Source organism: Ranitomeya imitator, chromosome 2, assembly GCF_032444005.1.
Source record: "Ranitomeya imitator isolate aRanImi1 chromosome 2, aRanImi1.pri, whole genome shotgun sequence".
Lineage (NCBI taxonomy): Eukaryota > Metazoa > Chordata > Amphibia > Anura > Dendrobatidae > Ranitomeya > Ranitomeya imitator.
The window spans coordinates 320,136,899-320,257,287 of NC_091283.1; the positions used below are offsets into that span (position 1 = coordinate 320,136,899).

The 120,389-nt window shown below is 44.3% G+C and overlaps 2 protein-coding genes across 5 annotated transcripts in view; one reads left to right on the top strand and one right to left on the bottom strand.

Moving 5' to 3' along the window:
* The window catches only part of LOC138663481 (oocyte zinc finger protein XlCOF22-like), a 19,278-nt gene extending 17,279 nt beyond the window's left edge, over nt 1–1,999 (top strand). For 2 of the 4 annotated variants that reach the window (XM_069749718.1, XM_069749716.1), the window contains one exon: nt 862–1,999. In XM_069749718.1, the coding sequence (XP_069605819.1) occupies nt 862–1,946 (1,085 nt within the window). In that variant the 3' untranslated portion in view covers nt 1,947–1,999. Of the gene's footprint in view, nt 1–858 lie in introns of all 4 variants that reach the window. The other 2 variants (XM_069749717.1, XM_069749714.1) reach the window with 1 other exon arrangement.
* Nucleotides 2,000–26,287: 24,288 nt separating this feature from the next.
* LOC138663475 (gastrula zinc finger protein XlCGF57.1-like) lies at nt 26,288–91,286 on the bottom strand. The gene is made up of 7 exons (XM_069749702.1): nt 91,227–91,286; nt 55,143–55,331; nt 54,834–55,013; nt 54,636–54,759; nt 54,462–54,559; nt 52,334–52,424; nt 26,288–27,673 (listed from the first exon to the last, which is right to left on the bottom strand). The coding sequence occupies exons 1-7, from the start codon at nt 91,251–91,253 to the stop codon at nt 26,400–26,402; spliced, it is 1,983 nt and encodes a 660-aa protein (XP_069605803.1). The 5' UTR covers nt 91,254–91,286; the 3' UTR covers nt 26,288–26,399.
* Nucleotides 91,287–120,389: the final 29,103 nt, after the last annotated feature.

Here is a 120,389-nt window from a genome sequence, read left to right on the forward strand (position 1 = left end):
CTGATGTTTATCTACCATTAGCAGTCACGAAGCGGTTAAGTTAAGGGTACCATCATTTCTGTCCAGGCCTATTTCATTAATTTTTTTTTTTTAATTCTGTGGAAGCATGGTTGAAAAGCAATGTCTGACTTTCATTTGTTCATTTTTATAGATATTTTATTTATTATTACTTTTGTCCGATTCCAGTTATTTCTGTGACCATTGTGGGTTTTTCTGTCATTAAAAGAGGAGTACCAATAATTTAGACCACATGTGTTGGAGGAATTAATATTTTTATTCCACAGCCACTTTCTGGAAATTAACACGAAGTGGATGTAAAAATTACACATTTGTCATTTTCTTACCCAGTACATAGTGCCCAGATTGTGCTCCAGGAGACACACACCGCAAATTAAGTTCATTCTGCTCACTACAATCTTGCTAATTACAGAGATCCTAAATGTTGTTTGAGCACACTGCAAGACTCAGAAGTGAGAGCGGATTTTGCTGGATTGGTTTATAGAAGCGCTGTTGCTTTTCAACAGCCTTTGAGCCATAAGTAATGTGGGAACCTCTGTTTTTCCATTGACAGATGATGGACCCGAGTGGGGACTTATTTTTTTGTGAGATGAGAATTGGTATTATTTTCGCCTACATAACATTGATTGGTTTCTTTTTATTCGATATTTGGGAGGCAGAATGAACAAATAGTTGAACACCACCTACTACTGGTTCATTCAACAAGGTCTTCTATTAGACTGTGAACTGTCATTGTCTTGGTAAATAATTAAAGTTTTTTACATAGTTTAAGTAGAAATGTTAAAAAATATAAAACTCAGGGATATTTTATTTAAAAATAATAATTGTTTTTTATCTTAGCAGATGACTGTACCATGAGATCAGAGGGACAGCTGACATCTTCAATTTTTAAATCTGATGATCTTGAGATCCTGCAAGATACAACTGAAGTGAATGCCATTAGTCTAGATATACCATCATCCATTCACAGCAAAGATCTATCATCTGATCCTATGAAACAGGTCCCATCTTCTGATTCATTACTGACTACTAAGGAAAATCAAAGTCACAAAAGAGGCATTAAAAAACAAACTGCTCCTAAAGCAAATAACTCATTTTCATGTTCAGAATGTGGGAAATGTTTTGACAAGAAATCAAATTTTGTCACTCACCATAGAACTCACACAGGGGAGAAACCTTTTTCCTGTTCAGAATGTGGGAAATGTTTTGCACATAAATCACATTTTGTTATCCACCAGAGAACTCATACAGGAGTGAAGCCTTTTTCATGTTCAGAATGTGGGAAATGTTTTGCATGTAAATCACATTTTGTTAACCACCAGAGAACTCACACAGGGGAAAAGCCTTTTTCCTGTTCAGAATGTGGGAAATGTTTTGCACGTAAATCACATTTTGTTATCCACCAGAGAACTCACACAGGAGTGAAGCCTTTTTCATGTCCAGATTGTGGGAAATGTTTTGCACATAAATCACATTTTGTTATCCACCAGAGAACTCACACAGGAGTGAAGCCTTTTTCCTGTTCAGAATGTGGGAAATGTTTTGCACGTAAATCACATTTTGTTATCCACCAGAGAACTCACACAGGAGTGAAGCCTTTTTCATGTTCAGAATGTGGGAAATGTTTTACTCAGAATTCACATCTTGTTACACATGAGAGAACTCACGCAGGAGAGAAGCCATATTCATGTTTAGAATGTGGGAAATGTTTTAAATGGAAAATAAATCTTGAAAGCCATCAAAGAACCCATACAGGGGAGAAGCCATTTTCCTGTTCAGAATGTGGGAAATGTTTTAGCCAGAAATGGTATGTTGTTTGTCACCAGAGAACTCACACAGGGGAGAAGCCTTTTTCCTGTTCAGACTGTGGGAAATGTTTTAACCAGAAATCATATTTGGTTAGTCACCAGAGAACTCACACAGAGTAACTTGGGAAATATTTTACTTGGAAATCAACTGTTAATAAAAATCAGAGACGTCACATAGGGGAGAAGCCTTTTTTATGTTCATAATGTTGGACTAGTTTTAACCAAAATTGAATCTTCTGAAATGGGTTGTCTCTTGTCATTCCTCATGTTTGCTGATAAAACTAAACTTTATTAATTCTAAATGTAAAACTATACCCATAATTCACCCCTGTAGGTTAGTCAGTAGGTGAATAATAGAAAAAACATGTACCCCACATTTCAGTATATGGGGTGAGGTGACGTATACACACTCTCCAAGCCTTTAATTTATACGAGCTTCATCGTCCTCACCAAAGGTGACTCATCAGGAGACTATTTAATACTGAACTATATTCAAGCGAGAGTAGACAAAAAAAAAAACTAAAATCAGGTATCATGTTATCCGAAACAGTCAGAAAACTAGCCACATATTGGCAGATCTCAGACCTCAAACTATATACTCCGTAGGATTGTAAGCCACTGCAGTGTCAGGAGTAGATAGTATGTGAAAATACAGTATAATTCTTGTGTTTTTTTCTCCTATAGAGACAGCCCTAGTTTTATATTGTAACAGCTGTTATTTTTTAGTGCAGACAAATTGTCCTAGACTACTCTCCATTTTCAGACCGCCCAATATGTACCACTCAGGGAAAACTTACCTGCTCCAAAGATCAATAGCAGCTTCTAACTAAGGCCGGAGTCACACTACAGCAAGATACGGCCGAGTCTTGCAGGTTAAAAACAAGCTCTGGCATCGGCACTCCGGAGCGGAGCGTGCAGCTCTATGTATTGCTATGCGGCCGCACGCTCCGCTCCGGAGTGCCGGTGCCAGATTTTGGTTTTAACCTGCGAGACTCGGCCGTATCTCGCTGTGTGTGATGCCGGCCTAATGGCCATGCTGCGGTCTGTCAAGGAATGAGTGCAATATCGTTAGAAAGACTAGGGATGTGTGCAATCATAATGTCTGGAAGATCTGTGCAATTTAGTATGAATATTATCTCTGAAAGTTGTGTTCCCTGAGCGGTGTATATATTATATTTTTACATACTATCTATTCCTGACACTGGAGTGGCTTATAAACTTGTAAAGTATATAGTTTGAAGTGTGGGATCTGCCAATATGTGGCTAGTTTTCTGACTGTTTCGGTTAATATGATGCATGATTTTAGGGTTTTCTTCATCTAGTCCGGCTTGAATATAGTTCAATATTAGTCTCCTGATGAATGAATCCAATGAATATTCATTTCTCTTAAGTAGCAGCATACATGACCACCGGCAGCAGCAGGAATCCGGTGGCTGACACTGCGCACTACTGAAGAGCAATGATCTGTATGCGCACAGTCCTGGCGAGTACTCCGGCAGCTGTGCTCTGCTTGTGATGTCTCTGCCATGTGCTGCTTACAAGTATAAATCAGTTGCTCATTGGAGAAGTACACTGGGAAGGTAGTGCTGGGTAGGTAAGTGTAATTTTTTTTGGTGCAGATACGATCTTTTGATTGTTTGTTATTGCATTTTCATGCAATGTTGCAGTGACTCTGGTTGGTCAATAAAACACTTTTGTTTGTCTAGGTCGGTAATATTGACTTTTATTGTGGTCTTATCCTTGATTACTAGTGATGTTTGCTGATATGCTAATTATGCATTGTGTTATTGAGACAGTTTGTTGACTTCTAAAGCAGAGGGAAAAACTATGCAAATAATTTAAATAATCAAGTAATGCTACTTGATCTCTCATCTCTATTCTTACCCTTTATGCAAATAGTGAATGAGGGACACTTGTTACATGCCTCTATATAAAGAGACAAAGAGAGAAAAAGCCAGAGAGATTTTGCCAAGACATCCATACATCTCCAAAGGACCAGAGACGGGACAGCAGCCATTTTACATCATGGCTTTATTACAAGGGACATGGATCTATCATTCTATAGGAAACAACCTAGGAGTTTTCAGCCTCAGTTGGAAGAGTACAGATCTGCTCCATTGACCATCCCTGAACCATGGATACGCTTAGAGAAGCCAGGTTGTGATCCTCAGATCAACTGGCCTTGTATGGACTCAATGGACTGTCATCTTCCTACACTTGTTGTTACGTCCTCTCTGTGTGTGTGCCACAGGAATATGAAGCCAGGTTGTGATCCTCGGATCAACTGGCCTTGTATGGGCTTTCATCTTCCTACGCTTGTCGTTGTGATGGTGGGATATGGTATGTGGGGATCATTTTGTTTGTATTCATATTTTACTGATGTTCACTGTGTTCTCTTGTAGGGTAAGTTGTTATTTGCTAATTGGTGATCTGATATCAGCCCTCCCCCACAGTACTGTACTGTTATCTTTCCACATTGTCAGTGAATAATGCTGTTTGCTAATATTCTAATGACATATTGACCTATCTTGTTGAATCAATGAGCCCCTGAGACCTTCCCCCCACTGACCTGTGAATGAGGAGGGGGACTTTTAAAATAGGGGGACTTTTAAAATATCAGGGAGGTGAGACACCTTTAATTGGGGTACCACAGGGTTCTGTCCTGGGCCCTGTATTATTCAACATCTTTATCAATGATTTAGATGAAGGAATTGAGGGTAGACTGATTAAATTTTGTGATGACACAAAGCTAGGAGGGATAGCTAATACTAGAGAAGAGAGAGAAGATTCAAAAAGATATAAATAAACTGGAGCAGTGGGCAGCAACTAACAGATTTGTTTTAACCCCTTCATGACCCAGCCTATTTTGACCTTAAAGACCTTGCCGTTTTTTGCAATTCTGACCAGTGTCCCTTTATGAGGTAATAACTCAGGAACGCTTCAACGGATCCTAGCGGTTCTGAGATTGTTTTTTCGTGACATATTGGGCTTCATGTTAGTGGTAAATTTAGGTCAATAAATTCTGCGTTTATTTGTGATAAAAACGGAAATTTGGCGAAAATTTTGAACATTTCGCAATTTTCACATTTTGAATTTTTATTCTGTTAAACCAGAGAGATATGTGACACAAAATAGTTAATAAATAACATTTCCCACATGTTTACTTTACATCAGCACAATTTTGGAAACAAAATTTTTTTTTGTTAGGAAGTTATAAGGGTTAAAATTTGACCAGCGATTTGTCATTTTTACAACGAAATTTACAAAACCATTTTTTTTAGGGACCACCTCACATTTGAAGTCAGTTTGAGGGGTCTATATGGCTGAAAATACCCAAAAGTGACACCATTCTAAAAACTGCACCCCTCAAGGTACTCAAAACCACATTCAAGAAGTTTATTAACCCTTCAGGTGCTTCACAGCAGCAGAAGCAACATGGAAGGAAAAAATGAACATTTAACTTTTTAGTCACAAAAATTATCTTTTAGCAACAATTTTTTTATTTTCCCAATGGTAAAAGGAGAAACTGAACCACGAAAGTTGTTGTCCAATTTGTCCTGAGTACGCTGATACCTCATATGTGGGGGTAAACCACTGTTTGGGCGTACGGCAGGGCTTGGAAGGGAAGGAGCGCCATTTGACTTTTTGAATCAAAAATTGGCTCCACTCTTTAGTGGACACCATGTCACGTTTGGAGAGCCCCCGTGTGCCTAAAAATTGGAGCTCCCCCACAAGTGACCCCATTTTGGAAACTAGACGCCCCAAGGAACTTATCTAGATGCATAGTGAGCACTTTGAACCCCCAGGTGCTTCACAAATTAATCCGTAAAAATGAAAAAGTACTTTTTTTTCACAAAAAAATTCTTTTGGCCTCAATTTTTTCATTTTCACATGTGCAACAGGATAAAATGGATCCTAAAATGTGTTGGGCAATTTCTCCTGAGTACACCAATACCTCACATGTGGGGGTAAACCACTGTTTGGGCACATGGTAAGGCTCGGAAGGGAAGGAGCGCCATTTGACTTTTTGAATGAAAAATTATTTCCATCGTTAGCGGACACCATGTCGCGTTTGGAGAGCTCCTGTGTGCCTAAACATTGGCGCTCCCCCACAAGTGACCCCATTTTGGAAACTAGACCCCCCAAGGAACTTATTTAGATGCCTAGTGAGCACTTTAAACCCTCAGGTGCTTCACAAATTGATCTGTAAAAATAAAAAAGTACTTTTTTTTCACAAAAAAATTCTTTTCGCCTCAATTTTTTCATTTTCACATGGGCAGTAGGGTAAAATGGATCATAAAATTTGTTGGGCAATTTCTCCCGAGTACGTCGATACCTCATATGTGGGGGTAAACCACTGTTTGGGCACTCGGCAGGGCTCGGAAGGGAAGGCGCGCCATTTGACTTTTTGAATGGAAAATTAGCTCCAATTGTTAGCGGACACCATGTCGCGTTTGGAGAGCCCCTGTGTGCCTAAACATTGGAGCTCCCCCACAAGTGACCCCATTTTGGAAACTAGACCCCCCAAGGAACTTATCTAGATGCATATTGAGCACTTTAAACCCCCAGGTGCTTCACAGAAGTTTATAACGCAGAGCCATGAAAATAAAAAATAATTTTTCTTTCCTCAAAAATGATTTTTTAGCCTGGAATTTCCTATTTTGCCAAGGATAATAGGAGAAATTGGACCCCAAATATTGTTGTCCTGAGTACGCAGATACCCAATATGTGGGGGTAAACCACTGTTTGGGCGCACGGCAGGGCTCGGAAGGGATGGCACGCCATTTGGCTTTTTAAATGGAAAATTAGCTCCAATCATTAGCGGACACCATGTCACGTTTGGAGAGCCCCTGTGTGCCTAAACATTGGAGATCCCCCAGAAATGACACCATTTTGGAAACTAGACCCCCAAAGGAACTAATCTAGATGTGTGGTGAGGACTTTGAACCCCCAAGTGCTTCACAGAAGTTTATAACGCAGAGCCATGAAAAAAAAAAAAAAATATTTTCTCAAAAATGATCTTTTAGCCTGCAATTTTTTATTTTCCCAAGGGTAACAGGAGAAATTTGACCCCAAAAGTTGTTGTCCAGTTTCTCCTGAGTACGCTGATACCCCATATGTGGGGGTAAATCACTGTTTGGGCACATGCCGGGGCTCGGAAGTGAAGTAGTGACGTTTTGAAATGCAGACTTTGATGGAATGCTCTGTGGGCGTCACGTTGCGTTTGCAGAGCCCCTGATGTGGCTTAACAGTAGAAACCCCCCACAAGTGACCCCATTTTGGAAGCTAGACCCCCAAAGGAACTTATCTAGATGTGTGGTGAGCACTTTGAACCCCCAAGTGCTTCATAGAAGTTTATAATGCAGAGCCGTGAAAATAATAAATACGTTTTCTTTCCTCAAAAATAATTATTTAGCCCAGAATTTTTTATTTTCCCAAGGGTTACAGGAGAAATTTGACCCCAATATTTGTTGTCCAGTTTCTCCTGAGTACGGTGATACCCCATATGTGGGGGTAAACTACTGTTTGGGCACATGCCGGGGCTTGGAATTGAAGTAGTGACGTTTTGAAATGCAGACTTTGATGGAATGCTCTGCGGGCGTCACGTTGCGTTTGCAGAGCCCCTGATGTGGCTTAACAGTAGAAACCCCCCACAAGTGACCCCATTTTGGAAACTAGACCCCCAAAGGAACTTATCTAGATGTGTGGTGAGCACTTTGAACCCCCAAGCGCTTCATAGAAGTTTATAATGCAGAGCCGTGAAAATAATAAATACGTTTTCTTTCCTCAAAAATAATTATTTAGCCCAGAATTTTTTTAATTTTCCCAAGGGTAACAGGAGAAATTTGACCCCAATATTTGTTGTCCAGTTTCTCTTGAGTACGGTGATACCCCATATGTGGGGGTAAACTACTGTTTGGGCACATGCCGGGGCTTGGAATTGAAGTAGTGACGTTTTGAAATGCAGACTTTGATGGAATGCTCTGCGGGCGTCACGTTGCGTTTGCAGAGCCCCTGATGTGGCTTAACAGTAGAAACCCCCCACAAGTGACCCCATTTTGGAAACTAGACCCCCAAAGGAACTTATCTAGATGTGTGGTGAGCACTTTGAACCCCCAAGTGCTTCATAGAAGTTTATAATGCAGAGCCGTGAAAATAATAAATACGTTTTCTTTCCTCAAAAATAATTATTTAGCCCAGAATTTTTTATTTTCCCAAGGGTTACAGGAGAAATTGGACCCCAAAAGTTGTTGTCCAGTTTCTCCTGAGTACGCTGATACCCCATGAGTGGGGGTAAACCACTGTTTGGGCACACGTCGGGGCTCAGAAGGGAAGTAGTGACTTTTGAAATGCAGACTTTGATGGAATGGTCTGCGGGTGTCACGTTGCGTTTGCAGAGCCCCTGGTGTGCCTAAACAGTAGAAACCCCCACAAGTGACCCCATTTTAGAAATTAGACCCCCCAAGGAACTTATCTAGATATGTGGTGAGCACTTTGAACCCCCAAGTGCTTCACAGACGTTTACAACGCAGAGCCGTGAAAATAAAAAATCATTTTTCTTTCCTCAAAAATTATGTTTTAGCAAGCATTTTTTTTTATTCACAAGGGTAACAGGAGAAATTGGACCCCAGTAATTGTTGCGCAGTTTGTCCTGAGTATGCTGGTACCCCATATGTGGGGGTAAACCACTGTTTGGGCACACGTCAGGGCTCGGAAGTGAGGGAGCACCATTTGACTTTTTGAATACGAGATTGGCTGGAATCAATGGTGGCGCCATGTTGCGTTTGGAGACCCCTGATGTGCCTAAACAGTGGTAACCCCTCAATTCTACCTCCAACACTAACCCCAACACACCCCTAACCCTAATCCCAACTGTAGCCATAACCCTAAACACAACCCTAACCGCAACACACCCCTAACCACAACCCTAACCCCAACACACCCCTAACCATAACCACAACCCTAATTCCAACCCTAACCCTAAGGCTATGTGCCCACGTTGCGGATTCGTGTGAGATATTTTCGCACCATTTTTGAAAAATCCGCGGGTAAAAGGCACTGCGTTTTACCTGCGGATTTTCCGCGGATTTCCAGTGTTTTTTGTGCGGATTTCACCTGCGGATTCCTATTGAGGAACAGGTGTAAAACGCTGCGGAATCCGCACAAAGAATTGACATGCTGCGGAAAATACAACGCAGCGTTTCCGCGTGGTATTTTCTGCACCATGGGCACAGCGGATTTGGTTTCCATATGTTTACATGGTACTGTAAACCTGATGGAACACTGCTGCGAATCCGCAGCCAAATCCGCACCGTGTGCACATAGCCTAATTCTAAAGGTATGTGCACACGCTGCGGAAAACGCTGCGGATCCGCAGCAGTTTCCCATGAGTTTACAGTTCAATGTAAACCTACGGGAAACAAAAATCGCTGTGCCCATGCTGCGGAAAAACTGCACGGAAACGCAGCGGTTTACATTCCGCAGCATGTCACTTCTTTGTGCGGATTCCGCAGCGGTTTTACAACTGCTCCAATAGAAAATCGCAGTTGTAAAACCGCAGTGAAATGCGCAGAAAAACCGCGGTAAATCCGCCATAAATCCGCAGCGGTTTAGCACTGCGGATTTATCAAATCCGCAGCGTAAAAATCCGCAGAGGACCAGAATACGTGTGCACATACCGAAACCCTAACCCTAGCCCTAACCCTACCCCTAACCCTAACCCTAACCCTAACCCTACCCCTAACCCTAACCCTAACCCTATTCTAACATTAGTGGAAAAAAAAAAATTTCTTTATTTTTTTATTGTCCCTACCTATGGGGGTGACAAAGGGGGGGGGGTCATTTATTATTTTTTTTATTTTGATCACTGAGATAGATTACTATCACTAGTATTTCCAGCCATGGCCGATGATATTTCAGCATCGGCCATGGCTGGATTGTAATATTTCACCCGTTATAATGGGTGAAATATTACAAATCGCTCTGATTGGCAGTTTCACTTTCAACAGCCAATCAGAGCGATCGTAGCCACGAGGGGGTGAAGCCACCCCCCCTGGGCTAAACTACCACTCCCCCTGTCCCTGCAGATCGGGTGAAATGGGAGTTAACCCTTTCACCCGATCTGCAGGGACGCGATCTTTCCATGACGCCGCATAGGCGTCATGGGTCGGAATGGCACCGACTTTCATGACGCCTACGTGGCGTCATGGGTCGGGAAGGGGTTAATCAAGGAAAAATGCTAAGTATTATTACAGGATGATTTATGTAAACTAGAAGCTTGGGCTGATAAATGGCAAATGAGCTTTAATGGGGATAAATGTAAGGTCATGCACTTGGGTAGAAGTAATAAGATGTATAATTATGTGCTTAATTCTAAAACTCTGGGCAAAACCGTCAATGAAAAAGACCTGGGTGTATGGGTGGATGACAAACTCATATTCAGTGGCCAGTGTCAGGCAGCTGCTACAAAGGCAAATAAAATAATGGGATGCATTAAAAGAGGCATAGATGCTCAGGAGGAGAACATAATTTTACCTCTATACAAGTCACTAGTTCAACCACACTTAGAATACTGTGCACAGTTCTGGTCTCCGGTGTATAAGAAAGACATAGCTGAACTAGAGCGGGTGCAGAGAAGAGCGACCAATGTTATTAGAGGACTGGGGGGTCTGCAATACCAAGATAGGTTATTACACTTGGGGCTATTTAGTTTGGAAAAACGAAGACTAAGGGGTGATCTTATTTTAATGTATAAATATATGAGGGGACAGTACAAAGACCTTTCTGATGATCTTTTTAATCATAGACCTGAAACAGGGACAAGGGGGCATCCTCTGCGTTTGGAGGAAAAAAGGTTTAAGCATAATAACAGACATGGATTCTTTACTGTAAGAGCAGTGAGACTATGGAACTCTCTGCCGTGTGATGTTGTAATGAGTGATTCATTACTTAATTTTAAGAGGGGACTGGATACCTTTCTGGAAAAGTATAATGTTACAGGGTATATACACTAGATTCCTTGATGGGGCGTTGATCCAGGGAACTAGTCTGATTGCCGTATGTGGAGTCGGGAAGGAATTTTTTTCCCCAATGTGGAGCTTACTCTTTGCCACATGGGTTTTTTTTGCCTTCCTCTGGATCAACATGTTAGGGCATGTTAGGTTAGGCTATGGGTTGAACTAGATGGACTTATAGTCTTCCTTCGACCTTAATACAGGTCCTTCTCAAAAAATTAGCATATAGTGTTAAAGTTCATTATTTTCCATAATGTAATGATTACAATTAAACTTTCATATATTATAGATTCATTATCCACCAACTGAAATTTGTCAGGTCTTTTATTGTTTTAATACTGATGATTTTGGCATACAACTCCTGATAACCCAAAAAACCTGTCTCAATAAATTAGCATATCAAGAAAAGGTTCTCTAAACGACCTATTACCCTAATCTTCTGAATCAACTAATTAACTCTAAACACATGCAAAAGATACCTGAGGCTTTTATAAACTCCCTGCCTGGTTCATTACTCAAAACCCCCATCATGGGTAAGACTAGCGACCTGACAGATGTCAAGAAGGCCATCATTGACACCCTCAATCAAGAGGGTAAGACCCAGAAAGAAATTTCTCAACAAATAGGCTGTTCCCAGAGTGCTGTATCAAGGCACCTCAATGGTAAGTCTGTTGGAAGGAAACAATGTGGCAGAAAACGCTGTACAACGAGAAGAGGAGACCGGACCCTGAGGAAGATTGTGGAGAAGGACCGATTCCAGACCTTGGGGAACCTGAGGAAGCAGTGGACTGAGTCTGGTGTGGAAACATCCAGAGCCACCGTGCACAGGCGTGTGCAGGAAATGGGCTACAGGTGCCGCATTCCCCAGGTAAAGCCACTTTTGAACCATAAACAGCGGCAGAGGCGCCTGACCTGGGCTACAGAGAAGCAGCACTGGACTGTTGCTAAGTGGTCCCAAGTACTTTTTTCTGATGAAAGCAAATTTTGCATGTCATTCGGAAATCAAGGTGCCAGAGTCTGGAGGAAGACTGGGGAGAAGGAAATGCCAAAATGCCTGAAGTCCAGTGTCAAGTACCCACAGTCAGTGATGGTGTGGGGTGTTGTGAATTCTGTGGCTGAATTCACTCCTGTGGTTACAAGTGGTACTGCAGCTTCTGGGCTTCCTCCCTCAGGTGTTCTGGTGAGCTCGTTGGCTGCTTTGTTATTTAACTCCACCTGATTCTGTCTTCCTTGCTCCTTGTCAATGTTCCAGTGTTGGATCTGAGCTTCTGGATCTTTCCTGTGGCCTGCTGCTCTGCTAGATAAGTGCTTCTTTGCTTTTGTTGCTATTTTGTCTGTCCAGCTTGTCTATTCGTTTTGCTGGAAGCTCTGAGACGCAAAGGGTGTACCGCCGTGCCGTTAGTTCGGCACGGTGGGTCTTTTTGCCCCCTTTGCGTGGTTTTTTGCTTTAGGGTTTTTTGTAGACTGCAAAGTTCTCTTTGCTATCCTCGCTCTATCTAGAATATCGGGCCTCACTTTGCTGAATCTATTTCATCCCTACGTTTGTCTTTTCCTCTTGCTAACAGTCATTATACGTGGGGGCTGCCTTTTCCTTTGGGGTATTTCTCTGAGGCAAGCCAGGCTTGTATTTCTATCTTCAGGCTAGTCAGTTCCTCAGGCTGTGCCGAGTTGCATAGGTAGTGTCAGGCGCAATCCACAGCTGCCTTTAGTTGTGTTAGGATAGGTGCAGGTATTGCGGTCTACAGAGATTCCACGTCTCAGAGCTCGTTCTATTATTTTTGTGCTCTGATTGCTGGCACACTGTGTCACTGGATTGCCGGCATAACAGTGGGGTGCCATGTCAGCTGCTGGTGTTGGTCCACTGTGTTTCATCAAGGGCAGGGTCAATGCAGCTAGCTATCAGGAGATTTTGGAGCACTTCATGCTTCCATCGGCTGAAATGCTTTATGGAGATGAAGATTTCATTTTTCAGCACGACCTGGCACCTGCTCATAGTGCCAAAACCACTGGTAAATGGTTTACTGACCATGGTATTACTGTGCTCAATTGGCCTGCCAACTCTCCTGACCTGAACCCCATAGAGAATCTGTGGGATATTGTGAAGAGAAAGTTGAGAGACGCAAGACCCAACACTCTGGATGAGCTTAAGGCCCTATTGAAGCATCCTGGGCCTCCATAACATCTCAGCAGTGTCACAGGCTGATTGCCTCCATGCCACGCCGCATTGAAGCAGTCATTTCTGCCAAAGGATTCCCGACCAAGTATTGAGTGCATAACTGAACATTATTATTTGATGGTTTTTTTGTTTGTTATTAAAAAACACTTTTATTTGATTGGATGGGTGAAATATGCTAATTTATTGAGACAGGTTTTTTGGGTTATCAGGAGTTGTATGCCAAAATCATCAGTATTAAAACAATAAAAGACCTGACAAATTTCAGTTGGTGGATAATGAATCTATAATATATGAAAGTTTAATTGTAATCATTACATTATGGTAAATAATGAACTTTAACACTATATGCTAATTTTTTGAGAAGGACCTGTAACTATGTAACTATGTAAGTACTACATCTGGGCAATAAAAAAGAATAAAAGCATATACAGAATGGGAGGAGTAGGAATAAGCAACAGCACATGTGAAAAAGACTTGGGTATACTAATAGATCATAAACTGAACACGAGTCAACAGTGTGATGCAGCAGCGAAAAAGGCGAATACAATTCTGGGATGAATTAACAGAAGCATACAGTCTAGATTACGTGAAGTCATTATTGCCCTCTGCTCCTCTTTGGTCAGACCTCATCTGGAATACTGTGTTCAGTTTTGGGCACCACAATTTAAAAAAGATATCAACAAACTGGAGCAAGTTCAGAGATGAGCGACCAGAATGGTGACCGGTCTGCAAACAATGTCCTATGAGGAACAGTTACAGGATTTGGGAATGTTTAGCTTGAAAAAAAGAAGACTGAGAGGAGACTTAATAGCTGTCTACAAATATCTCAAGGGCTGTCACATTGTAGAAAGATCATCTTTCTTTTCATTTGCACAAGAAAAGACTAGAAGCCATGGGATGAAACTGAATGGGAAGAGATACAGATTAGATATTAGAAAAAAACTTTTTGACAGGGTGATCAATGAGTGGAACAGGCTGCCACGAGAAGTGGTGAGTTCTTCTGCCATGGAAGTTTCAGAGGCTGAACAGACATCTGTCTGGGATGATTTAGTGAATCCTGCTTTGAGCAGGGAGTTGGACCAGATGACCCAGGAGGTCCCTTTCAACTCTACCATTTTATGATTCTATGACACCAGCGCAGATCCTGTGTGGAACTATGATGTGATCACAGCATCTCAGAGAGAAAGAAGAGTATATGACTATGTCATCCTCGGTCTGCTGGATTGTTGGACTCTCATTTCCCAGTGTTTTTATCTGGTTACTGAACTGCATTCGGATTCTGGACCATTATATCCTTTGTGTGGTGGATTATATATGGACATCTCATATTTCTGCCTAAATAAAGGTCTTGGGATTATTCACTCTTCTCTTGCTCTGTTGATTGTGTGATACTGGAGAAGGACCCTGTGACAACTGGTGGCAAGCGGTGGGATCAACAGAGCATAACCAAATGGAGAACCACACACAGTAAGTACAGAAATTGGACTGTATCCAGTCTACAGGAGAGAGCCAGAGACCTGGGCCTTAACTACCAGGGACTGACTAAAGAGGTCTTAATTGATCTACTGGTGGGTGCTAGCCAGACCACCTACTCCCATATGTCTGAAGGACAAGCACAGGAAACAAGGACCCCCACCCCAAAAAGCCAGTGGGTGGTGTGGTACGAAGAAGAGATGGCAGTTCTGGGCCCAGGTGTCTCTCAGGAGTATAAGGGGGAGGCTGCTCGAAGAGCAGAGACAAGAAGATAGGGAGATGGAAAGAGGGAGTTATGCGATGTGGAGTGCAAACCCCATGATCAGTGAGCCTGTACGGATGACCCGGACAGATTTTAAGGCATTTGATGAGGCTTCTGAAGATGTGGAGGGGTTCTTCAAGGACTTTGAGCAGCAGTGTGCTGTGATGGAGGTGCTCCACTCTTGCTGGATCCGTTTATTAGTGGGACTCCTGAACAGAAGCATGGCGGAGGCTTACCGAACCATTGACTCCCAGCAGCATCGGGATTATAACATTGTAAAGTGGACTATCCTGGATTACCATGCTATCACCCCAGACTCGCATAGGGCCCAGTTCCGAGACCTCCCGTGGACCACAGGGGGTCATTTAGGATGTATGCCCATAAGATGTCCCAGGCGTGTCGGAGATGGCTGGAAGCAGAAAACACCTTTACTAAGGAAGATGTTATACAGGCGTTCCTTATAGAAATTTTTTTTGCCAAGTGCCCTGCAGAATTATGGGAATGGATCCGGGAGTGCATGCCGTGCATCGTGGACAGAGCTGCATCCCTGGCCGATGAGGCCCTTACTATCCAAGTGCAATGGAAGAGGCTTCTGGACAATAAACCACAGCCTGCTCCCTCGCCCCGGCCCCTTCAGACTATATCTGTCCTTCCACCCAGCTGCAGGCCGATGACAATCATGTTTCACAATTCTGGGCCACAAAAGTTCCAACCTCGACCTGGGGGTATCACTGAGAGGAGATGCTATGGGTGTGGGTAACCTGGACACTTGCAATCCAGCTGTTCCTCAAGAATTCAGAGGGAGCCCCACGCAGCCCCACCTCGTCCAGTGCATCTTGTGCACTCCATCCCATCTGAGGAAGAGTTACCACCACCCCCACCCGAGAGGACCACCAACTTGAGCACCAAAGATACCCCTCCTGGATTGTTCGGACTCCGGCCTTTGTCCCTCAAAAATACAGAGCAACGGCAACGCCACCTGCAGGATGTCAGAATGGACAGAATGTGTCAGGATTTAAACACAAGGGGCATTACTGCCAATCGCTGAGCCCCATGTGGTTCGACCAGAGGCAATTCGCCTGGGAATTCCTATTGTCCTGGGGGGTGTCCGCAAATATATACAGTGAGCGTTGGTGCATTTGGATTATGGTTTTGGAGAAAAACTGTTGGATTGGAGTTATGGGAGGACTTCCTGCAGATATCCTCCTTGGATATGACATTGGGGAGTTAGTGTCATTTTGTGGGAGCACCACGACATCCAGACTTCACCAGGGAGAAATCTGTTTGGCCAAAAGGTCCGTGGGCCTCTCACTCTTCTGAAACAACAATTGGAGGGAGATATTGCAGACATCAGAATATCCATCATTCCCTATGTTCTAGAGTTCAGAGACTGTCTTGCCCAACTAACTACCTTGATTAATGAACATTAGTGAATGGCCCAGTCCAGTCAAAAAACCTGGTATGACTGTAAAGCAAGGACCCGGGAATTTATGGAAGGACAAGTGCTCATGATTATTGCAACCCCTACCATTGTACAAGGAACTATAAACAGTGGAGCAAAGTGGACTAAGTGAGCAGGCCAGAGGTCTGTGTAGACCTCATTGCGTGTTCACTTATTAAGAGGGGGTAGAGGTTGTGATGGTGGGATATGATTTGTGGGGATCATTTTGTTTGTAATCATATTTTACTGATGTTCACGGTGTTCTCTTGTAGGGTGAGTTATTTGCTAATTGATGAATAGCTGTTGTTGTCATCTGATATCAGCCCCCACAGTACTGTACTGTTATATTTCCACATGGTCAGTGAATAGTGCTGTTTGCTAATTACATATTGACCTAGCTTGTTGAAACAATGAGCCTCTGAGACCTTCCCCCCCCCCACTGACCTGTGAATAAGGAGGGGGACTTTTAAAATATCAGGGAGGTGAGACAGGAGAGCAGAGTATATGGACTGTTATCTTCTGTCTGCTGGATTGTTGGACTTTCATTTCCCAGTGTTTTTATCTGGTTACTGAACTGCATTCAGATTCTGGACTATTTTATCCTTTTTGTGGTGGATTATATAAGGATCTTTCGTATTTCTGCCTAAATAAAGGTCTTGGAATTATTCACTCTTCTCTTGCTCTGTTGATTGTGTGATACCGGAGGACCCCGTGACAGTCGTTACGTCTTCTGTGTGCCACAGGTGATGTAGCGACCCTGGAAGATCTGTAGTCACAGCTGCTATTATCCCGGCGAGTCAGCAGAAGGGTGAGACTTTGTAATGTGCACCATCTTTGGTACTGTCCTGGGACTGTTCTATGTGTTATCTGCTTGTTTTGTAGTACAATAAAGCTTTGCCACACTGTTTTACCCTCACCCTGTGTTGCCTGAGTAGCATTTTGCCCATGTTAAAAGGAGTATACCATTACTGCACACTCAGAAGTGATATGATGCAAAAGTGTTCAACAAATTTATTGCCATAACAAAAAAGGTTGCCACAGGGTAATATGAGCAGTACGTGTAGATAGAAACCCAACGTTTCGACCCACCAGGGTCTTATTCATGGGGTTACTAAGGAGATAAAGAAACAGTATCAATAACAAGTCATCGTATAGCAATAATTTCAAAAGGAAGCAAATGTACAGTGAAAAGAGGTCAAAAAATTAAATATACAAGCACCAAAGTAGGAGGAATAAATCACAGATACAAATAAAATAAACACAAAATTAAAAAATATGAAGCCAAGGATATTCGCAGATTGCTTTCAAGGATCATCAATGCTAAGTATAGGATATCTCAGAGAAAAAGGATATAAGACAGGATGGGAAATGTAGGAAGCGACAGGTGTAGTATAGGCTGATTACCTTGGTTTCCGGATGTGTGTGTGTATATATATATATATAATGTGGCAAAAGAGGAGGGCAGGAGGGTAATCCCTTTAATATAGGACCTGTCACTGTGATAAATAAGGTAGCATTATTATAAAGAGTAGATATAGTAATGGGGCATCTATATGCGGCCTGTGCCTTAGAGTCCCGGGTATAAATAACCATATTAAGATACATTATGGAAGGATAGAAAGCAAAACCCTGTCGGGCAAAAACATCACTATTATAAGTATAGGTTTCACCCAGTAAATGGTATTAGATATATACCTTGGTATAAGGCGTTGAGGGGACGTAAAACTCCTAATTACTAGTAGACATCCAAGGGGGTGGCCGTCACGTACGTGATGGGCCTGCAGGTGAATAACCGTACATTGTAATGGGGTAAAGGGAAACAGTGGTGGCGCAGCATAAGTAGGTGACTGGGATACCTGTGGTGTCCTGGATACCATACAAGAGCGGCGCTCCCGAGCCTAGATTGATGTGGTTTGCTGTGATGAGCGGAGATGGTGGGTTTATGTGCCGCCAGTAGTAACGTTGTACCAGAAGTGCTGAGCCTGCAGGTAAATAACCGTACATTGTAAGGAGGTAAAGGGAAACAGTGGTGGCGCAGCATAAATAGATAACTGGGATACCTGTGGTGTCCTGGATATCCTGCAAGAGTGGCTCTCGCGTGCCTAGTTCGATATGGTGTGCTGGGATGAGGTGAGATGGCGGGTTTATGTGCCGCCGAGAGTATCGCTGCACCAGAAGTGCTGGACCCGCAGGTAAGTAACCGTACAATGTAAGGAGGGAAACAGTGGAGGATCAGCCCAAAATGGTGACAAGGAGGGCAAAGAATTTAAAGGATCATCTAATAGCCACTTTAGGCGTCCCACCACTAAATTAGGAACGGGCCACTCAAACAAGGGCTCTTTCCCATGTGGAAATTGCTCAATTTGTCCACGTATGATCTCGGGAAGGGGTATCACTGTTCAACATTTGTCCACACAGATACAGTCAAGAGCGTACTTTAACTGTCGATCAAGAAATTTGATTTACGCGCTGATCTGTGGTTGTGACAAAATTTATGTAGGACAAACAACACAAGAGCTGCGACGCAGAACTCAACAGCATCTATCAAACATCGCCACAGCCAGATCTGATAGATCCAAAGGTAAAACTATTACGTCTGTGGCAGCACATTTTTTAGATGTTCATGCTGGATGAACTCATATGAACTCGAGCGTGGGAAAATATTCAGAAAAGTTCCCAGGAACATCTTCCAGATGTGCCTTTTCTTGGGTGGCTGGGGGCAGATGTTTTTAGCCAGGGGGGGTCCTATAACCATGGTCCCTCTCTAGGCTATTAATATCTGCCCTCAGTCACTGGCTTTCCCACTCTGGCGGAGAAAATTGCGCGGGAGCCCACGCCAATTTTTTCCGGGATTTAACCCTTTAATTTAGTAGCTAGAGACCCCAAATTTGACACAAAGACACTTCTTACATTACTAAAGAGGAATATGTAATAAAAGAAGGGATATGAGATGGTTTACTGTATGTAAACCATGTCACATATCATGTCGGGTTTGAGAAGGAGATCGCAAAAGCCGGCAATTGAATTACCGGGTTTTCTGCTATCTAGCGCTGTATGAAATATAAATATATACTAGCTATTGAACCCGTTCTACGCCCGGGTGGCGAGCATTTATATTGGTATATGGTCTCCATCCTGTCTTCTGCTCCATCCTGCGTCCCCATCCTGTCATGTGCTGCTCCATCCTGCGTCCCCATCCTGTCATGTGCTGCTCCATCCTGCGACCCCATCCTGTCATGTGCTGCTCCATCCTGCGCCCCCATCCTGTCATGTGCTGCTCCCATCCTGCGCCCCCGTTCTGTCATGTGCTGCTCCCATCCTGCGCCTCCGTTCTGTCATGTGCTGCTCCCATCCTGCTCCCCTGTTCTGTCATGTGCTGCTTCCATCCTGCGCCCCCGTTCTGTCATGTGCTGCTCCCATCCTGTGCCCCCGTTCTGTCATGTGCTGCTCCCATCCTGCGCCCCCGTTCTGTCATGTGCTGCTTCCATCCTGCGCCCCCGTTCTGTCATGTGCTGCTCCCATCCTGCGCCCCCGTTCTGTCATGTGCTGCTCCCATCCTGCGCCCCGTTCTGTCATGTGCTGCTCCCATCCTGCGCCCGTTCTGTCATGTGCTGCTCCCATCCTGACATGCCCCCGTTCTGTCATGTGCTGCTCCCATCCTGCGCCCCCGTTCTGTCATGTGCTGCTCCCATCCTGCGCCACCATTCTGTAATTTGCTGCTCCCATCCATATTCCCCGTACACTGCTCCATAAAGGTTTATGGCCCCCATAAGATGCTCCATAGTATATGCCCCGTACACTGCTCCATAAAGGTTTATGGCCCCCATAAGATGCTCCATAGTATATGCCCCCGAACACTGCTCTATTATGGTTGACGGCCCCATAAGATGCTCCATTGTATTATATGCCCCGTATGCTGCTGCGATATATATATAAAAAAAAATACCATACTCACCTATCGTCGCTGGGCGCCAAGCGCTGGGGGGGCCTGAGCAGGCGGGGACACCGGCGCGCTGTGGGGGTCAGGTGCCGGTATCGCCGCTAGCTCAGGCCCCCGACAATTGCTATATTCACCTGTGTGTCCCGTTCCAGCGCTGTGCGCCGCTCCGTGTTCCGGCTCCTCTGGCTGTGACTGTTCAGTCAGAGGGCGGCGCGCATTAAGCGCGTCATCGCGCCCTCTGAACTGTGAACATCACAGGCAGAGGACCCGGAACATGGAGCCGCACGCAGCGCTGTAATGGGACAGACAGGTGAATATAGCTGATACTTACCCTCCTGGCGTGTCCCTGCTTCTCCGTTGGAGATCGCGGTGTGCATTCAGTGCTTACGCATACCGTGATCTCCTGGGAGCGTCACTCTGTGCTGTCCAGACTGCGCCGGTGCTTGCGCAGTCTATAAAGGCTTCGGACAGAGTGACGCTCCCAGCGTTATATTATAGATATATATATATATATATATATATATATATATACCCCTATACTATGTGTAGACATTTATTTTAGCTATTCTATTCTAACCTGTCAGTGTGATCTTACTGTACACCGCACTGAATTGCCGGCTTTTCTATAGAACACCGCTGTGTATTTCTCGCAAGTCACACTGTTGGTCCGTGTGTAATCCGTATTTTTCTCACCCCCATTGACTTTCATTGGCGTTTTTTTGCGCAATACGCTGACAAACGCAGCATGCTGCGATTTTCTACGGCCGTACAAGACCGTATAATATGGATACATAAAATACGGCAGATAGGAGCTGGGCCATAGAGGATCATTGTACCGTGTGCAATCCATATTTTCTGCACCTCTCATACGTCTGTAAAACTCGCTAGTGTGACGCCGGCCTTACTTAGTCTCTGTTATAGGTACTGTGGAGTTTAAGGTGCATACCCTTATAGGATTTTTTACCTGCTGACCTTGCACAGCCTTTGATATAGGAACTATGGGGTGTAAGATCTGAGATATCCACCTAATCAGGAAAGGATTTCATCTCATGATACATTATTCCTCCACTTTAGAATAGTACTTTGTCGTCCCTTTGAGCCAATAAATTAAATGTATTTAAGATCACAAGACATCACTAAGCCTATAGGTTTTTTGTAAAACTGATGCCTAGCCAGGAGTTGTGTGTATACATCCTTATTGAATATTATATTGTAACATTGGATGTACCATGTATGTTCTATTCTTTGGAATGTTTTAGATGTTTTTAATTGTGTGTAGTGTTTTTTTGGTGTAGAAATAAAATATTTTTGTATTTTGTTCACAAAAACTCTTGTGGAGATCCTATCTTTTATGCATGTAACTTTCTCTTAAACGTTTTATGGTTGATTATATTGGTTGATTTATTGAATATTTGATGGTGCCCACTTCCAGTAGGCTTATGAGGGAAACAGTGGTGGCACAGCCTAAGTAGGTAGCTGGTATACCTGCGGTGTCTTGGATCCCCTGTAAGAGCGGCGCTCCTGTGCCTTGCTCGATGTGGTGTGCTGGGATGAGGGCAGATTACTAACGTGGTCTATGCAATTATTTGTCCTTGCCCGCTCGTATATGTGGGGCCGGCGTCACACTAACGAGTTTTACGGACGCATGGGCGCATAAAATACACCCGTAAAACTCGCCTAACAAACGTCCCAATTATTCTCTATGCCCCTGCTCCTATCTGCTGTATTATACTGATCAGTATTATACGGTGTCCTACGGCCGTAGAAAATTGCAGCATGCTGCGTTTGTCACAGTATTGCGCAAAAAAAACGCCAATGAAAGTCTATGGAAGCCCCAAAAATACGGATTACACACGGACCAGCAGTGTGACTTGCGAGAAATACGCAGCGGTGTTAGAGAGAAAAGCCGGCAATTCAGTGCGGTGTACAGTAAAATCACACTGACAGCTTACAATAGAATAGGTAGAATAAATGTGTACACATAGAATATGTATATATATATATATGTCAGTGAGACACATATATGTATATATATTATTATTTCATACAGCGCTAGATAGCTTTAAAGCCGGTAATTCAATTGCCGGCTTTTGCTATCTCCTTCCTAAACCCGACATGATATGAGACATGGTTTACATACAGTAAACCATCTCATATCCCCATTTTTTTTGCATATTCCACACTACTAATATTAGTAGTGTGTATATGCAAAATTTGGCCATTCTAGCTATTAAATTAAAGGGTTAAATGGCAGAAAAAATTGGCGTGGGCTCCCGCGCAATTTTCTCCGCCAGAGTAGTAAAGCCAGTGACTGAGGGCAGATATTAATAGCCTGGAGAGGGTCCACGGTTATTGGCTCCCCCCCCCCCCCCCCGGCTAAAAACATCTGCCCCCAGCCACCCCAGAAAAGGCACATCTGGAAGATGCGCCTATTCTGGCACTTGGCCACTCTCTTCCCATTCCCGTGTAGCGGTGGAATATGGGGTAATGAAGGGTTAATGCCACCTTGCTATTGTAAGGTGACATTAAGCCAAATTAATAATGGAGAGGCGTCAATTATGACACCTATCCAATACTAGTAAAGGGTTAAAAAACACACACACATTATTAAAAATTATTTTAATGAAATAAAAACAAAGTTTGTTGTAATAATTTATTCTTCGCTCAATCCTTCTGAAGACCCTTGCTCTGTAAAAATAATAAACCAACAATATACATACCTTCCGAAGATCTGTAAGGTCCCACGATGTAAATCCATCTGAAGGGGTTAAAATATTTTGCAGCCAGGAGCTCTGCTAATGCAGCTGCTCCTGGCTGCAAAACCCCGGGGAATGAAGGTAATGTAGGTCAATGACCTATATTTACCTTCATTTGCGGTGAGGGGGCCCTCTGCTGGCTGTTCCTGGAGCGTGGGAACTTTCCTAGAAAGCTCCCAGGCTCGAGTTCATATGAGAACAACCAGCAGAGGGCGCCCGCATATGAACAGCTGCTACAATACCAAACTAGGGAAGTCCCTATAGGAGAAAAAACACAAGAATTATACTGTATTGTCACATACTATCTATTCCTGACACTGGAGTGGCTTATAAACTTACAAAGTCTATATTTTGAGGTCTGGGATCTGCCAATATGTGGCTAGTTTTCTGACTGTTTCGGTTAACATGATACATAACTTTAGGTTTCTTTTTGTCTAGTCTCGCTTGAATATAGCTCAATATTAAATAGTCTCCTGATGAGTCGCCTTTGGTGAGGATGATGAAACCCGTAGAAATGAGAGGCTTGGAGAGTTAGGCCGGCGTCACACTCAGCGTATAAAAATACAGTTCGTAATTTACGGCCATAATACGCAGAAAAGTCCCCAAAATAGTGGTCCGTATCTCCTCCGTAGGCAGGGTGTGTCAGCGTATTTTGCACATGGCATCCTCCGTATGTAATCCGTATGGCATCCGTACTGCGAGATTTTCTCGCAGGCTTGCAAAACCGACATATGGACATACAATGGATCCACGTTCTCAAAAAATCGTAAAAACAAATACTGTATTTACTGGCATGAGCACAGCTGCATTAGCAGAGCTCCTGCTTGTAAAATTAGTTAACCCCTTCAGATGGATTTACAGCGTGGGACGAGACTGATCATCGGAAGGTATGGGATATTGTTGTTTTTTTGTTTTACCTTTTTTACAGAGCGAGGGTCTTTGGGTGGATTACCAGTCTAATAACTATTACAACAACCTGTGTTTTTATTTCATTAAAAGACTTTGTAATAATGTGTGTGTGTGTGTGTGTGTGTGTGTTTTCTAACCATTTCAGACAATTGGATTAATAATGGATTTGTGTCATAATTGACGCCTCTCCATTATTAATCTGGCTTAATGTCACCTTACAATAGCAAGGTGACATTAACCCTTCATTACCCCATATCCCACCACTACATGGGAATGGGAAGAGAGTGGCCAAGTGCCAGAATAGGCGCATCTTACAGATGTGCCTTTTCTGGGGTGGCTGGGGGCAGATGTTTTTTAGCCAGGGGGGGGGGCCAATAACCATGGACCCTCTCCAGGCTATTAATATCTGCCCTCGGTCACTGGCTTTACCATTCTGGCGGAGAAAATTGCGCGGGAGCAAACTCCAATTTTTTCCGCGATTCAACCCTTTAAATTAATAGCTACAGCGTCCAAATTTTGCACATACACACTACTAACATTAGTAGTGTGAAATATGCAAACAAAAAAGGGATATGAGATGGTTTACTGTATGTAAACCATGTCTCATATTATGTCGGGTTTGGGAAGGAGATAGCAAAAGCCGGCAATTGAATTACCGGCTTTTAAGCTATCTAGCGCTGTATGAAAATATATATATATATATATATATATATATATATATATATATATATCCCTATACTATGTGTAGACATTTACACCGCACTGAATTGCCGGCTTTTCTATAGAACACCGCTGCGTATTTCTCGCAAGTCACACTGCTGGTCCGTGTGTAATCCATATTTTTCTGGCCCCCATAGACTTTCATTGGCGTATTTTTTGTGCAATACGGTGAAAAAACGCAGCATGCTGCGATTTTCTACGGCCGTAGAACACCGTATAATACGGATCAGTAAAATACGGCTGATAGGAGCTGGGGCATAGAGAAGCATTGTAATGTATGCAATCCGTATTTTCAGCACCTCTCTTACATCCGTAAAACATGGTAGTGTGATGCCGGCCTTAGTGTGTATACGTCACCTCACCCTATATACTGAACTATGGGATACATGTTTCACCTACTGACTAACCTTCGGGGGTGAATTATGGGTATAGTTTTACATTTGGAATTAACCCCTTCAAGTCGCGGCCCTTTTTCATTTTTGCGTTTTCGTTTTTCACTTCCCTCCTTCCCTGAGCCATAACTTTTTTATTTTTCCGTCAATATGGTCATGTGAGGGCTTATTTTTTGTGGGACAAGTTGTACTTTTGAACGACACCATTGGTTTTACCATGTCTTTTACTAGAAAACGGGAAAAAAATTCCAAGTGTGGTGAAATTGCAAAAAAAGTGCAATCCCACACTTGTTTTTTGTTTGGCTTTTTTGCTAGGTTCACTAAATGCTAAAACTAACCTGCCATTGTGATTCTCTAGGTCATTACGAGTTCATAGACACCTAACATGTCTAGTTTATTTTTTATCCAAGTGGTGAAAAAAAATTCCCAACTTTGCTTAAAAAAAAAATTAAAAAGTGCCATTTTCCGATACCCGTAGCGTCTCCATTTTTCGTGATCTGGGGTCGGGTGAGGGCTTATTTTTTGCGTGCCGAGCTGATGTTTTTAAGGATACCATTTTTGCGCAGATACGTTCTTTTGATCGCCCGTTATTGCATTTTAATGCAATGTCGCGGCGACCAAAAAAACAGTTCTGGCGTTTCGGATTTTTTTCTCGCTACGCCGTTTAGCGATCAGGTTAATGCTTTTTTTTTTAATTGATAGATCGGGCAATTCTGAACGCGGCGATACCAAATATGTGTATGTTTGATTTTTTTAAATTGTTTTATTTAGGATGGGGCGAAAGGGGGGTGATTTTAACTTATATTTTTTTCATATTTTTAAAAACATTTTTTTTTTACTTGTGCCATGCTTCAATAGCCTCCATGGGAGGCTAGAAGCTGGCACCACTTGATCGGCTCAGCTACATAACAGCGATCATCAGATCGCTGCTATGTAGCTGAAATGCAGGTGTGCTGTGAGCTCCGACCACAGGGGGGCGCTCACAGTGGGCCTGCATCAGTAACCATAGAGGTCTCAAGGACCTCTATGGTTACCTTCCTGATGCATCACCGACCCCCGATCATGTGACAGGGGTCGGCGATGACGTCATTTCCGGCCACCCGGCCGGATGCGGTAGTTAAATGCCGCGGTCTGTTTGACAGCGGCATTTAACAGGTTAATAGCGGCGGGTGAATAGCGATTTCACCCGCTGCTATTGCTCGCACATGTCAGCTGTTATGTACAGCTGACATGTCGCGACTGATGCAGGCTCACCGCCGGAGCCCACATCAAAGGGGGATTCACAGCATGCGCAGTACATGTACGGCGCATGTCGTGAAAGGGTTAATAGTTTAGTTTTATCCTTTTGTCAGCAAACATGAGGAATGACAAGAGACAACCCATTTCAGAAGATTCAATTTTGGTTAAAACTATTCCAACATTATGAACATAAAAAAGGCTTTTCCCCTATGTGACGTCTCAGATGATTTCCAAGTAAAATATTTCCCACATTAACAAAATAAAAAAGGCTTCTCCTCTGTGTGAGTGCTTTGATGTCTAACAAGAAGCGGTTTCCATTTAAAACATTTCCCACAATCTGAACAGGAAAAAGGCTTCTCCCCGGTGTGAGTTCTCTGGTGACTAACAAGATTCACTTTGTAGGTAAAACATTTCCCACATTCTGAACATGAAAAAGGATTCTCCCCTGTGTGAGTTCTCTGGTGACTAACAAGATTCCCTTTGTAGGTAAAACATTTCCCACATTCTGAACATGAAAAAGGATTCTCCCCTGTGTGAGTTATCTGGTGACTAACAAGATTCCCTTTGTAAGTAAAACATTTCCCACATTCTGAACATGAAAAAGGCTTTGCCCCTGTGTGAGTTATTTGGTGATTAACAAGAAGGACTTTCCTTTTAAAACATTTCCCACATTCTGAACATGAAAAAGGCTTCTCCCCTGTGTGAGTTATCTGGTGATTAACAAGAAGGCCTTTCCTTTTAAAACATTTCCCACATTCTGAACAGGTAAAAGGCTTCTCCCCTGTGTGATTTCTATAGTGATGAACCAAATCTGATTTCCAATTAAAACATTTTCCACATTCTGAACATGAAAAAGGCTTCTCCCCTGTGTGAGTTCTCTGATGACAAACAAGATTTCTTTTGAAGGTAAAACATTTCCCACATTCTGAACATGAAAAAGGCTTCTCCCCTGTGTGAGTTCTTTGGTGTTCATCAAGATGCCCTTTGTAAGTAAAATATTTCCCACATTCTGAACATGAAAAAGGCTTCTCTAGTGTGTGAGTTCTTTGGTGTGCAACAAGATTCCCTTTCTGGTAAAAACATTTCCCACATTCTGAACATAAAAAAGGCTTCTCTCCTGTGTGAGTTCTTTGGTGTGTAACAAGATTCCCTTTCTGGTTAAAATATTTCCCACATTCTGAACAGGAAAAAGGCTTCTCCCCTGTGTGAGTTCTCTGGTGGTTAACAAGAAGCACTTTCCCTTTAAAACATTTCCCACATTCTGAACATGAAAATGAGTTCTTTGCATTAGGAGCAGTTTGTTTTTTAATGCCTCTTTTGTGACTTTGATTTTCCTTAGTAGTCAGTAATGAATCAGAAGATGGGACTTGTTTTATAGGATCAGATGACAGATCTTTGCTGTGAATGGATGATGATATATCTGGAGTAACAGCAATCACTTCAGTTGTAGCTTGTGGTATCTCAAGATCATCAGATTTAAAAATTGAAGATGTCAGCTGTCCCTCTGATCTCTTGGTACAGTCATCTAAGATAAAAACATTTGTTTTTAATAAAATATCCTTGAGTTTTATATTTTTGAACATTTCTACTTAAATTGTCCATAAAAATGGCAAGCTATGTAAAATACTTTAATTATTTACCAAGACAATGACAATTCACAGTCTAAAAGAAAACCTTGTTGGATGAACCAGTAGTGTGTGGTGTTAAACTGTTTTTTCATTCTGCCTCCCAATTGCTAACTAAAAACAAACTAATCAATGTTATGTAGGCAAAAATAATACCAATTCTCATCTCACAAAAACAAGTTAACAGTCAGGTCCATCATCTGCCAATGGAAAAACAGAGGTTCCCACACTACTTGTGGCTTAAAGGCTGTTGAAAATCAACAGCATTTCTATAAACCAATCCAGTAAGATCCACTCTCACTTCTGAGTCTTGCAGTGTGCTCAAACAACATTTCGGATCCCTGTGTTTAGCAATATTATATAGTGAGAAGAATCCACTTAATCTGCGATGTGTCTCTCCTGGAGCATAATCTGGGCACTATGTGCTCAGTAATAACTTGGCAAATGTGTAATTTTCACTCTCCAACATCCACTTCATGATAATTTCCAGAAAGTGGCTGTGGAATCAAAATATTCACTCCTCCTGCACATGTGGTCAAAATTGTTGGTACCCCTCATTTAATGACAGAAAAACCCACACTGGTCACAGAAATAACTTGAATCTGACAAAAGTAATAAATCAAAAATGTGTGAAAATGAAAGTCAGACATTGCTTTTCAACCATGCTTCCACTGAATAAAAAAAATAAATAAATAAAACTAATGAAATAGACCTGGACAGAAATGATGGTACCCTTAACTTAACCACTTTGTGACCGTCAACGGTAAACGTCGGCGCCAGCAGGGCTTTGTGCAGCGCTTAAGTTTGTCTACAGACGGCGGTTTTGTGCCCATCGTGACCCCCATGTATCTTATAACGAGGGCATTCCAGCGCACAACGCTTCCTATGACCCCCGACCTCATCAAGACCTGATTGGTTCAGATCCTGATGATGTCAGCATCACACCAGCCAATGAGAAAAAAATCACTAGAAAAGTTTGTTATAGCAACAAATTTTCCTGGGCGATCTGCCTCATAAAAACACTCTCCTCAGATCTCCTGTCAGTGTGATATTAGAGGAGAAGCAGTGTTACAAGTAGTGTTGAGCGATACCTTCCGATATTCGGAAATAACCGATACTAATGAAAGAGGCCTTAATGAGCGTTTAATAAAAAAAAAAAACGGAAAAAAACGTCGTGAGCTCCCGCGCAATTTTTTGCACCAGAGGGGGAAAGCCGGGGGCCAATATTTGTAGCCTGCTATGAATATCAGCCCGCAGCTGTCTGCATAGCCTTTACTGGCTATTACAATATAGTTTTTTATTTATACGTCAGTTTATTTATACGTCAGTTACATACACGTTTCAGGGAGCATTTTAGGTCCATCCGGTCGGGCAAGGGTGTACCTAGGCTCATTAATCATGTTAGGGATACGCATGGAGGGGACCCGGAGGTTCTTACATTTGCAGGGGTGGAGAGGGTGACGTTACCCATACAGGGGGTGACCTACATAAACTGCTATTGAGGCAAAAGGCCAGGTTGATTATGCGCACGCGTGCGATGGGCCTGGCCGGTATGAATGATAGGGTTGATATGTCCGTATTTCTGTGACTCCCTGATGTGGCGTTACTCCCTTTGCCACTTCCCCTGCTGCTCTCTCCAGAGGAATCCTGCGTGCAGTATGGTCAGAGCATGAAGGAGCGCCCGGCTTGCTGCTGATCGGTTTGGGTAATATTCTCCACACTGTTGCAGCTACTCGGTCGATTTTTTGTAGCACCTTACTTCTGGAGTAGAGATATGGATGGTCGCACTCTTTCTGGTTGATTTTGTCGGCATTGTTTTTAATATTTAATATTTTTGTTTGTTATGCACATGTTGTATCTTGTTTGCAGGTGGTTGGGCTTGGGGGCGTGGGATGGGAAGGGGTTGTTCCTACTCACCTATATGTACTGACGCCTCCTCCCAGCACCTTAGACCCGTGGAAGCGTTGTTGTTGGCGCAAAACGGCCGTCGTCGATCCCTGCTCACCTCCTCCCTTTTCACACTCCCCCGTGCCGTGAAGAAAATGGTGATGTTTCACATGTCTTAATAAAGGACTTAGACCACACCGAAGCTGGTGAGTGCTGCCGCATTTTTTCTATTTCTCATCTGCTGCACTGTTGTTTTCCATGCGAGCACCTCCATCTGGATGTCAGGCTCTCCGGTCACACCACTCATGGACTGTGGTAGCTCTTAGTGACGTGGCTGTGCGGTTCAGCTTTTTTCTTTATTTAAGGTTCAGAATAAAGCTCTATAAAATATGCAAGAGTTCAACCGGATACACATCAGCTTTTCGCATTTATGAGGGAAAGATAGCCAACTAAACCCACCAGGATACCCTATTTATCTGGGGACATCTAGAAAAACCGTTTGGGAGCGGATAACTCCATTTTTATAAAAAGGCTACAATCTGTATGTTGACAAGTACTACACCAGCATACCCCTATTTAAACGTCTGGTTGAACATAACATGGAGGCTTGTGGTACCATTCTCAAAAACCGTCAGGGGTTTCCACAATCACTGGTCAACGAAAAATTCCGAAAGGGGCAGTCAGAGGCTTTACGCAAGGGAGAGATGCTTGCCCTTAAGTATAAGCATAACAAAGATATTTTTATCCTGAGCTCGATCCACACAGATGCCACAAGGACCACTGCAGACCAACAGGGATCCACTACTCCAAAACCTGTGTCTGTCATTGACTACAACAAATAGGCTGTGTGCACACGTTCAGGATTTCTCGCAGAAAATTCCTGAGAAAAACCGGACATTTTCTGCAAGAAATCCGCCAAAAAAAAATCGCATGCGTTTTTGCCGCGTTTTTTTCCGGACACTTCCCAATGCATTTAGTAGTGGGAAATCCGCAAAAAAAACCGCAAAATTAGTGAACATGCTGCGTTTTTTACCGCAATGCGTTTTTTAGCGGAAAAAAACGCATCATGTGCACAAAACATGCGGAATTCATTCTAAATGATGGGATGCTTATTGTATGCGGGTTTTTTGCGGTTTTATAGCGTTTTTATCGGGAAAAACGCAAAAAAAACGCAACATGTGCACACAGCCATATATGGGGGGTGTGGACCTTGCAGACCAGGTTCTACAGTCATACCAGGTATCATGAAAATCATATATCTGGTATAAAAAGTTAGTCATTTATTTGTTTCAGGTGGCCACATATAATTCTTTTGTGTTATACAAAAAGGCCGGAAATTCAGATACTTTCTTTGATTATCAGGATAAGGAGATTGAAAATCTTGTTTTTGAAAATGTCCCCACCAATCCTTTAGAATCTGAAGATGTCAGAAGACTCACTGAGGGACATTTTATTGCAGTCATTCCAGCAACTGAAACAAAGAACCCCCAGAGAAGATGTATGTTCGAAGAGAGGAATGAGGCATGATACCCGCTATTATTGCCCACAATGCTCATCATTGCCAGCCATATGCCTCCATGACCGCTTTAAAATCTTCAACACAGAACCACGTTTTTAAATTGTTTTGACATTCAAGCATTTGGTTTATTTAGTGACAGACACATTTGAGTAGAGCTGACTTAACAATTTCCGGGGGTAGGTGGGGGGATGTCTCCGGAGATACAAGCTGGGCACAATATATTGGGTTCTACAATGATATTTTTGCAATTTTTGCTCTAAAATTTCCACTACGTGTTTCAGGAAATCATCCATGTTGTGAAAATGGTCACTATAGCCATAGATGAATTCCCAGAGGGGTGTCATTTCCAAAATGGGGTCACTTCAGGGGGGATTCTGTTGTTCTGGCACTTTGCGGCTCTCCAAACTGCCATAACAGCAGAACCCCCCCTGAAGTGACCCCATTTTGGAAATAACACCCCTCCGGGAATTGGAAATGACACCCCTCTGTGAATGCATCTATGGTTGTAGTGACCATTTACCTATCTACCCATCTTCCAATGTAAAATCTTGGGTTAAACCAACATTTTAGTGGTTAAAATGTTATTAATTTTTCTTCACTGCCCAATGGTATAATTTTCTATGGAACAGCTGTGATGTCAGTATGGTCACTGCACCACTAGAAGAATTCAATCAGGAAAGTATTTTGTAAAATGCAGTCACTTTTGGGGGCTTATGCTGTTCTGGCACCTCAGGGGCTCTGACAATGTGACATGTCACCCACAAACAATTCCAGCTAAATCTGCTCTCCAATATGGCGCTCCTTCCCTTCCGAGCTGTGCCATGTGCCCAAACAGTAGTATTCTTCCACATATGGGTTATCGGCATGCTCAGGAGAAATTGCCAAACAAAATATATATAGTCCATTTTCTCCTGTTACCCTTGTGACAGTAAAAAAAATTAGGTCTAAATGAAAATTTTTGTGAAAGAAAAGTAAATGTTTATTTTTTCCTTCCACATTCAATTCATTCCTGTGAAGCACCTTTAGGTTAATAAGCTTCTTGAAAGGGGTTTTGAGCACCTTGAGGGGTGCAGTTTTTAGAATGGTGTCACTTTTGGGTTTTTTCTATCATATTGACTCCCCCAAACTCACTTCAAATGTGAAGTGGTCCCTAAATAAAATGGTTTTGTAAATTTGGTTGTAAAAATAAGAAATCGCTGGTCAACTTTTAACCCTTACAACATCCTAACAAAAAAAAAAATAATTATTTCCAAAATTGTGCTGATGTAAAGTAGACATATGGGAAATGTTATATATTAGCTATTTTGACTGATTTTAGAACAGAAAAATCAAACTTTTGAAAATAGCGAAATTTTCAAAATTTTTGCCAAATTTGCATTTTTTTAACAAATAAAGGCAAGTTATATCAGAGAAACTTTACCACCATCATAAAGAAAAATATGTCTAAAGAAAACAAACAATCTCAGAATCACCAGGATTTGTTAAAGCGTTTTAGAGTTATGACCTCAAAGTGACACTGGTCAGAATTGAAAAATTTGTCCTGGTCATTAAGGCAAAAACAGGCTCTGGAGTGAAAGGGTTAATATTTTGCTGCACAACCTTTTGAGGCAATCAAACGATTCCTGTAACTGTCAATGAGACTTCTGCACCTCTCGACAGGTATTTTGCCCACTCCTCAAGAGCAAACTACTCCAGTTGTCTCGTGTTTGGAGGTTGCCTTTTCCAGACGGCATGTTTCAGCTCTTTCCAAAGATGCTCACTAGGATTTAGGTCAGGGCTCATAGAAGGCCACTTCAGAATAGTCCAATGTTTTCCTCTTAGCCATTCTTCGGTGATTTTAGCTGTGTGCTTTGGGTCATTATCCTGTTGCAAGACCCATGACCTGTGACTGAGACCAAGCTTTCTGACACTATGCACCACATTTCTCTCTAGAATCCCTTGATAGTCATGAGATTTCATTGTACCCTGCACAGATTCTAGACACCCTGTATTAGATGCAGCAAGGCAGCCCCAGAACAAAACAGAGCCTCCTCCATGTTTCACAGTAGGGACAGTGTTCTTTTCTGGATATGCTTCGTTTTTCCCTCTGTGAACATAGAGCTGATGTGCCTTGCCAAAATGTTCCATTTTGGCCTCATCTGTCCATAGGACATTCTCCCAGAAGCTTTGTGGCTTGTCAACATGTAGCTTGGCAAATTCCAGTATGGCTTTTTTAATGATTTTTTTAAACAATGTCTCCAATGAAGTCCACTTTGGCTCATACAATTACGCTTGGTGCGATCTGACAATGATGTTCCTTGAGCTTGAAGTTCACCTTTAATCTGTTTAGAAGTTTTTCTGGGCTCTTTTGTTATCATTTGTTATCTGTCTCTTTGATTTTTCTCTCTCTTTGATTTGTCACCAATTTACTCCTGTGGCCAAGTCCAGGGAGATTGGCTACAGTCCCATGGATCTTACATATCTGAATAATATGTGCAACTGTAGTCACAGGAACAACAAGTTGCTTGGAGATGGTCTTATAACTTTTACCTTTAACTTGTTTGTCTATAATTTTCTTTCTAATCTCCTGAGACAACTCTTTCCTTCGCTTCCTCTGGTCCATGTTGAGTGTGATACACAACATGTCACCAAACGGCACAGTGAGTACCTGTAGCCCTATATACAGGCCCACTCACTGATTCCAAGATTGTAGACACCTGTTATGAACACACTGTTACTGAACACACTGCGATTTAAGATGTGCCTTTTGTCACATTATTTTAAGGGATACCATCATTTCTGTCCAGGCCTATTTCATGAGTTATTTTTTGAAAAATCCTGTGGAAGCATGTATAGATTATAACCCTCTATGAATTAATTTATAAAATGGAATCAATTTATGGGGATTTCGACTCTTCTTGTTTTCTGCATTTAGTCATATTAGGGCTTCTACATATGGTGTGTCCAATCTCATCTGGGATCTGTTCCTGCTGTCCAGCTGGAGTAATCTGCTCACTACTTCAGCCAATTGGAAAGTACCACACCCTACTAAAGCTCAAAGCACATGGAAGGAATCTTCCAGAAACAGCGTTCTTCTCCTCTGGTTCAGTCCTCTGTGCTCAGCTTGTGGCTTGTGTATTTGTTTCCTGTTGTGACCATGGCCTGTTTACTGACCTCACTGTGTGCAAAATTATTAGGCAAGTTGTATTTTGATTACATGATACTTTTTCTACATGTCCTACTCCAAGCTGTTCAGGCTTGAGAGCCAACTACCAATTAAGTAAATCAGGTGATGTGCATCTCTGTAATGAGTAGGAGTGTTGTGTAATGACATCAAAACCCTATATAAGGTGTTCTTAATTATTAGGCAACTTTATTTCCTTTGGCAAAATGGGTCAGAAGAGAGATTTGACGGGCTCTGAAAAGTCCAAAATTGGGAGATGTCTTGCAGAGGGATGCAGCAGTCTTGAATTTGCCAAACTTTGAAGCGTGATCACCAAAGAATCAAGCGTTTCATGGCAAATAGCCAACAGGGTCGCAAGAAGCGCGTTGGCCAAAAAGGTGCAAAATAACTGCCCATGAATTGAGGAAATTCAAGCGTGAAGCTGCGAAGATGCCATTTGCCACCAGTTTTACCATATTTCAGAGCTGCAACATTACTGGAGTAACAAAAGGCACAAGGTGTGCGATACTCAGGGATGTGGCCAAAATAAGGAAGGCTGAAAAACGACCACCTCTGAACAAGAAACATAATCTAAAACGTCAAGACTGGGCCAAGAAATATCTTAAGACTGACTTTTCAAAGGTTTTATGGACTGATTAAATGAGAGTGACTCTTGATGGGCCAGAGGCTGGATCAGTAAAGGGCAGAGAACACTCCGACTCAGACGCCAGCAAGGTGGAGGTGGGGGACTGGTATGGGCCTGTATCATCAAAGATGAACTTGTGGGACCTTTTCGGGTTGAGGATGGAGTGAAGCTCAACTCCCAGACCTACTGCCAGTTTCTGGAAGACAACTTCTTCAAGCAGTGGTACAGGAAGAAGTTGGTATCGCTCAAGAAAAACATGATTTTCATGCAGGACAATGCTCCATCAGATGCCTCCAGCTACTCCACAGCGTGGCTGGCCAGTAAAGGTCTCAAAGAAGAAAAAATAATGACATGGCCCCCTTGTTCACCCGATCTGAACCCCATAGAGAACATGTGGTCCCTCATAAAATGTGAGATCTACAGGGAGGGAAAAAGTACACCTCTCGGAACAGTGTCTGGGAGGCTGTGGTGGCTGCTGCACGCAATGTTCATCGTAAACAGATCAAGCAACTGACAGAATCTATGGATGGAAGGCTGTTAAGTGTCATCATAAAGAGGTGGCTATATTGGTTACTAACTTTGGGGGTTTTTGTTTTTGCATGTCAGAAATGTTTATTTCTAAATTTTGTGCAGTTATATTGGTTTCCCTGGTGAAAATAAACAAGTGAGATGGGAATATATTTGGTTTTTATTAAGTTGCCTAATAAGTCTGCACAATAATAGTTACCTGCACAAACAGATGTCCTCCTAAGATAGCCAAATCTAAAAAAAAAAACCTCTCCAACTTCCAAAAATATTAAGCTTTGCTATTTATGAGTCTTTTTGGTTGATTGAGAACATAGTTGCTTATCAATAGTAACATAGTAACATAGTAACATAGTTAGTAAGGCCGAAAAAAGACATTTGTCCATCCAGTTCAGCCTATATTCCATCATAATAAATCCCCAGATCTACGTCCTTCTACAGAACCTAATAAATAGTAACATAGTTAGTAAGGCCGAAAAAAGACAAAAGACAATAATAAAAATAATCCTCTAAAATACAACTTGCCTAATAATTCTGCACACAGTGTACTCTTGTCTTTGTATTCTGTCCTTCTGTTTCTCACCCAGCTACCTATCCTCTTCTTGCCATCCAATAACACACAATAGCAGGTAACACCATGGTCCAAGCCTAGGGGTCCCAGTGTAAGTCCAGATCCATGTGATGGTGTTAAAGGGAGATAAGCAAGGCAATCCTTGGGATATGGAAAGCAGAGAAGGTAGTGCCAAGCATGTTCATGGTGGAGATCTTTTGAGCTGCCAGTTGAACAGAAACAGTGCTCTCAATACATTGTGTCTGCAAACTATTCCAGCAGTATCTGCATTCAAACAGCTAAATGGCGCTCCTTCCCTTCTGAACACTGCCATGTGCCCAGAGAGTAGTGTACAATCGTATATAGGGCATTGTGAGAAGTTGGAAAATAATTTGTAAGATCCATTTGTTTTCTATTATCCTTTGTGAATAATTCCAAAGTTATTGCCACATAAAGTGACACGTCAGATTGTAAAAATGGGGCCTGATTAAGAACACAAAACTGGCTGCAGGAAGAGGTTAAAATCAGAGCATTTTGGACACTACTGTAATAAAAAAACTGAGACTATAGACAATAACATCTACTGAAATGATCAAACTGAACAGTCTCCATCAGTAATAAATGAGTAGCTAGTGGTGAAACCTCTCTGGTGTAATTAGAGTATGGGGCTCGGTGACTTCACAATCTAAACTATCGTAGGCTCCAATATTTTCTGTCAGATGAGTTTCAAGAAGAAATATTACACATTTAAAGAGAACTGTATAATAGTGCAGAGCTGAAACGTCTTAAAGGGAACCTGTCAGCAGGATTGTGCACAGTAATGCCTCTTTCACACTTCCGTCTTTCTTTTTCCGTCACAATCCGTCGTTTTGTGAGAAAAAAAGGATCCAGCAAATGGTGCAGCTGGATCTGTTTTTTTCGCATAGACTTGTATTAGCAACGGACTGTGACAGATGGCTACACGTTTCATCCATCGTGCACTGGATCCGTCGTAAAGTTTCTGTCCGTCGGGCAGAGACAACGCACAGAGGAACATTTTTTCTGTACGTAGGAAAAAAATCACTCAGCAACGGATCCTGCTTTGTCCATCGTTTGCTATAATGGAAGCCTATGTGTCATGATCCGTTTAGACTTGTCTGCTCTTTCTCTGGGTGGATCATGTCAAGGGTTAACTTTGCTCTGCCTCATTCTGGGCTCGGGTTTGCTATTTAGCTTCCAGGTATCCAGAGGGTGGTGTCAGCTATAGCTCTGTCTTTGGCATGTGAACCTGACTCTGGAAGCCCTTGATTTGTCCTACTGTGAACCCTGACTTGTACTGTGTCTGTTATCTCCCCCTGCCTCCCCTTTCCCAGTGTCTCTTTGTATATCTGCTTGACTCCCTGGTTCTGATCTCTTGGCTTGGCTTTTTGACTCCGTTTCAGTTTGTCCCTATTGTACCGTATTTTGCCCGTCCTGGTTTACTGATCCCTTGCTATGTCCTGACTATCCATTCTGTCTAAGTCCTTTTGTACTGTTGTGCTCTGACTTGGTTTTCCTGACCTCGCTCTCGCCACTAGGTGGCGTCTGTTCAGTTGCTCTGTGTGTGCAGTCTGGCTTCCCTACCAGGCTCCCCCTGGTGGAGGTTGCGCTGTACTGCACTGCAGCTGCATGACACTATGGACTCAGGATCAATCGCTGACTGTGAAAAGCAGGAATCCAGCGATGGATGCAGTCTTTTGAAACTGAGCATGCGCGGAAGAATTTCCCATCAGGGAAATTCTCGCTCTCTCTCTTTTTACTATTGATGCTGCCTATGCAGCATCAATAGTAAAAAGATATCATGATAAAAATAATAAAAAAAAAAAAATCTTGATATTCTTACCTTCTGGTGGCCCCCGCAGCCTTCCCGCGGCCCCTCCGATGCTCCCGATCAGAGTTACCATGACGAGGTGGGATGGCTTTTGTGCTATTTTTTTTTTTTATCAAAAAACAGTATTACTAAAAACTCTTATTTAAATACACTTTTGCTTTTTTACTTAGCTACATCAGGGTTTTCGTTTGCTTTTTTCTCTTGTAGGTTTTAATGTTTTGTGGCGAATGTGAACATCTTTTTCCTCTGCATGTGTACCAACTCAAGCTAAGCTCAATTTTTGTGTTTTTTTACTCTGTATTGTTGCATTCTGTGCAAGCCGGGGTGTGGCCTCCCTGTTTCTAAGCTAGAGACTATATAAGACTTCCCCAGTCTAGTGTTTCACTGGTTGGGCCCAGTCCTTTTGTCTGCCCTTATTCACACTGAGGTCAACATTGACACATGGTAAGGTTTTAATATTAGACAGTGTAGGACTGTCCCGATCAGAGTTAACGTGACGAGGTGGGATGGCTTTTGCGCTATTTTTTTTATCAAAAAACAGTATTACTAAAAACTGTGTTATTTAAATGCACTTTTGCTTTTTTACTTAGTTACATCAGGGTTTTCGCTTACTTTTTTCTCTTGTAGGTTTTAATGTTTTGTGGCCAATGTGAACATGCGTTTAACCTCTGCATGTGTACCAACTCAAGTTAAGCTCAATTTTTGTGTTTTTTTTTCCCGCTGACTGTGAAAAGCAGGAATCCAGCGGCGGATGCCGTCTTTTGAAACTGAGCATGCGCGGAAGAATTTCCCATCAGGGAAATTCTCGCTCTCTCTCTTTTTACTATTGATGCTGCCTATGCAGCATCAATAGTAAAAAGATATCATGTTAAAAAAAAAAAAAATCTTGATATTCTTACCTTCTGGTGGCCCCCGCAGCCTTCCCGTGGCCCCTCCGATGATCGCGATGCTGCTGGCATCCCGCGTAGCCCCTGCAGGATTCCCGATGCTCGCTTTCCCAGTAATGTATTGCGAAATGACCTGATGACGTAGCGGTCTCGTGAGACGCTACGTCATCATAGGTCATTGTCTCGCAATGCATCACTGGGAACGGAGCATTGCGAGCATTGGGGGGGGCGTGGGAAAGTAAGAATATCACGATTTTTAATTTTTTTAATTATTTTTATCATGGGTTGAGTTGTGTATGCGTATTCGCAGCGAAAAACCGTGGCAAAGATGCATACACAACGTGCACATAACCTTCGAGGATTCACTGGAACTGTCAAAAAACGGCTCCAGTGCATCAGTTTTTTACAATCAGCACATGATCCATCTTTTCAAAATTTTGATGGATTGTGACTGATTGTAAAAAACGGAAGACTGAAAGAGGCCTAACCTCCAGACACTGTCAGGTCGGTACCGTTATACTGATGACACTGATACCTGGTGATGAAATCCGTCTTGTGGTTGTTGTTTAATCTGTATTTATAGTTTTCAGTTAATGAGATTCTCGTGCTCTGGGGAGGGGCTGTGGGTGGGGCTTTGGGTGGCCAGTGGGCAGGGCTTTATGTGGTGCTCTGATTACATATGCATCTGTAGTGGCTTATGACAGGTAGCTGATCGCTCACTGACCTGCCTGTTATGATCAGGTGGCCTTGGAGCAGCATGAAATGACCTTCGCTGGAGCAGTGGTAACTATACTGACCGCAAACCCTGATCCTATCACCGCAACTAGAAGTAGCCGTGGGGTGTGCCTAACAAGACCTAGACACCTCGACACAGCCTAAGGACTAAATATCCCTAAAGATGGAAATAAGAAAACTCTCTTGCCTCAGAGTAGAACCCCAAAGGATAGTTAGCCCCCTACAAATAATGACTGAGTAGGAGAGGAAAGACACACGCAGACAGAAAACAGGGATAAGCAAAGGAGGCCACTTCTACCTAGATAGGAAAGGATAGTACAGGATACTATGCGGTCAGCATAAAACACTACAAAATATCCACAGCAGAAAAATACAAGAACTCCACCACCTAACTAAAGATGTGGAGAGTATATCTGCGACTCCAGCGAGTCCAACTAGACTGAGAAAAACCATCAGGCACAGTCTAGCAGGAACAAAATAGAAACAAGATAAGCACAGAAAATAAACACACAGAAGTGTGTCTAAAAAAATGAAGCAAACACTTATCTTAGCTGAATTGGCAGCAAGCAGGAGAGGCCAGGCAGAGGACCAACACTTCCAAAGGAACATTGACTACTGGCAAGGACTAATGAGTCCTGCACAGCTAAATACCCCAGTCAGAATTGCAATTAGCAGAAACACCTGTCCAAGACTGCTGCTCAGGAATAACTGCATTACCATCAACCACCACCGGAGGGAGCCCAAGAGCAGAATTCACAACACCTGCCCCCATTTTTACATAATTGTTATGTTTGCTAATGACAGGTGTTATGAAGGCAATCCAGAAACACAGTGTGCTTAGCGATCAGAGCGCACACAGTGATCTGACAAATACCCAAAAATACAAGAACGAGCTCTGAGACGTGGAAACTCTGTAGACTGCACACCTGATCCTATCCTAAACACAACTAAAAGCGGCTGTGGATTGCGCCTAACAACTACCTAGGCAACTCGGCACAGCCTAAGAAACTAGCTAGCCTGAAGATAGAAAAATAGGCCTGACTTGCCCCAGAGAAATTCCCCAAAGGAAAAGGCAGCCCCCCACATATAATGACTGTGAGTAAGATGAAAAGACAAAACGTAGGGATGAAATAGATTCAGCAAAGTGGGGCCCGATATTCTAGGACAGAGTGAGGACAGTAAAGCGAACTTTGCAGTCTACAAAAAACCCTAAAGCAAAACCACGCAAAGGGGGCAAAAAAAACCCACCGTGCCGAACTAACGGCACGGCGGTACACCCTTTGCGTCTCAGAGCTTCCAGCAAAACAAAAGACAAGCTGGACAGAAAAAAAGCAACAAAAAAGCAAAAAGCACTTAGCTATACAGAGCAGCAGGTCACAGGAACAATCAGGAGAAGCTCAGATCCAACACTGAAACATTGACAAGGAGCAAGGATAGCAGCATCAGGCGGAGTTAAGTAATGAAGCAGTTAACGAGCTCACCAGAACACCTGAGGGAGGAAGCTCAGAGGCTGCAGTACCACTTGTGACCACAGGAGTGAATTCAGCCACAGAATTCACAACAGTACCCCCCCCTTGAGGAGGGGTCACCGAACCCTCACCAGAGCCCCCAGGCCGACCAGGATGAGCCGCATGAAAGGCACGAACAAGATCGGAAGCATGAACATCAGAGGCAAAAACCCAGGAATTATCTTCCTGAGCATAACCCTTCCATTTAACCAGATACTAGAGTTTCCGTCTAGAAACACGAGAATCCAAAATCTTCTCCACAATATACTCCAATTCCCCCTCCACCAAAACCGGGGCAGGAGGCTCAACAGATGGAACCATAGGTGCCACGTATCTCCGCAACAACGACCTATGGAATACATTATGTATGGAAAAGGAGTCTGGGAGGGTCAAACGAAAAGACACAGGATTGAGAACCTCAGAAATCCTATACGGACCAATAAAACGAGGTTTAAATTTAGGAGAGGAAACCTTCATAGGAATATGACGAGAAGATAACCAAACCAGATCCCCAACACGAAGTCGGGGACCCACACGGCGTCTGCGATTAGCGAAAAGTTGAGCTTTCTCCTGGGACAAGATCAAATTGTCCACTACCTGAGTCCAGATCTGCTGCAACCTATCCACCACAGAATCCACACCAGGACAGTCCGAAGACTCAACCTGTCCTGAAGAGAAACGAGGATGGAACCCAGAATTGCAAAAAAATGGAGAAACCAAGGTAGCCGAGCTGGCCCGATTATTAAGGGCGACCTCAGCCAACGGCAAAAAGGACACCCAATCATCCTGGTCTGCAGAAACAAAACATCTCAGATATGTTTCCAAGGTCTGATTGGTTCGTTCGGTCTGGCCATTAGTCTGAGGATGGAAAGCCGAGGAAAAGGATAGGTCAATGCCCATCCTACCACAAAAGGCTCGCCAAAACCTTGAAACAAACTGGGAACCTCTGTCAGAAACAATATTCTCAGGAATGCCATGCAACCGAACCACATGCTGAAAGAACAAAGGTACCAAATCAGAGGAGGAAGGCAATTTAGCCAAGGGCACCAGATGGACCATTTTAGTTTCAATAAGTTTTATTTTCCGGACAAGGAGTAAACACATTAAAAAACACAAATTTCCCGTACAGGAGGGTAATATACACTTTAAGTCATGGGAAATAAACAAAAGCCGATCAACGACTAGATTACGCGAGATAACTTTCATAAGCAACCAGACATAGACAGAGAGGGAGAGTACATAGGGGGGGGAGGGGGGGGCAATAGAATATCTCATACTAGATACAAGAGTGATCGCAGACAGTTTATATAGCCATCACAAGGACAATATTAGGGTCTGTCCCAGATTTACATTAGCGTCCAGTTCCATCCAGGGTTGCCAAGTCTGATAGAAAATGTCCCATGTGTCATTCCTTGTAGCTTGGATTCTTTCGTAGAGCAAAATAGTATTCATCTTGTCCATCACAAGCGGCATTGATAAAGAAGTAGTTTTCCACCTTGATGCAATATGTAACTTTGTGGCCATAAAAAGTTGGCTGACTAGGTTGTGGAGTTTTTTAGACAAGCCAGGTAACTTAGCACCCAAGAGAAACACAGCCGGATCAAGAGGGACCGCTTTACCATACATTTTTACCACTGTGGATTGTACTTTCCGCCAAAGGGCAGATACTATCGGGCATTCCCACCAGATATGTTTTAGGTCACCCTGAGCCCCGCATCCTCTGAAGCATCGGTCTGAAACATTTGGGTAGATGGTGTGTAATTTACTCGGGACCTGGTATGTCCTGTGTAAAAGTTTAATGGACGTCTCAACCATCGAGGACTGGTAGCTACCCTTAGAAAGTGTAGTACAGTTTTTCCTCCAGTCCTCCAGGGATATTGATATATTTAGATCCGCCTCCCACTGTTCCATAAATTTAAGTTTTTTGTCCCCCTGGGTGTTATTTAGGGATGTGTAGATAAGGGAGATAGCTCCCCCTCCCAGGGGGTCATTTAGACTTTTCTGTTCGTAATTTGTAGGGCGTGGAGGGGTTTTGTATTGTAGAATCTGTTTGGCAAAGTGGAAGATTTGGCATATGCGTAATGTTTCCTCTACCGGAGGTTTAAGTTTTTGAATGAAATCCTGTTGGGGGAGAAGAGTATAGAAGGGTGTGCAAAGGTGTCTCAGGTTAGTTATGCCATTAAGGATCCACCAGGAGAAGGGACGGGGGTCCAATCCTGGAATAAAATCAGGGTTGTGAAAGAAGTTGGTCAATAGGGAGGATCTAGATTGTAGATCATACTTAAATCTCTCCTTCCGCCACATGATCAGAGAGTGAAAGGAGAAAGGGGCCATTATGTGGATTCCCTTTGGGAGCTTTTGCATAGACCAGAGTAGGCCTGGTAGAGAGTAGGGGGACAGGAATGATGACTCCAGGCCAATCCATCTGGGCTGATTGTCTCTGTTAGCGCAAACACTAATTAGTTGAGCTAGTTGGGCCGACTTATAGTATAAATTAAAATTAGGAAAGGACAAGCCTCCCAATCTTCTGTGTATGAATAGGGTTTTGAGTCGTATCCGGGGTCTCTTTCCTTGCCATAGGAACCTCGAGATCAGGGTATGGATTTCACGTAGTGTCCTGGGTGGTAGTGGGATAGGCAGAGATCGGAAGAGGTAGAGAAATTTTGGTAAGGTGACCATCTTAATGGCGTGCAATCTACCGAGCCAGGACAGTTGCATTGAGGACCACCTGGCTAGATCCGATTGCAGGCTCTTTAGTAGTGGTAGGTAATTCCATTTAAATAAGGTCGACCTATGGGAGGTCAGGTTGACTCCAAGATAAGTCAGATAATGTTCTTTTTTAGTGAATTTGAATTGAGAGACTATGTTGGTTTGGGCGTCTTTTGGAGTGTTGATGAATAGGGCCTCGGACTTATCAACATTAATCTTAAGGCCTGATATGAGTTCGAATTCACACAGGACGGTGAGTAGATTTGGGAGTGAGATAATTGGATTGACAATGGTCAGGAGTAAATCATCTGCAAAGAGGCTAGTCTTGTATTGGTCACCCAGATCTCGGGGTCCATGGATGTTAGGGTTGATTCGAATGGCCTCTGCTAGGGGCTCCATAGCCAGGGCAAACAGTGCTGGCGACAACGGGCAGCCTTGTCTTGTGCCCCGTTGAATTTTGATGGGGGTAGGTTGATTAGAGGGAAGTTTTAAATAGGCCGTGGGGTTATCATATAATAGTTTAAGGCTTGTTATAAATCTTGCCGGGATGCCAAATTTTGTTAGGACTTCAAATAGATAGGTCCATGAGACCGAATCGAAAGCTTTTTCTATATCAAGGGCCAACATCAATAAAGGTCGTTTGAGGTGATTTGCTGAGTGTATGAGGTTTAGGTTCTTTCTAATATTATCTGGACCCTGTCTCTTAGGTATGAACCCCACCTGATCTCGATGGACTAATGAGGGCAGGACTGAGTTGAGTCTGGTTGTCAGAATAGATGTGAATATTTTGAGGTCTATATTCAATAAAGAAATGGGCCTATAGTTTTTGGGGTAGAGATGATCTTTTTTAGGTTTAGGGATTATTGTTACGTGTGCAGTATAAAATTCGGGTGGCATTTGGTTTCCGTTAAGGAGGATATTGCAAAACTGTTGAATGTGGGGTGTAAGTATGTCCCCAAATTTTTTATAGTAAAGCGCCGTGAGGCCATCAGGGCCAGGGGCTTTGCCTTTTTTGAGGTTCTTGATTGTTAACGTTATCTCCTCTGTGGTAATGGGCGTTTGGAGGTGATCAGCTGCGGAGGCAGACATCTTAGGGAGATTCAAACTTTGCAAGAAAGATTGAAGGCATTGCGGAGAGGGGGGTTGGGGAGTGGTGTAGAGAGTTTGATAATATTTGTGGAATGTCCTGTAGATAACCTCTGGATTGGCTGTAGTCTGACCTGTTGGGCCTCTAATGGAGGGGATACTGTTTAAAAGCTCTTTATGTCTAAGTTTACGAGCAAGCATAGAACTAGGTTTGTTGGCGTGCTTGTAGAAAGATGACTTGGTCCATGTCAGTGCTTTTTCAGTTTTGTTTGTGAGGAGTGTATCTAATTTTAATTTAGTGTCATGGATCTGTTTGATTAGATAGAGTGACGTAGCTGATTGATTTGCTTGTTCTAACCTGGCCAGTTTATCTTCTAGTTGTAGCTGTTGTTCCGATCTTTGTTTCTTTTTATTGGAGGCAATTTTAATCAGTGTTCCAGTTATGAATTTTTTATGTGCCATCCACACTGAACCGGGTGAAACATCACTTGTAGAATTGGCTTCAAAGTATACGTTTAGGTCCTTTTTGACTTCAATTAGGATGGAGGGGTCTGTAAGTAAGGATTCGTTTAGTCTCCATTTGAATAATCTGGAGGAGACGGTATTAAATTTGAACATTGATAAGACTACATCATGATCTGACCATGCAGATGGGATGTGTCGGGAATAGAGGACTGATGGGATTGTTGAGGCGGAGGTTAAATGGAGGTCTATTCTTGAGTAGGATTTTTGTGCTGGGGAATAATATGTGTACCCTCTAATGGACCCATTCATCTCCCTCCACACGTCCGCTATATGTCTTTCCCTCATCAGCTGGAGTATTTTCTTCCTGTCGGTTTTTGTTATGTCCGTCCTTTTCAAAGAGCTGCTGTCAATTAATGGGTTCATAGTGAGGTTAAAGTCTCCACACCACACAAGGTGGTGATATGTAAGTGAGATCAGCTTAGATAGGATTAGTTGGAAGGTGTGAGTCTGAGCAGTTGCGGGGGAATAACTATTAACGATGCAGATGTCAAGGCCCTGTGAAGTACCAAGTAGAATGATGAATCTACCCTCGGGATCCAGATATGTGCTGGTGTGGCGGAACGGGAAATTATTTTTAATAAGGATGGCTACACCTCTTCTCTTACGGTCCCAAGATGACAGGTAGTGTTGTGAATAGTGAGAGTTAAAATATTTAGGGTATGAAGAAGTGGTGAAGTGGGTCTCTTGTAGACAGATTATGTCAGGCTTATGTTTCTGGTAGTCAAGGAAGGCCTTTCTGCGCTTTGATGGTGAATTGAATCCCCGGACATTATGGGAGAGAACTCTACACATCATTAAGTATGATACTGTAGCTAGTATTTGTGAGGCTAAGTGTTGTGATCAAAGCTAGGTTCACCCTTTTACTGCATTTGGTTAATTTGAGGATAAAATATCCATTGTTGTATGGAGACAGTAGGTAAGAGACAAACGAGAGGAAGACAGCGACAAACAAATCCATTAACAATCTGAAAAGGACTATAAGTCCAACAAGTATGGCGGTCTGGGTTCCCATATTAGGCAGTAAACCAGGGGTCGCCAGTTTTGGGCAGCATGCCAAAATCCCAGAAGCTCCAACCCTTGCTATATTAAGAAAAGTTCTAACAATAATAATAAAAACAAAAAAAAAAAAAAAAAAAAGGGGGGGGAGGAGTGGTTGGGTAGGGTATAGGGAGAAGGGGATAAGAGGTGAGGGAGTGGTTGGGGTGGGGAAGGGTAGGAAGGGGTAGGCGGGGGTCAAATCGGTTTAGTAAACCTAAACGAAGATAGGTCAGGCACAACATGGCTAGTTACTCATCCGAGTTCAGAGAATTTTTCACATGGGAAGAAGTTCAACTAAGATGGAGATTTCCATTTTCGGTATAGATGGTCTTAGAAGGTTTGGCTCACTTTCTTACACTTAACAGTTAAACCACATCAGGTGATCCGTGAATTTTGACTCCTTGTTCTGGGAGAGTCTTTCCAATCCTTTGCTGGTCTGGGTTTTCGCTGGGGGAGCGAGGGGGTGTCCATGCTGATCGGTATTCCTGCTTTAATCAAGGCTTGTTTTCCCTCCTCCATAGACCTGCAGGTAAATGATTGGGAGTTGGCTGTGAAGTTCAGGGCGAAAGGGAATCCCCAGCGGTATTTAACTTGGGCCTTCTGTAGGGATGTCGTGATGGGTTTGAGGGATCTCCTCCTGGCTAGTGTGGCCGTGGCTATGTCCGCATATATATGCACGGTATTTGGCAGGTTAGGCAAGGAGGAGCTGTCCCTGGCCGCTATTAGGATTAAATCTCTCGTTTCTTCATAATGAAGTTTCAGGATAACGTCTCTAGGCATGTCAGTAGAACGAGGCTTACCCAGGGCCCTGTGGATCCTAGTGATATGGAGGAGGGATGGATCTGTATCAGGTAGGAGAGCTGTGAAAAGTGCGGTCGCTGTTTCTTTAAGGGCCACAATGTGCTCCGGGAGGCCTCTTATTCTCAAATTGCTCCTGCGAGACCTATTTTCGTAGTCCTCACAGCGAAGTTCCAGCTCATTAATGCGATCTATGTGATTTTTGATTGTCTCGTGATCCTCCTCCAAGGCATCTGTTATTATCTCCATTTTTTCTTCTAAGTTGTTTGTACGCTGCATGATGTCTTGCAATTGGGACGCAATGCCCTGCATGGCCGCAGAGAGCTCTGCTCTAAAGGTCTCCTGCAGCGATTTTGTGAGTGCGGCTGTGGAGATCACAGTCTCCATGTTTGTGGCAGATCCCCCTTGATCTGTGTCTCCCTCTGCCTGAGACGCTGTGGCTGGGGACTGAGCTGCTGCGGCGGCCATTTTGGGGATGTTACCGCTCTGGAGAAGGTCCGTGATGGAGCGGCCTGCGGGCTGAGGTGCGTTCCCCTTCTTCGGCATTACCGGCGGAGCCGTTCCAGGAGGTGTAGGCAACTCGGATCCGGTGAGTCAGTTGTGCTCTGACGGCTAGGTAGGGCTGTGTGGGATCAGACTAGGAGCGGAGCTCAGCGCGACATGTCCGTCGCCTCCAAGGTCCGCGCATGCGCCCCAGATGGACCATTTTAGAAAAGCGATCACAGACCACCCAAATGACTGACATCTTTTGAGAAACGGGAAGGTCAGAAATGAAATCCATCGAAATATGTGTCCAAGGCCTCTTTGGGACCGGCAAGGGCAAAAGCAACCCACTGGCACGAGAACAGCAGGGCTTAGCCCTAGCACAAATCCCACAGGACTGCACAAAAGTACGTACATCCCGTGACAGAGATGGCCACCAGAAGGATCTAGCCACTAACTCTCTGGTACCAAAGATTCCAGGATGACCAGCCAACACCGAACAATGAAGTTCAGAGATAAGATAATTAGTCCACCTATCAGGGACGAACAGTTTCTCTGCTGGACAACGATCAGGTTTATTCTCCTGAAATTTTTGCAGCACCCGCCGCAAATCAGGGGAGATGGCAGACACAATGACTCCTTCCTTGAGGATACCCGCTGGCTCAGATAAACCCGGAGAGTCGGGCACAAAACTCCTAGACAGAGCATCCGCCTTCACATTTTTAGAGCCCGGAAGGTACGAAATCACAAAGTCGAAGCGGGCAAAAAATAACGACCAACGGGCCTGTCTAGGATTCAAGCGCTTGGCAGACTCGAGATAAGTCAAGTTCTTATGATCAGTCAATACCACCACGCGATGCTTAGCTCCTTCAAGCCAATGACGCCACTCCTCGAATGCCCACTTCATGGCCAGCAACTCTCGATTGCCCACATCATAATTACGCTCAGCGGGCGAAAACTTCCTGGAAAAGAAAGCACATGGTTTCATCACTGAGCAATCAGAACCTCTCTGTGACAAAACCGCCCCTGCTCCAATCTCAGAAGCATCAACCTCGACCTGGAACGGAAGAGAAACATCTGGCTGACAACACAGGGGCAGAACAAAAACGACGCTTCAACTCCTGAAAAGCTTCCACAGCAGCAGAAGACCAATTAACCAAATCAGCACCCTTCTTGGTCAAATCAGTCAATGGTTTGGCAATGCTAGAAAAATTACAGATGAAGCGACGAAAAAAATTAGCAAAGCCCAGGAACTTTTGCAGACTTTTCAGAGATGTCGGCTGAATCCAATCCTGGATGGCTTGGACCTTAACTGGATCCATCTCGATAGTAGAAGGGGTAAAGATGAACCCCAAAAATGAAACTTTCTGCACACCGAAGAGACACTTTGATCCCTTCACAAACAAAGAGTTAGCACGCAGGACCTGAAAAACCATTCTGACCTGCTTCACATGAGACTCCCAATCATCTGAGAAGATCAAAATGTCATCCAAGTAAACAATCAGGAATTTATCCAGATACTCACGGAAGATGTCATGCATAAAAGACTGAAACACAGATGGAGCATTGGCAAGTCCGAACGGCATCACTAGATACTCAAAATGACCCTCGGGCGTATTGAATGCAGTTTTCCATTCATCTCCTTGCCTGATTCTCACCAGATTATACGCACCACGAAGATCTATCTTAGTGAACCAACTAGCCCCCTTAATCCGAGCAAACAAGTCAGATAACAATGGCAAGGGATACTGAAATTTAACAGTGATCTTATTAAGAAGGCGGTAATCAATACACGGTCTCAGCGAACCATCCTTCTTGGCTACAAAGAAGAACCCTGCTCCCAGTGGTGATGACGATGGGCGAATATGTCCCTTCTCCAGGGATTCCTTCACATAACTGCGCATAGCGGCGTGTTCGGGCACGGATAAATTAAATAATCGACCTTTAGGGAATTTACTACCAGGAATCAAATTGATAGCACAATCACAATCCCTATGCGGAGGTAGAGCATTGGACTTGGGCTCTTCAAATACATCCTGATAATCAGACAAGAACTCTGGGACCTCAGAAGGGGTGGATGACGAAATCGACAAAAATGGAACATCACCATGTACCCCCTGACAACCCCAGCTGGATACCGACATGGAATTCCAATCCAATACTGGATTATGGGTTTGTAGCCATGGCAACCCCAACACGACCACATCATGCAGATTATGCAACACCAGAAAGCGAATAACTTCCTGATGTGCAGGAGCCATGCACATGGTCAGCTGGGCCCAGTATTGAGGTTTATTCTTGGCCAAAGGTGTAGCATCAATTCCTCTCAATGGAATAGGACACCGCAAAGGCTCCAAGAAAAACCCACAACGTTTAGCATAATCCAAATCCATCAGATTCAGGGCAGCGCCCGAATCCACAAACGCCATGACAGAAAACGACGACAAAGAGCATATCAAGGTAATGGACAGAAGGAATTTGGACTGTACAGTACCAATGACGGCAGACCTAGCGGACCGCTTAGTGCGCTTAGGACAATCAGAAATAGCATGAGTGGAATCACCACAGTAGAAACACAGACCATTCAGACGTCTGTATTCCTGCCGTTCAACTCTAGTCATAGTCCTATCGCACTGCATAGGCTCAGGTTTAACCTCAGGCAGTACCGCCAAATGGTGCACAGATTTACGCTCGCGCAAGCGTCGACCGATCTGAATGGCCAAAGACAAAGACTCATTCAAACCAGCAGGCATAGGAAATCCCACCATGACATCCTTAAGAGCCTCAGAGAGACCCTTTCTGAACAAAGCTGCCAGCGCAGATTCATTCCACTGAGTGAGTACTGACCATTTCCTAAATTTCTGACAATATACTTCTATATCATCCTGACCCTGGCACAAAGCCAGCACATTTTTCTCAGCCTGATCCACTGAATTAGGCTCATCGTACAGCAATCCGAGCGCCAGGAAAAACGCATCGACACTACTCAATGCAGGGTCTCCTGGCGCAAGAGAAAATGCCCAGTCTTGAGGGTCGCCGCGCAAAAAAGAAATAATAATCAAAACCTGTTGAATAGGATTACCAGAAGAATGAGGTTTCAAGGCCAGAAATAGCTTACAATTATTTTTGAAACTTAGAAACTTAGTTCTATCTCCAAAAATAAATCAGGAATAGGAATTCTTGGTTCTAACATAGATTTCTGATCAATAGTATCTTGAATTTTTTGTACATTTATAACGAGATTATCTATTGAAGAGCACAGACCCTGAAAATCCATGTCCACACCTGTGTCCAGAATCACCCAAATGTCTAGGGGAAAAAAAAAAAAAGTGAACACAGAGCAGAAAAAAAAAAAAAAAATGATGTCAGAACTTTTTCTTTCCCTCTATTGAGAATCATTAGTTTGGGCTCCTTGTACTGTTATGTTTGCTAATGACAGGTGTTATGAAGGCAATCCAGAAACACAGTGTGCTTAGCGATCAGAGCGCACACAGTGATCTGACAAATACCCAAAAATACAAGAACGAGCTCTGAGACGTGGAAACTCTGTAGACTGCACACCTGATCCTATCCTAAACACAACTAAAAGCGGCTGTGGATTGTGCCTAACAACTACCTAGGCAAGTCGGCACAGCCTAAGAAACTAGCTAGCCTGAAGATAGAAAAATAGGCCTGACTTGCCCCAGAGAAATTCCCCAAAGGAAAAGGCAGCCCCCCACATATAATGACTGTGAGTAAGATGAAAAGACAAAACGTAGGGATGAAATAGATTCAGCAAAGTGGGGCCCGATATTCTAGGACAGAGTGAGGACAGTAAAGCGAACTTTGCAGTCTACAAAAAACCCTAAAGCAAAACCACGCAAAGGGGGCAAAAAAAACCCACCGGGCCGAACTAACGGCACGGCGGTACACCCTTTGCGTCTCAGAGCTTCCAGCAAAACAAAAGACAAGCTGGACAGAAAAAAAGCAACAAAAAAGCAAAAAGCACTTAGCTATACAGAGCAGCAGGTCACAGGAACAATCAGGAGAAGCTCAGATCCAACACTGAAACATTGACAAGGAGCAAGGATAGCAGCATCAGGCGGAGTTAAGTAATGAAGCCGTTAACGAGCTCACCAGAACACCTGAGGGAGGAAGCTCAGAGGCTGCAGTACCACTTGTGACCACAGGAGTGAATTCAGCCACAGAATTCACAACACATAATACATATAATGGCATTGATATTATTGTTGATAATACATATAATATTGTGGAAATTGGGAGGCTTAGAAAAAAAATACATCCAGCAAAATGGCACCAATGGCGCCAGTCCAGTAACATCTATAAGTAAGAGATAGATGCTACTGGATAGGCGATGCTGGTATCATTTTGCTGGATGTAATTTTTTTTTAAGCCTCCCATTTGCCACAATATTATAGGCATTATCAACAGTAATCATCAATTATAACAGCTAAACCCAGGGGGTAGATGGATCTACCAGATTGTAAGTTCTATAGAAAAGAGCTTTGAATGACCAAAGTTATGTGAACAGTTTTGGGTGGAGGAGAATGTTGTGGTCTAGAGGTAAAATGGTGATCATGGTAATACGGCCGGACTATACCACCGATAAAGCAGCCACAGCCGGTGACTGAGAAGAATCTGTGACTTGTCTTTGTTTAGTGGTTACTACTCACCTAGGTAGTCATATGTGGGAATCTCCTTTTTACACCACTCATCAGCCCTCACATATGTCTCTGTAGTATTAATATGGGTCAGATCTTCACCCTGAAACACATATTATAAAAGTCACAGACAGAAGGAGAAGTCACATCTATGATCAGCTCTAATCCTGCCATCTCCACCGTTCTCATTACACAAGTATAAAACATAAAATACTGGTGGATAAAACAAAACTGAGCACAAGACCTCTTTGTATACCAGACCAATGCCCTAACCCCATAACTTCCCTCTCCAAAATCATTGGGGAGCTTGCTCATCTTCTCTCCAAATCACACCTCACCACTTGTGCCATTGACCCCATCCTATCCCACCTCCTCCCCAACCTCACCACTACTCTAATCCCATCCCTAACCCACCTCTTCAACCTTTCACTAACTTATGGCAACTTCCCTTCTGCTTTCAAACATGCCACAATCACACCTATCCTCAAAAAGCCTTCCCTTGACCCAAAAGCTATGTCCAGCTATCTACCTATATCTTTGCTCCCATTTGCCTCCAAACTCCTTGAGCAGCACATCCATGCTGAACTTTCCTCTCACTTTGCATCTAACTCTCTCTTCGACAACCTACAATCTGGCTTCTGTCCCCACCATTCCACTGAGACTGCCCTGACCAAAATTACTAAAGACTCACAGAAAAAGCTAACAGACAATTCTCTATACTCGTCCTTCTAGACCTGTTCTCTGCCTTCGACACGGTTGACCACTGCCTCCTACTACAGATCCTCTCTTCCTTTGGTGTCAAAGACCTTGCCCTATTTTGGATCTCCTCATCCCTTACCAACCGCACATTTAGCGTTTCCTACTCCCATACTACCTCTTCATCTCGTCCCACTCTCTGTTGGTGTCCCTCAAGGCTCTGTCCTAGGGCCCTTACTCTTCTCAATCTATACACTCGGCCAGGGACAACTCAAATTCCCATAGCTTCCAGTACCACCTTTATGCTGATGACACTCAGATCTACCTCTCTGGCCCAGATGTCACATCTCTGCTCTCCAGAATCCCGGAGTGTCTATCAGCCATATCCTCTTCCTTCTCCTCTCGTTTCCTCAAGCTCAATGTGGACAAATCTGAACTAATTATCTTTCCTCCATCTCACATATCTTCTCTTTCTGATCTATCAAAATAAATAAAATCACGCTTTCCCCTGTCCCCAAAATCCGCTGCCTCGGAGTAACCCTTGACTCTGCCCTGTCCTTCAAACTGCACATCCAAGCTCTCGCCACCTCCAGTTCAAAAATATTTCCAGAATCCGTCCTTTCCTCAACCCTCACTCTACCAAAACGCTTGTGCATGCCCTAATCATCTCCTGCCTCGACTACTGCAACATCCTCTTCTGTGGCCTCCCTGCTAACACTCTCGCACCCCTCCAGTCCGTCCTTAACTCTGCTGCCCGACTAATTAATCTCTCTCCTCGCTACACTCCTGCTTCCCCTCTTTGCAAATCCCTTCACTGGCTCCCAATTTACCAGCGTATCCAGTTTAAACTACTAACACTGACTTACAAAGCCATCCATAACCTTTCTCCTCCGTATATTTCCAAACTAATCTCTCAATATCTTCCCTCACGTAATCTCCGGTCCTCCCAAGACCTCCTTCTCTCTTCCACGCTTATTAGCTCCACACCCACTCACTTCCAAGACTTCTCCCGAATATCCCCCATCCTCTGGAATTCTGTGCCCCAACATGGCCGGTTATCCACCACATTTGGATCCTTCAAAAGAAACCTGAAAACCCATCTCTTCAAAGAAGCTTACAACCTGCAATGACCGCACAGCCACCTCAACACCATCAGAGCTACCGCAACCCCCGACCTACTGTCTCCTTCCCCATAAGCCTGTAGAATGTAAGCCCGCAAGGGCAGGGTCCTCTCCCCTCTGTACCAGTTTGTGATTGTTAGTTAGTTTACTGTAAGTGATATTTGTTTTTTGACGTAACCCCTTCTCATGTACAGACCATGGAATTAATGCTGCTATATAAAATAATAATAATAATAATAATAATAATAATAATAATAATAAAAGACCTTCACCAGCATCTACACATCATAGGGGAGATCTCATGACACCTTCTCTCCATCTACCTGATGATCCTGAGGAGCATTGGGATTTTCTTGGTTACAGTCCTCTGGAAGAAGAGGACGGGGACATCTCTCTGGTGTTGTCCTCTTACTGGGTAAATCTGGAGGAAACACATACAGGGACTGAATTAATTCTTTACATACAGATAACTGTATGTACTTAGTCCTGTTTATTACCTGGTGATGTGAGGGGCTGGGGAACCTCCATTTTGACGTTCTTGTACAGATCTCTGTGTCCTTCTAAATACTCCCACTCCTCCATGGAGAAATAGACAGCGGCATCCTGACACCTTATAGGAACCTGACACATACAATGATACCGTCATCCCCCCGATCCCTTCATAGCGTTTCTATATAATGTTCCAGCAGTGTCACCTCTCCAGTCAGCAGCTCAATCATCTTGTAGATGAGTTCTAAGATCTTCTGGTCATTGATGTCCTCATGGATCAGGGGGTGAGGTGGAGGCCCCGTGATTGGGCTCAGGTGTCTTCCCCATCCCTCAAACACAGGGTCCTGACAGCGATCACTAGAGGTCTTCTTCACCACTGTGTAATCCTGGTAATGGAGAGACACAATAATAAATCTCATTACAGACCTTTCCAGAGTCCTCACCTCTCCAGTTCTGTCCATCTGTTATTGCCATAGATAAGAATGATGTAATGTGACGTCATCAGAGTTTCTCACCTCTCCAGTAAGCCGGAAGAGGATCTCTAGAGTGAGGTGTAATATCCTCTCTGCCATCTTGTCTCTGTCCATATTCATCTTAGATGGGTAAATCAGGAAAATTCTCTTATATAGAAGATCTTCACTGAGAGGATCCGATATTGTAGAGACCCGAATGAGAAGATGAGCCGATGTAACATCATAAGAATCCTGTAATAATACAATTACTGAAGATAATAAGGGAAACATATGAGGAGATTTATTATTTTACAGTATTTAGTTTCCTTCTTTACATCCACTAATAAAACCTATATATTTAGGCCACAGACAACAAGCAGTTTCTTCCTCGGAGTCGGCAGCTGAATACGTTTCTCAGACTCATCTTCCATAGTGCTAGTTCTCGTCTCATTTACTGACCCTGGAATCGGCATTAGCAATACTGCAGGAGATATTCATTACATGTGACAGGAGAAATAACTACTTCATGATGAGGACGACATCTTCATCCTCTACTACGGCTCTAGGAACATATTTGTCCAGAGTCCGTCACTGACTCCATCACCACCGGCCGTCTATATGAAGGTTTCCCGTCTTCCCCGCACTGTAATCTTCTATCACGTTAGATCTCAGGTCTGATTCACACACAGAAGTTTGCACACAGAAGGCTGCGTTCACACGTTCCGGTTTTTTCGCGGTTTTTCCCGATAAAAACGCTATAAAACCGCAAAAAAACCGCATACAAGAAGCATCCCATCATTTAGAATGAATTCCGCATGTTTTGTGCACATGATGCGTTTTTTTCCACATGAAAAACGCATCAGGCACAAAATCCGGACATGCTCATTCTTTTTGCGGTTTTTATGCGGATTTCCCACTGCAAAATGCATTGGGAAGTGTCCGGAAAAAACCGCGGAAAAAACGCGACAAAAACGCGTCAAAAACGCGGCAAAAAACGCATGCGGTTTTCTTCCGGATTTCATGCAGAAAATGTCCGGTTTTTCACAGGAATTTTTTGCATGAATTCCTGAACGTGTGCACTTAGCCTGAGGCTTTTAGTAAAGATTTTTTGTTTCCACAATCAACACGGACAGAAATGATCTGATCCCAAAGTCTCCATGTACAGTGATTTATGTGGTTTATTTCTGGCCTTAGGCTTTCCAATATTACAGGAAAAACACCAGAAAAAGCAGAAACATATTAAAATGTTTCTAAAGAAAATTGGTTCCAACAATTCTTATAACAGGAAAAAAAACATGGAAAAAGCAGAAGACACATTTTATAATTTTTAACATGTTAAACATTTATTAAAAAGAAATTAATCTCTTTGTGCACAGAACATAGATGTGCACCGCAGGGACGGCACAGATGAGGCTTCAACAAAAACCCTGGCAGATTAACCACTTGCTGCTGTGAAAAGCAAACATGGCACCTAAAGGTACCTTCACACATAACGATATTGTTAACGATATCGTTGCTATTTGTGACGTAGCAACGATATTGTTAATGAAATCGTTATGTGTGACAGCGACCAACGATCAGGCCCCTGCTGGGAGATCGTTGGTCGCTGAATAAAGTCCAGAACTTTATTTCGTCGCTGGACTCCCTGCAGACATCGCTGGATCGGCGTGTGTGACACCGATCCAGCGATGTCTTCACTGGTAACCAGGGTAAATATCGGGTAACTAAGCGCAGGGCCGCGCTTAGTAACCCGATGTTTACCCTGGTTACCATGCTAAAAGTAAAAAAAAACAAACACTAGATACTTACCTACCGCTGTCTGTCCTCCAGCGCTGCGCTCTGCACTCCTCCTGTACTGGCTGTGAGCCGGAAAGCAGAGCGGTGACGTCACCGCTCTGCTTTCCGGCTCACAGACAGTACAGGAGGAGAGCAGAGAAGCAGAGCGCAGCGCTGGAGGACAGACGGCTGTAGGTAAGTATCTAGTGTTTGTTTTTTTTTACTTTTAGCATGGTAACCAGGGTAAACATCGGGTTACTAAGCGCGGCCCTGCGCTTAGTTACCCGATGTTTACCCTGGTTACCGGCATCGTTGGTCGCTGGAGAGCGGTCTGTGTGACAGCTCTCCAGCGACCAAACAGCGACGCTGCAGCGATCCGGATCGTTGTCGGTATCGCTGCAGCGTCGCTTAATGTGAAGGGGCCTTTAGGTGTGACAGAGTCTGGCTGAATGCCCCCCCCCCCCCGCTCCCAAGTACTCGATAGTATGGGGCGGCCTAGTTATTACGATACTTACATGCCTAATAATGGTGTCTGGGCCTGCAATGTCCAAAGGTCTATTAGGCCGGGCCAGACGCAGAGTCCAATAAGTTACCTTTTACCTCCCCCATACACAGTAGACTAAAGTTCCATGAAATCACTGATTTCGGGGGTTTGGGCGACTATATAATGTATTTGGGGGCCTCCCGACAGATGATGTCAGGGCAGAGAAGGACCTGGCATCCTGAATTTCAGAGGCTAATCCGTTTGTTCTTCCTGTAGATAATCCTGCGCTAGAGGAGTCTGGAGGTGACTCTCATACAGACCACAGGAAAGCTTGAATATTTGTGTGTATGGGGGAGTCGGGAGAGATATCAGTCTGCCAAATGACGTTCAGCCAACTCTTATCTCATGTGTATGGGGCTATGTGCACACGTTTTTTCGTGTTTTTTTCACGTTTTTTCACGGTAAAAACGCTATAAAAACATATTAAAAATGCATACATTATGCATCCTATCATTTAGAATGCATTCTGCATATTTTGTGCACATGATGCGTTTTTTTCCACGAAAAAAAAAAACGCATTGCGGTAAAAAAAAGCAGCATGTTCATTTTGCGGATTCTCTGCATTTTTCCCGCTATTCTATGCATTTGGGAAAAAACGCACAAAAACGCACCAAAAATGCATGAAAAAATGCGAAAAAAAACGCATGCGGATTTCAGGCAGAAATGTCCGGTTTTTGTCAGGAAAATTTCTGCAAGAAATCCTGACGTGTGCACATACCCTTCCAAAGAAAGACAGTCAGTGATGATACACAGCACCACAGCAGTACAGGGCATCACCGGAGCCATTAGAGGCTTTTATGTTGTATGATCACATTGATCAGAGGGGTTTAACAAAGGTTTAAACGTGAAAAAAACCCTCATAGTTTCAGCAGCAAGAAATATCCATCACTATGTGGAAAGCAGAGTCACTGCACAATGTTAGTTAAAGGGCCTCTGTCACCCCCTCCAGCCGTTATAAACTAAAAGAGCCACCTTGTGCAGCAGTAATGCTGCATTCTCACAAGGTGGCTCTTTTAGGCTAGTTTCACATTTGCGTTTAAAAACACAGCGTTAAAAACGCAAACGCAGGTGGTGAAAAAAACGCTTGTAGACGCGTGCAAATGCTGCGTTTTTTAGATGCATGCGTTTTCATATGCAGTAAAAAAAAAATGCGGCGTTTTGACGCGTTTACATGCGTTTTTTCCTGCGTTTGCGTTTTTGAAACGCATGATAAGTGTGTGACAGCTGCCAATTATCAAAATAAATCAACTAGAAAACCCACTAGAAATAGCTAGGGTTAGGGCTAGGGTTAGGGTTAGGGTTTGGATCCCTTGATCACCTTGATGGTAGGGGGTTAGGGTTAGGATCCCTTTATCACCTTGATGGTGGGGGGTTAGGATTAGGGTTTGGATCCCTTTATCACCTTGATGGTGGGGGGTTAGGGTTAGGATTCCTTTATCACCTTGATGGTGGGGGGTTAGGGTTAGGATCCCTTTATCACCTTGATGGTGGGGGGTTAGGGTTAGGATCCCTTTATCACCTTGATGGTGGGGGGTTAGGGTTAGGATCCCTTTATCACCTTTATTGGTTACCATCCTAAAAGTAAAAAAAACAAACAGTACATACTTACCTAACGCTGTCTGTCCTCCAGCGCTGTGCTCTGCACTCCTCCTGTACTGGCTGTGAGCACAGCGGCCGGAAAGCAGAGCGGTGACGTCACCGCTCTGCTTTCCGGCTGACCGACGCTCACAGCCAGTACAGGAGGAGTGCAGAGCACAGCGCTGGAGGACAGACAGCGTTAGGTAAGTATGTACTGTTTGTTTTTTTTTACTTTTAGGATGGTAACCAGGGTAAACATCGGGTTACTAAGCGCGGCCCTGCGCTTAGTTACCCGATGTTTACCCTGGTTACCAGTGAAGACATCGCTGGATCGGTGTCACACACGCCGATCCAGCGATGTCCACGGGAGATCCAGCGACAAAATAAAGTTCTGGACTTTGTTCAGCGACCAACGATCTCCCAGCAGGGTCCTGATCGTTGGTCGCTGTCACACATAACGATTTTATTAACGATATCGTTGCTACGTCACAAAAAGCAACGATATCGTTAACAATATCGTTATGTGTGAAGGTACCTTTAGGGTTAGGGTTTGGATCCCTTTATCACCTTGATGGTGAGGGGTTAGGGTTAGGATCCCTTTATCACCTTGATGGTGGGGGGGTTAGGGTTAGGATCCCTTTATCACCTTGATGGTGGGGGGATAGGGTTAGGATCCCTTTATCACCTTGATGGTGGGGGGTTAGGATTAGGATTAGGGTTAGGGTTTGGATCCCTTTATCACCTTGATGGTGAGGGGTTAGGGTTTGGATCCCTTTATCACCTTGATGGTGGGGGGTTAGGGTTAGGATCCCTTTATCACCTTGATGGTGGGGGGTTAGGGTTAGGATCCCTTTATCACCTTGATGGTGGGGGGATAGGGTTAGGATCCCTTTATCACCTTGATGGTGGGGGGTTAGGGTTAGGATTAGGGTTTGGATCCCTTTATCACCTTGATGGTGGGGGGTGGCTTATTAGAGTGTAGACTTGCTTTTTCTATGGAAACGCATGGAAACGCATGCGTTTAAAAATGCAACCAAACGCATGTGCTAAAAACGCATGCGTTTACATAGACAGCAATACGTTTTTTTGCGGCAAAAAAAGCCTCTAGCCTTCTGCAACAAAACGCAAGCAGAGAAACGACGCATGCGTCGTCAAACGCGGCAAAACGCATACAAAAAACACATGCGGTTTTAACCCCTTTCTGACATTAGACGTACTATCCCGTCGAGGTGGGGTGGGCCCCTATGACCACCGACGGGATAGTACGTCATATGCGATCGGCAGCGCTCACGATAGGAGAGCCGCAGATCGCGGCCGGGTGTCAGCTGCCTATCGCAGCTGACATCCGGCACTATGTGCCAGGAGCGGTCACGGACCGCTCCCGGCACATTAACCTCCGGCACACCGCGATCAAAGATGATCGCGATTTGCCGGTGGTACAGGGAAGCATCGCGCAGGGAGGGGGCTCCCTGCGGGCTTCCCTGAGCCCCCCGCAGAAACGCGATGTGATCGGGTTGCTGCGAATGTCTCCTCACCTCCCTGCCTGCTCCAGGCCCGGATCCAAGATGGCCGCGGATCCGGGTCCTGCAGGGAGGGAGGTGGCTTCACAGAGCCTGCTCAGGGCAGGCACTGTGAAGCCTGCAGCCCTGTAAGTCAGATCGGTGATCTGACAGAGTGCTGTGCAAACTGTCAGATCACCAATCTGTGATGTCCCCCCCTGGGACAAAATAAAAAAGTTAAAAAAATTTTTTTTCCAAAAGTGTAAAAAAAAAAAAAAAAAATCCTAAATAATGAAAAAAAATATATTATTCCCATAAATACATTTCTTCATCTAAATAAAAAAAAAAACAATAAAAGTACACATATTTAGTATTGCCGCGTCCGTAACGACCCGACCTATAAAACTGGCCCACTAGTTATCCCCTTCAGTAAACACCGTAAGAAGAAAAAAAAAAACGAGGCAAAAAACAACGCTTTATTATCATACCGCCGAACAAAAAGTGGAATAACACGCGATCAAAAAGAGAGATATAAATAACCATGGTACCGCTGAAAACGTCATCTTGTCCCGCACAAAACGAGCCACCATACAGCATCATCAGCAAAAAAATAAAAAAGTTGTAGTCCTGAGAATAAAACGATGCAAAAATAATTATTTTTTCTGTAAAAGTTTTTATCGTATAAAAGCTCCAAAACATAAAAAAATGATATAAATGAGGTGTCGCTGTAATCGTACTGACCTGAAGAATAAAACTGCTTTATCAATTTTACCAAACGCGGAACGGTATAAATGCCTCCCCCAAAAGAAATTCATGAATAGCTGGTTTTTGGTCATTCTTCCTCACAAAAATCGGAATAAAAAGCGATCAAAAAATGTCACGTGCCCAAAAATGTTACCAATAAAAACGTCAACTCGTCCCGCAAAAAACAAGACCTCACATGACTCTGTGGACCAAAATATGGAAAAATTATAGCTCTCAAAATGTGGTAACACAAAATATATTTTTTGCAATAAAAAGCATCTTTCAGTGTGTGACGGCTGCCAATCATAAAAATCCTCTAAAAAACTCGCTATAAAAGTAAATCAAACCCCCCTTCATCACCCCCTTAGTTATGGAAAAATTTAAAAAATGTATTTATTTCCATTTTCCCATTAGGGCTAGGGTTAGGGCTAGGGTTAGGGCTAGGGCTAGGGTTGTTGCTACAGTTAGGGTTGGGGCTAAAGTTAGGGTTAGGGTTTAGATTACATTTACAGTTGGGAATAGGGTTAGGCGTGTGTTTGGATTAGGGTTTCAGTTAGAATTGGGGGGTTTCCACTGTTTAGGCACATCAGGGGCCCTCCAAACACGACATGGCGTCCGATCTCAATTCCAGCCAATTCTGCGTTGAAAAAGTAAAACAGTGCTCCTTCCCTTCCGAGCTCTCCCATGTGCCCAAACAGGGGTTTACCCCAACATATGGGGTATCAGCGTACTCAGGACAAATAGGACAACAACGTTTGGGGTCCAATTTCTCCTGTTACCCTTGGGAAAATACAAAACTGGGGGCTAAAAAATAATTTTTGTGGGGAAAAAAAAAAAAGATTTTTTATTTTCACGGCTCTGCGTTACAAACTGTAGTGAAACACTTGGGGGTTCAAAGCTCTAACAACACATCTAGATTAGTTCCTTAGGGTGTCTAGTTTCCAAAATGGTGTCACTTGTGGGGGGTTTCTACTGTTTAGGTACATTAGGGGCTCTGCAAACGCAATGTGACACCTGCAGACCATTCCATCTAAGTCTGCATTCCAAATAGCGCTCCTTCCTTTCCGAGCCCTCCCATGCGCCCAAACAGTGGTTCCCCCCACATATTGTGTATAATCGCACTCAGGACAAATTGGGCAACAAATTTTGGGGTCCAATTTCTCCTGTTACCCTCGGGAAAATACAAAACTGGGGGCTAAAAAAATAATTTTTGTGGGAATTTTTTTTTTTATTTTTACGGCTCTGCATTATAAACTTCTGTGAAGCCCTTGGTGGGTCAAAGCGCTCAAAACACATCTAGATAAGTTCCTTAGGGGGTCTACTTTCCAAAATGGTGTCACTTGTGGGGGTTTCAATGTTTAGGCACATCAGTGGCTCTCCAAACGCAACATGGCGTCCCATCTCAATTCCTGTCAATTTTGCATTGAAAAGTCAAACGGCGCTCCTTCCCTTCCGAGCTCTCCCATGCGCCCAAACAGTGGTTTACCCCCACATATGGGGTATCAGCGTACTCAGGACAAATTGTACAACAACTTTTGGGGTCCATTTTCTCCTGTTACCCTTGGTAAAATAAAACAAATTGGAGCTGAAGTAAATTTTTTGTGAAAAAAAGTTAAATGTTCATTTTTATTTAAACATTCCGAAAATTCCTGTGAAGCACCAGAAGGGTTAATAAACTTCTTGAATATGGTTTTGAGCACCATGAGGGGTGCAGTTTTTAGAATGGTGTCACACTTCCCTTCTTCCTTCTTTTTTTTGGAAGTGCATTTGGACAGCAAGGTGGCTTGTTGTTAAGGGAACTAGAGAAAAAAAAAAATCTTTCAATCTTCAGCATAGCGTGTGTGAGCGAGCTGAGTGTGACCAGAGCGTAAGTGTGGACGGCGGTAAGTGTGACTTGTGATTCAGTGACTTTGGAGTCAGGGAGTTTCCAAGGGAGGAATTACTGTCTGATTTTTATTAATACTTGTATTTATGTTTTATTTTTTTTATTGAACTGTTCCGTCTGGTGCAATCCCCATTAGGAAATGTGCTCCACTCTTGTTAATGCCATCCAGTGCACATCTTGCCACATGTATGCAATCCTTGAGCAGCCGATCGAGGGTGCATACTGCTGTGCGAGATATGAGCACGTTGTGCATTTGGAAACCCAGATTCTGACTCTAAATGTGCAGCTGGCAACACTGAGATCCATAGACAATATGGAGAGGAGTCTTCTGCTCACGGAGCAGACGCTCAATGGGACAGATGAGGGGGGGGATGGTAGGATGGAGCTGCAGGACAATGAAGTAGCAAGCTGGGTGACAGTTAGGAAGCGGGGTAGAGGGAAGAGTGTCAGGGAGGCTAGTCCTGATCTGGCACACCCCAATAAGTTTGCTAAGTTGGCAGATGAGGGGGGTGCCAGTACAGGGGTAGCACTGCTGCAGCCAGGCATGTCCTCTGAAAGCCGGAGGAGTGACTGCTCCAGTAAGGAGGGAAATAGGAGAGCAGGGCAGGCCAGACAGGTGCTGGTAGTGGGCGACTCAATTATTAGGGGAACAGAAAGGGCAATCTGTCACAAAGACAGGGATCGTCGAACGGTGTGCTGCCTACCTGGCGCTCGAGTCCGACACATCGCTGATCGGGTGGACAGATTATTGGGAAGGGCTGGAGAGGACCCAGCGGTCATGGTGCATATTGGCACTAATGACCAAGTTAGAGGTAGGTGGAAGGTCCTTAAAGATGATTTCAGGGAATAAGGCTGCAAGCTGAAAGCAAGGACCTCCAACGTGGTATTTTCCGAAATACTGCCGGTACCACGTGCCACGCCAGAGAGGCAACGGGAGATTAGGGAGGTTAATAAGTGGCTCAAGAATTGGTGTAGGAAAGAGGGGTTTGGGTTCCTGCAGAACTGGGCCGACTTCTCAGTTGGCTACAGGCTCTACGCTAGGGACGGGCTGCACCTCAATGGGGAGGGTGCAGCTGTGCTGGGGGAGAGAATGGCTAGAAGGTTGGAGGAGTGTTTAAACTAGGAATTCGGGGGGAGGGTATTCATTTTATAGGAGGGGAAGATAGTGCAGATAGAGACCTGGGCACAAATAAGGAGGATGGGGGTGGCGGTGGCATGGGGGGTGGGGTTAGAACAGTTAATAATTTAAGAAATAGAAGTACAGAGAGGAACATAAAGTGCATGTATACTAATGCCAGGAGCCTCGCCAACAAAATGGACGAATTAGAACTAATGTTGTTGGAGCATAATTATGACATGGTGGGGATATCTGAAACGTGGCTGGATGAGAGCCATGACTGGGCTGTTAACTTGCAGGGCTATAGCCTGTTCAGAAATGACCGTACAGATAAGCGAGGGGGAGGGGTGTGTCTGTATGTAAAATCGTCCTTAAAACCCATCCTGCGCGATAATATAGGTGAATTTAATGAAAATGTAGAATCCCTGTGGGTGGAGATAAGGGGAGGGGGAAAAAATAATAAATTACTGATAGGGGTTTGTTATAAATCTCCAAAAATAATGGAAGCAATGGAGAATATCCTCGTAAAGCAAATAGATGAAGCTGCGACTCAAGGAGAAGTCATTATTATGGGGGACTTCAACTACCCTGAAATAGATTGGGGGACAGAAACCTGCAGTTCCAGCAAAGGTAATCGGTTTTTGACAACTATGAGAGACAATTACCTTTCACAACTGGTTCAGGACCCAACAAGAAGGGGGGCACTGCTAGACCTAATATTAACCAACAGGCCAGACCGCATAGCAAATATAAGGGTTGGGGGTCACTTGGGAAATAGCGATCACAAAATAATAAGTTTTCATGTATCCTTTAAAAAGATGTGTAATAGAGGGGTTACAAGGACACTAAACTTCAGGAGGGCAAATTTCCAACGGATGAGAGAGGATCTTGGTGCAATTAACTGGGACGATATCCTGAGACACAAAAATACACAAAGAAAATGGGAGACATTTATTAGCATCCTGGATAGGACCTGTGCACAGTATATACCGTATGGGAATAAACATACTAGAAATAGGAGGAAACCAATATGGCTAAATAGAGCTGTAAGGGGCACAATAAGTGACAAAAAGAAAGCATTTAGAGAATTAAAGGAAGTAGGTAGTGAGGAGGCATTAAATAACTACAGAAAATTAAATAAATTCTGTAAAAAGCAAATCAAGGCAGCAAAGATTGAGACAGAGAGACTCATTGCCAGAGAGAGTAAAAATAATCCTAAAATATTCTTTAACTACATAAATAGTAAGAAACTGGGGGGCGTGGCCAGCAGCCTAAGGAGCAGGACGTGTTCTCCATGAGCTCCCCTGCTGCTTTTCCCAATCCAACCTAATCCCTGCCTTAGACGACCCATCTACTATCCCGAGGGTCGTGGACTATCAGCACATCATCCAGGGAGCGCTCCTTGTCCGTTTGGAGCGTGGACTACAGTGCTGAGCCGCAGTAACCAACGGAGCCACACAGGCGGTCTGGGGACCTGCTGGGAGATCGCTCCCCCCTGATGGCTGGCTGAAGACCGGATCGAGGAGGACAAGAGCGGCGAACTCCCCCCATACCGCGGAACACAGGGGACCGGCTGAAGCGTGCACCAGTGCCTGAGGAGCGGATGTCTCCTGTGCCCCGGCGGCTGTGAGAGGCAAGAGGAGTGAGGAGGCGCCATCTTGGATTCGCCGCACGGTGAGGGGAGCCGCTGAAAGGAGGCGCCGTCACAGAGAGACATCCCTGCTCCCACCGCCCGGAGGTTAGTGGTGCCGGCGCCCTAAGCCTGAGGTGTGCGCCCTGGTGCCCGACCTCTGCGGTTATACTCACCGCTGTTCCCTGTGGCCTCCCCCATCACTCACCTGGGTGCTCCTGCATCGGTGGACTCGGAGTCCTGGTCGGCCCTCGGTCACCTGAGGAAAAGGTTGGTGATCTGCCTGCTGGGGTGCGTGCTGCCTTCTTGGTCCCGGCTTTGGGCTCTGGTGAGAGTGATCTGCAGAGACGCAGGGGTGTCTTCTTCTCCCTCCCAGCCCTCCTTTCCCGCCATAAGCCGCCATCTTGGGCCCTCTCTCTGACGGCCTGTGACCCCTTGGTGGAAAAGACTGTTCGGCCTGGTCGGGGTGCTTATCGCCTGCTGCTCAGGTCAGGCTGGCTTCCTCTCTGTGGCTTGCCCCTGGGTCTCATTCCCTGCTGTCCCATACCCTCAGGATAAGTTTAACCCTCACATAATATTAATCTAGCTGGGAGCAGTATTGAGGGGACATTGCGCTCTGGATCTGGCTATACTGACACTCAAGCCACACTCCTGCAACATAATTAAGAGACCTGGCTGGCTCCTTTAGTTCCACAGGCATCACCTTTTATGTAATATCTTGGATTTTTAGTGACTGTTGAAACGCTGAATCTAAGACACTGAAATAAATCACTAAAGGTCTCTGCTGCCATCTTGTGGCAAAATCTGGAATAACAGCAGACTCCTATTACTTCCATTACCCTTGGATTCTGGGATCCAACTCACGGGGCTTGGCCTACGGCCCCCTTGAAAATTGGGAACTCGGCCCGGGGCGGGCTTGCTGATGGGGTGCTAGGTTCTATGGAGTGACCGCCCCACCCCCCATATCCCACCACTACCTTGGACACACTGTGCTTATCATAGACATCTATGGGAAAAACCAGAAAGATCCCTGAACAGAAAACAAAATTGATCGGGGAAATTACTTCTGAAGACATGAAACGTTATCTAAATTCAACTCCCCAGACTAGAAATACAAGGTCTGCAATGACTTCCACTACAAACCGTGATAACTCCCCGTCCAGGGACTCAGTGGGCGCACGTAGCTCGTCTGCTGACGGCTTCGAGGAGGACACCGCGGATTCAGAGGAAATGAACATCGCAGAATTGAGCAAGTACATCAAAGCCCTACCTACTAAAAAAGACCTTGAAGGTTTCGCTTGCAGGCTTGAAAATACATATAAGCAAGAAATCCACAACTTGCAGAAAGAATTTACCACACGAATAGAGGACGTTGAAAAAACACACGAGAATATTTTTCGAGAACTGCAGGCCCATAGGGACCTCTTAATAGATCATACTCTCAAACTAGAAGATATCTCATCTGGAATGGAGGACCTCGAAAACCGCAATAGACGGAATAACATTCGCATACGAGGCCTCCCAGAATCGGTCGGTTTTTCTGATCTGGACCGTACAGTACAAAATATCTTCTTAGACCTGCTGGATGACAAAGATGGTGGCTCTATCGAGTTCGATAGGATTCGTCGCGCTTTGGGTCCCAAACCTACTTCCGATTCCAGACCACGTGATGTTATATGCAGAATCCACTACTACAGAATCAAAGAAGCCATTATGGCGGCTGCCAGGAGGAAAGAAGTCATCAGATTTGAGGATCATCCAATCTTAATCCTTTCTGATCTATCTAGACGTACTTTATTACTGCGCAGAGCTCTAAAACCATTACTGGCCGAACTCAAGAGAAGAGACATTCCATATAGATGGGGGTTCCCATTCCAATTAACGGCCTCTAAGGAAGGAAAGTCGGCTTCTTTTCGAAGGCTTTGTGACTTAACTACTTTCCTGAGCACCTTCGAACTTCCTATGGTAAATCTTCCCGAGTGGCCCGTGAGCCCAACACTCCCTGAAGCTCCACCAAAATGGCTCAAGGTTCAACAAACCAAGAAACGAGACAACAAGCGGGTTCCATCTGATCCGCCTTGAGAACTTAGCATCCTGGTTTGGTGGTACAGAAAGGCGAGCTCGGCCTACTGATGGAGTGGGTTTCGTTTGAAGGCTTTTATAGTCTGGTTTTTCTCTCTTTTTTGTATTTTTGTTATGTCGGTTATGATAGTCTGGCATTTACTGCTTAGTTTTATTATGTTTGCACTTTATTCTCATGTTCTCAGTGTTTTAGGTGCAAGTGTTGAAGATTGCGAGAAGTCATAGGCCCGTTGCAGGAGCTCTCCCTCCAGACCCTCCCCTTCCTCCTCTCCTAGACATCCCTTTCCCTCCCCTTCTTCCACCTCTCCTCCCTCCCCCTTTCCTTACCACCCTTTTTCCCTACCCCTCCCACCCTCTCTTCCTATCCCTCCCCTCTTTCTCCTTCCTACTGGGAGGATTCGCCTGCACAAATGGGCCTGCGCTTACATTTTTCACGATTTATATTTAGACTTGACTTCACACTTGGGTTCATGTACTGACAATCAATTGTCTTGTTACTTATATGACATATTTAACTTGATGTTTTGACATGTGTCCTACAGATATTTCTTATATTTTCTTGGGTGGGGGGTCATGGTTCCTCCTTGGGCTTCCTTCCCTTTGGTTGGGTTCTCAGGTAGTATACTACCAAAACTTGCCTTACTGTAGTTAGAGCTACAAAGCTCTGGCTTTAGAGCAATTATAGATATGTTTTCTTTTTTCTTTGCTTCTTTTCTCCTTTTTTTCTCCACTCCCGTTCCTTTTCTTTCCCTTTCTAAGTACTTCCTCTCCATGCGGGTACTCCTTCCGGGCAGATCAATAAAAATTTGCCGCACAGCGACGCATTCAGATAATGGGTAAATTAAAGTTTTGCTCCTTTAATGTAAAGGGGCTAAATATCGCTGAAAAAAGGAGACAGGTCCTATACACAAGTCATAAACAGCAGGTTTCGGTCCTGATGATCCAGGAGACGCATTTTAAAACTGGGGCTATCCCCCCTGCGTTTCAAAATATTACCCCAAATGGTACCACAGTTCCAATCCGCATGCCAAATCTAAGGGGGTCTCGATAGCTTTTCATAAAAACTTTGTGCCTGAAGTGCTGAGTTCCTCTATAGACCCAGATGGTAGATACGTGTTTTTAAAAATTTCCTGTGATACACGTCAATTGGTCTTAGCTAATGTCTATTTTCCAAATCAAGGTCAGCAGAGCTTCAGTGCGGAGTGTGGGAGGCGACTCGGGGAATTTGCTGGCTCCTTTCCTGTGATACTGGGGGGCGATTTCAACATTCCCATGAATCCGGTGGTAGACGTCTCTTCGGGTAAGACTTCATACTCGCTTTCTTCAATTGCTCGAATTAGGAAACAAATGCGCAACATGAGATTAGTTGACATATGGAGGGTACTTCACCCGGGTACAAAGGATTACAGTTTTTTCTCACAAGTGCATAACACCTACAGCAGAATTGACTACTTTTTTATCTCACACAAACTGCTGGATCTCCCAGTGGAAGCAGAGATGGGTTTGTGGTCGGACCATGCCCCGATATTCTTATCAATTCTGTTCCATTCTAATACAAAATCTGGCTTTTCGTGGCGCCTGAATGAGAACTTACTCCAGGACACACAATGCAAAGACAATGTAGAAAAGACGATATCCAATTTCGTAGCAGACCATGGGGGGGGACACCACATCTTCTCCCATGAAGTGGGAGGCCCTGAAAAGCGTGATACGGGGAGTTCTTATTTCACACGGTGCACGTTTGAAGAGGGAGAGGGTTGCAGAAATAATTAAACACTCAGACCAAATTCATAAATTAGAAACACAACACAAAAAAGATCTTAACGAGGTTACATTCGCACACTTGTCCACAACCAGACAAAAGTTGCTCGCCTTACTGGACCAAAAATCACGCTACCTCAGAGAAAGGCTCCGAAATCGCTTTTACCAATTTGGAAACAAAAGTGGCAAGATCTTGGCTAGATACATTAACCCACGGGGCCCAAATACATTTATCCCCTTCATTAAAAATGGGAAAGGGGAAAAGTTTCATAGTACCAGAGACATCATCTCGAGCTTCAGTGACTACTACAAAGACTTATACAACATAGATGGCCACTACAAAGATCTGTCCATATCCGCTCTCCACAACAAAATCAATACATATTTACATCAAAACAATATACCCCTTCTACCGGAGGACAGGATTCAGGGCCTAGAGGGGGAGTTCACGCTGGAGGAGGTCTTGGAAACTATTAAAGGTCTGAAACAAGGGAAAAGTCCAGGTCCAGACGGGTACTCAGCTGGTTTTTATAAATCATTCGCCTCATTATTGAGCCCGATTTTTCTTGAAGTGTGTAATTCGGTCTCCTCGGGTGGTTCCTTTCCCCCTCAGGCTTTGGCCGCTCATATCACGGTCATACCAAAACCAGATAAAGACCCCTCGTTATGTAATAATTACCGTCCGATATCTCTTATAAATTTAGACATTAAAATCTATGCGAAGATGATTGCAAATAGATTGAGCCCTCTCCTTCCACACGTGATAAACCAAGACCAGGTGGGTTTTGTCCCGGGTAGAGAGGCACGCGACAATACCATTAGGACCATCTCTTTAATAGACAGGGCGGGACGGGAGGGGGGCGATCCCATGTGTATCCTGTCGATCGATGCCTTCGACAGGGTGCACTGGGAGTTTTTGTTCCGGGCCCTGGCGGGGATTGGTCTGGGAGAAAATATGATGCACAGAGTAAAGGCCTTGTATACCTCCCCCAGCGCCCAGGTGAAGGTGAATGGCACCCTTTCGGACGCGTTCGAGATACGAAATGGTACGAGGCAGGGGTGCCCGCTTTCCCCTCTCCTGTATATCCTGTCAATGGAATATCTGGCCACCGCCATACGCAATAACCCCTCCATAAGAGGAGTTAAATTAAGTTCGGAGGAGCACAAGTTGGCGCTTTTTGCCGATGATATCCTCTTATATGTTACCTCCCCCATAACTAGCTTACCCAATATTATACTAGAATTATCGAAATTCGGTCACCTAAGCAATTTTAAAATTAATTCCCATAAATCCATGGCATTAAATATATCCCTACCACCATCTGAGGTGAATAGGCTGCGAGCCTCTTTCCCGTTTGGTTGGCGCTTTGATTCACTTCCATATCTGGGGATCAGAATAACAGCCAAAACATCTGGTTTGTACGATGCAAATTTTAAAAAGGCGTTGCAAAAAGCGGAGCTGGACTTAGAGAAGTGGCATAAATTACAATTGTCCTGGTTTGGTAGAGTTAATGTAATTAAAATGGACTTGTTGCCTCGCCTTTTATATTATTTCCAGACAATCCCATTATATCTTCCCGCGTCCTTTTTCTCACGACTCAAGAAAGCGGTCATCCGACTGGTCTGGTCCCATGCTAGATCAAGAATATCTTACTTTGTATTAAGCAGGTCCAAGAGGAGGGGGGGAATTGGCCTACCAGACTTCCTAGTATATAGTCGTGCCTCATTAGGTTCTTGCATATTAGACCTATATCATAGCAGCAACAACAAGAAATGGGTGGGCTTAGAGGGCGATCTCGTTGGCGGGGATCCTCAGACGATATTGTGGAACACAGGAGGGGGGGGGGGCGAGGTCGAACCTTCCATTCATGACTAGAAACATGCTTCTACTTATTCGACAGAGTAGCAGAAATACTATAACCTCTACAGCCCCGGGTCCACTAACCCCAATCTACGACAATCCTCACTTCCCTGCAGGTCTCCGTAGGGAAAATTTCCTGAGTAAAAACAGAGCTTCAAAACCCATTATATTTGACTTCATAAACCAGACAGGTATTAAGTCCCTACGGGAGATATACCGGGGGGGGAACCTCCTGAGGGCTCTTGGTTCTTTTACGAACAACTAAAGAGCTTCATAGGCACATTATTTAAACTCAACAAGTCCATGGGGGTGTTGACCCCTTTCGAGAAAATCTGTCTCGCGGAGGAGCCCCCGTCTCATAAGGTGTCCCTCTTATATAATCTTTTCCAGGAGAGTCAGACTCCAACACATGACTTCCCAACATTTTTCTCAAAATGGGAGAGTGACTTGGGGATTTCATTATCCCAGGAGGAAAGGGATAAGATTTCGCTGTTCACCTTTATGACTTCGCTGTCGGCCGTATCACAGGAGAGGAGTTACAAGGTTCTGTCGAGGTGGTATAGATGCCCCTGCCAGGTTCACACCATGTTCCCAGTGATACCGGATATCTGTTGGAGATGCTCATCAGAAAAAGGGACTTATGTCCATATCTGGTGGGAATGCCCACCCATAAAGAAATTCTGGATGCTGGTTTTCGATCTTCATAACAAATTAGCCTTTCGCAAAATACAACCCACAGTGGAACTGGCCCTCTTGTCTCTGTGTGACATGTCGATATCTGGTTTTAAGAGGAGTCTTCTCAGACATTTTCTGACGGCTGCCAGGAATTTGATTCCTAGATACTGGAAGCAAGATCGTTACCCCTCAGGCTCCGACTTTGTTGCGGAGCTTAACAACATTTACAGAATGGAACCGTTGATGAGTGAATCCATGGGGGACTCGATGACATTTTTTAACACTTGGGCTTCATGGATTGTATTCAGGGAGACCCCGGAACTGGATGCATGGTTGTCCAGGTCCTAATTCATATCTGGAGCCGATCTGGGAGCGCTCGTGTAACGGCAGCGACCTATATCCTCTGACTTGCTGTTGTGGCCTGGAGCCAATGTTGATGACTCAATGTTCTTCTCTCCTCTACGTGGGGCTTGGGATCGGCCCGGGAGGGGTGTCGCACTCCTCACGCATAGTGTACCCTCTTACCTTCACCCGCTTTCCTTTCCCCTCCCCCTTTTTTTTTTTTCTCTTTCTTTCCTCCTCTTTCCGTTTCTTTAATTCTTTCTACTTTTGCTTACTTTTTATATCTAGTGACATTATACACTAATACAAAGGATTAATATAGCTAGTAATGCTTGATTGCCTTTGATGCTGCTTATTAGTTTCAACTGTAAGAATATCATTACTAATTTGAAAGTGTTATCGTTCGCAGTGGCCAACTACATTTAATACCTACTGAGATTCTCTCTTTTTATATGATCTACGGACTTTAACCCGCTGAGTTTAACAATTGTTTCAGCATTGTACTATTGTTTGTATTGTTTATTTGCTTCAATAAACCTGATTTATACAAATAGTAAGAAACTAAAAAATGATAGTGTTGGCCCCCTTAAAAATAGTCTGGGTGAGATGGTGGATGAGGATGAGGAAAAAGCCAATATGCTAAATGACTTTTTTTCATCAGTATTTACACAAGAAAATCCCATGCAGACAAAATGTCTAGTGATAAAAATTCCCAATTAAATGTCACCTGCTTAACCCAGCAGGAAGTGCGGCGGCGTCTAAAAATCACTAAAATTGACAAATCTCCGGGCCCGGATGGGATACACCCCCGAGTACTACAGGAATTAAGTTCAGTCATTGATAGACCATTATTTTTAATCTTTAAAGACTCCATAATAACAGGGTCTGTGCCACAGGACTGGCGTATAGCAAATGTGGTGCCAATATTCAAAAAGGGAACAAAAACTGAACTCGGAAATTATAGGCCAGTAAGCTTAACCTCTACTGTGGGTAAAATCCTGGAGGGCATTCTAAGGGACGCTATACTGGAGTATCTGAAGAGGAATAGCCTCATGACCCAGTATCAGCACGGGTTTACTAGGGACCGTTCATGTCAGACTAATTTGATCAGTTTCTATGAAGAGGTAAGTTCCGGATTGGACCAAGGGAACCCAGAGGATGTAGTGTATATGGACTTTTCAAAAGCTTTCGATACGGTGCCACACAAAAGGTTGATACATAAAATGAGAATAATGGGGATAGGGGAAAATATGTGCAAGTGGGTTGAGAGCTGGCTCAGGGATAGGAAACAAAGGGTGGTTATTAATGGAGCACACTCGGACTGGGTAGCGGGTGGGGTACCACAGGGGTCAGTATTGGGCCCTCTTCTTTTTAACATATTTATTAATGACCTTGTAGGGGACATTCAGAGTAGAATTTCAATATTTGCAGATGACACTAAACTCTGCAGGGTAATCAATACAGAGGAGGACAATTTTATATTACAGGATGATTTATGTAAACTAGAAGCTTGGGCTGATAAATGGCAAATGAGCTTTAATGGGGATAAATGTATGGTCATGCACTTGGGTAGAAGTAATAAGATGTATAATTATGTGCTTAATTCTAAAACTCTGGGCAAAACAGTCAATGAAAAAGACCTGGGTGTATGGGTGGATGACAAACTCATATTCAGTGGCCAGTGTCAGGCAGCTGCTACAAAGGCAAATAAAATAATGGGATGCATTAACAGAGGCATAGATGCTCATGAGGAGAATATAATTTTACCTCTATACAAGTCACTTGTTCAACCACACTTAGAATACTGTGCACAGTTCTGGTCTCCGGTGTATAAGAAAGACATAGCTGAACTAGAGCGGGTGCAGAGAAGAGCGACCAAGGTTATTAAAGGACTGGGGGGTATGCAATACCAAGATAGGTTATTACACTTGGGGCTATTTAGTTTGGAAAAACGAAGACTAAGGGGTGATCTTATTTTAATGTATAAATATATGAGGGGACAGTACAAAGACCTTTCTGATGATCTTTTTAATCATAGACCTGAAACAGGGACAAGGGGGCATCCTCTGCGTTTGGAGGAAAAAAGGTTTAAGCATAATAACAGACGCGGATTCTTTACTGTAAGAGCAGTGAGACTATGGAACTCTCTGCCGTATGTTGTAATGAGTGATTCATTACTTAAATTTAAGAGGGGACTGGATACCTTTCTGGAAAAGTATAATGTTACAGGGTATATACACTAGATTCCTTGATAGGGCGTTGATCCAGGGAACTAGTCTGATTGACGTATGTGGAGTCGGGAAGGAATTTTTTTCCCCAATGTGGAGCTTACTCTTTGCCACATGGGGTTTTTTTTGCCTTCCTCTGGATCAACATGTTAGGGCATGTTAGGTTAGGCTATGGGTTGAACTAGATTGACATATAGTCTTCCTTCAACCTTAATAACTATGTAACTATGTAACTTGGGTATTTTCTATCATATAGACCCCTCAAAATGACTTCAAATGAGATGTGGTCTCTAAAAAAAAATGGTGTTGTAAAAATGAGAAATTGCTGGTCAACTTTAAACCCTTATAACTCCCTAACAAAAAAAAATTTTGGTTCCAAAATTGTGCTGATGTAAAGTAGACATGTGAGAAATGTTACTTATTAAGTATTTTGTGTGACATATCTCTGTGATTTAATTGCATAAAAATTCAAAGTTGGAAAATTGCAAAATTTTCATAATTTTCGCCAAATCTCCGTTTTTTTCACAAATAAACGCAGGTACTATCAAAGAATTTTTACCACCATCATGAAGTACAATATGTCACGAGAAAACAATGTCAGAATCACTGGGATCCGTTGAAGTGTTCCAGAGTTATAACCTCATAAAGGGACAGTGGTCAGAATTGTAAAAATTGGCCCGGTCATTAACGTGCAAACCACCCTTGGGGGTAAAGGGGTTAATGTTAAATATAGGGAAAAAACGCATGCGTTTTTTTTTTTTGCTAAAACGCAACGCCAAAAAACGCACATGTGAAACCAGCCTTAGTTTTTGGTTCATGTATTCCCAAAATAAAGCGTTTTGAAACTTATCCAAAATACCTCTCTTTGTCCGTGGAGGCGGGTCCTCACTCCCCAGCTTGAACCGCTACTCTGCCGTCACTCAAATCTTCAGGGGCTTTCGGCGCCGCCCCCTCCGCGCTGTTTTCGCTTCAAAACCGGCACCTGCGCTGTGTACTACTGTGTTGTGCAGTAAGCTCTGGCCGTCTGACGTCCCAGCCAGGCTTGCAGACTGCGCGTGTGCGGACAGTGCGGCCACCCACCTTGGGAATCCCAGCCCCGCAGTGTGTTATGCATTATGCACAGTGCGGGGCTGGGATTCATAGGCAGGGCGGCCACACAGGCGCAGTCTGCAAGCCTGGCTGTGAGGTCAGATGGCCAGACCTCACTGCGCCTGCCCCACACAGTAGTACACAGCGCAGGCGCCGGATTTCAAGCAAAAACAGCGCGGAGGGGGCGGCACCCGGAGCCATGGAATATTTGAGTGACGGCAGTGTGGCGATTCAAGCAGGGGGGGGTGAGGACCTGCCTCCCTGGATAAGGACAGGTACTTTGGAAAAGTAATAAAACGCTTTATTTGGGGAATACATGCACCAAAAACTAAAAGAGCCACCATGTTAGAATGCAGTATTACTGCTGCACAAGGTGGCTTTCAGTTTATAACGGCTGGAGGGGGTGACAGTGGCCCTTTAAGGCTCGTCCATAACTACTTTATTATACTCTACTAGATGGCAGCCCGATTCTAAAGAATCGGGAGTCTAGAATCCATATATACTTGAAATTCGGCAGGAGCTTGAAGAGCCACGTCACTGGGCCCGCCTCCACGCAGTAGAAACTGTTGTGAATTCTGTGGCTGAGTTCACTTCTGTGGTCACAAGTGGTATTGCAGTCTCTGGGCTTCCTCCCTCAGGTGTTTTGGTGAGCTCGTTGGCTGCCTTGCTATTTAGCTCCACCTGAGTCTGTCTTCCTTGCTCCTTGTCAATGTTCCAGTGTTGGATCTGAGCTACTGCATCTTTCCTTGGGCCTGCTGCTCTGCTAGATAAGTGCTTCTAGTTTGTTTTCTGTTTTTTCTGTCCAGCTTGCTATTAACTTTTGCTGGAAGCTCTGAGAAGCAAAGGGGTGCACCGCCGTGCTGTTAGTTCGGCACGGTGGGTCTTTTTGCCCCTTTGCGTGGTTTTCGTTTTAGGGTTTTTTGTAGACTGCATAGTTCTCTTTGCTATCCTCGCTCTGTCTAGAATATCGGGCCTCACTTTGCTGAATCTATTTCATTCCTACGTTTGTCTTTTCATCTTGCTAACAGTCATTATATGTGGGGGGCTGCCTATTCCTTTGGGGTATTTCTCTGAGGTAAGTCAGGCTTGTATTTCTATCTTCAGGCTAGTCAGCTCCTCAGGCAGTGCCGAGTTGCATAGGTAGTTGTTAGGCGCAATCCACTGCTGCTTATAGTTGTGTGAGGATAGATTAGGTACTGCAGTCTACAGAGATTCCACGTCTCAGAGCTCGTCCTATTGTTTTTGGTTATTGCCAGATCTCTGTATGTGCGCTGATTACTGCACGCTGTGTTGCCTGATTGCCAGCCATAACAGTACAAGGAGCCACACCAATGATTCCCAATAGAGGGAAAAAAGAAATCCTGACATCATTTTTTTTTCTTAGCTCTGTCTTCAGTCTTTTTTTTCCCCTAGACATTAGAGTGCTTCAGGACACAGCTGTGGACATGGATATTCAGGCTCTGTGCTCCTCAATGGATAATCTCGTTGTAAAAGTACAAAAGATTCAAGATACTATTGATCAGAAATCGATGCTAGAACCAAGAATTCCGATTCCTGATTTGTTTTTTGGTGACAGAACTAAGTTCCTGAGCTTCAGAAATAATTGTAAGCTATTTTTGGCCTTGAAACCTCATTCTTCTGGTAATCCTATTCAACAGGTTTTGATTATTATTTCTTTTTTGCGCGGCGACCCACAGGACTGGGCGTTTTCTCTTGCGCCAGGAGACCCTGCATTGAGTAGTGTCGATGCGTTTTTCCTGGCGCTCGGATTGCTTTACGATGAGCCTAATTCAGTGGATCAGGCTGAGAAAAATCTGTTGGCTTTATGCCAGGGTCAGGATGATATAGAAGTATATTGTCAGAAATTTAGAAAGTGGTCAGTACTCACTCTGTGGAATGAATCTGCACTAGCGGCTTTGTTCAGAAAGGGTCTCTCTGAAGCTCTTAAGGATGTAATGGTGGGATTTCCTATGCCTGCTGGTTTGAATGAGTCCATGTCCTTGGCCATTCAGATCGGTCGTCGCTTGCGCGAGCGTAAATCTGTGCACCATCTGGCGGTATTGTCTGAGAGTAAACCTGAGCCTATGCAGTGCGACAGGACTATGACTAAAGTAGAACGGCAAGAACACAGACGTCTGAACAGACTGTGTTTCTATTGTGGTGATTCTACTCATGCTATTTCTAATTGTCCTAAACGCACTAGGCGGTTCGATAGCTGTGCCGTTATTGGTACTGTACAGTCCAAATTCCTTTTGTCCATTACCTTAATGTGCTCTTTGTCATCGTATTCTGTCATGGCGTTTGTGGATTCAGGCGCTGCCCTGAATCTGATGGATTTGGATTATGCTAAACGTTGTGGATTTTTCTTGGAGCCTTTGCGGTGTCCTATTCCGTTGAGAGGAATTGATGCTACACCTTTGGCCAAGAATAAGCCTCAGTACTGGGCCCAGCTGACCATGTGCATGGCTCCTGCACATCAGGAAGTTATTCGCTTTCTGGTACTGCATAATTTGCATGATGTGGTCGTGTTGGGGTTGCCATGGCTACAAACCCATAATCCAGTATTGGATTGGAACTCTATGTCGGTAACCAGCTGGGGTTGTCAGGGAGTACATGGTGATGTTCCATTTTTGTCTATTTCGTCATCCATTCCTTCTGACATCCCAGAGTTCTTGTCGGACTTTCAGGATGTATTTGAAGAGTCCAAGTCTGATGCCCTACCTCCGCATAGGAATTGTGATTGTGCTATCGATTTGATTCCTGGTAGTAAATTCCCTAAGGGTCGTTTATTTAATTTGTCCGTACCTGAACACACCGCTATGCGCAGTTATGTGAAGGAGTCCCTGGAGAAGGGACATATTCGCCCATCGTCGTCACCATTGGGAGCAGGGTTCTTTTTTGTAGCCAAGAAGGATGGTTCGCTAAGACCGTGTATTGATTACCGCCTTCTTAATAAGATCACTGTTAAGTTTCAGTATCCCTTGCCATTGATTTCTGACTTGTTTGCTCGGATTAAGGGGGCTAGTTGGTTCACCAAGATAGATCTTCGTGGTGCGTATAATCTGGTGAGAATCAGGCAAGGAGATGAATGGAAAACGGCATTTAATACGCCCGAGGGTCATTTTGAGTATCTGGTGATGCCGTTTGGACTTGCCAATGCTCCATCTGTTTTTCAGTCTTTTATGCATGACATTTTCCGTGAGTATCTGGATAAATTCTTGATTGTTTACTTGGATGACATTTTGATCTTCTCTGATGATTGGGAGTCTCATGTGAAGCAAGTCAGAATGGTTTTCCAGGTACTGCGTGCTAATTCCTTGTTCGTGAAGGGATCAAAGTGTCTCTTCGGTGTGCAGAAAGTTTCATTTTTGGGGTTCATCTTTTCCCCTTCTACTATCGAGATGGATCCGGTTAAGGTTCAGGCCATCCAGGATTGGACTCAGCCGACATCTCTAAAAAGTCTGCAGAAATTCCTGGGCTTTGCTAATTTTTATCGTCGCTTCATCTGTAATTTTTCTAGCATTGCCAGACCATTGACCGATTTGACCAAGAAGGGTGCTGATTTGGTTAATTGGTCTTCTGCTGCCGTGGAAGCTTTTCAGGAGTTGAAGCGTCGTTTCTGCTGTGCCCCTGTGTTGTGTCAACCTGATGTTTCTCTTCCGTTCCAGGTCGAGGTTGATGCTTCTGAGATTGGTGCAGGGGCGGTTTTGTCACAGAGAGGTTCTGGTTGCTCAGTGTTCAAACCATGTGCTTTCTTTTCCAGGAAATTTTCTGCTGCTGAGCGTAATTATGATGTGGGCAACCGAGAGTTGCTGGCCATGAAGTGGGCATTCGAGGAGTGGCGTCATTGGCTTGAGGGTGCTAAGCATCGCGTGGTGGTATTGACTGATCATAAGAACCTTACTTATCTTGAGTCTGCCAAGCGCTTGAATCCTAGACAGGCCCGTTGGTCGTTATTTTTTGCTCGTTTTGATTTTGTGGTTTCATACCTTCCGGGCTCTAAAAATGTGAAGGCGGATGCTCTGTCTAGGAGTTTTGTGCCCGACTCTCCGGGGTTATCTGAGCCGGCGAGTATCCTCAAGGAAGGAGTCATTGTGTCTGCCATCTCCCCTGATTTGCGGAGAGTGTTGCAGAAATTTCAGGCTAATAAACCTGATCGTTGTCCGGCCGAGAAACTGTTCGTCCCTGATAGGTGGACTAGTAAAGTTATCTCTGAACTTCATTGTTCGGTGCTGGCCGGTCATCCAGGAATCTTTGGTACCAGGGAGTTGGTTGCTAGATCCTTCTGGTGGCCATCTCTGTCACGGGATGTGCGTGCTTTTGTGCAGTCCTGTGGAATTTGTGCTAGGGCTAAGCCCTGCTGTTCACGTGCCAGTGGGTTGCTTTTGCCCTTGCCGGTCCCGAAGAGGCCTTGGACACATATTTCGATGGATTTCATTTCTGACCTTCCCGTTTCTCAAAAAATGTCGGTCATTTGGGTGGTCTGTGATCGCTTTTCTAAAATGGTCCATCTGGTGCCCTTGGTTAAATTGCCTTCCTCCTCTGATTTGGTGCCTTTGTTCTTCCAGCATGTGGTTCGTTTACATGGCATTCCTGAGAATATTGTTTCTGACAGAGGTTCCCAGTTTGTCTCGAGGTTCTGGCGAGCCTTTTGTGGTAGGATGGGCATTGACCCATCTTTCTCCTCGGCCTTCCATCCTCAGACTAATGGCCAGACCGAACGAACCAATCAGACCTTGGAAACATATCTGAGATGTTTTGTTTCCGCTGACCAGGATGATTGGGTGTCATTTTTGCCGTTGGCTGAGTTCGCCCTTAATAATCGGGCCAGCTCGGCTACCTTGGTCTCTCCATTTTTCTGCAATTCTGGGTTCCATCCTCGTTTCTCTTCAGGACAGGTTGAGTCTTCGGACTGTCCTGGTGTGGATTCTGTGGTGGACAGGTTGCAGCAGATCTGGACTCAGGTGGTGGACAATTTGACCTTGTCCCAGGAGAAGGCTCAGCTTTTCGCTAATCGCAGACGCCGTGTGGGACCCCGACTTCGTGTTGGGGATCTGGTTTGGTTATCTTCTCGTCATATTCCTATGAAGGTTTCCTCTCCTAAATTTAAACCTCGTTTTATTGGTCCGTATAGGATTTCTGAGATTCTCAATCCGGTGTCTTTTCGTCTGACCCTCCCAGACTCCTTTTCCATACATAATGTATTCCATAGGTCGTTGTTGAGGAGATACGTGGCACCTATGGTTCCATCTGTGGAGCCTCCTGCCCCTGTTTTGGTGGAGGGGGAATTGGAGTATATTGTGGAGAAGATTTTGGATTCTCGTGTCTCTAGACGGAAACTCCAGTATCTGGTCAAATGGAAGGGTTATGCTCAGGAAGATAATTCCTGGGTTTTTGCCTCTGATGTCCATGCCCCAGATCTTGTTCGTGCCTTTCATGTGGCTCATCCTGGTCGGCCTGGGGGTTCTGGTGAGGGTTCGGTGACCCCTCCTCAAGGGGGGGGTACTGTTGTGAATTCTGTGGCTGAGTTCACTTCTGTGGTCACAAGTGGTATTGCAGTCTCTGGGCTACCTCCCTCAGGTGTTTTGGTGAGCTCGTTGGCTGCCTTGCTATTTAGCTCCACCTGAGTCTGTCTTCCTTGCTCCTTGTCAATGTTCCAGTGTTGGATCTGAGCTACTGCATCTTTCCTTGGGCCTGCTGCTCTGCTAGATAAGTGCTTCTAGTTTGTTTTCTGTTTTTTCTGTCCAGCTTGCTATTAACTTTTGCTGGAAGCTCTGAGAAGCAAAGGGGTGCACCGCCGTGCTGTTAGTTCGGCACGGTGGGTCTTTTTGCCCCTTTGCGTGGTTTTCGTTTTAGGGTTTTTTGTAGACTGCATAGTTCTCTTTGCTATCCTCGCTCTGTCTAGAATATCGGGCCTCACTTTGCTGAATCTATTTCATTCCTACGTTTGTCTTTTCATCTTGCTAACAGTCATTATATGTGGGGGGCTGCCTATTCCTTTGGGGTATTTCTCTGAGGTAAGTCAGGCTTGTATTTCTATCTTCAGGCTAGTCAGCTCCTCAGGCAGTGCCGAGATGCATAGGTAGTTGTTAGGCGCAATCCACTGCTGCTTATAGTTGTGTGAGGATAGATTAGGTACTGCAGTCTACAGAGATTCCACGTCTCAGAGCTCGTCCTATTGTTTTTGGTTATTGCCAGATCTCTGTATGTGCGCTGATTACTGCACGCTGTGTTGCCTGATTGCCAGCCATAACAAGAAACTTGCTGTGAGGTAAAAATTCAAAAATCACACCAAAATGGCGGGCGGAGTGTGTCACAGTACGGCACGTTTCTGATTGGTCGCTCGCAGCAGGCGGCAACCAATCAGACACTGGACACTGTTGACGTCACTTATCTCCGGACATTAGCTCCGGACATTAGCTCCGGACATTAGCTCCGGACAGGAAGTTGGCACAAATTGCAGGAAGTAGTATTCTAGGCAATTATATATTAGATTATCCTGTACACAGTGGAGGAGATAGAAATCACAGGTCCGACAGCAACAGCTGGAATTGGGCCCTCCAATGTAAAGAAAGAAAAAAAGAATCTATCTATCTACATAAAGCTGAGTGTGTGTGTGTGTGTGTGTGTGTGTGTGTGTGTGTGTGCGTGTGCGTGTGTCAAGCCACACCCATTCCACATAGCAACCAATCACTAAGCATCTTTCATTTCACCAGAGCTGTTTAAAGGAAGCTGAGCTGTGATTGGTTGCTATGAGCAACAGTTTTCCCACTCCACAACACCTCAGCAGACACTGACCGGGTGGGAGAAATCCAGCATCCCTGGGAACATAAGCTCCAGCCATTGTCTGCCCCCAGAAAGGAGCAGAGAGCACATGACAGAAATGACAGAATAGCGATCTATTGTTACCGGCATAGAAAATCGCATCATCAGCGGCCGCACACAGAGCCGCACTGTCAGGTTACATAACAGCACATCTCCAGGAACTCCCTGCTCAGCGCCACCCAGCCCGGGACTATGGGATGGAGGATGTGTGATGGGTATATGGGCACTGGACTATGGGATGGAGGATGTGTGATGGGCATATGGGCACTGGACTATGGGATGGAGGATGTGTGATGGGTATATGGGCACTGGACTATGGAATGGAGGATATGTATGATGGGTATATGGGCACTGGACTATGGGATGGAGGATGTGTGATGGGTATATGGGCACTGGACTATGGAATGGAGGATGTGTATGATGGGTTTATGGGCACTGGACTATGGGATGGAGGACGTGTATGATGGGTATATGGGCTCTGGACTAAGGGATGGAGAATGTGTATGATGGGTATATGGCATGAGACTAGGGGATGGAGGATGTGTGATGGGTATATGAGCATGGGACTATGGGATGGATGATGTGTATAATGGGTATATGAGCACGGTTCTATGGGATGGAGGATATGTATGATGGGTATATGGACACGGGGCTATGGGATGGAGGATATGTATGATGGTATATGAGCACGGGACTATGGGATGGAGGATGTGCGATGGGTATATGGGCACTGGACTATGGAATGATGTGTATGATGGGTATATGGGCACGGTTCTATGGGATGGAGGATATGTATGATGGGTATATGGACACAGGACTATGGGATGGAGGATATGTATGATGGGTATATGGGCACGGGACTATGGGATGGAGGATGTGTGATGGGTATATGGGCACGGGACTATGGTGTGGAGGATATGTATGATGGGTATATAGGCACGGGACTATGGGATGGAGGATGTGTGATGGGTATATGGGCACGGGACTATGGGCTGGAGGATATGGTATATGGGCACTGGACTAAGGGATGGAGGATGTGTGATGTGTATATGGGCACTAGACTATGGGGTGGAGGATATGTATGATGGGTATATAGGCACGGGACTATGGGATGGAGGATGTGTGATGGGTATATGGGCACTAGACTATGGGGTGGAGGATATGTATGATGGGTATATAGGCACGGGACTATGGGATGGAGGATGTGTGATGGGTATATGGGCACGGGACTATGGGCTGGAGGATATGGTATATGGGCACTGGACTAAGGGATGGAGGATGTATGATGGGTATATGGGCACTGGACTATGGGATGGAGGATATGTATGATGGGTATATTGGCACTGGGCTATGGGATGGAGGATATGTATGATGGGTATATGGGCACTGGACTATGAGATGCAGGATGTGTGATGATCTCCCGCTCTACTGCAACATCCTTTTCTGTGGTCCCCCTGCTAACACCCTTGCTCCTCTCCAGTCCATCCTTAACTCTGCTGCCCGACTAATTCATCTCTCTCCTCAATACTCCTCCGCTTCTCCCTCTGCAAATCTCTTCACTGGCTACCATTCCCTCAGTGTATCCAGTTCAAATTACTAATACTGACCTACAAGGCCATCTGTAACCTGTCTCCTCCATACATCTCTGAACTAATCTCCTGATATCTTCCTTCACGTAATCTCCGGTCCTCCCAAGACCTCCTTCTCTACTCCACACTTATTCGCTCTTCACCCAGCGGCCTCCAAGACTTCTCCCGAATATCCCCCATCCTCTGGAATTCGTTGCCCCATCACGTCCGACTATCAACCACATTCGGATCGTTCTGACGGAACCTGAAAGCCCACCTCTTCAGGAAAGCCTACAGCCTACACTGACCCCGCTGCCTCCTCACCAACACCGGAGCTGCTGCAACCCCCCAACCTACTGTCTCCTTCCTCACCATCCTGTAGAATGTAAACCCGCAAGGGCAGGGTCCTCTCTCCTCTGTATCAGTCTGTGATTGTTAGGTTTACTGTAAGTGATATCTGTAACTTGTATGTAACCCCTTCTCATGTACAGACCATGGAATCAATGGTGCTATATAAATAAATAATAATAATAGTATATGGGCACTGGACTATGGGATGAAGGATAATCACTATAATTTGTTGTAACTAACCACAGTTAGTTACTATGCCCGGGCAATGCCGGGCTCTTCAGCTAGTGTATATATATATATATATATATATATATATATATATATATATATAGTAACATAGTAACATAGTTAGTAAGGCCGAAAAAAGACATTTGTCCATCCAGTTCAGCCTATATTCCATTATAATAAATACCCAGATCTACGTCCTTCTACAGAACCTAATAATTGTATGATACAATATTGTTCTGCTCCAGGAAGACATCCAGGCCTCTCTTGAACCCCTCGACTGAGTTCGCCATCACCACCTCCTCAGGCAAGCAATTCCAGATTCTCACTGCCCTAACAGTAAAGAATCCTCTTCTATGTTGGTGGAAAAACCTTCTCTCCTCCAGACGCAAAGAATGCCCTCTTGTGCCCGTCACCTTCCTTGGTATAAACAGATCCTCAGCGAGATATTTGTATTGTCCCCTTATATACTTATACATGGTTATTAGATCGCCCCTCAGTCGTCTTTTTTCTAGACTAAATAATCCTAATTTCGCTAATCTATCTGGGTATTGTAGTTCTCCCATCCCCTTTATTAATTTTGTTGCCCTCCTTTGTACTCTCTCTAGTTCCATTATATCCTTCCTGAGCACCGGTGCCCAAAACTGGACACAGTACTCCATGTGCGGTCTAACTAGGGATTTGTACAGAGGCAGTATAATGCTCTCATCATGTGTATCCAGACCTCTTTTAATGCACCCCATGATCCTGTTTGCCTTGGCAGCTGCTGCCTGGCACTGGCTGCTCCAGGTAAGTTTATCATTAACTAGGATCCCCAAGTCCTTCTCCCTGTCAGATTTACCCAGTGGTTTCCCGTTCAGTGTGTAATGGTGATATTGATTCCTTCTATGGTGATATTGATTCCTTCTAGTCATATCTCCCGACTATGCAGATTGCATGCTGTCGTTGTAGGCCCAGACTAGATGGTATGGAGATGAATGAGGGATACCAAAGTTCAAAAATAGACTTTCCTTTACTTAACAAGAACTTGATGAGAAGTTTATACATCAGATAGCAGGCACAACACTTGATGAATGATTCTTTTGCATTGTGCAGAGTCAGGAACTTTCCGGTTCCATGTGGCGGTACATAACTTTTGTTATAAGCCACAATAGTGCAGCAAACTTGAGCTAATGACCTCTTCCTGCTCTTTGTCTCCACTATGCTCCCTGCCTGGAATCCAAATTCTTATTGCCATTATATCTTTGCTTACCTTCAGAACTGATGTCTCCCTCCTGACACACAACACCATATCAATTCAGGAGGACTGCAATCATATAGACCAAAGTTCGTCACGAAGGCGGTGAAATGTGCGTCGAGGCCCTTGCGTGTCTCATCATTGCTCCAGCACAGGGTGATCATCATGTCTCAAGGTAAATTACTCTATTTAAAATCTACTTCCCCCTGATACCATGGACAGACTGGTTCAACAACTGCATTTGGTCATGATGGGGAGTAATTAGGAGCCATAAGGTGCAGATTATATTCATACTGCAAATAGATCCCTTATCATCGTAACGCATGACTACTCTAGGTATAACTAATGTATTAACCCCTAATCTGACCTATTAACTAGTTCCATACGGTGCAGCAAATCTAATTATCACTCCATACCACTCTGTGCAATAGTGCCGATTGAGACAATTGTTTTTCTCTACCCTAAAGGTACCTTCACACTGAGCAACTTTAGAATGAGAACGACAGCGATCCGTGACGTTGCAGCGTCCTGGATAGCGATCTCGTTGTGTTTGACACGCAGCAGCGATCAGGATCCTGCTGTGACATCGCTGGTCGTAGCTGAAAGTCCAGAACTTTATTTGGTCGTCAGGTCGGCGTGATTCGTCATGTTTGACAGCAAAAGCAACGATGCCAGCAATGTTTTTTCACGGAGCTAACAACCAGCGAGAACGATAAGTACGTCACTGGATCGCTCCTGCATCATTCTGGAGTTGCTGTGTTTGACATCTCTACAGCGACCTAAACAGCGACGCTCCAGCGATCTAGTTTAGGTCGGATCGTTGTCTATATCGCTGGAGCGTCCCTAAATGTGACGGTACCTTAAGTGTCACACTTACCAACTTTTTATGGTAACAATTATTTTTAGCTGCTTCTCATATATGAACGCCCTTTGTATTTTTGTCTATCTAATATGTTAACATGTATAATAAAATGTATATCTTTTCACTAAGAAACCCCCTTACTCTTTATTGAGATGTCTAGTTGAAATGCTGACTTTAGATAAGGTGTAATGATATTGTCACGATTGGACTGGCGAGTAAACTGGGACCAGGGGCACCTTTCCTGGCCCTAGCTCTAGGGGGCGCCCTAACTCGCCCTGTTCCCCGGGATACTTCAGATGGCGAGGATGCCGGGGCCTCCGCCCTCGCCCTGTCACTTGACTGCCGCCCTGCGTCTGTCCCCCTCCCTCACCCAGGGAAGAGAGGCGCTACCGTGTAAAACTGTACACCAACCTGACAAACAGGGAAACAAAGACAAGGATAAAAAGAAAACTCCACTCACACAAAATATGCTCTCACAAATAACAGAGGTATACACCAGGGTGTGAAGGACGGGAGGGTAAATAAAGCAGGTAAGGATGAGGAATTTTCCAAGCGTACAAACCATACAACTGTCGCACAATAAATTCCTCCAGCTCTCCAAACACCAGCTCCTCACTACTCCAGGTCTATCAAGCAAGTGCTATCTCAGACAAGGATCTGGCCAGAAGGCCTAGCTTTTATAGGAGAGAGGAGTGGCTAACCGAGCACAGCTGAAAACAGGAATTTCCACATGGCCTATTAACCCCTGTCCTGCTGAAAGAAAACAAAACACCTTTAATACACAGGAGAAGCGCTTCTTCTCAGCGATGAAGCAGAAGCCGTCAGACGCCGTGGTCTTCTGGTACTGCTCTGTCGTGGTAACTCCGTGACAGATATAGTAAGATGTTTTTTCACTAAAGAGGTCTAAGTTTTTGCTTTTTTGGTGCAATGTGTTAGGCATAAGGGGTTAGGTTCCGCTTGGCCACGGTAACCGTTTTGTAGGTTGTCTCTTGCCTTGTCCATGTATGGTTTGGTCCAGTAGCCCATTTATCATCAGATTTATCCTGGTTCATTGACATCTGACGCGGAACTCGTTAATCCAGACAACGTCCGAGCTGGCATGACTCTCTCTGTTTTGTTCGTGACACTCATGTTTATTAAGGTAGGGTATGTGTCCACGTGCAGTAAACGCTGCGTGTTTGACACTGCATAGAGCCGCAGCGTCAAACACACAGCATACAGATGATACAGCATAGTGGAGGGGATTTAATGAAATCCCGTCTCCACTATGTGTGGTAACACGCACACGGCGGCCCTGCGACTCCGGACATGCTGCGCGTCTTTTCAGATCGCAGCATGCCCGTATATCTTGCGGCGACGCTGCTTCACCGCAAGATATAGCACAGGGCCCTATGCGATGGGTGCGATGATCCCGGATGTGTGCTGTGAACACATCCGCCATCATCGCATCCCCAGAAGGGGCGGAGCTTAGCGCAGAGCGGCAAAGCCGCTCCGACTAAACCACCGGCCATCCTGAAGGTGGACACATACCCTTAGGCACCATAGTGCTATGGACCACTACTGGTTTATTATGTCCAACAGGGCAGAGCCAGGATTTTAACCCCAGTCTCCCACATTCGTGGCTGTGATTTTACTAAAGGCGGCACATGTATTGTCGGCTTCTATTACATCTTTTACCGAATGGTACCGACCGTTTCCGATCTTAAGAAAAATGCTCGTGTTACCGATCATGAATCCGAATCTACCATATTTGTGCCGAATTTGTGTTTGCTGTTTGTTTTCCGAACATATTCGCTCATCTCTCATTATGGCCACCACAACCTGCTACACAAAATAAAAACCCCCACTCAGTATGGAGGCATTTACAGTCCACCACAACCCCAGTATAATGGCCCCTACCAGCCACACATTCAGCATGAGAGTCCCAACAGCTATTTTCTTAATATGATGCCCCCATAATTCCTGATATTTGAAAAAAAAAAACAAAAAAAACACACTACTCATCCAACCCTGTTCCCGAGGTACGCTGCTCTGGTCTGTGCGGTGTGAGTACTGAGGCTCCATACTACAGGTGTGATGTAGTGACATCATTGTGTCTGCAGTGCACGGAGTCTCAGACTCAGAAGCGAAGGCTGAATGGTGGATCAGGAGCTTTCGACTCCCTGATTGACTATTCTATTCAATGGTATCACCGTCATGGGAATGTGGATATTGCTGAAATTGTGATGATGGGAAGGAGAGGGTGACCAATACCACACCCCACTGAGCCCTGTCAATTCACAGGCATCATAGCAACCGAGTGGGCTACCATTTTGGATGATACACTCCTGCCTATCCAACTATCGTATAGTAAATATCTCATAGATCCTGGGTTCATCAGTATTTGCATCAAGAATGAGGCTAAGTGAGTATTTTATTGTCAGTGGTCGGAGGTAGTCAGTAAGGTGGATGGTACCATATTGTGCATGTAGGGGACAGTACTATGGGAACATTAGAATGTGGGGGATGGCAGTACTGTGGGGACAATATACTGTGTGTGTGAGGGGGATGCCAGTCCTGTGGAAACATTGTCCTGTGTCTGTGGGAAGCCACTATTGTGGGAACAAAATACTGTGTGTGGTGGGATGATGGCACTGTGGGAACTTTATACTGTGTGGGGGTTTAGCGGTACTAAGAAATGATTATACTATGTGGGGGGATGGAGGTACTGTAGAAACATTATACTGTGTGTGGTGGGATGGAGGTATTGTGGGAACTTTATACTGTGTGTGGGGGTATGGCGGTACTATGAGAAGATTATACTGTGTGTGGGGGTATGGCAGTACCATGAGAACATTATACTGTGTGTGGGGGTATGGCGGTACTATGAGAAGATTATTGTGTGTGTGGTGGGATGGAGCTACTGTAGGAACATTATACTGTGTATGGTGGGATGATGGCACTATGAGAAGATTATACTGTGTGTGGGGGTATGGCGGTACTGTTATTATTATTATTTATTTCTATAGGACCATGAATTCCATGGTGCTGTATATGAGAAGGAGTTACATCAAAATACAAATATCACTTACAGTAAACAAACTAACAATCACAGACTGGTACAGAGGGGAGAGGACCCTGCCCTTGTGGGCTTACATTCTATAGGATTATGGGGAAGGAGACAGTAGGTCGGGGGTTGCAGTAGCTCCGATGGTGTTCAGGTGGCCGTGTGGTCATACTGTGGGGTATACATAATAAAAACAGGTACAATAATCTTGAACAATACAAGTCACAACTAGTACAAGAGGAGAGAGGACCCTGCCCGCGAGGGCTCACATTCTACAAGTACTATGAGAAGATTATACTGTGTGTGGGGGTATGGCGGTGCTATGAGAAGATTATACTGTGTGTGGTGGGATGGAGGTACTATGAGAACATTATATTGTGTGTGGTGGGATGGAGGTACTGTAGGAACATTATACTGTGTGTGGGGGTATGGCGGTACTATGAGAACATTATACTGTGTGTGGGGGTATGGTGGTACTATGAGAACATTATACTGTGTGTGGGGGTATGGCGGTATTATGAGAAGATTATACTGTGTGTGGGGGTATGGTGGTACTATGAGAACATTATATTGTGTGTGGTGGTATGGCAGTAGTGTGAAAATACCTTTTTTAGGAGAGATGCCAGTACTGTGGAAACATTATACTGTGTGAGCGGCATCATATATATTACATAAGGGGTGTAAAAAGGAGAGTCATAAAAAAGACTCCTCAGGGCTGTGCTGCATTTGTACAAATACTGCCATCTGCCGTCCAGACGGGACCATGTGACATCAATGGGAAGAGGGAGGTTTCAGGAAGGAAGAGTCTAGATGGTGCACCTGGTCAGGAGACCTTGATGACGCAGTTACTGATATTATAAAGGCCAGAGCCCCAAAGGCAGAACAGATTTGGCGCCAACAAAGGAAAGGGGTGCGGGGAAGAATCTGAGGTACCAGCTAATGGTAAAGTGCCCGAGGCAGCTGGTTGTGGGGCAGAACCCTGCTTACAGGGCATAATGGGGGCACTACACTGTGTGGGGGCCAAGAAAGGGGCCCTGTACTAGGAGAACAACCCGTTCCCTCACTTCCTGTCCTCCATAGTTGGGTCGTATGTATCTATTACAGGAAACAGAACAAAAACGCAATGATTCTTATAAAGTGGCAACAAAAACACCAAAAGAGTCTCAGTGCAGAAGGGGTTAATGTCCCCCGCGCTCAGTAATGGGGAATCTCCAGCACCTACCTCCACCTGCAGAGCCGCACTCCACATATATGGCTGCTCTGTGCGCACAGGACCTGTGATGAGGTCACAGGAGGGGAGGAGTCAGGGGTCACATGATCAGGGGCCTCAGTGAATGATATCCGCTAGTGATGGGCAGTCCGGCTCTTTTTTAAATAAAATTAGATTTTACACTGTCAGGCTGCCGTCACACTAGCAGTATTTGGTCAGGATTTTACATCAGTATTTGTAGCCAAAACCAGGAGTGGAACAATCAGAGGAAAAGTATAATAGAAACATGTGCACCACTTCTGTATTTATCACCCACTCCTGGTTTTGGCTGAGAAATACTGAGGTAAAATACTGACCAAATCCTGATAGTGTGACGGCAGCCTCATGGTTCCAGGCCTTTGCCTGTACGGTGACAGCCTCATTATACCCCTGTATACGGATCTAGTGAAGCAGTACAGACTGTTTTTTAGCATTGCGGTTTCCTCAGATTGTTCGCTCTTGTGAACAGGCCCGTGCTACTCGGTTGTAGTCCTAACCTGTATTACTGTGTAATATGTGGCGTTTTTGTACATGTCCTTTCTGAATTAGTAAGTGTTGTGATATACAGTATGTTGGTGCTGTATAAGATTGTAATTCGTAAAAATAAAGGCATGCTGCAAGCACTGTGCTAACACGCACACTGTACACACACTACACACACACTACACACATACACTGTACACACACTACACTGTACACACATACACTGTACAAACACACGCACACACACTGTACACACACCAAAATATGTAAGCAAAGCATACGGAATAGTAAACTCAGTTTATTTCAACACAACCTGGAACAGAAATGTATAAATGCTACTATACCGTGGTATCAACTTCTGCTGCAGGTGGTGCACAGCACTACAAATCCCAGCAAGTCAAACAGAATATGGCAATGCAACCCTAGTTACATACCAACTTTATTAACAGTTAAGTTAGGGTTGGTTCACATTACGTTTTGGAGTCCGTTAGACGGACTATGTTGCACCGCGGCATTAACGCGGTGTATCGTAGTCCGTCTAACGACGCCATTATCCCCTATGTCGGACGCATCGCTAGCGCATGCCCACAATGGGCGTGCGCTAGGGATGTGCCATCAATGAGTGACGGACCCGGAGACGCCATTTAACCCTTTAATTTAATAGCTAGAACGGCCAAATTTTGCATATACACACTACTAACATTAGTAGTGTGGAATATGCAAAAAAAAAATGGTGATATGAGATGGTTTACTGTATGTAAACCATGTCATATATCATGTCGGGTTTAGGAAGGAGATAGCAAAAGCCGGTAATTGAATTACCGGCTTTAAAGCTATCTAGCGCTGTATGAAGTAATAATATATATACATATATGTGTGTACTGATATATATATATATATATATAGTATATATGTTTTTTTTTTTTTTTTTTCTACACATGGATCCCTTGTATAGCCGTATGTTGGTTTTGCAAGCCTGCGATAAAAACACGCAGTACGGATGCCATACGGATTACATACGGAGGATGCCATGCGCAAAATACGCTGACACACCCTGCCTACGGAGGAGCTACGGACCACTATTTTGGGGACTTTTCAGCGTATTACAGCCGTAATATACGGACCGTATTGTCTTACGCTGAGTGTGACTCCAGCCTGGGTCAGACGTCCCAGGAGTTACGTCGGCGTATTCAAAAACATCTGTCCACCATCAACACCGCATCCTTGGACTCTCATAAGAGCAAGGTCCTCACTACGGTGGCCTCCCACTAGTTATCACAGCATGCCGGCAAGTGTACGGGCACTCGAATAGTGGGTCTTGAGCACATTAGAGGTTCAGGGAGGGGTGGATCATTCGAGAACAAACTTTTACAGTCGGCAGCCTGATGGATTTTTGAGCTTCAATCTACAGCACCATCGGGCATTAATGAGGATCTTCTTTTTACAGGGTTCCTCGGCTGACTGTCTTGACCCTGCTGTTTCTTCTTTGCTAACTTGGCCCTGTGTTCTTTTCAGGATATTAACTCAAATAGAGAGCACGCACCACCATGAATCAATATGTAAATATATACAACTTTATTAAATTAAATACATAAAAGTACATGGGATATGACAGGGGTTTAGCCAAAACATGGGTGGGACCACACAAGGGGGCCAGGCACCAGCAGGTGTATATAAATATAAATGGTTAATTAAAATTGCTCCATAGTGTGCCAATAGCCAGCATAAGTATACGAACCAATGTACAAGTGCACACCGTAGAACAAACAGAGATCAGAAGGGCTGTATACCACAGGATGTATACATGGTCGTCTGTAAAGCCATACTCGCCTTCAGATCCATGCTGCATGGTGAGAACCACAGGATCTATGGCCTCTACAATGTTTGCTGACAGGGCCGCTGGATACTGATCACATTTCTACTAATTACAATATATTCAACGGATATGTTCCGGCGTCATGCACATCCAGGAAGCTTGGGATTGGTCTTTATCATGGTGGACTCTCCAACCAGCACCACATTTGTCCCTATTATTATATCGACTGGACCTCTGATTTGGCATTTGAGGAGCTACAGCATCACGTCATTAGTACTCACATGGACTTTTGGATCTCATTTGGGGAATTGGGAATCTTGCCCACTCGTATATGTATGTCTGGGACCTTTACTTTTACATGTAGGCACATGCCCTAGTTTTGTGCATTATACCTGTATGCTTTTCAAATCGCAATATACATGGCTTTAGGCTTTCCGTTGGCACCGCTAATTGTGGGAATCATGTTCTGATACCTCCTTTGTATGCTTGGATTCTCCATCTTCCTGTACTTGGTCTGCATTCCCCCTTTTTCTTGGGTTCACCATGGGGTATCTTTACTCAATAATACCCTTGGTGCCAAGTAGTTATATAGTCATCTCCACTGTTTCCTCTAGCCTTACATATAGAACCTGCGTTCTTTTATGCTACATGTATTGCCCCTTTTTTTTCAGCAGGTGGGGCTACTCCTTTGTGCCCGTTCCGTGCAATATTTTCACATTGTATTATGCACACCTGTAATATGCAATAAATCCATATCATAACAAGTTACCATTATTACTAGTTATTTTATGTTTACCTAATCCATTTCTTTTCTACAGATTCCTAGTGTCCACACATATCAAGTGGGACACTCCCAGTATCCAGTTTAACAATCGTTTATCCCTACCCTTTTGTGTCCTTTCACCTCCCTATTAACCAACCCTAACGTGCATGTCCATTGTCATCATCATTATCACTGTCTAGCATTGTTGTCCATGTTCGTCATCCCTCATTTCCTTCTTTTTCTTTACATTGTGTATGCCCTGTAGTGGTATTTTACACTGCTTTATGTTGTGTCCTGCATAGTTTTTTCCCCTTTTTGTGGGCGCTACATTTCCTTTTATCCATGGTTCATGATTCACTGCGCTGAACCTCTTTAGCGCATGTGCATTGTGTACTATGGGCAGAGACGTCTGCCTGCACGGCTCCTTGCCCTCATGCTGTCTCATTTCCTCTTCCGGTCCCTGGCTTGCCTAGCTCCTGCACCTGATCATACCAAAAGGTATATAAACTGCTATTGATCATTTTACCTACATCTTCCCACTGTACCCGAAGTGCGGCGTCTGGACCGGAAGTGACGTATCGCCGCTGTATTAGAGTATCCGCGCATGCGTGGTGAGCGCTGGTGGTTACGCACATGTATGGGCATATGTATGCCAGAGGTTGGGTGTGCTAGAAAGCGGTCACATGTATGGGAGAGCCAATGAAGATGTATGGTGCTAGTGATTGTATGTAGACATGGACATGGGGATGCCTGGAAGGGGTATAGGATAATATGGTCACGTATAAGAAGATTAAGTAGGACAATTGGGTCAGGAGGACTATCAGGAAGCTAGTGAAGGCAGAACTGTATGTGGGAAGAATACCAGTTTAAAGGAATGGGCACATTATTGATGTACATAATGGATCTTAGTCCTGTGGGCTGAAGGTAATGGAGGGGGTATATTAAAGTGAACTCTCCTAATATACCATAGACTCAACGTGTCTGGAAGGAAAACAAAAGCTTAGTGAAGTATTACAACAACCAATCTATTTCTCTATTAAGTCCTTTGGGGGTAAAGGTCTCCAGTTTATGGATCCAGAATGTTTCCCTCAATTTAAGTTGTTTAATGTGATCACCGCCCCTCCTTGGTCTGGGTACCTGTTCGATTATCTGATACTTCAATTGTGCTACCGTGTGTCTGAATTTAACAAAATGCTCCTGGATGGGCAGCCACGTTTTCCCACAGCGGATGGTAGATTTGTGGCTTGCTATACAGTCCTTGACTTTTCGGGCCACATGGTCTGTTTTACCAGCACCTCCATGACCTTGACCTGAGTGCACACCATTATTCCCTTTTACATGTTAAAAGGAGCGCGAGAGTTCGGAGAGATGATCCCTGGTCCATGCATTTTTGGCTAACAGGCAGCGCTCATAGCAATCCAGCAGTGACAATCATAGACTTCTGCTGTAGATCTCTGGTTGTCATGCCAACCCATCGGTGACCCGCGATCATGTGACGGGGTCACTGATGGGCGGGATTTCCAGTGCGCTTGCTGACATGTGCCACAGAAGATGTGGCTCAGTGCTGGAGCCCACATGAAGGGAGGGAGTCCGACCTCTGCGTACATTTACGCCTGATGTCGGAAAGGGGTTACAGGGGATTGTTTTTACAAAGACAAAAGTGGTAATCAATCATGTATACATACAAATAATTACAAAAATACACACTTTACAATGTTAAATAGTATATAGTTAAGACAAGAAAATATAATTTGTGTAAACCATGTGTAGATATAAAAATTCAGGCAAATATCAAATGTAGCTCCACCTAGTGGCTATGTGCAAAAGTGCCATCATAGAGTAAAATGTATCCTAAGAGAGCGTCACCATCAAGGTTGAAATGAGATTAAAGGGAAGGTGTTGTGAATTCTGTGATCAAGCTCCCTCCTGTGGTCACGAGTGGTACTGCGGCTTCTGAGTTTCCTTCCTCAGGTGATGAGGTTAAGTCGTTAGGTGCTGCTCTATTTAACTCCACCTAGTGCTTTGATCCTGGCCTCCAGTCAATGTTCTAGTATTGGTCTTGCTTCCTCCTGGATCGTTCCTGTGACCTGTCTGCTCAGCATAAGCTAAGTTCTGCTTATGTTACTTTTGTTGCTATATTTTCTGTCCAGCTTGCTTTTTTGGTTTTGCTTGCTTGCTGGAAGCTCTGAGACGCAGAGGGAGCACCTCCGTACCGTTAGTCGGTGCGGAGGGTCTTTTTGCCCCTCCGCGTGGTTGTTTGTAGGTTTTTGTGTTGACCGCAAAGCTATCTTTCCTATCCTCGGTCTATTCAGTAAGTCGGGCCTCACTTTGCTAAATCTATTTCATCTCTGTGTTTGTATTTTCATCATAACTCACAGTCATTATATGTGGGGGGCTGCCTTTTCCTTTGGGGAATTTCTCTGAGGCAAGGTAGGCTTATTTTTCTATCTTCAGGCTAGCTAGTTTCTCAGGCTGTGCCGAGTTGCATAGGGAGCGTTAGGCGCAATCCACGGCTACCTCTAGTGTGGTTTGATAGGTTTAGGGATTGCGGTCAGCAGAGTTCCCACGTCTCAGAGCTCGTCCTATGTTTTGTGGTTTTTGTCAGTTCACTTGTGTGCTCTGAACTTCAAGGTCCATTGTGGTTCTGAATTACCTATTCATAACAGTACTGGAGGCCCAAAGTACTATGCTTCTCAATAGAGGGAAAAAAGAAGTTCTGAGACCATTTTTTTTTCTTTGCACTGTTTTGCCTTTTTTTCCCCCTAGACAATTGGGTGGTTCAGGACACAGGTGTGGTGATGGACATTAAAGGTCTGTCTTCATGTGTGAATCTTCTCACTGCAAGAGTACAAAATATTCAAGACTTTGTGGCTCAGAATTCTATGTTAGAACCAAGAATTCCTATTCCTGATTTGTTTTCTGGAGATAGAGCTAAATTTCTGAGTTTCAAAAATAATTGCAAACTGTTTCTGGCGTTGAAACCTCGCTCCTCTGGTGACCCAGTTCAACAAGTTAAGATCATTATTTCTTTATTACGTGGCGACCCTCAAGACTGGGCATTTTCCCTTGCGCCAGGAGATCCTGCATTATGTAATATTGATGCGTTTTTTCTGGCGCTCGGATTACTGTACGATGAACCTAATTCAGTGGATCAGGCAGAGAAAAATTTGCTGGCTCTGTGTCAGGGTCAGGATGAGATAGAGATTTATTGTCAGAAGTTTAGAAAGTGGTCTGTGCTCACTCAATGGAATGAATGTGCTTTGGCAGCAATCTTCAGAAAGGGTCTCTCTGAAGCCCTTAAGGATGTCATGGTGGGATTTCCTATGCCTGCTGGTCTGAATGAGTCTATGTCTTTGGCCATTCAGATCGGTCGACGCTTGCGTGAGCGTAAATCTGTGCACCATTTGGCGGTATTATCTGAGCATAAACCTGAGCCTATGCAGTGCGATAGGACTTTGACCAGAGCTGAAAGGCAAGAACACAGACGTCAGAATGGGCTGTGTTTCTACTGTGGTGATTCCACTCATGCTATCTCCGATTGTCCTAAGCGCACTAAGCGGTTCGCTAAGTCTGCCACCATTGGTACGGTACAGTCGAAATTTCTTTTGTCCGTTACTTTGATCTGCTCTTTGTCTTCCTATTCTGTCATGGCATTTGTGGATTCAGGCGCTGCCCTGAATTTGATGGACTTGGAGTTTGCTAGGCGCTGTGGGTTTGTCTTGGAGCCCTTGCAGTGTCTTATTCCATTGAGAGGAATTGATGCTACGCTTTTGGCCAAGAATAAGCCTCAGTATTGGACCCAGCTGACCATGTGCATGGCTCCTGCGCACCAGGAGGATATTCGCTTTCTGGTGTTGCAAAATCTGCATGATGTGGTCGTGTTGGGGTTGCCATGGCTACAAGTCCATAACCCAGTATTAGATTGGAAATCAATGTCTGTGCCCAGCTGGGGTTGTCAGGGGGTACATGGTGATGTTCCATTTCTGTCTATCTCATCATCCACCCCTTCTGAGATCCCAGAGTTCTTGTCTGATTACCGGGATGTATTCGATGAGCCCAAGTCCAATGCCCTACCTCCGCATAGGGATTGTGATTGTGCTATCGAGTTGATTCCTGGTAGTAAGTTTCCTAAGGGTCGACTGTTTAATGTATCTGTACCTGAGCACGCCGCTATGCGGAGTTACGTAAAAGAATCCTTGGAGAAGGGTCAAATTCGTCCGTCGTCATCGCCATTGGGAGCAGGGTTCTTTTTTGTGGCCAAGAAGGATGGTTCGCTGAGACCTTGTATTGATTACCGCCTTCTAAATAAAATCACGGTCAAATTTCAGTACCCCTTGCCGCTGCTATCTGATTTGTTTGCTCGGATTAAGGGGGCTAGTTGGTTCACCAAGATAGATCTTCGTGGTGCATATAATCTTGTGCGTATTAAACGGGGCGATGAATGGAAAACTGCATTTAATACGCCCGAGGGCCATTTTGAGTACATAGTTATGCCATTCGGACTTGACAATGCTCCATCAGTATTTCAGTCCTTTATGCATGACATCTTCCGAGAGTACCTGGATAAATTCCTGATTGTATACTTGGATGATATTTTGGTCTTCTCGGATGATTGGGAGTCTCATGTGAAGCAGGTCAGAATGGTGTTCCAGGTCCTGCGTGCTAATTCTTTGTTTGTGAAGGGATCAAAGTGTCTCTTTGGTGTTCAGAAGGTTTCATTTTTGGGGTTCATTTTTTCCCCTTCTACCATCGAGATGGACCCTGTTAAGGTCCAGGCCATTTATGATTGGACTCAGCCGACATCTCTGAAGAGTCTGCAAAAGTTCCTTGGCTTTGCTAATTTTTATCGTCGCTTCATCTGTAATTTTTCTAGTATTGCTAAACCATTGACCGATTTGACCAAGAAGGGTGCTGATGTGGTCAATTGGTCTTCTGCTGCTGTGGAAGCTTTTCAAGAGTTAAAGCATCGTTTTTCTTCTGCCCCTGTGTTGTGTCAACCAGATGTTTCGCTTCCGTTCCAGGTTGAGGTTGATGCTTCTGAAATTGGAGCGGGGGCTGTTTTGTCGCAAAGAGGTGCTGATTGCTCGGTGATGAAGCCATGCGCCTTCTTTTCCAGGAAGTTTTCGCCTGCTGAGCGAAATTATGATGTTGGCAATCGAGAGTTGCTGGCCATGAAGTGGGCATTCGAGGAGTGGCGTCATTGGCTTGAAGGAGCTAAGCATCGCGTGGTGGTCTTGACTGATCACAAGAACTTGACTTACCTCGAGTCTGCCAAACGGTTGAATCCTAGACAGGCTCGTTGGTCGCTGTTTTTCTCCCGTTTTGACTTTGTGGTTTCGTACCTTCTGGGCTCTAAAAATGTGAAGGCGGATGCCCTGTCTAGGAGTTTTTTGCCCGACTCTCCGGGTTTGCCTGAGCCGGCGGGTATTCTCAAAGAGGGAGTAATTGTGTCTGCCATCTCCCCTGATTTGCGGCGGGTGCTGCAAAAATTTCAGGCTAATAAACCTGATCGTTGCCCAGCAGAGAAACTGTTTGTCCCTGATAGGTGGACGAATAAAGTTATCTCTGAGGTTCATTGTTCGGTGTTGGCTGGTCATCCTGGAATCTTTGGTACCAGAGATTTGGTGGCTAGATCCTTTTGGTGGCCGTCTCTGTCGCGGGATGTGCGTTCTTTTGTGCAGTCCTGTGGGATTTGTGCTCGGGCTAAGCCCTGCTGTTCTCGTGCCAGTGGGTTGCTTTTGCCCTTGCCGATCCCCAAGAGGCCTTGGACACATATCTCTATGGATTTTATATCGGATCTCCCCGTCTCTCAAAAAATGTCGGTCATTTGGGTAGTTTGTGATCGCTTCTCTAAGATGATCCATTTGGTACCCTTGTCTAAATTACCTTCCTCCTCTGATTTGGTGCCATTGTTCTTCCAGCATGTGGTTCGTTTACATGGCATTCCAGAGAACGTCGTTTCTGACAGAGGTTCCCAGTTTGTTTCAAGGTTTTGGCGAGCCTTTTGTGCTAGGATGGGCATTGATTTGTCTTTTTCCTCGGCTTTCCATCCGCAGACAAATGGCCAGACTGAACGAACCAATCAGACCTTGGAAACATATCTGAGATGTTTTGTTTCTGCTGATCAGGATGATTGGGTGTCCTTTTTGCCGTTGGCTGAGTTCGCTCTTAATAATCGGGCCAGCTCGGATACCTTGGTTTCACCGTTTTTCTGCAATTCTGGGTTCCATCCTCGTTTCTCTTCAGGGCAGGTTGAGTCTTCGGACTGTCCTGGTGTGGATACTGTGGTGGACAGGTTGCAGCGGATTTGGACTCATGTAGTGGACAATTTGACCTTGTCCCAGGAGAAGGCTCAACGTTTCGCTAATCGCAGACGCTGTGTGGGTCCCCGACTTCGTGTTGGGGATTTGGTTTGGTTGTCATCTCGTTATATTCCTATGAAGGTTTCCTCTCCTAAGTTTAAGCCTCGTTTCATTGGTCCGTATAGGATTTCTGAGGTTCTTAATCCTGTGTCTTTTCGTTTGACCCTTCCAGATTCTTTTTCCATCCATAACGTATTCCATAGGTCATTGTTGCGGAGATACGTGGCGCCTGTGGTTCCATCTGTTGATCCTCCTGCCCCGGTTTTGGTGGAGGGGGAGTTGGAGTATATAGTGGAGAAGATTTTGGATTCTCGTGTTTCGAGACGGAAACTCCAGTATCTGGTTAAGTGGAAGGGTTATGGTCAGGAAGATAATTCCTGGGTCTTTGCCTTTGATGTCCATGCTGCCGATCTTGTTCGTGCCTTTCATATGGCTCATCCTGGTCGGCCTGGGGGCTCTGGTGAGGGTTCGGTGACCCCTCCTCAAGGGGGGGGGTACTGTTGTGAATTCTGTGATCAAGCTCCCTTCTGTGGTCACGAGTGGTACTGCGGCTTCTGAGTTTCCTTCCACAGGTGATGAGGTTAAGTCATTAGGTGCTGCTCTATTTAACTCCACCTAGTGCTTTGATCCTGGCCTCCAGTCAATGTTCTAGTATTGGTCTTGCTTCCTCCTGGATCGTTCCTGTGGCCTGTCTGCTCAGCATAAGCTAAGTTCTGCTTGTGTTACTTTTGTTGCTATATTTTCTGTCCAGCTTGCTTTTTTGGTTTTGCTTGCTTGCTGGAAGCTCTGAGACGCAGAGGGAGCACCTCCGTACCGTTAGTCGGTGCGGAGGGTCTTTTTGCCCCTCTGCGTGGTTGTTTGTAGGTTTTTGTGTTGACCGCAAAGCTATCTTTCCTATCCTCGGTCTATTCAGTAAGTCGGGCCTCACTTTGCTAAATCTATTTCATCTCTGTGTTTGTATTTTCATCATAACTCACAGTCATTATATGTGGGGGGCTGCCTTTTCCTTTGGGGAATTTCTCTGAGGCAAGGTAGGCTTATTTTTCTATCTTCAGGCTAGCTAGTTTCTCAGGCTGTGCCGAGTTGCATAGGGAGCGTTAGGCGCAATCCACGGCTACCTCTAGTGTGGTTTGATAGGTTTAGGGATTGCGGTCAGCAGAGTTCCCACGTCTCAGAGCTCGTCCTATGTTTTGTGGTTTTTGTCAGGTCACTTGTGTGCTCTGAACTTCAAGGTCCATTGTGGTTCTGAATTACCTATTCATAACAGGAAGGTGCTTATTTATTGTAAAAATGAAAATTATCTAAAAAGATGTTTTCGCTTAAGCTTGACTCTGTTATGTTTTTGTTTTTTTACTGTTTGAATGCAGCCACTGGGCTTTCCATTTTACCTTGCAGATCTGCATTGGCTGCTGAATGACACTTTCTGTCCTGAAATACGGCAGTCCCTGGGCATAGGAGACAGCAGTTGGATGCCGACCCTATCTCTAATATTGCAGCTGTGAACTGGGCACGTCTCAATTCACAGCTGTAGGTGTGGCCAGGCGCCATTTTATTAGAGGCCAACACTATCCGCTGAGCTCCATATCGCAAACCCTATTCTGCCGGATGCTTTATTGTTGACTTCCAGCATAACAGGTCTTGGATGGTCACGCTGCGAATACTGGAGGAGCTGCAGGAGATCAGGACAGGATACCAAATGAGCTCCTGGAGACCCGATGAGCTGCTGACTTCTGTAGACCTGACGAGCTGCTGCCTGCAGTAGTCCTGTCAAGCTGCTGCCTGCTATAGACTTGATTAGCTGCTGCCTGCTGTAGATCCGATGAGCAGCTGACTGCTTGGGACCCGAGCTGCTGGCTGCTTGACACCCGACAAGCTGCTGCCTGCTGTAGACCCAACGAGCTGCTGCCTGCTGTAGACCCGATGATGTGCTGGAGACAAGACGACCTGCTGTATACCAGGGGTGCTGCAGCGACAACAGGAGTGGGGTGGTGACATCATCCATTGATAACTATCAGGGCTGCATAGGTAAAGGGCCAGGAATACAGATTTTTGTACTGAGGCAAAAATATGAGAGATGGTTGATGGTGTCAGGGGGGAAATAGCATATGGAGGTGGTGGATAGCATATACAGGGGGAGCTGACATATGAAGGTTGTGTGTGACATACAGGGGTGAGTTGGCATATGGAGGTTGTGCGTGGCATATACAGGGGTGAGCTGACATATGGAGGTTGTGCATGGCATATACAGGGGAAGCTGGCATACGGAGGTTGTGCATGGCATATACAGTAGGAGCTAGCATATGGGGTTTGTGCGTGGCATACAGGGGTGAGCTGGCATATGGAGGTTGTGCATGGCATATACAGGAGGAGCTGACATATGGAGGTTGTGCATGGCATACACAGGGGTGAGCTGGCATATGGAGGTTGTGCATAGCATATACAGGAGGAGCTGACATATGGAGGTTGTGCGTGGCATATACAGGGGTGAGCTGGCATATGGAGGTTGTGCGTGGCATATACAGGGGTGAGCTGACATACGGAGGTTGTGCCTGGCATATACAGGGGAGCTGGCATATGGAGGTTGTGCAATGCATATACAGGAGGAGCTGACATATGGAGGTTGCGCATGGCATACACAGGGGTGAGCTGGCATATGGAGGTTGTGCAAGGTATATACAGGGGGAGCTGACATGGAGCTTGTGTGTGACATATACAGGGGTAAGCTGGCATATGGAGGTTGTGCGTGGCATATTCAGGGGGAGCTGACATATGAGGGTTGTGCGTGGCATATACAGGGGTGAGCTGGCATATGGAGGTTGTGCATGGCATATACAGGAGGAGCTGACATATGGAGGATGTGCGTGGCATATACAGGGGTGAGCTGACATGGAGGTTGTGTGGCATATACAGGGGTGAGCTGGCATATGGGGTTTGTGCATGGCACACTGCTCAGTGCGTGCGATGACAGGAGCTGCGCGATAGAGCACTGCAGGGTCATGCTGTCAGATGTCAGTGTGACCCCACAGCTGTAACTTTCACCTGCCGTAGTGCTACTGTCAGTCACAGCGCTGCGGGATAATGCCGGAAGAGGTCAGTGTGATCCCGAAGCCGACTGTGACCCGCAGCGGTGACCTGCGGTAAAAAAGCAGGCGCCGACCGATGAAACTGCTGCTCTCATCGGGCTGATGGGAGAGCAGTTTCATCTGCCGGTGCCTGTGCTCACAATTTAAAAAAAAAAAAAAAAAAAAAAATTAAAATTACATACACATTCACATAAAAATAGCCCATTATACTCACCTCACAACAAATCCCCGATGCCCTCGTCTCCTAGAAATAATGTAAAATAATAAACCAACATATACTCCCTGTGCACCGTAGTCCAGGTAATCCGAGTGTCCCACGGCGATCTCACGTGTAAAACAGTTACATCGGAAGAGAGAGTGAGTGTGTCAGCATGTGAGTGTCAGCATGACGGCGTGAATGTGAGTGTCAGCGTGTGAGCGTAAGCATGTGAGCGTGAGCATCAGTGTGAGTGTCTGTGCATGAGTGACTGTGCTTTAGAGTGTGAGCATCAGTGTGTGTGTGTCAGCGTGAGTATGAGCATGAGTGAGCGTGAGAGAGTGTGTCTGAGCATGAGCGAGTGTGAGAGCGTGTGTGTGAGCATGAGCGTCAGTATGTCACAGCGTGAAAGAGCGTCAGTGTGTGAGCATCAGCATGTGAGTGAGGGCATGAGCGCAACCTTGTGAGCATCAGCGCGTGAGTGTGAGCGTCTGCGTGATACGGTGTGTTCTGTCCTCACTAAATGAGACAGGCCCACGTAGCTATACAGTCAGCTAAACCGCTATACCGGGGTCCAATAAGGAGACTGTGGTTGAGTCTGTGCTTTATTAAACGTAGTGGTATATTGATTCGGTGAAACTGTGAACAATGATATACATAGAATCAGTGCATGGTATAGAACAGATACATACTACACATGAAGTACATTATGCATAACATTTAGAAAGCTAGTAACTGAACTAGAAGTACAACTGGTTAAGCTAGGCTAATATAGAGCAGGAATTATCTAGAGAAAACATAAAGACATACCGGCAATGCAATCGCAAGGGGGATGAAGTGCAAGCGTCTTTCCTTGGAAGCAAACTAGAGGAAGTGAAAGGGAAATGGAGGGAAATGGAGGCTGAGCTACCATAATGCATTGCAAAGGGGGAGGAGAATGAGAAATGGAAAATACCAAAAACAGAAAATGGAACTGCCAACATGACTCTTACCGCTAGAGGGAGCCAAAGCACTACAAACAAATAAAGGTATGAATATATCAATACTGAGAAACCTGCAATTATGCAAACAGATAATTGGGGTAACAAATTTGATGGCGGAGACAGAACACTCCCCGTCTGGCATCAACGGATGTCACTACTCCTTTCTTCTGAAGGCAACAATAGGACCAGTTCAGATACCGGTCTGGAAAATGTCTTAGGTTCATTCCCTTTTGTCATCCTTAGCTCAACTTTGCGGACGTTGCCGTCCTTGCTCGGGAACGTTGCGGTAAGTAGACCAAGTGGCCACTGGTTCCGGTGAATCTGACAGTCTTTCACAAGAACAAGGTCACCTATGTTCAGATTAGGTTTAGTAGATTGCCACTTCGTACGTGGCTGCAGGGTAGACAAATATTATTTGCGCCACCTGTCCCAGAAAGTATTTGCAAGACTTTGTACCTGTCTCCATTGGCGCTTGTAGAGGTCCTTAGCGTCGAATCCTCCTGGAGGGGCACTGGACAGTCCCGTTTTCTGGGTAAGTAGAGTAGATGGAGTCAATAACAAGGGCTCCTCAGGGTCGTTAGGAACTGGAACCAGGGGCCTTGCATTGATTATAGCTGCAGCTTCAGCCATGAAGGTGATTAGGCTTTCGTGGGTAAGCCTCGCTGCTCCTTCTTGAAGAGTGGAGTCAAGAATTCTCCGTACTAGACCAATCATTCGTTCCCAAGATCCTCCCATATGTGAAGAGTGAGGTGGGTTGAATGACCATGTGCAGCCTTGGTCACTGAGGAACCTCTCGAGAGTCTTATAGTTTAGATTTGAAGGCATTCCTAATTCCTTTGCTGCACCGACGAAGTTAGTACCTCTGTCTGAACGCATGTGCTCGATAGGACCACGGATGGCAATAAAACGTCTTAAGGCATTGATGAAGCTTGACGTGTCAAGGGACTCGATGACCTCTATGTGGACGGCTCTGATTGACATGCAAGTGAACATGACTGCCCAACGTTTACTTTTGGCTTGGCCGCCTCTCGTACAACGTGTAACAACTGACCAAGGCCCAAACACATCGAGACTAACGCTAGTAAACGGAAGGTCTGAGCTAAGTCTATCTGCTGGTAGGTCAGCCATCTTTTGGGTTTGAGTTGAACCACGAAGCTTACAGCAGGTAATACATTTGTAGATGACACTACTGATGAGTCTCTTTGCACCGATGATCCACACGCCAGCAGATCTGATGGCTCCTTCTGTAAATAGTTTTCCTTGGTGCTTGACCAGATTGTGGTAATGTTGTACGATTAGGTAGGCAACATGACATTTTCCGGGAAGTATAAGAGGGAATTTCTCCACAAACTCCATCTCAGCTTCTTTGAGTCGACCTCCTACTCTCAGTAGGCCGCTGTTGTCGATGAATGGGTCGAGTTTTCTCAATACGCTGCTCACTGGTATTGAAGCTTTGTTAATAAGACATTGGATTTCTGCAAAGTAGGTTTCTCTTTGAACAGTGAGGATGATATGATTTCTAGAGAACTCTAAGTCGGAGGTAACGTAGGTATTTTTACAAAGATGCCAACCTTTACATTTTTCTGTGCCACAAGTTCTGGTGGTCCTGAATGAGCGAGCTATATGAGTCAGGCAGGTAATGGCTCGAGTAAGTGACTTCCAACTTGAGAATCTGTCAAACCTGCAAGATCCAAGCTGGATAACAGAGGTCACTGTATGAAGGGTAGACACCTGAGGGCGGATTTCAGCATCTGAGTCCTCTCCTACTAGTTCAAAGGTGTCTGGAAAACATTCCTCAATGTACAATAGTTTTGGTCCAGAGAGCCACGTTGTGCTTCCTAGTCGACTTGCGTCAACTGCTCTAGTTGCATGATCCGCGGGATTCTGGTCTGTGGGTATGTAATGCCACTGCTTTGGATGAACTGATCTCCTGATTCGTAGCACTCTGTTATTGACATAAACGTAGAATCGCCTGGTTTCGTTGTGGATATATCCCAGGACTACTTTGCTGTCTGAGTAGAACTTGGCCTGTATCAGGTCGATATCCATTTCGGATGCGATGAACTCCGCTAACTCAACGGCTAAGACTGCGGCACAAATCTCTAACCTGGGTATAGTGTGCTCTGGTTGTGGTGCGAGTTTGGCCTTTCCCATAATGAAACCAATGTGGCACTGACATTTGGAGTCTACAGTTTTGAGATAGGCAACAGCGGCAATTGCCTTGACAGAAGCATCTGCAAATACGTACAGTCTTTGGCTTTGTATTTCAGTAGATGGCACAGGGGAGTATGGTCTTGGCACATTCAGGTTGGAGAGTGCCGCTAACGAGTTCTTCCACTCTTCCCACTGGATCCTCTTAGCAGGTGGCAGAGGTGCATCCCAGTCAGATGTTTCCCTAGTTAAGTCTCTTAGTAGGGCCTTGCCTTGTATAGTAACAGGAGCTGCGAAACCCAAGGGATCGTACAGACTGTTGATGGTAGACAGGACGCCTCTACGTGTGAAAGGCCTTTCTTGCTGGCTGACCTGAAAGGTGAAAGTGTCTGACTGTAGATTCCAGAGAAGCCCAAGGCTGCGTTGCATTGGTGCGGGGTCTGATCCCAGGTCCAGGTCTCTGAGACCATTACATAGGTCCTGAGAAGGGAACGCTTCCATGAGTTCTTGGCTGTTTGAGGCTATTTTATGAAGCCTAAGGTTCGAGCAGGCAAGCATGTCCTGGGCTCTCCTGAGAAGACTGATGGCTGTCTCATTTGAAGGCATGGCTTTTAGACAGTCGTCGACATAAAAGTCCTTTTCTATGAATTGTCTGACATCTGCTCCGTATTCTGCTTCTCCTTCCTGAGCCGACCTTTTGAGTCCGTAAATGGCAACTGCAGGTGAAGGACTGTTGCCAAAGATGTGCACTCTCATGCGATACTCTGTGATTTCTTTAGTAGGATCATTGTCTCTGTGCCAGAAGAATCTTAGGAAGTTCCTGTCTCTCTCTCTCACAAGGAAACAATGGAACATTTGCTGGATGTCAGCGATGAAGGCAATAGAATCCTTACGGAAGCACATAAGTACACCCAGTAGTTTGTTATTGAGGTCTGGTCCTGTCAGTAGAACGTCATTCAGGGAGACATCATTAAATTTAGCACTGGAATCAAACACGACCCTGATCTGGCCTGGTTTCTTAGGGTGGTATACTCCGAACATGGGTAGGAACCAGCATTCTTCAGAGTCTTTGAGAGTGGGAGCTAGTTCTGTGTGACAGTTTTCAAAAATCTTTGACATGAAGGACAAAAAGTGATCTTTCATCTCTAGTTTCTTTTGCAGATTACGTTTGAGAGAGGAGAAACGTTGTAATGCCTGACTTCTGTTGTTCGGTAGACGTGCTCTGTGGGTTTTGAAGGGAAGAGGTGCGACCCAGCTGTTGGTCTCATCTTTAACGAGTCCCTTGTCCATTACCTCTAAGAACAACTTGTCCTCTACCGACATTGCCACTTGGTTGTCCTGTTTAGTTCTCTGGAAGACTGTGCACCCTAACTGATCCTCATAGCTTCCCGACACTATACTGCTGTCGTGAGTAAAGTCTATTAGATGGTTGGGCAGTTGGATGCTGTGTGGTAGTTCTCTGATATGGAACTCATTGTTACAAGGTTGAAACAGAGATGGTTGTCCTTTCTCCAATGTATTTGTCAGCATGCTTGTCACAGAAGATGGGGCGTGCATGCGTCCCAAGCATACGTTGCCAATTATGACCCATCCAAGGTCTAGCCTTTGGGCATAGGGAGCATTGTGGAGTCCATTGATATGACGTCTCACTTTATGAACCTGCAGGATATCTCTCCCCAACAGCAGAATTATCTGGGCCTGATGGTCGAGTTCCGGTATAAGGTGTGCTATTCGTTTTAAGTGAGCGTGATGGATTGCTACATCTGGTGTAGGGATTTCAGATCTGTTGTCTGGGATCTGGTTACATTCGATGATCGTAGGTAGCGGTAGGCAGAATTGTCCGTCTAAAGATTCGATCTGGTAGTCAGTAGCTTTCCTACCTGCTGTTGTCACAGTACCTGCACACATCTTTAAGGAGTAGGGAGTGCTTGGCCCTTTGATGTTGTATAGGTCAAAGAACGTTGATCTAGCCAAGGATCGATTACTTTGATCATCCAAGATAGCATACAGTCTTACAGCTTGGTCTCTATGGCCCTTCGGGTATACTCTGACGAGGCATATTTTTGAACAGGACCTACTGTCTATTGTCCCTTTGCAGACCTCGGTACATTGTGAAGTGATCTCTGGCGTAGCTGTATCAGTGTTCCTTTCCTCCCCGCCATGCTCGCTGTCAGCTGGCATGTTTTGTGTACTCCATGGAGCTGGGCCAGGGTTTAGAGCGGTGTTATGATCTGTGGTGCCACATTCTGTGCATTATACACTGACCTTGCAATCCTTGGTGAGATGAGCTGAGGACGAGCAGCACTTGTAGCAGATACAGTTTTCTTTCAGGAAGCTTCTGCGATCTGGCATAGATTTTCCTCTGAAGGCTCTGCATTTCAGGAGAGGATGAGGCTTCTGATGAATTGGGCACTGCTTGTCAGGGTCCTGCACCTTTGTCTCCGATTGGGAGCAGCCAGCAGACCTGTAATTATAACCTGAAGAAGAAACATAAGTCTTGTGTACTGCTACAGATGTTCTGCGTGGATTTGCAGGTGGTGATGGTGTGGCATATGGTATTGCAAAGTCAAAGCTGGGATCGTTTCTAATTCTCGCTTGTTGGTGTATGAAGTCTACAAAAATGGAGAAGGGAGGGAATGGAACGCTGTGTTTGTATTTGTACGTGGAACCATGTGTGAGCCACCTCTCCTGTAGATTGTAGGGCAACTTCTGGACTATAGGGTTAACACCTCTGGCTGTGTCAAGAAATGCAAGTCCCTGTAGGTTGTCCTCATATTTGGCAACTTGGACTTCCTTTAGCAGGTCGCTTAGCGCTCTAAGTTTCTGGAGACCTTTGTTAGATATTTTAGGAAAGTCATCGATTCTTTTGAACAAGGCTCTTTCTATTACTTCTGCTGAGCCGTAACACTCATCCAGCCTTTTCCAGATCTCTTTGAGGCCAGTCTCAGGGCGGTTTATATTAATGTCTCTGATCCTTACTGCGTGTTTGACTGACTCTTCTCCCAGGTATTTGACTAACAGGTCTATCTCTTCCCTGTGTTGTAGCCCCAAGTCTCTAATGACATTTTGGAAGGAAGCTTTCCAAGCTCTGTAACCTTCAGCTCGGTCAGTGAATTTCATGAGTCCCTTGGCAACCAGTTCACGTCGTGTGAAGAACTTGGCAAATTCTGTCGTGAACCGGTTGTCAGCAGAGTATACTGGTGATGGGTCGCCCTGATAGGGATGTGAGGTGCGTTCGTACCTGTTAGTGTTCTCAGGGTGGCGCCAGCCGGTGTCGTATTGCTTCGGCCTGATGTACGGTGTGTCAGCAGGGTGATCCACGTTGGTTACCTGATGAGGGGGAAGGTAGTCATTAGCAGAGTTGTTTTGGCTCACATTTTCAAGTTTGTTTCTGTCCTGAGCCTCGTGACGACTCTCGCTCACTTCGCTGGAGGTGTCGTATTCTGGTTTTGGTACTGGTTCAGGGTTATAGTTTGGATCAGGAAGTTCATTAACATACTGAGATGTGCGTTGTGGTGAGTCTTGCAGTGGATACTCCAGACTCGACATACTGCTTTGGCTATGCAGCTTGGGATTTTGCGCGGCTTCTAGCGATTCTGCTTTGGCGAGGGCTGCGGCAGCTTCCCTTTTTGCTGCTAGGCTTTCTAAGGCGGCATCCACACATGCCTTCTCTAACTGCGTTCTTCTCTCTTGGTCAGCTCTCTCTAAGCGTGACCTTCTCTCTTGCTCGTCTCTCTCTAAGCGCAACCTTCTCTCTTCGTCATCTAGGCGTGCTTTTTCTAATTTAAGTTGCATCTCTTGGTCAGCAAAGCTCGCTCGTATTTTGGCAGCTTCAGCATTTGTGTGGGCAATGGCGACCGCGCTGCTGATGGATGTTGTCTTTGAGGAGACGGAAGTAACAGATCTTGTCCTACGCGATTTGTGAGACATGCTTGGGAAAGTGCTTGGCTGTGCAGAGGTTGCTGTAGCTGTATTTAGTCTCTGAGTAGCCGGTGACTTGAATCCCACTAGTTGGATGGCTGCCGTTTCAATGTTGTGTCCACTGTTCTGTTCAGGCCCACGTAGCTATACAGTCAGCTAAACCGCTATACCGGGGTCCAATAAGGAGACTATGGTTGAGTCTGTGCTTTATTAAACGTAGTGGTATATTGATGCGGTGAAACTGTGAACAATGATATACATAGAATCAGTGCATGGTATAGAACAGATACATACTACACATGATGTACATTATGCATAACATTTAGAAAGCTAGTAACTGAACTAGAAGTACAACTGGTTAAGCTAGGCTAATATAGAGCAGGAATTATCTAGAGAAAACATAAAGACATACCGGCAATGCAATCGCAAGGGGGATGAAGTGCAAGCATCTTTCCTTGGAAGCAAACTGGAGGAAGTGAAAGGGAAATGGAGGCTGAGCTACCATAATGCATTGCAAAGGGGGAGGAGAATGAGAAATGGAAAATACCAAAAACAGAAAATGGAACTGCCAACATGACTCTGACCGCTAGAGGGAGCCAAAGCACTACAAACAAATAAAGGTATGAATATATCAATACTGAGAAACCTGCAATTATGCAAACAGATAATTGGGGTAACAAATTTGATGGTGGAGACAGAACACGGTGAGCATGCACCAACTAACAGAATCCTTGCTGCTTGCCATCCTCTGTGACCGTCTACTTGTCAGTCTAACTTTGCAGTCACCAACATATTGGCTCCGCACTGTGTTCCTAAATGTCATCCTCTCTTATCTCTTAGCAAACACCCAGAAGGAGAGGAGACATCACACACGTCAGCAGACCCCGCCCATATTTACTGCAGTGCAGTAATGTGAGCTAGTTGTACACTAAGTTTTTGTCAAATTTCAGTAGCAGCTCACCCTAGAGTTTAAAAGTGGAAATACCAAACCTTTTAAAATTATGTTTAAGATTTTACTAAATTATGAACAAATAATATTTTTTAGGAAAATGTAAGTATTAATTCTTTAAATTTTTTGTTGAAAACATTTTTTTTATGGCACCTTCACTTTAAGTGCACCATATTTATTGAGTACTAGCTGAAGAGCCCGGCGTTGCCTGGGCATAGTAAATATCTGTGGTTAGTTATAGCACCTTACTTCTCTTATTTTCCCATCACGCCTCTCATTTTCCCCCTCACTCCTCTTATTTTCCCCCTCACTCCTCTCATTCCCCCCTAACACTTGTCCTTTCGACCTCACATCTGTCATTTTCCGATCACTCCACTATTTTCCCTCACTCCTCTCATTTTGCACTTACACCTTTTCATTTTCACCTCACACCTCTCACTTTCACCTCAGTATATACATGTTTGTCATCTCCCTTATATATAGTATACACCTGTATGTCATCTCCTGTATATAGTATATACCTGTATGTCATCTCCCCTGTATATAGTATATACCTGCTGTGTGTCATCTCCCCTGTATATACCTGTATGTCAACTCCTCCTGTATATAGTATGTACCTATGTCATCTATATATAGTATATACCTGTATGTCATCTCCTCCTGTATATAGTATATACCTGTGTGTCATCTCCCCTGTATATAGTATATACCTGTATGTCATCTCCTCCAATATATAGCATATACCTGTGTGTCATCTCTCCTGTATATAGTATATACCTGTGTCATCTCCCCGTACATAGTATATATCTGCATGTCATCTGCTCCTGTATTAGACCTCGTTCACACTTTATTTGGTCAGTATTTTTACCTCAGTATTTGTAAGCTAATTTGGCAGCCTTATAAATCCCCAGCCAACAGGAAGCCCTCCCCCTGGCAGTATATATTAGCTCACACATACACATAATAGACAGGTCATGTGACTGACAGCTGGCGTATTTCCTATATAGTACATTTGTTGCTCTTGTAGTTTGTCTGCTTATTAATCAGATTTTTATTTTTGAAGGATAATACCAGACTTGTGTGTGTTTTAGGGCGAGTTTCGTGTGTCAAGTTGTGTGTGTTGAGTTGCGTGTGGTGACATGCATGTAGCGACTTTTGTGAGATGAGTTTTGTGTGGCAAAATGCGTGTAGCAACTTTTTGTGTGTCGACTTGCATGTGACAGGTTAGTGTAGCAAGTTGTGTGCAGCAAGTTTTGCATATAGCGAGTTCTGCGCGTGGAGAGTTTTATGTGTGGTGCGTTTTGAGTATGTGCAAGTTTTGTGTGAGGCAACTTTTGCATGTGTTGCAACTTTTGTGCATGTGGCAAATTTTCCGCGTGTGCAAGTTTTGCATGTGGCGAGTTTTCCCATGAGGTGAGTTTTGCACGTGTGGCAAGTTTTGCGTGACCCTAGTTTTGCATGTGGCGAGTTTTGCGCGTGGCGAGTTTTGAGCGGCGACTTTTGTTTTGACTTTTATGTGGCGAGGTTGGTGTATGTGTGGTGAAATGTGTGCTGGTGGTATGTGTTCAAGCACGTGGTAGTGTGTGGCGCATTTTGTGTGTGTTCATATCCCCGTGTGGGTGAGTATCCCATGTCGGGGCCCCACCTTAGCAACTGTACGGTATATTCTCTTTGGCGCCATTGCTCTCATTCTTTAAGTCCCCCTTGTTCACATCTGGCAGCTGTCTATTTGCCTCCAACACTTTTCCTTTCACTTTTTCCCCATTATGTAGATAGGGGCAAAATTGTTTGGTGAATTGGAAAGCGCGGGGATAAAATTTCACCTCACAACATAGCCTATGACGCTCTCGGGGTCCAGATGTGTGACTGCCCAAATATTTTGTGGCTGTAGCTGCGACGGTTCAGATGCCAATCCCGGACATACACACACACACACACACACACACATTCAGCTTTATATATGTACATACCCTGTAGAATGTAAGCCCGCAAGGGCAGGGTCCTCGCCCCTCTGTATCAGTCCGTCATTGTTAGTTTGTTTACTGTATGTGATATTTGTAACTTGTATGTAACCCCTTCTCATGTACAGCACTATGGAATCAATGGTGCTATATAAATAAATAATAATAATATATTAGATAAGATAAATACATAAATAGATATGTCACTTGATATCAGTTTATAAGGTCAATAGATACTGTGCAATTATAACTGAATAGCTTCTATAATGAGAGGACACAGAGCAAAGGGTATAAATAGTTTGAAAATAAAGCGCTAACAGTGTATTACATTTCTGGAATAATAGGAGATAAAAAGTGCAGCAAGTGCTATATGGAATATTCATTGAATCATAGAATCCTAGAATGTTAGAGTTGGAAGGGACCTCCTGGGTCATCTGGTCCAACCCCGTCAACTCACTAAATCATCCCAGAAAGATGTCTGTCCAGCCTCTGTTTGAAGACTTCCATTGCAGGAGAACTCACCACCTCTCGTGGCAGCCTGTTGCACTCATTGATCACCCTCACTGTCAAAAAGTTTTTTCTAATATCTAATCTGTGTCTCCTCCCATTCAGTTTCATCCCATTGCTTCTAGTCTCTCCTTGTGCATAGGAGAATAAAGATGATCCTTCTACAATGTGACAGCCCTTGAGATGATTATAGACAGCTATTAAGTCTCCCCTGAGTCGTTTTTGCAAGCTAAACATTCCCAAATCCTGTAACCGTTCCTCATAGGACATGGTTTGCAGACCGGCCACCATTCTGGACGCTCTTCTCTGAACTTGCCCCAGTTTGTTCATGTCTTTTTTAAAATGTGGTGCCCAAAAACTGGACACAGTATTCCAGATGAGGTCTGACCAAAGAGGAGTAGAGGGCAATAATGACTTCATGTAATCTAGACTGTATGCTTCTGTTAATACATCTCAGAATTGCATTTGCCTTTTTTGCTGCTGCATCACACTACAGACTCATGTTCAGTCTGTGATCTATTAGTATACCCAAGTGTTTTTCACATGGGCTGTTGCTTAGCCCTATTCCTCCCATTCAGTATATGCTTTTTTCATTTTTATTGCCCAGATGTAGTACTTTGCATTTTTCCCTGTTAAAAACCATTCTGTTAGTTGCTGCCCACTGCTCTAGTTTATTTATATCTTTTTGATTCCTCTCTCTCTCTTCTCTAGTATTAGCTATCCCTCCTAGCTTTCATCAGAAAATTTAATTAGTTTACCCTCAATTCCTTCATCTAAATAATTGATAAAGATGTTGAACAATACAGGGCCCAGGACAGGACCCTGTGGTACCCCACTTGAGACATTCTTCCAACTGGATGTGCAGCCATTTACAACCACTCTGTGGGTCTGATCACTAAGCCAGTTATGAATCCACGTAACAGTTGCCTTGTCCATAACATACTTAGTCATTTTTCCCAATAAGGATTGTGTGAGATACTTTCTCAAATGTTTTGCTGAAGTCAAGATATACTATATCTACGGCATTTCTCTGATCCACCCAGACTGTGTTTCTGTCATAGAAGGAAATTAAATTAATCAAACATGACTTATTAGTTACAAACCCATGCTGACTGTTTAATCACTTCATTCTTATCCAGGTTCTTACATACATTAATAATTTAATAATTTGTTCAAAGACCTTTCCTGGTATAGACGTCAGACTCACCAGCCTATAGTTTCCCTGGGCCCACCTTCTTTCCCTTTTTGAAGATAGGAGAAACATTTGCTCTTCTCCAGTCTTCTGGGACTTATCCTGTTCTCCAAGAATTTTCAAAGATTATGGCGAGTGGTTTAAAAATTTCTTCTGCTATCTCCTTCAGTACTCTGGGGTGTAATCCATCTTGAATTCATTTATGTAAGCTAAGTGTTTCCTCACTATCTTTCTGTTTATAGATATCCTGGATTCTTCTATTCCCTTAATAGGACAGTGAAAATCAGTTGATGTTACATTTCCTTTCTGAGAGAAAACATATGCAAAATAGGAATTTAAAAGTTTGGCATTCTCAACATCCTTTCCATCCTGTAAAAATCCAATAGCATCTTTGACTTTTCTTTTACTTTTGACATATCCCCAAAATCCTTTCTTTTGACGTCCCTTGCAAACCTTAATTCATTGTCAGCTTTAGAAATCTGATTTGTGCCCTCCAAGTTCTGCACACAGCATTATATTCTTCTTTAGATTTGCCTCCCGCTTTCCATTTGATAAACCTTTTTTCTTCCTTTGTAGCTTGTGTTTAAGTTCTGTGTTCATCCATCCTGGTTTCCTTAAATGCTTCCTATTCTTCCCTCTTTTCAGAATTGTTAACGATTGTGCTTTGAGAATCTCATTTTTCAAGATTTCCCATCCTACCTGGACATTTTTGTTCTGAAGGATATCCAGCCATTGGACCCTACCGATTCTCTTTCGGAGTCCCTTAAAATCTGCCTTTCTGAAATCTAACCTTGATGTCTGAGTCTTCACAGGTCTTCCTCCTCTAGTTATCCAAAATTCTAAAATAGCATGGTCACTACCTCCTAGGGTCCCAGCCACTCTTACCTCCCCAACCATTTCCTCCCTGATTAGATCAAGGAAGCAGATCTCCTTGTTTTCTCTTCTACCTTTTGGAAGATAAAATTGTCAGCAAGAGAGGATAAGAATTTGCTTGACCTGTCAGTTTTGCCTGACATCCAAAACAAATGTCTGGATAGTTGAAATCTCCTATGACAACTATGTCATATTTTTTGGAGAACTAGGCCATTTGATGCATAAAGAGTTCATCCATATCTTCAGCTTGCACAGGCGGCCTGCAGTAAATGCCTATAATGGTGTCCTTTCCATTGTTCTCTCCTTGTATTCTTACCCAGTTTCCACAGAACTCCCAGTCTCTGAAGCTGTCATCTCTGTGCAGATATACGCTTTTCTAACATACAAGTTTATTTTCTGTTGGTATGTGGTTTATCCTATAAAACTCCCATATAATATTCTCACCTTGAATGCACACTGCGCGCATGTTTTTGTACAATTTGTCATTTTATATAGGTTCTCCCCATCTAAGTCATTTTTGAACGTCAGCAAAATACAATTTATCTGTAATTCATTTCTCACAGTCTAGGTAGTAATGAGCGAATATACTCGTTGCTCAGGTTTTCCCGAGCACGCTCGAGTGATCTCCGAGTATTTGTTATTGCTCGGAGATATAGTTTTCATCGCCTCAGTTGCATGATTTAGGGCTGCCAGATACACTGAATAAATGTGGGAATTCCATAACAAACAGACATTTCTCACATGTATTCAACGTATCTGGCAGCGGTAAATCATGCAGCTGAGGCGATGAAAACTATATCTCTGAGCAATAACAAATACTCGGAGATCACCCGAGCATGCTCGGGAAAACCCGAGCAACGAGTATACTCGCTCATCACTAACTCTAGGTATTGTAATGACTTTTCCCTGTGTGGGATTTTTGCTGTTTATAAAGGCTGACAACTAGTTGGACAAGCCCTTCTCATTCCTCATGTATGGTCCTGTTAAAATAATAACACTTATACAAACATCCCATGGTGGCACCGTTTCAGTGGTGTTGGCGCTTGTGTTCTTGGGGCTCTTTTGAGGTTTTTACGTCATGTGAGCCCTGTGCCCAATCAGCGCTGATGTCACTATCCCCACCTTCGGACAAATCAAGCATCAGGAGGCAGTCAGAGAGCAGCCGTGGCCCCGGCTTCCTGTTCATGATCAATATGTCCAAAGGAAGGAGCAGTGAAGCTGCCGCTGATCAGGTGTGGGGCTCGTGTGATGTAACAACCTCACATAAGCCCCGGGACAGTGAGCTTCGACACCGCTGAAGTGGAGCCGGCACGCCAGCGGAATATGAGTGTTTTAACTTGAGGCCAAACATGAGGAATGAGTTTACTGAGAAAAAAATATATATAAATATATATATAGAAAATATATATATATATATATATATATATAGAAAAAACGGAACAGCATCCAATAATACCTCAACCTTGTGCAGAGCTTTTCCAACCAGCAGTCCAAAAGCCTCCAGTGATAGTATCAAAAAAAGAAAAGCAGCACAAAACAAAATAGAAAAAAGTGGACTTTTTTGTCCGAATGGCGTGGCAACGTTTCGGATACAAAATCCCTTGAAAAAGAATTTTGTATCCGAAACGTTGCCACGCCATTCAGGCAATAAAGTCCACTTTTTTCTATTTGGTTTTGTGCTGCTTTTCTTTTTTTGATACTATATATATATACATCGTATTTTTTGGAATATAAGGATCCACCTAGGTTTTAGTGGTGGAAATTAGGCAAAAATAATAGAAGCAAAAAATGTGATCAATTCTGTACTTAATATTCCTATCCTGGCATATATGGCCCCCTCATCCGAACCCTGATACACATGCCCCCCTCATCCCTAGCCTGGTATGCATGGTCCCCTCATCCCTAGCCTGGTATGCAAGGATCCCTAATCCATATCCTGGTATGCATGACCCCATCAGAAAACATAAAAAAAAAAAAAACATTACTCTTACCTACCCTGAGCAGGGTCTAGGACAATTTATCAGAACTACTAATTAAGAGCTGTTACAATACCAAACTAGGGAAGTCCCTATAGGAGAAAAAAACACAAGAATTATACTGTATTGTTACATACTATCTATTCCTGACACTGGAGTGGCTTATAAACTTACAAAGTATATATTTTGAGGTCTGGGATCTGCCAATATGTGGCTAGTTTTCTGACTGTTTCAGTTAACATGATACATAACTTTAGGTTTCTTTTTGTCTAGTCTCGCTTGAATATAGCTCAATATTAAATAGTCTCCTGATGAGTCGCCTTTGGTGAGGATGATGAAACCCGTAGAAATGAGAGGCTTGGAGAGTTAGGCCGGCGTCACACTCAGCGTATAAAAATACGGTCCGTAATTTATGGCCATAATACGCAGAGAAGTCCCCAAAATAGTGGTCCGTATCTCATCCGTAGGCAGGGTGTGTCAGCGTATTTTGCGCATGGCATCCTCCGTATGTAATCCGTATGGCATCCGTACTGCGAGATTTTCTCGCAGGCTTGCAAAACCGACATACGGACATACAATGGATCCATGTTCTCAAAAAATCGTAAAAACATAAATACTGTCTATATATATATATATATATATATATATATATATATTTTAATATTTCATACAGCGCTAGATAGCTTAAAGGCCGGTAATTCAATTGCCAGCTTTTGCTATCTCCTTCCCAAACCTGACATGATATGAGACATGGTTTACATATAGTAAACCATCTCATATCCCTTTTTTTTGCATATTCTACACTACTAATGTTAGTAGTGTGTATGTGCAAAATTTGGGCGCTGTAGCTATTAATTTAAAAAGGGTTAAAGCGCGGAAAAAATTGGCGTGGGCTCCTGCGCAATTTTCTCCGCCAGAATGGTAAAGCCAGTGACTGAGGGCAGATATTAATAGCCTGGAGAGAGTCCATGGTTATTGCCCCCCCCCCCCTTCCCTGGCTAAAAACATCTGCCCCCAGCCACCCCAGAAAAGGCACATCTGGAAGATGAGCCTATTCTGGCACTTGGCCATTCTCTTCCCATTCCCCTGTATCTGTGGGAAATGGGGCAATGAAGGGTTAATGTCACCTTGCTATTGTAAGGTGACATTAAGCCAGATTAATAATGGAGAGGCGTCAATTATGACACCTATCCATTATTAATCCAATTGTCTGAAATGGTTAAAAAACACACACACACACATTATTACAAAGTCTTTTAATGAAATAAAAACACAGGTTGTTGGAATAGTTTATTAGACTGGTAATCCACCTGAAGACCCTCGCTCTGTAAAAAAGGTAAAATAAAAAAATCATCATCAGACCGATGATCAGTCTCGTCCCACGCTGTAAATCCATCTGAAGGGGTTAACTAATTTTACAAGCAGGAGCTCTGTTAAAGCAGCTGTGCTCATGCCAGTAAAACCCCAGCGAATGAATGTTAAGTAGGTCAATGACATGTAGTTACCTTCAGTTGCGGTGAGGCGCCCTCTGCTGGATGTCCTCATATGAACTCGAGCCTGGGAACTTTTCAGAATATTTTCCCACGCAATTGAATTACCAGCTTTTAAGCTATCTAGCGCTGTATGAAATATTAATATATATATATATATGTGTCTCACTGACATATATATATATATATATATATATATATATATCCCTATACTATGTGTAGACATTTATTTTATCTATTCTTTTCTAACCTGTCAGTGTGATTTTACTGTACACCGCACTGAATTGCCGGCTTTTCTATAGAACACCGCTGCGTATTTCTCGCAAGTCACACTGCTGGTCCCTGTGTAATCCATATTTTTCTGGCCCCCATAGACTTTCATTGGCATATTTTTTGCACAATACGGTGACAAACGCAGCATGCTGCGATT

Excerpts from the sequence above, each read along its gene's own strand:
- LOC138663475 (XM_069749702.1), bottom strand. The coding sequence starts at position 91,253 with ATGTGGAGTGCGGCTCTGCAGGTGGAG. Across the intron at positions 55,332-91,226 it reads GTGCGGCTCTGCAGGTGGAG|GATTCTTATGATGTTACATC; the intron begins GTAGGTGCTGGA and ends GTATTATTACAG. Across the intron at positions 27,674-52,333 it reads TCCCACATATGACTACCTAG|ATGACTGTACCAAGAGATCA; the intron begins GTGAGTAGTAAC and ends TTTTTATCTTAG.